The 111,154-nt window shown below is 33.8% G+C and overlaps 14 protein-coding genes, 2 long non-coding RNA genes and 1 pseudogene across 25 annotated transcripts; 15 read left to right on the top strand and 2 right to left on the bottom strand.

The window, feature by feature from the left end:
• The first annotated feature begins 15,695 nt into the window (after positions 1-15,695).
• LOC110667493 (probable E3 ubiquitin-protein ligase LUL4) lies at positions 15,696-20,071 on the top strand. The gene is made up of 4 exons (XM_021828361.2): positions 15,696-16,363; positions 18,592-19,072; positions 19,570-19,672; positions 19,817-20,071. The coding sequence occupies exons 1-3, from the start codon at positions 15,786-15,788 to the stop codon at positions 19,669-19,671; spliced, it is 1,161 nt and encodes a 386-aa protein (XP_021684053.2). The 5' UTR covers positions 15,696-15,785; the 3' UTR covers position 19,672; positions 19,817-20,071.
• Positions 20,072-21,270: 1,199 nt separating this feature from the next.
• LOC110667464 (probable E3 ubiquitin-protein ligase LUL4) lies at positions 21,271-26,385 on the top strand. Of its 4 annotated transcripts, XR_009148807.1 has the most exons (5): positions 21,271-22,076; positions 24,238-24,574; positions 24,663-24,748; positions 25,816-25,907; positions 26,043-26,385. XR_009148807.1 is itself a non-coding variant. In XM_021828319.2 (4 exons), exons 1-3 carry the CDS (start codon positions 21,421-21,423, stop codon positions 24,705-24,707), a joined length of 1,038 nt encoding a protein of 345 aa, XP_021684011.2. In that variant the 5' UTR covers positions 21,273-21,420; the 3' UTR covers positions 24,708-24,748; positions 25,805-25,907. The 4 variants fall into 4 exon arrangements, 2 of the variants coding, with proteins under 2 accessions (XP_021684011.2, XP_021684009.2); XR_009148806.1 differs by having other exon boundaries at positions 21,273-22,076; positions 24,238-24,748; XM_021828319.2 differs by lacking the exon at positions 26,043-26,385 and having other exon boundaries at positions 21,273-22,076; positions 25,805-25,907.
• A 132-nt stretch (positions 26,386-26,517) lies between these two features.
• Positions 26,518-28,047, bottom strand: LOC110667465 (uncharacterized). Its single transcript, XR_002497304.2, has 2 exons — positions 27,598-28,047; positions 26,518-27,260 (listed from the first exon to the last, which is right to left on the bottom strand). It is a non-coding gene; the product is annotated as an uncharacterized LOC110667465 (long non-coding RNA).
• A 2,467-nt stretch (positions 28,048-30,514) lies between these two features.
• LOC110667484 (heavy metal-associated isoprenylated plant protein 34) lies at positions 30,515-33,287 on the top strand. Of its 2 annotated transcripts, none has more exons than XM_021828340.2 (3): positions 30,515-31,046; positions 31,211-31,295; positions 31,776-33,287. In XM_021828340.2, the coding sequence occupies exons 1-3, from the start codon at positions 31,017-31,019 to the stop codon at positions 33,065-33,067; spliced, it is 1,407 nt and encodes a 468-aa protein (XP_021684032.2). In that variant the 5' UTR covers positions 30,515-31,016; the 3' UTR covers positions 33,068-33,287. The 2 variants fall into 2 exon arrangements, with proteins under 2 accessions (XP_021684032.2, XP_021684034.2); XM_021828342.2 differs by having other exon boundaries at positions 31,214-31,295.
• A 3,544-nt stretch (positions 33,288-36,831) lies between these two features.
• On the top strand, positions 36,832-39,878 carry LOC110667458 (signal peptidase complex subunit 3B). The gene is made up of 6 exons (XM_021828311.2): positions 36,832-37,182; positions 37,300-37,347; positions 38,644-38,706; positions 39,229-39,282; positions 39,402-39,488; positions 39,594-39,878. Exons 1-6 carry the CDS (start codon positions 37,057-37,059, stop codon positions 39,717-39,719), a joined length of 504 nt encoding a protein of 167 aa, XP_021684003.2. The 5' UTR covers positions 36,832-37,056; the 3' UTR covers positions 39,720-39,878.
• Positions 39,879-41,449: 1,571 nt separating this feature from the next.
• LOC110667485 (uncharacterized) lies at positions 41,450-48,964 on the top strand. The gene is made up of 13 exons (XM_058146814.1): positions 41,450-41,674; positions 42,360-42,701; positions 42,788-42,938; positions 43,889-44,217; positions 44,283-44,430; positions 44,784-45,124; positions 45,199-45,349; positions 46,124-46,458; positions 46,530-46,644; positions 46,905-47,227; positions 47,306-47,456; positions 47,746-48,086; positions 48,362-48,964. The coding sequence occupies exons 1-13, from the start codon at positions 41,633-41,635 to the stop codon at positions 48,863-48,865; spliced, it is 3,273 nt and encodes a 1,090-aa protein (XP_058002797.1). The 5' UTR covers positions 41,450-41,632; the 3' UTR covers positions 48,866-48,964.
• A 150-nt stretch (positions 48,965-49,114) lies between these two features.
• Positions 49,115-54,374, top strand: LOC110667486 (cation/calcium exchanger 5). The gene is given in 3 exon segments (XM_021828348.2): positions 49,115-50,038; positions 50,040-50,232; positions 53,396-54,374. Coding segments are annotated over 3 exon segments (1,602 nt in total). The 5' UTR covers positions 49,115-49,394; the 3' UTR covers positions 54,161-54,374.
• Positions 54,375-55,223: 849 nt separating this feature from the next.
• On the top strand, positions 55,224-57,911 carry LOC110667487 (nuclear transcription factor Y subunit C-9). Of its 3 annotated transcripts, none has more exons than XM_021828352.2 (3): positions 55,224-55,382; positions 56,205-57,010; positions 57,694-57,911. In XM_021828352.2, the coding sequence occupies exon 2, from the start codon at positions 56,220-56,222 to the stop codon at positions 56,982-56,984; it is 765 nt and encodes a 254-aa protein (XP_021684044.1). In that variant the 5' UTR covers positions 55,224-55,382; positions 56,205-56,219; the 3' UTR covers positions 56,985-57,010; positions 57,694-57,911. The 3 variants fall into 3 exon arrangements, with proteins under 3 accessions (XP_021684044.1, XP_021684045.1, XP_021684043.1); XM_021828353.2 differs by having other exon boundaries at positions 56,205-57,005; XM_021828351.2 differs by lacking the exon at positions 57,694-57,911 and having other exon boundaries at positions 55,226-55,382; positions 56,219-57,249.
• Positions 57,912-59,458: 1,547 nt separating this feature from the next.
• Positions 59,459-62,376, top strand: LOC131179887 (uncharacterized). The gene is made up of 2 exons (XR_009148808.1): positions 59,459-59,889; positions 61,693-62,376. It is a non-coding gene; the product is annotated as an uncharacterized LOC131179887 (long non-coding RNA).
• Positions 62,377-62,548: 172 nt separating this feature from the next.
• Positions 62,549-63,464, bottom strand: LOC110667488 (uncharacterized). Its single transcript, XM_021828354.2, has one exon. It carries the CDS (start codon positions 63,319-63,321, stop codon positions 62,629-62,631), a length of 693 nt encoding a protein of 230 aa, XP_021684046.2. The 5' UTR covers positions 63,322-63,464; the 3' UTR covers positions 62,549-62,628.
• Positions 63,465-64,289: 825 nt separating this feature from the next.
• On the top strand, positions 64,290-67,139 carry LOC110667489 (root phototropism protein 3). The gene is made up of 4 exons (XM_021828355.2): positions 64,290-64,519; positions 64,641-64,710; positions 65,198-66,313; positions 66,593-67,139. The coding sequence occupies exons 1-4, from the start codon at positions 64,359-64,361 to the stop codon at positions 66,959-66,961; spliced, it is 1,716 nt and encodes a 571-aa protein (XP_021684047.2). The 5' UTR covers positions 64,290-64,358; the 3' UTR covers positions 66,962-67,139.
• Positions 67,140-69,279: 2,140 nt separating this feature from the next.
• On the top strand, positions 69,280-73,383 carry LOC110667490 (mevalonate kinase). The gene is made up of 5 exons (XM_021828356.2): positions 69,280-69,647; positions 71,432-71,675; positions 71,756-72,009; positions 72,246-72,659; positions 73,091-73,383. Exons 1-5 carry the CDS (start codon positions 69,518-69,520, stop codon positions 73,207-73,209), a joined length of 1,161 nt encoding a protein of 386 aa, XP_021684048.2. The 5' UTR covers positions 69,280-69,517; the 3' UTR covers positions 73,210-73,383.
• A 2,714-nt stretch (positions 73,384-76,097) lies between these two features.
• On the top strand, positions 76,098-77,215 carry LOC110667473 (uncharacterized GPI-anchored protein At5g19250). The gene is made up of 2 exons (XM_021828325.2): positions 76,098-76,425; positions 76,548-77,215. The coding sequence occupies exons 1-2, from the start codon at positions 76,356-76,358 to the stop codon at positions 77,048-77,050; spliced, it is 573 nt and encodes a 190-aa protein (XP_021684017.2). The 5' UTR covers positions 76,098-76,355; the 3' UTR covers positions 77,051-77,215.
• Positions 77,216-80,158: 2,943 nt separating this feature from the next.
• LOC110644520 (uncharacterized) lies at positions 80,159-81,864 on the top strand. Its single transcript, XM_021797335.2, has 3 exons — positions 80,159-80,326; positions 80,400-80,822; positions 80,948-81,864. Exons 1-3 carry the CDS (start codon positions 80,224-80,226, stop codon positions 81,559-81,561), a joined length of 1,140 nt encoding a protein of 379 aa, XP_021653027.2. The 5' UTR covers positions 80,159-80,223; the 3' UTR covers positions 81,562-81,864.
• A 255-nt stretch (positions 81,865-82,119) lies between these two features.
• Positions 82,120-87,866, top strand: LOC110644504 (uncharacterized GPI-anchored protein At3g06035-like; annotated as a pseudogene).
• Positions 87,867-88,324: 458 nt separating this feature from the next.
• Positions 88,325-89,201, top strand: LOC110644519 (uncharacterized GPI-anchored protein At3g06035-like). Its single transcript, XM_021797334.2, has 2 exons — positions 88,325-88,589; positions 88,706-89,201. The coding sequence occupies exons 1-2, from the start codon at positions 88,505-88,507 to the stop codon at positions 89,197-89,199; spliced, it is 579 nt and encodes a 192-aa protein (XP_021653026.2). The 5' UTR covers positions 88,325-88,504; the 3' UTR covers positions 89,200-89,201.
• A 1,423-nt stretch (positions 89,202-90,624) lies between these two features.
• On the top strand, positions 90,625-99,306 carry LOC110644506 (uncharacterized). 4 transcript variants are annotated; one of them, XM_021797317.2, is made up of 13 exons: positions 90,630-91,752; positions 92,069-92,311; positions 92,585-92,830; positions 93,570-93,785; positions 94,102-94,326; positions 94,877-95,107; positions 95,188-95,253; positions 95,586-96,083; positions 96,586-96,654; positions 97,062-97,226; positions 97,692-97,908; positions 98,002-98,346; positions 98,640-99,306. In XM_021797317.2, exons 1-13 carry the CDS (start codon positions 90,799-90,801, stop codon positions 98,750-98,752), a joined length of 3,588 nt encoding a protein of 1,195 aa, XP_021653009.2. In that variant the 5' UTR covers positions 90,630-90,798; the 3' UTR covers positions 98,753-99,306. The 4 variants fall into 4 exon arrangements, with proteins under 4 accessions (XP_021653011.2, XP_021653009.2, XP_021653010.2 ...); XM_021797316.2 differs by having other exon boundaries at positions 90,632-91,752; positions 93,561-93,785; XM_021797318.2 differs by lacking the exon at positions 92,585-92,830 and having other exon boundaries at positions 93,561-93,785.
• The last annotated feature ends 11,848 nt before the right edge of the window (positions 99,307-111,154 follow it).

Raw genomic sequence — 111,154 nt, forward strand, 5'->3', positions numbered from 1 at the left:
GTCCTATAACTGTTTTATTTGTTCTTGTAATTGCCGATTTTTGGTATCCGCCTTATGTAGAGAGTCGGCCAAATGAACTTCTTCTGAAAGGATGTTTCGACGAGGGTCGCTACCTTCGAATTTGGCTGGATTTGCAATTAAGTGTCCTTGATCTCTGCCAGCCCTCCATTTAAGATAATCGCCCGTGACACTCGGACCTTTAGGCGATCTTTCCATCATAGTGATGTTTTCCCAGGATTTACGAGCTACTTTCAACTCTTCTTCACTATCGAGCTCATGATAGAAATGACCTTGGTGGTATTCTTCAATACTGATTGCGGACTGGGTTGAGCCGAACTGCTTCATTACTAATGCTGGCATGTAACTTGTGTGTTCGGTCACTCCAATTAGGGACACTAAACAATTACTCCCTGTGCTGAACAAAATGGGTTGACCCGACGTCCACAATTTCTTCCAACAGTAGTCATGGCTGTTGAAACTCAGAATCTGTTCTCGCCACTACAGCTCATCCTTTGGGCTGATTACTAATCTGGTCATCTTTTCGATAAGAGGTTGGTCAAGATACCAAGTTAAACCCTTTGTCTCTACAGGGCACATGTGACTGATGATCCAGAGGTGCAACAATTGAGAACAACACTTGATGGACCCCTTGCCTTGTTGTTGACAGTAAGTAAGGGTTAATAAAGTCTCTGCAAGAATTGCCGGTATTGGGTTGACCTTCTGCTTTTCTACTGCCCAGAATATCTCCACAACGCTACAGGTTATAATTCTCGGAGGCCCAGGGAATAATATCAAGCCATAGATCCCTAAAGCAAGTGCCAATGAAGCTTGCTCCCATTGTTCATTATGGATGTATTGATCTAACCACTTCTTGAGGTAAGTCTAATACCATCCATGCGTGTTTCCTTTGACAGTTTCCCTCGCCTTTGCTTCTTCCGGGGGAATTCCCAACATATGTGCGAACCGTTTCCAGGTCTGCCTATGCTCAAGGTGTAGGTAAATCCGATTCTGCACCGCATAAGGAAATTCTAGCAATGCCTGATATTCTTTCATGGTGGGGGTAGTGTCGATATCATTGAAGGAGAATACCCCATACTTGGGATTCCAAACCGACAGCATGGCCTTTAATACCGGGACTTGAACTTTGACTCGTATCAAGGTCACAATCCTTCCATATTTTTTTTCAAATTGTGCCTTGACCTGATCGGGAAGCGACCTCCAACTACTGGATAAACCTTCGAGGCAGGTGCTTTTGACTTCGACTTTGCTCAGATCCAACTGGGGTAACAAGTTGGCATCTGCCCTAATGACATCACTTCGTGGAGGTACTGAACCCTGAGGCGATTCGGACCACGATTTAGCATGCTGTTTCGGTTTAGGAATTTCTTCTGCCGACTGACTCGAGGATGCCATGTTAAAAATGATGCTTATTCTTTTACAGACCTTAATTCGGTGATGCCTGCAGGGAAAATTTCTTAGCAGGACAAATTTAGGTAATTTTTGAATTATATTGTTGGCAGGGTAACACCTACACATTTATCAAAGTAGGAAAGTGTGTAGGTCCTCCTAACAGTATGATCCAAGATTACTCTTAAAAATAAGAACATAAGAAAACACAAACAAAATAGGGTGAGAGCAAGCATGTCCCTTTTGTCCTAAAATAAGGAGAGTCCTGATATCGGGTAGGTGCTACCTAACTGGATAGTTCTATCTTATGAGGTAGTTTGCTACGGCTTCCAGCTATTGTGATAGTTTAGCTCAAGGTCTAAATTTCTAAAAGCCACAAGTTCCCAAATTGTCCCCACTGTAAACAGTAGAGCCCTATTCTATCACCATGATACTAACGAGAGAGTTCCACGGGTATCATAGTAAATAGAACAAGTTTCAATCTGAGCAGAAGTTTTCAAGGATACTAACGGGGTAAAACCCACGGGTACTGCTACATGACTCCCTCTTATTTCCTAAAAGGCAAAGAAAGCCCGGGTATAGGTGTGACACCCCTTACCCGACTACAGTGTAGCCGAGCAAGTTATGCCACTCAGTGTGCCGGAGCACTCTATTTTATCTAATTTCATTACAGTCCTTGATTTATTTATTCAAAAACTTTATTGAAGATTTAGGCTATTTTTACTTTTATCAAAATCTAACTAAGTTGGAAATTTCAAAAATTTTAACGATAATCCGACAAAGTGTCGGCTGTAATTTGGACTAACAATTCTTCTGAACCTGTCAAAGACAATTTCAATATATACTCAATTTCTCAAACTTAATAGTCTCAAAAATTTTCAAACATAATGTATCTCAATCTTTGTATCCAGTTTCTCGTAAATCTCATTAGATTTTCAATATCTCAATATTCACAAGTATAATCTCATTATAACTCAAATTCAATTCACATACTAAAATACTTACTTTGAATAGCTTCCATAATTCATAGGTTAATTACATGAGTTTATTTTGTACAAGATATACAAATAATTTACAATGTGCTAGGAATGAACAATATACATAACATGTATAAAATGAGCCCTATCTACATTCATTGCTGAAGAGGTGACAATCTTGAACTCTTCTGACACTTCTGCAGATCTGGACTCCAAAAATCTCGATGATACTATTGGTTTTACCTTCGATTACTGCGAGGAAGCAATTCCATCGCGCTAAGCATTTCTGCTTAGTGGTGTAATAATATAACCAGAAATAATATATACAAGTAAATAAAGAAATAAATGATAATTCAGATACTCAAGAATCAATTTAATTTGGTATGGTATTTCTAGTATCAACGATCTTATATACTAGTTTGTTCCTCTTTGGAAGTGCTTAGTTTATAACTTTTCGAGAATACTAGCGGTATATAATTTATTCTATCTGTATTGTATTTCAAGTCCGCATTTGCTCGCAATTTATATTTTTGTTATGTTTCTTTTGCTAATCTCTTTTGCTTATTCATTCAATATTTAATTTAATTGTACTGGATTTTCATTATACTTAACTTAACTTAGCTGCCTGAATTGAATAATACTTTAATTGACTGCCCAAGTAACCTATACTAGACGACTCGACTGGATAATGGGTCGTTGGCACTGGACACCGCGGTGCCTCAGGCCGTCATACCATGGGACGCAGAACGTCAACCATGTATGCAGTCAGTATGGCTAAAAAGCCATGATATCACATAATCGGGCATAAAAGCCATGCATACGAGCATAAAAGCCATGAATACGGGCATAAAGCCATGAATACAGGCATAAAGCCTTTCGCAGTACTGCTAAAACAATACCCTATTGGCATGCCAAACTATCCAAACCAATCTTGTTAGGTATACTAGGGCATTTGATACTTTAAAATATTAATATATTGTGCTTTATGACTTCATTATTTCATGATAAATTTCAATCATAATTCATACATTCATTTGATCATTTATATGATCACAATTTACATCAATTATCCTTTTATACCATTGTACTCAAAATACTTCTCCTCTTTACAATAATGAGAACTAATGTCTCATTCATACATTAATATGGTTTATTTATCCATTCATTATGTTATTCATATTGATCCCAATTCTAAACAATGGTTCACATGTACCATTGTATTCAAAACATTTTTCCTTTCTCATTTATATATTCAAGAGTCTACTTATGTAATTACAAATTTTATATTTCAAGTTGAGTTACTAATATTTTATGAATTCCATTTGTGATGGGCATATATGCCCTAACTATCTATTCACATCAATTAGGTGACTTATTTTTCATGTTTCAAGTAATCCATGAATATTTCATGGATTTCAAATTTATGGCCTAAATTTCTTTTTAACAATTTTGACTAGGATGCATAGTCCATATTTGTCATACAATTCTAAGCATTTAAGCTTAGAATTGGTTCTAGGTCTTCATCTTAATTCACTAATCATTTTGATTACTATTCACCATACTAGTCAACCAAAATGTTGACCTTTTTATACTTAATGGATATATTAATTCTAATTATACCAAGATCTCACATTTTGTGTTTTACATTTACTAGTATTAATTGCCAATTGCAATTTAAAGTCCCCTAGATGCATTTCTAATTTCAAATTTTGAATTTCAGGTTTTGGTGTCACTATTCACCTCATTGGTCAACAAAAATGTTGACTTTTGCATAGACAATAGGTACATTGGTTTTAACACTCCCGATGTACCACATTTTGCATTTAAAACTTGTTGGAATCAATTACCAAATCCATTTCCAAGCTTATTTCAAGTTTTCATGTCACTATTCACTTCATTAGTCAACTAAAATGTTGACTTTTGCATAGAAAATATGTACATTGACTTTGGCACTTCAAACATACTACATTTTTCATTTAAAACTTGTTGGTTTTGGTCACTTTCTCAAAGCTTAGGTCATTTTGGCAAAATTGCCAATTTTCGATGAAGTTGCACTGTTTCATTGGTCGATTTACTGTTGGAATTTGACAAAACTTCCTTAATAGAAAATGTTCCTTATTTTGTCTAGTTGAATTTCTTTTTTTGAATCACTCCATTTGGAGTTTTTTAGCTCAAGTTATGGCCAAAATAAGTTTACTGTTCACGTGCACTATTCATGCTGCTATCATGGGTTCTGGCAGATTTTGATCCAATTTTGGTCAGTAATTTGATCAAGTTAAGTTCCTAATTTGGTCTAACTTTCTTCATATGAAATGTTCTACTATGCCTTAGGTTTCCATCGATTCAAGAATCGCCTAAATCCGAGTTTTCTAGAGAGAGTTATAGTCCTCCAAACATTGCTGCTCAAATGAAAATTCTGGAAATCTCAGTACAGTAAACTTCACTTTGCTCAATGATTTGATTAGGTTCTGGTCATAATTTGGGGTAGGTTTCTTCATGAAAGTTGTTTTTCTATGTCTTAACTTGTTGCTGTAAAAATTTCAGGTCAATTGACCAAATCTAAAGTGAGTTATGGCCAAATGAACAGTTACTGTTCATTTGGTCATTTCTGCAGGTGCTGTTGCAGGGTGTCCGGATTGGGACCAACTTTTGGTCCTCTTGCTTTGGTCTTTTGGGCATAGTTTCTTCAGCAAAAATGTGCCATTATAAGCCTAGTTTCATGTCCAATTGTCCAAACACCAATTGGACCAACACAGCCAAAGATATGGCAGTCCAAGTGGACTGAAATTTCAGTCACCCTGCTGCACTCATTGGGCAGCCTTCCATTTCAGTTTTGCCATGCATTAACTCACTTCAAATTATGATTAACTTGCCTTAAATGGTCACTAATTGACCACTAGAATTTCCATTAATCATTTCATAAGCCAAGTCAAATTTTCACTCCCTAAACCCTAGCTTCCAATCCATGAATCATGCAACACATCCCAATTAAGGTCATCAATCATTCATATGTCATTATCTAAGCTTGTATTTAGGTTTTAGCCCAATAAAACTCATCAATTCCTCATCCTATAAGTGCTGGCCAAAATTTGCTTCTCAATTTCACACATGATTTTCTTCAATTTCTTAATTATTTATTCATATTCAAACTAAATTTCAATAAGTAAACAAGATTAGGAAGTTAATATGCACTAACCTTATTTGATAAAATTCCCAACTTGTTAAACCTTCACTTTCTTTCCTCTTCTTGGCTGCCAAAAGCTTCCTTAGGGTGTGTGGATTAATTTTAGTGAAGATAACTTAGGGTTTTGAGGTGAGAAAGGGTGTGGATTCAAGCTTTGTAAGCATGAAAATGGAGAAGGGAAAAGAGAAGCATGAAACGTTTTATTGGGGAAGAAGAGTAGCTGCAGAAAATTCTCTAAAATGGTCTTCTTTTTCTACCCATTTAGGTATTATAAATGTCTTCCTTTAATTTGATTGGCTAAGGGGTTCTAATTACATCAAGCTTATGTCATTAATGCCTTTTTATTTGATTTTTCTTTCTTCTTTCTTTAACTCATTTCTAATTAAATTTTTACTAATATTTATTCATATTTTAGATCATAATAATTATTTACTCAACTGGACAAGTCGGCCAAAAATCGTCTCTGAAGGCGAAATGACCAAAATGCCCTCCGTTTGACTTAACGGGTCAAAATTGTCTGTACCGATTGAAAAAATTTTTTAAATATTTTCTTGGCATTCTAATGCCATAAGAACCTCAATGACCCTTCTCTGGAGTCCCAAAAATTATTTTATGAATTTTTCCCCAGGTCTAGGGCTCCTCGTTGTGAGAACTGCAACTTCCCTCTGGTTACCTATCGCTTGGGCACCGGCTCATTTGACTTAATTGTATTTTATTTCTAAAATTTTTACTAAATTTTTCTTGTTAATATTTGAGTTAATTATGGTTCCTGACTTTAGTTTAAATATTTTTCCGGACGTTCTAGCTGTCCGGACCGACACCGGTCACCGAAACAGTAGAATGTACGGAGTTGCTACCGGGAGGATGTTACAATAGGGCTGAAGTGTGTGAGGACATTGTGTGAGTGTTTAGTGTGTGAAGGGATACCTTTACCTCTTCCCAATATGGGGGAGTTTTTCCCTTTTTTTTTGGATGAAGAGTGATGTGATAAGATAATCAAGACAAGCAAAACGGTTAGCAAAAATAACAATAATTAACATATGGGATTTTGTAAATTAAGCCTACCTAACTATGGTTTGAGCATAAAATTAAATCTACTTTTGGACCTCTGAACCGAGGTTAAGGTGAAGGTTTTTAAGTCCCCAGTGGAGTCGCCAAGCTGTCGCAAGGTGTTTTGCGGTCGCCTGGACGAACACTCACCGAAGTGGAAAAGAGTGAGGAGTCGCCACTTTAATTTTGAGGGAAATTAAAGAAAACCATTTGTGAAAATAAATTAAAATGAAACCACTTCAAAGGTGTTAGGCACCCCACCTCGTCCCTCAATGAGGGTGAGCAGATTTAACCTTACGCTCTTTATTAAAATCAATAGTTGGGAGGGGGGGGGGGGTTAGAATGAAGATGTTAATCCCTTTGATAAAAGGGAATATTTGATTTTTCACTAATTCGGGTTACTCAGATACATAAATAAATGAGACGACCCTTAGTGAGTTGGCGTTGCGTATCAGTTTTATTTAGGGGGTTACTTTGCGTATTGTGCTGTCTTAGTTTGAGTTTGAGGAGATCCGGGTAAAAGCTTTTCCGATCTCTAGGGGTACTCTATTTTAAGTTTGAATGATGGATCTCGGATAAGAACTCTCCTTCGATCTCCACATATTTATTAAAATTTCGATTGAGAATCGGATAAGAACTCTCCTCCGATCTCTTTAAATGATTATTAAAAGTTTTGATTAAAGATCAGATAAAAACTCTCATCCGATCTTTTTTAATATTTATTAAAATTTTTAATTGAGATTCGGATAAGAACTCTCCTCCGATCTCTCTAAATGATTATTAAAAATTTTGATTAAAGATCGGATAAGAACTCTCCTCCGGTCTTATTTTAAATATTTATTAAAACTTTTAATTGAGAATCGGATAAGAACTCTCCTCCGATCTCTCTAATATTTATTAAAACTTTTAATTAAGAATCGGATAAGAACTCTCCTCCGATCTCTTTTAATATGCAATTTTAGAGTTTTGATAAAGGATTTCGGATAAGAACTCTCCTTCGATCTCCTATTTGGTTTGGATGAGGATCAGGTAAGAACTCTCCCCCGACCTATTGAACTTTAATTATGTTCGTATTGCGCAAGGACCTTAGGCTAAGGGTTCTGGCATCCGAAGACACTGGGAACCCAGATTAAGCTTCTTTTAACTCATCAGTACCTTGTGACTAGATAGGTGATACCAGATTTAATTTTTACCGATCTCCTATGTGGTCGCCTTACTAGTACCTTTCGGCAAGCAATATTTGCTCTATTTCATTTGCTAGTCTGAAATTCGATTTCACTCCGACTCCCCACCTTACCTAGTCACCTTCTTGAGCTAGTCTAGTGGCTCATCTTTATAATTTCCTCTGATTTATTATCCGAACTTTTATTTAAAGAAACTCTTGTGTTAAGATACAATTACCAACATTTTATCAAACTACCTATACGCTACCCGTAACCAGAACACCTACATTAAGAGATAATAAAAAGACCAAGAATAAATAAATAACATGAACTGATGTATCAAAAGATAAACTCAAGAGAATAACCACCTACGTGGGACCTTCTAACATAAGACAAACTTTAACGAAAATTATGAGTATAAAAAAAAAAAAGAAAATAAAGACAAACACTGAATAGGGCAACGGTTCAGACACTCACCTATAGGAAGTTGAACCTATTGAACTAACTATGGAGTCACGAATATTGCAGAGTTGCGTGCTAATAATCTGGGGACTAATGTTCGCCTTGGAATGAAGAGTACCAAGTTAGAATGTAATCAAACCGGAATTACAATGAATGAGATTGGGCTCGGAAAATAAAAGTGGATATAAAGGTGATGAAAACAGAACTGAAACTAAGAAAGGGTATCACAAAGTAATGAACGAACTGAAAATGGAGAGTTCCAGTATTCAATACTTCTTCAAAGAAAATACTTTAGAAAACTGGTTTCTGAAGTTTTTCCTATTTTTGAAAGCTTAAAAATAGCAGAGTAGCAAAACTGAATTAAGTTTCAGAGCCTCTCCACTATAGTCACCATCTTTTTCTTCGTTTTTCCTTCTTTCCAATAGTTTTCATGCAGGTATTTATAGGGACCGGGTGCTCCCAATGAAGGGTCAGGATTTTCTTTGAGGGAGATGGAAGGTTTGGATTTTAAAGGACATGATCTGATGCTTGGGAATTAAAGAGAATTAGAATGAACGGTTGAGATCCTTTTCAGAATATTTGTTCTTTCCCTTTTCTAATCTGATAGCTCAAAATTTTCTTGTCAAGGGAGATCCGAGGGTTGGGAATAAAAAGAGCCAGTTTTATCGCCTTCTTCTTTGATCCAAGGGCTTCGAGCTTGTCCTTACAAGTAAGATCAACGGTGGAGATTGAGATGTACAGGACTATCATGACATACTCTGGCACCTGTCAGTAATGTGGGCGATTCTGCAAATGAGACATGCGGTGGAGATTTGATCTCGTCTGCAACGCTTTAACTACCTCGGCTCTGATTATGATGATAGTTATTGAAAGTTGTCTTATTCTCTTTGCTTTCCGATCTCCCCTCCCTTCCGATCTTTCTAATATGATCCTTTTCCGATCTCTCATGCCGGGCCCCTCTCTGATCTTTCTCGCTCCAGAGTCTTCTCCTTTGTCCGAGCTTATTCAGTCAAGGCATTTATTCCTTAAGTTTCCAAAGCGTCCGCTTCGTTTTCTGCTAGCAATAAATGCTCAGACCTTCTCTATATATACCTTCAAAGGAAATCCTTCTGCATTTCATTTTCTCCTCTTTCTTTCTCACTTTTCCTGTTCTAGCTGCTCCGGCAACAATCCCGGCCATGATAGCTGCTTTTGATCTTTTTTCGGTTGTTCACCTTGTTCACAGACTGAAAATTTTCGACCCTGGTGATCAAAGAATCAATATGGCCATATTTGATGACAGTGAGAGAACCGGACTAATTTACCGATCCAGATCGAGAATATCGATCGTGTCAATCTCGAGTCGATCGACCGATATAATCGGCGAACTGATTTCGGGCAAGAAGACTGCTAATTTCCCTCCTATTATTGGTGACTGCCCTTCAAAGTTCATTTGGCTTCTCACCACATTGGGTGTCTCGACAGCGGCTCGATTCGGAGCGATAACATTGACGATGACCTCTCTTATCCTCATGAGAGTCATAGTCCCCCCCATCTGAGCTGTACATCTATCCGATGTGGATGGCCGATCTCCTAATCAAACACATCTTTTGATTCAGCCACGAGACTAGGCTTTGACATAGGCCTTTACTAGATAGGATGTACTGCCGATCTCTATAGATCGCCCAAATGATGTAATCTGACCTCTGATGTAATTTGATCTATAGAGATTGCCCAAATGATGTAATCTGACCTCTAATGTAATCCGATCTATAGAGATCGCCCAAATGATGTAATCTGACCCTTTTGGAAATGAAATTTTATTTTGACAATTATCATTTTATTATTATTGCATTGGTTATTTTCCGATCTCTAATATGTTTATCCGATCCGATTCTCAACTGAATAGCTCTTAACCGATCTGTAAAACATCTACCTTAATCTGTCGGTCTTTAATTAGCCGATCCCCCCCCCCCTCATTTAATTATGGAGTTTTCGAAATATTCGTGAGACGTGTCAGAAAAAGCTGGCGAATCCCGCTAACCGATGCGCTGCTTGGGACACTGTGAGCATTAAATGCCCAAACGGGTATAAATAAGGGATGGGTCAGCCAGTTGCCCCCTTATGTCATTTTCAGTATCTCACGAGTGATTCCAAAATTCTCTCGATTTTTTAAATTCTTCTGACACCAATCACACTCCGATAAGGGTTTTGATCTTTCTTTTAGTTTAAATTTTCTCTTTTCTTTGAAAATGAGCGGTGCCGAGGGTCAGAGAGCGGCGAGCCCCCCTTCCGTTCACGTCTCATGGTCGTTAGATGAAGTTGAGGTAGTCGGACCAAGTGAGCGATCTGAACCTCCAACATCCTCCGTTCCATCCCGTGGTCTAGTGGGACCCTCGAGGCAAACGCATTCTTCAGGGAGAGAAAGCGTTCCTGTGGACGAGCTGCCGTCAATCCTTCAAGAAACCGATCTGCAGTCGTTTAGCCAAGAATATAACCTTCGGCCCGATTCATACGAACTTATCAACTGTCATGGCGATCTCCGAGCCGATCACTTCTTCGAGGAAAATGATATGATCATGGTATACGAAGAGCAATTAAAAGCTGGGCTATGGTTTCCTCTTGATGACTTCTCCAAGGAAGTTCTGAAATTCCACCAAGTCTGCATAGCTCAAGTTCACCCGAACTCATGGCGGATCCTGGTAGCCTTCAGAGGTCTCTGCCGAGCTAAGGGACTCAGTCCTACAGCGAAGGTGTTCGCCTAGCTACATAGGCTGACTCGTCAAAAGGATGATGAATACTGGTTCTTTCAGGCGAAATCACATTGTGGGCTTTTTACCGACCTGCCCTCCTTCCTGAAGAATTGGAAGAATCGCTTTTTTATTCTGAGGAGCAAGGTTCCGAGTGGTTTTGAGGGTTTCCCACGTAGCTGGCTGCATCAGGGCCCATTACTTCCGAAGCGCATCACCTTGAATAGGGAAGAGGGCAAAATGGTGATGGAGTTGAAAGATCAGGCGGCCACTCAGAAATTCTCCTGTTTAGATGCGGTGACGGCCAAACTGCATCATTGGACAATGCAGCTGATTACAGGTGAAGAACGCGGGCTTCAGCTCTCTGACCTCGGCCTCGGTACTTTCTATATCTCTGACCTTTGGGCCTTAGCGAACTCACTGACTTATTTTTTGTGTAGGCTTGGCGGGCAGCGAGGCTTCCAAAGAGAGCCGAAAGCGGAAGAGAGAGGTCTCCAGAAAGGTGCGGGAGATGAAACGCGCCGAGGCTTCTCAGACGCCCAGGCATGACTCAGTAGAGATGCAGGGAGGCTCATCCCGACCCTCGGGACCATCGATCCTTGAAGTAGAAGTGATCCAATCTCCTCCTCTTCAAGAAGAGCCGCCACCACCCCCTCCAGTTGCTTCGAGTGCGGAAGGGGGTCCTTCCCAACCTACCTCGAGGACCCTCTCCCGTGGCGCTCAAGTACTGATCCATTCCCTGGAGAAGAACCAAGCTGTTCGGGAGAATCCAGGTTTGGCTAAGGTTTTGGGGGCCTCCATCTGCCTTCGGGAGGATCGGGATAGGCTAACCACGAACAGTCTCGATGATATCCTGGCCCAGACTACGAGCCTGAGTGTGGAGAGTTTGGTGAACCAACACATTGTCCGGGAGAAGGCTCACCGCTTAAGGCAGGAGATCGAGAAGGTGGGTCAGGAAGCCGCTTCCCTCCGATCCCAATTTTCATCTGCCCAAAACTACATAGCTGAAATTGAGGGGCAGATGAAATTCTATGAGGATAAACTGACCGAGCAAGCTCATGTTCTTGAAGAGGTTCGGGTGCTCCGAGCCGTTGATATCGCTCGCCTCACTGAGGAACTCAAAGCAAAAGAAGAAGAGGCAGTGACAAGGGAGGCCGGCACTTATGTGAATGCCCATGGGGATCTCTTGGCAGAGCTCAGGAAGCGTTATCCCGAGGAGGACTTTTCCTGGATGGTGGACCTGGCTCCCCAAGACGAAGAGGATAGCGAGGAGGAGGCTGAAGGTGATAGAGGGGGTGAACAAAATGTAGAACAGGCTGGGGGTGATCCTCCAGCCGAATGACTTGTATATATTTTAATTTGAAATGAAATGAAGTTCCTTTTTGTTCCATGACTGGATGAGATCGGAAAGTATCTAAATTGCATAAGCGCCTGATTGTCTGAACATATTAGAATAACTTGAATGCAATTATTAATCTATGTATGAGAGATCGGTAAAACATTGTAAACATGAGATCGGCCTAAACCGAGAATAAACACTGAACGAAACTTTAGATTATTAAAATTGGAAACCTAATCTGAACACTTAATATCGAAAGCACCATTAAGCCGGATTAAAACCTTAACTTTATTGAACAACTATCTACAATATTTATGAAAGGAGGATCGGATGGCATGAAGACCTAATGTTGGTTCAATTTCGTTTGAAAAGAGATCAAATGTGTAATTGACTGGCCAGGAAACTTGGTAATTGATTTGAGAGATCGGTAAGGTTGGAGACCTGGTACTGGTTTGATTTCTTATAAAGAGAGATCGGAAATGTGATTAGTTAGCAAAGAGACTTGACTTTGGTTTGATCCCAAGGAGGAGAGATCAGAAATGAATTGAATGACAAGGAGGCTCGGTGCTGGGGGTCGATTTCAAGGTCTATTGATTTCGGGATCGGCCAAAATATGGTGTCGACAATATGTATGAAGGAGCAACTACTATTGTGTGCACAGTGCGAAGGGACGCAAGAGATTTTCCTATCTCAGTTAGATTACACCAAGGTTCAGCTGTAAGCCCTTACCTTTTTACATTAGTTTTAGATGAATTGACGAAACATATACAAGAGAGTATCCCTTGGTGCATGATGTTTGCAGATAATATAGTTCTGATAGATGAGACGCGAGAAGAAGTCAATAGAAAGCTAGAGCTTTGGATAAGTACTCTAGAGTCAAATAGCTTTAAGTTAAGTAGAACAAAGATAGAATACATGCATTGCAAGTTCAGTGAAGGATGAACTAGTGATAGGGAAGAAGTTAGTTTGGATGGAGTGATACTACCCCAAAGAAATCACTTTAAATATCTCGGCTCAATCCTTCAAGTAGATGAGGGATGTGAGGAGGATGTTAGTAATAGGATTAAAGCCGGATGGTTGAAGTGGAGACGTGCCACAGGAGTTTTATGTAATCGCAAGATTCCCAATAAGTTGAAAGGAAAATTTTACCGTACAGCCATACGACCGGTCATATTATATGGTAGTGAGTGTTGGGCACTGAACGAGTCATATGTGTCTAAGATAAGAGTTGCGGAGATGACAATGTTAAGGTAGATGAGTAGACATACTAGACTAGATAAAGTCCGTAATGAGAGTATTAAAGAAAATGCAAGAGTGGTATCAATTGAGGATAAGTTGAGAGAAGCGAGATTGAGGTGGTTTAGTCATGTAAAGAGTAAACATACGGAGGCTTTAGTTAGACAAGTGGAGTACATTAGGTTAGAGGATAGAAAAAAAAGGAGTAAACCTAAACTGACTTGGAGGAGAGTAGTATAACATGGCCTATAGCCGACCCCAAATTACACTTTTCCGAGGATTTAACCCAAAATCGTTTAGAGTGGAGAAACATAATTCATATAGCCGACCCTAAATTTTTAGGATAAAGATTTAGTTTAGTTGAGTTGAGTTTGAAAATGCAAGAATTGACTTATTAATAATAGTACTAAGAGACTAAATTGTAAATAATCATTTTTTAATGGGCTATTCATTATTGTTTACTTCAACTGGTTTTTTGCAAAGTATTTGCTTTACCCATGTATCCAATAATTTATAAATTATAAATATTTTTATTTATACAAATGAATAAAATCTAATCTTAAAAAAAAAAAAAATCTTGCACAAATAAATTAAACTTTATTTTAATTTTTGGAAAAATAAAATCATAGCAAAAATACTTCATTAAAGATTTTATGTACATTTCATCATATACTAATAACAATATAAATTGAATAATAATAAGAAAAAGAATACTAAATAAACATTTTGCATAACATGTAGGAATTTTTTTTTCCAAACCATTTAATAGATGGACATAAATATGAATTTTAACATTAATATATAAATCTCTTTATATATAATGAATATTTATTATTTTTAATTTATAATTATTTTTACAAAATTTATCATTTTTGTCTAAAATATAAATTTATTTAATTTTATGATGTAATTATAAAATAATAAAGAATTTTATTAATGGGTATTTAGTAGGAATAATTTGATACTCTTATTCCTCAGCGATGTCGACCGTTTGATATTCATGAATGAAAATAATTCTTGTTGGGAGTGCTTAACCTTTGAAAAGCTTAATCGGAATACTCATGTAATATAAAAATTAATTATAATAATACTTGAATTTTATTATAAAAAATATATTATTTTAATTTTAAAATTTTTTGTCCATAAAACTTAAAGTTGATATTTTTTTTTTGCGGATAATCATTATTTTTAGTAATCATTCAATCATTGTATATAATAATTTTATGTTACACTTTAAATAACATAAAAATATTAAAAATAGGTCGTGAAAAATTAAAATCCCTTTTAGGAGTGGAAGACTTGTTAAAATTATAAGTAGATAAACATAGTCTCTTTTTATATTATTGCATGTTTAAATAATGAGGTAAATTTATTTAGTTCATGTATCTTAAAGAAAATAATTATTTGATTTTAAAAAATATATTATTTTATTTTTTATTTTATTTTTATTAATTTATTTATTAATTTTTTTATTAATTAATAAATTTTAATATTAATTAAATTATTATTTAGTTATTTTATTATAGTGAAATTAATTAATTTTATATTTTAAAAAATATAATTATTTAATCTCTTTATTTTAATGAAACTTAATTAATTTATATATTTTAAAAAGTATAATATTTCTATATAAAAATAAATTTTTTATTATGTAAAGACTAAATCTCAATTTTTATACTTGAATAATTAAAAAAAAATTGAGACTAAATTTTCACACAATAAAATTTATATTTTTATCTTGAAATATATTTTTCCAAATATGTTTTTATCTTGGAATGTATTTTTCAAAATAAATTTTTATTTTTATTTTGAAATATGTTATTTAAAATATAAAAATCAATTAATTAATTTTATTAAAATAAAAAAATTATATAATAATATTTTTTAAATTATAAAAACTAATTAATTTATTTTATTAAAAAAATTAAATAATAATTTTATTAAATTAAAATTTATTAATTAATAAAAAAATTAATGAAATAATCAAATAATTCAATAGATAAAAATAAAAAATCAAATAATATATTGTTAAAATAAATGTGCTAAATAATTAATTTTATAAAAATATGGGTACTAAATAATAATTCTCCAAAAAGACAAAGAAAAAAAAAAAGAAAGTAAAAAACGCGCTGCTCACTTCTCGCTCCTTTGGTGCTCCTTCCTCGTGATCATAAATATCCGCAGAACCAACGACCTTCGAGTCCAAATTCAACTTCTTCCCTTCCTTTCAACGCTGAAATGGGCACCCACCACTACCTTCATGACCACCCCGATCAAAACCAGCGCCCATCTGTCCCTTCCATTTCAATCACAGCTCCAAATCACCAACTCCATTCTTCTACGACAACAAGTGCTCTCATCGCCAATACTAATTCTGATCATATTACACAGAACAACCCAACACCCTTCTCTTCTAATTCTTTAACCAACACCGTACCACCATCGCCGGCTCCGCCGCCCAGTTATGATCTTGAAGCCCATGTACGTTACCTTCTTTCATCATCGCCTCGTCCCACCACATTTCCTTCTTCTTCCTACAATTCCCAAAATTACTTTATTCCTCGTCCTCATTCTTTTAGTACCCGGACTAGTGGGTGGGTCCCACTTCGTTATGCTTCTGCTGTTGCACCGGTGCTAGTGCCTCCTCCTTCACAGGGGCCGCCGCCGCCGCTGCCGCCTTATGTTGATCATAACCATGCCAAGAAGATCAAGAATGATGTGAATGTGCATAAGGATAGTGTAAGGCTCGTGGTTGATGAGAAGAATTTGGATTCTCATTTGGTTTCCTTCGCTTTTGATGCTCTCGTTGATGGCAGGTAGTTAGTTGTGTCTTCTTGATTTCATTTTTCATGCATTTAACTTCCATTTATTTAGAGGAAATGAATTGATTCTAATTTTTTTCTTCAGTGATATAAGTAGCTTACTAAGATTGAATTAATGGATTAAACAATGCATTTTTTTCAGCTAATCCAAATGCAATTTTTTAGTGGTTATTTGTTCTTTCCGATTGATAGTGTGAAAATTTTTAGGTCAGAATTGTTGCTGTAACTAATAAATATATATTTTTCTGTAAGGATTGCTCACGGTGGCATTTGAAAATTCTTCCATCTTGAATTTGTAATTGTGGGTTTGGAGCAAACTGAATTGAAAGAATTCTCCAAATGCATTGGTCTATAAAACGTTTAAATCAACATTCCTACTTTAATGTCCCATGCTTCTTTGACTATTTCGATGTTACCCCTCGCAAGTTATATGCCTTTCTGAATAGTTAATTTAATTCCTCCTCCTCGTAGTCTCTTATCCATTTAAAAAATTTTTCTTTGTTGAAAAAAATTAGATGATAGAATCTTACATGTATGAGTTAATTTTACTTATCATGATCAAAACTTGCTCCAAATTATAAAATAAATAAATAAATAAGTGTTGGAAGGGATTCATAATTCAGAAGTAGTAAGAGTTTGAAAAGTTTAGAAAGCAACATAAGTAAGAGCAAATAATTTTTTCCAATTTTATTTAACATTCCTCCATCTCATAACTTTTGAACGTGTGTTGCATGTCAGAGGAACTCTGGATTCCAAAGACTTATAAACAAGTAGTTTGGCAATTAAAGATTGCTTTTCCTGGTTATAATGAAAATGGTGCCTTCTTGAATTTTTAAGTGTACAATATGATAACTTTTTAATATTGGTTCTTGATAGTGATGTTAACGATTTAGAATAACCCTTTAGTTTATTCTCAATGATAACATACTCGTCTATATGAAGTTTTCATTCTTCAATGTAGGACCATTGCTATTGTTGGTTAATAGTGACGTTTTAATTTCTCTATTTCTCAATTTTGGTTTAAATTTCACTATTTAAATCTTTGGTGACAAACTTGCATGAATCAATGTTATTTTCATCCTTTCTGTCTACTTGTGGCATTGGATGACTTGTTACTTTTTTTCTCATAATTTGTTTTGGCATAGAGAAAAACCATTTAATGCTCAGGTGGTCTTTCATTTTTGGATTTGCAGATACAAAATAGTAGGCATTTTAGACATGTTAAAAAATGGTATTCTGAAAGGACAAACCTACAAACATGCGTTTTTTCTTTTTATGATTTGAATGCAGTGTCCTATTAGTGATAGTATTATTGTCTTAGCACCAGCAGTAATATGATGGTGGTGGTGGTGGTGGTGGTGATGGCGGCGGCGTTTCCTCTTCTGTTATTGTTGACTGTGCTGTGGTAAAGTTGAGATTTTGAGTGATGGTCATTGGTGGTAGCAATAGTGCTTCAATTGATATATGTTATGGTGGGGGTACTTTCAAGTGATTGAGGTAGACCTGTAGCAGTAGTTGGATAGATGAAGATATAAGCCTACTATCTTGATTTGATGGAGGTAGATATTATTGATTAGGTTGTTAGTTGTTACGAAGGGGAGGTGTTGGCTTGGCTGAGTGGATTCTGGTGGTTTCTGATGCTTGCAGGAGACCCAGTGTTGCCTTGGTAGGATATATTTTTTTATCAGGTTAGATTATTAACAGTTTTGAGTAGCTTTTTCTCTTTTTGGCCCCTTCCTTTTCAGGGTAGTAAAATTTTGCTAATTGAGTTGTAGGATCTCATGGAGGCCAAGCCTTGGTACAGCAGTAAAGTTGCTTCTTTCATGGTTTCAGTTCATGGAAACAGCCTCTCTACAAAAAAGAAAGGAGAAGGCTGTGTATGATAAATGGCTCTAACCTCATGCATTGGGGTTACCCTTTTTTAGTTGTAGGATCATTCAGTGGTTCATAATCAAGTAACTTTGACTTGAAAAAGTGGGTTTGGATTTTGAGACTTCTATTGTATAGGTATGGTTTCTTCGTGTTTACAAACCTTATTTCATATGGATATTGCTAGAGAGCAAAAGGGAGATAATTCAGTTGTTGAATATGGCCTCGCAATTGAGTGAACTATGACTTGCATTTGTGCATTTGTCTTTTTTTTGGGTTAACAGGAACCCATTGTGGGGTTGGTTATCTCTCTGCATATATGTAACAAGCTTTCCCTTTTTGTTTAAATGCAGCATCACCATATCTTACTTTGCCAAGGAAGAAGTGAACTGTAGATTTGTGCCTTTGTACCCTGAAATCTATGTGCCATGGAGAACTCCCTTCAAGAGAGGACTGGGCCAAAAATTCTGTCAGCCATCAGGAACTGGAATTGACTTGGGCTTCCTTGAGTTGGATCAGCTATCAAAGCCCACACCAGAGGAAGATATGTTCCCCCTTGTTATCTGTGCAGAAGCGTGCCTGCCTTCTCTCTTTGCAGCTGCAGAGCCTCCTGATCAGCCTATGCCAACCTTGTCTCCTCGTGCACATATTACTCAAGCTGTCTTAGACAAGAATAAGGAGGGCCATTTTCAAGTGAAAGTAGTGAAGCAAATATTGTGGATTGATGGGGCTCGCTATGAGCTGCGTGAGATTTATGATAGGGAAACAGGGAAAGAATGTGTCATTTGCTTGACTAAGCCAAAGGATACAGTTATTTTGCCTTGTCGACATATGGTGAGAATGCTGATCTTAAGCATATCTTATAATTATTCTCTTTCATGGACATTAAATTTTATTAATTATGCAATTAGTCCCCAAAAAAGCCAAACTTGATCTTTGATCAGTAGATATGTGCTTGTATAGTTTGTCTGATATCATAGACTGGCTTGCTTACTTTTCTGATGAGTGCTTGAATATCAACAGACCATGAATGTGGTGGACTCATTAGGATGTCCTAGCTCCACGGATGAATCTCAAGTGGCTACATTTAGGATTTGAAGCCATAAAGAGCTAAAGATTGCTTGCTAGACTGGTCAATTCGGTGGATCCATTCTAAGTAGATATTAGCTTAAGCCATAAATTTTTCTCATGCCACTACTTTTCCCCTTCTTCCCTATCTAAGAGGAGCTTAATAACCATTATTTGGATTTTCATTTCACTTATCTTTACATGAATAAATTTTGTGTGTTTATGTTCCTTCCCCAATTAAATGCTAAATATCACATTTGCAGTGTTTGTGCAGTGTGTGTGCAAAAGTGTTGAGACTTCATTCTAATAAATGCCCAATTTGCCGCCAACCCTTCCAGGAACTCATGGAGATCAAGATTAATTGAGGTAAGAATTTAGGACCATTTTAAGTCGTAAAGGATTTCCCGAATAATGACTGTGCCTTTTGATTTTATTTTTTTCCCCTCAGTGGATCTTTAATTTTTCATATGTTCATAAATAGCTCGTATGCTTCCTTACTTCTATTTATAGATCATCCTCCTACACCAGAGGGGCAGATTCCTTTCCTCACCAAGAATTCACAGCACTACTGGATGCAGATTGTTCAAAAAATTATTTGAAGCCCAGATTCTTATTTGTTTGGTTGACATAAACAGAAGGTTGATATAGTTTTTTCTTGGTATGTTTACAAATCTGATTAGAAAAATTTTCATTATAGAAAAGAGCCTTTTCTATGGAGATTGTACAAAATTTTACAAGAAAAGAAATGAAATTTTAAAGAAAACACATTATTGTGAAGGTCATCACACAAAAAGCCACTTGTATGGGTTAACATATTCTCTCTCTCTCTCTCTCTCTCTCTCTCTCTCTCTCTCTCCTTATCGAAGAAACTAGGATTTTGCCGACACAATCATTATATTGTATCACTATATAGTATTTCTAATATATATTTAATTTATTTGACATTTTAATTAAAAGAATTATAAAAATATAAAAAAAATAAATATGAAGAATAAATATAAATAATGAAAAAAAAAGATGCCAATAAAATATCTATAAATATAACTTTAAACTATTCGTGTATAATTTATTGTCAAAATTAATTATATTACACTATATAAAAATAAAATTTTTATAATTATTTTCATAAATCATGTAAAAAGAATTTTTTTAATTATTTATTTGTTAAAAATATTACTTAAACAAAACAAATTGTTACAAAATTATAGACCATAATATAAAAAATTTAAACAAAAGTAAACATAATTTGAAAAAGCATATTATTATCTAATGAAGTATTTTTAATATTTTTATTTAAATAATTTAATTATAAAATATCTAATATTTTGTAAAATATATTATTATTTAAATATAATATAGAAAATAACTTAAATATAAAATAAAATTTAAATAAAGATTAATTTAAACAATAGTAAACATAGTTTGAAAAAGCATATTATTATCTAATGAAGTATTTTTAATATTTTTATTTAAATAATTTAATTATAAAATAGTAAACATAAATTGAAAAAGCATATTATTATCTAATGAAGTATTTTTAATATTTTTATTTAAATAATTTAATTATAAAATATCTAATATTTTGTAAAATATATTATTATTTAAATACAATATAGAAAATAACTTAAATATAAAATAAAATTTAAATAAAGATTAATTTAAACAATAGTAAACAAAATTTGAAAAAGCATATTATTATCTAATGAAGTATTTTTAATATTTTATTTAAATAATTTAATTATAAAATATCTAATATTTTGTAAAATATATTATTATTTAAATATAATATAGAAAATAACTTAAATAAAAAATAAAATTTAAATAAAAGATTATTTTATTTATAATGATTATATTTGAATGGTAAAGACTAATATATAAACAAAATCAAATTTAATAAAAATCAACGTCTAGAATTTTGTAACATTCTAGATTTTTTTTTTAAAAAAAATTATTATTATAAAACGAAGTACTAATATTAAATTTTTATTTTTTTAATTGATCCAATAATAAAAAAAGTTGTCTCTTTCATGCCTGGTCAAGAAAATTTAATATTATGTAGCAGTTGAAGAAATCGCCCTGCTTCGCTTCTTCTCTGCTCCTTCCTCGTATAATTAATGCCCATAGAATCAACGACCTTCAACTCCAAACTCACCTTCTTCCCTTCCATTTGCAACGCTGAAATGGGCATCTCATTCGGCAAGCATAGAAGCCACCACCACCTTCATCACCACCCCGATCGAAACCACCACCCATCTTTCCCTTCCACTTCAACCACTGCTCCAAATCACCAACTTCTTTCTCCTACTACAACAAGTGCTGTCGTCGCCAATACCAATTCTGATCATATTACCCAGAACAACCCAGTACCCTTCTCTTCTAATTCTTTAACCAACACCGTACTACCATCTCCAGTTCCGCCACCCAGTTACGCTTTTGCAGCCCATGCACCTTACCTTCCTTCACCATCGCCTCCTCCAACCACATTTCCCTCCTCTTCCTTCAATTCGCAAAATTACTTTATGCCTCGTCCTGATTCTTTTAGTACTTTGACTAGTGGAAGGGTCCTGCATCGTTATGCTTCTTCTGGTCCACCAGTGGCACTGCCTCCTCGTTCACAGGCGCCGCCGCCACCTTATGTTGATCATAACCACGCGAAGAAGATCAAGAATGATGTGAATGTGCATAAGGATAATATAACGCTCGTGGTTGATGAGAAGAATTTGGATTCTCATTTGGTTTCCTTCACTTTTGATGCAATTGTTGATGGCAGGTACGTAGTTACTTGTGTCTATTCTTGGTTTGATTTTTCATGCCTTTAACTTCCATTTATTTAGAGGGAACGAATTGATTCTAATTGTTTGTTTTATGAAACAACATTCTAAGATTGAATTAATGGATTTAATATTGCTTTCAATTGGTAGCATTTGAAAATTCTTCCTTGTTGAATTTGTAGTTGTGGATTTGGAGCATACTGAATTGAAAGAATTTTCCAAATGCCTTGGTCTATAAAACATTTAAATCAACGCGTTCCTACTTTAATGTCCCATGGTTCTTTGACCATTTCCATATTACCCCTCGCAAGTATTTGCCTTTCTGAATAGTTAATTTAATTCCTCCTCCTTTTAGTCCCTCTATTTTTTTAAATTTCTTTGTTAAAAAAAAAATGGATGAGAGAATCTTACAAGTACAAATTAATTTTACTTATCACGATCAAAACTTGCTCCAAATTAGAAAAAAATAGTGTTGGAAGGGATTTATAATTCAGAAGTAGAAAGAGTTTGAAAAGCTTAGAAATCAACGTATAAGTAGGAGCGAATAACTTTTGAACGTGTGTTGCATGTCAGAAGAACTCTGAATGGACTTATAATCAAGTGGCTTGGTAATTAATGATCGCTTTTCCTGGTCAGAATGAAAAATTGAGCATTCTTGAATTGTCAAGTATGGAACGTTATCATTTTTTAGTAGAGTTTCTTGATAGTGATATTAACGAATATGAATAATCCTTTAGTTTTATTCTCGATGATAATATAATCTTCTATATGAAGTTTTCAGTCTTCAATGTAGGATCATTGCTAGTGTTGGCTAGTAGTGATGTTTAAAATTCTCTTATTCACTTTTGATTTAAATTTCACCATGTAAATCTTTGGTTACAAACTTGCATGAATCAATGTTATTTTCACCCTTTCTGTCTACTTGTGGCATTAGAGGACTTGCTAAATGGTTCTTCATAATTTGTTTTGGCATAATTTGCATAATTTCTTTGTTGAAAAAAAAAAATAATGAGAGAATCTTACAAGTACAAATTAATTTTACTTATCATGATCAAAACTTGCTTCAAATTAGAAAAAAAATAGTGTTGGAAGGGATTTAATGTTCAGAAGTAGAAAGAGTTTGAAAGGCTCAGAAATCGTATAAGAGCAAATAATTTTTTCCAATCTTATTTAACATCCATCCATCGATAGCTTTTGAACGTGTGTTGCATGTCGGAAGAACTCTGAATTCCGGAGTTATAATCAAGTAGTTTGGCAATTAAAGATTGCTTTTCCTGGTTAGACTGAAAAATTTTGCATTCTTGAATCGTTAAGTATAGAACGTTATATTTTTTTAGTAGAGGTTCTTTATAGTGATATTAACTCAACTCAACTTAACTAAACTTTTATCCCAAAAATTTATTAGGATCGGTTGTATGGATTCTCTTTCTCCGCTCTAAACGATTTTGGGTTAAATCCTTGAAAATGTGTAATACTTCTACGTCGGTGATATTAACGATTTTGAATAATCCTTTAGTTTATTCTTGATGATAATATAATATTCTATATGAAGTTTTCAGTCTAACCATGATTAACTTGTAGAAAAAATATAATATTATAATTTAACATCCATTATAATTTAACATGGATTTTATTTAACATCCATCCAATTTTTTCAGTCTAACCAATTTTGTAATATTATAATTTTTTCCAAATTCTACATGTAGGATCATTGCTAGTGTTGGCTAGTAGTGACGTTTTAATTTCTGTATTATTCACTTTTGCTTTAAATTTCACCATGTAAATCTTTGGTGACAAACTTCCGTGAATCAATGTTATTTTCACCCTTTCTGTCTACTTGTGGCATTAGAGGACTTGCTAAATGATTTCTCATAATTTGTTTTGGCATAAAGAAAACCCATTTAATGCTCGGATGGTCTCTCATTTTTTGGATTTTGTTACGATCCCACATTGTTAAGGCATAAGTTTGGTGAGAGCTTAATAAGTTCTTAGACACCCTCTCCTTGCAATCTGAATTTCAAGGGCGAGTTCTAGCTAAATGGCCTATTCTTCACTTAGTATCATATCAATTGGTGGCCTGGTTAACAGGAACCCAGTGTGGGGCTGGTTATCTCTCTGCATATATATATGTAACAAGCTTTCCCTTTTTGTTTGATGCAGCATCACTATATCTTACTTTGCCAAGGAAGAAGTGAACTGTAGATTTGTGCCATTGTACCCCGAAATCTATATGCCAAGGAGAATTCCCTTCAAGAAAGGACTGGGCCAAAAATTCTGTCAGCCATCAGGCACTGGAATTGACTTGGGCTTCTTTGAGTTGGATCAGCTATCAAAGCCCACACTAGAGGAAGATATGTTCCCCCTTGTGATCTGTGCAGAAGCAAGCCTGCCTTCTCTCTTTGCAGCTGCAGAGGCTGATCAGCCTCTGCCAACCATGTCTCCTCATGCGCAGATTAGTCAAGCTGTCTTGGACAAGAATAATGAGGGCCATTTTCAGGTGAAAATAGTGAAGCAAGTATTGTGGATTGAGGGGGTTCGCTATGAACTGCGTGAGATTTATGGCTTTGGCAATTCTTTTGTGTCAGACTTTGATGATAGGGAAACAGGGAAAGAATGTGTCATTTGCATGACTGAGCCAAAGGATACAGCTGTTTTGCCTTGTCGACATATGGTGAGAATTCTGATCTTAGCCATATTATTATTATGATTCTCCTTTATGGACAATTAATCCCCAAAAAAGCCAAGTTTGATCTGGTTTTGATCAGTAAATGTATGCTTGTATTGTTTGTTTGACATGGGGGACTAGCTTGCCTATTTTTCTGATAAGTAAGTGTAGATCAACACCTCAGTTGTGGGTAGCGTGTGTAGGTGGTTTATATGAGTCAGCATGTTTTGGTAAAATTGCCATGGTTTTACAAGGGGTGTGTCCTGTCACTAAATCATCTGGTAGCGTGTGTATACTTTTGAAAATAAAAAGACCAAAGTGTCCAAGAGGGTAAGTCAGTGTGCGCGTGGGCTTAACCCCCTACACATGATTCGTGTACATGTGGTCCACTGCATGAAGGGCTGGTCCTTCGGGATCCCACATCGGATGTAGATAGCATGTGTAGGTGATTTATATGGGTTAGCATGCCTTGGTAAAATTATCATGGTTTTATCAATGTATGTGTCCTGTCACTGAATCACCCTATGTGCGTGTGTATATCTTTGAAAAAAAAAAAAAGAAAGTGCAGATCAACAAACCATGAATGTGGTGGACTCGTTAGGTTGTCCTAGTTCCATAGGTGAATCTCATATGGCTAGCTACATTTAGGATTTGAAGCCACAAAGAGCTAAAGATTGTTTGCTAGACTGGTCAATTTGGATGGATGCATGGTTCCATTCTAAGTAGATATTAGTTTAAGCCTTAACTTTAGTGTTTTTGGATAGAACATTTAATTCTACAACTGTCAACTTCTTTGTCAGAGTACGTAGTAGACTAATGAGCTCCATTACAATTCAACTATGTGTTTAAATGTTTTACTAATGACAATTCATTCTGTCTCCTGCACTGGGCCAAATCTTCCACTAAATTTTTCTCATGCCACTAATTTTGCCCTCTTCCCTGTCTAAGAGGAGTTTGATCACCGTTATTTGCATTGCCATTTCACTTATCTTTACATGCATAAACTCTGTGTATTTGTATTTATGTTCTTTCCCAAACTAAATGTTAAAATCACCTGCGCAGTGTTTGTGCAGTGAGTGTGCAAAAGAGTTGAGACTTCAAGCTAATAACTGCCCAATATGCCGCCAACCCATCCAGGAACTTATGGAGATCAAGATTAATTGAGGTAAGAATTTAGGACCATTTTAAGTCATATGGGATTTCCTGAATGACTGTGCCCTTTGATTTGTTCCCCCCTCAGGGAATCTTTAATTTTTTGTGTTCATAAATGCCTCATGTTCTTCCTAATTTCTGTTTATAGATCATCCTCCCACATCAGAGAGGCAAACTTCTTTCCTTACCAAGAACTCCACAGGAGTACTGGAAACAGATTGTTCAAAAACTTTTGAAGCCCAGATTCTTATTTGGTAGGTTGATTATACACAGAAGGTTCATTTTTTGTTTATAAACATAAGGTTGATATAGTTCTTTCTTGATATATTTATAAATCTGATATAGAAAATTTTCCGTTACAGAAAAGAGCATAGTTTTTCTTTTCCTTTTCTATAGAGATTGTATAAAATATTATAAGAAACATTGAAACTTTATTGACAATTCGCTATTGCGAATGTCATTGTACAAAAAGCCACTTGTATGGTTCCATAGTCTCTCTCTCTCTCTCTCTCTCTCTCTCTCGAAGGAATGAGTCAAAGTAGTTTTTAGAATGAAGGTAAAGATGTTGTGGCATAAAGAGGGGGACAAAAGTGAGGTCTCTGGTGTCAAATGCTGCCTGAAAGTGAAAGAAATCAGTGACTATGACTTTCTTTCATAAATTTTGAATCTTTGTTGGTCTTGTTCTTTACAGTTGTAAGTATTGGCTTCGATCTTCATGCCAGCAGTATGTTGATTCTTGAAAAGCCTTGGGATTGATTCCCTCACTCTCTCTTATAAATGTTTCCATATCTCAATTGCAGGGCTGCTTTATCCAGCAAAAGCAAAAGTTTTGCTCAGAAATAATGATTCTATCCACTCACCTTTTTTTTTTTTTAAAATACAAATCCCATAACTTAAAAGCTCAGAGGACAAAGAACAGTAGATAAAGGCCTAAGGCCTGAAGACAAGACAAAGAAAGCCAATCTATAAGAGGCCCACTGTCATAACTTAGAACCCAACCATTTAGAACCCTAACTCTAAAACCTGCGGGACCCGAACAAGGAGCCCTAAAGCTTGTGTAGCGCCGCTACCGTCGAGAATAGTTAGAGAGATTGTCTTCCAATTTCAAAGACTCGCTAGCTTGGGACGAGACCTGTCAAAGACAAGAAAGAAATTGACGAACCAAAGAACGTACCATTGCTGCCAACAGATACACCAACCTCAAGATCTAATCATCAACAGAGGAGAGAGAGGCAAAGACCATGACATTTCAATCTCAATTAGTCATAAAAATCAGCAAAAGACTTGCAAATGCCGGCTCTAAGTCCATGGAGATGCATTCCTTAGATACTACTTCCAAGTCCATCCCTTGCTCATCCCAATGAATCTGAACTCAAAAAAAAAAAAAAGAGCCATGTTAAATATGGTTCCTTCAACCATCCTGCAACCCAAAAATAAAGCACAAAACCATTTACAGCCTCAACAAGTGTTGAGGAGGAAAGCCTATACTTTTGGGAGGAGAAGAAACCTTTCCTATGCCCTCCTAGGCAGAGGATGCCCAAAGCAGCTGAGTACGTAAGAAATCGAAAACCTTGAGGGAAAAATCTATCTAATCAAGTTCAGATTCTATTTGAAACAACCTTGGCAATAGTATAATAAGGAAAATGATTCAAAATTCAAAATGACATGTAAGAATTAAAAAGAGTCACCTAACAATCTATTACCTAACAGGCTGGTTTTGCGTTTGTAGAAGTACGAGTGGTGACTACCGGTGAGTCTAATCAAACTGATAACTCAACAATGGCAGTGGCAGCCACCAACCACCATCCTACCAGAGATAGGGGAATCTCCTTGACTATCCAAAATTGAAAGGTCCAGGTCCTATCTTCAAGCACGGCCCCAGACCTGTGCTTGTCATGTCCTTGCAGAAACCTGCATCTCTGGGGTTGTTGTCCTTCTGTTTCGCTGTGGTCTGTTGGTGAGAATGCCAATATCTTCACGCGCAACCCAACTGCTCCCATAGATCAACATCCTACCCACACCACTTTTTCATAAAACGACAATGTATAATAATCACATATTATATTATATATTGCAAAAGTAGATTGAGAAACACAACAGTTGAGTATTTAATCATTGTATTACCATATCAATGATATTTTTCAACTGTGAACAGTAGTGGCATTTTATATATATATATATATAGATTGAATTGATTTCTTCCAAGTTGGGTATACTTCAGTAGTATGAGATTTTCTAGTAATTGCACTTCTCTAAGCCCAAGGGATAAAAGCTTGTTCTGGCAGTCAGAGATTGGGCTAACCAAACCCCCATCACTTCTGATAAAGCAAGCTTCTAAGGTTTAGATATTTTGGGATTGTGCCTTCTTGTGGGTGTCATTTTTTGTCTCCATTCAAACATCTTTTACAAGACAAAGGGGAACAGAAAAGAGTATCTGAGCACAGCATTTCTTGCAAGGGTTTGACAAACAAGGGAAATAAGCTGAATTTGCTGAATATATTTTTTAATAATGTTTAATTTAATATATTTTTAATTTTCATTTAATTTAATTTTTTTTATTTTTAGTTTAAATTTAGATTGATTTAATGTACAACTCATTCGTTAAATAATGTGTAAATTATTTTTTTTTAAATAAACTCAATTTATTTTTATACTTTTTAAAAGTATTTAATGTAGATTATTTTTAATTTTTAATATAATTTAATTTTTTTTATTTTTTATTTAAGTTTAAATTAGCTAAATGTATAACTTCTCACCATGTCAATTACATTTTTTTAAAATATTTTTAGTGTTAATTACTTAGTTAATCATTCTGAATGCTAATTAAATAATTATAATTAGTTAATTTTTATATTTAACTTTTTAATATTAATTAATAATATGGAAAAAATAATATTTATAATTTTAATTTTATTTGATTGTAATTTTCTAATTTTAATTAATAAAATGAAATTATAAAATAATATTTTTTTATTATAAATAATTAAAATTAATTATAATCATAATTTTTAATTTTAATTAATTATATGAAAATAAAAATATTTTTTATTATTTTTCAATTTAATTAATTTATTTTCAGTTAATTAATGAAAATATAAAAATAATATTTTTTATACTTTCATTTTAATTACTAATATAAATAATATTATTTTATTATTTAATTTAATTAATTATAAAAAATAAAAATAAAATTCTAACATTAAAAAATAAAAAATATTAAAAAGGGCAAAATGCTCAATTTAGCCCTTATACTTATTTGAAAAAGTTTAATTTAGTCTATTTTTAATTTTTTGTCTAATTTAGCCTAAAAATTTCAATTTAAGATTAATTTAGTCTATAACTTAAAATTTATGAGCTAAATTTTTTTATTTTTTAATTTAAATAAAAAATTAAAAAGTTCATTTTTTTAATTTTGGAATTGAATTTTTTTATTAAGTTCAAAAATTAAGAAACTCAATTGCTTTATTTTCTTTATTTTTTAATTAAATTAAGTTTAAATTGAAACTTTTAAGTTAAATTAGATAAAAAGTTAAAAATATGCTAACTTAAACTCTCAAATAAATATAGGAGTTGAATTGAGATATAATTCATTAAAAATTAAAAAAATAGTACGTGTATATCAATTAGGTTAATTTGAACTTAAATTAAAAGTAAAAGGGTTAAATTATATTAAAAATTAAAAATTAATTAAATTATACATTCTTAAAAGGTAAACGAGACAAATTGACAAATTGAGCTTAGTGCGACAAACAGTACAAGGGCAATTTCTGCTATGAAGCTCAATATTATCTTTTTTGATCAGATAATTTTAAAGAAAAAAGAGAGTATCAAGATTTAATCCTTTTAACATCCTAAACTACATTTCATCAGTTGCCCGTTAATCCGGTGGGAGACCAACTATTACTTAAAAATTTGTCAATTTGCAAGCTTCACTGTAGTTTGCTTTTTGGCTCTAACACATGAAGGGTGATCTTATCTTCGTGATAATGTCATTGACCACTAGTTAGGAGAGGTGCTAAGATAATGCTCTCCACTATCTTTTCATCTAGAAACTAACTACAGTGTTAGGAGTTTAATATTCAAGACCTGAATCAGCTCCTAACAAGGTCTACTCTTGCTGTTTTGAACATTACCCATTAGAAATTAGATCTCTTGGCTCTACAATTATGATCCCAACATATTAGCCTTCAAATTGAAGTGGATTCCCATGCCACAGTTCCCAATTATCTCGCATGATTGATAGCCAAACTATCAACAGCTAGACCACTAAAAAAAGGGCCTCACAGTCCTATAATTGGCAATTTTCTTCCCAGAGTTTCAACTTTAATCTTTCTTGTCTAAGCCTAAACCGTGTAACCCTGCCCCTTATGCAGAAAAAGAATGAAAATGCAACACTAGCTTTTCCTTTTACTCAAAAAATAAATAATAATAAGGCTATATCTTCATCAATAGCAAATACAAATTAAATTTAAAAAAAAAATTGTCTTGTAATTAATTTATATTTTATTAAAAAAGCAAAATCCCAAAGAAGACAACAAAACCAGTTTTGTCTGGTATTGTGGAAAATAGGATACAACTTAGCTTTAGCTGTGTCCACTAACATGTGCCCATTGGTTTTAGGCCAGTTCACCAGCCGTCTCAGAACAACAGCTCACTTAAAGCTCCACCTTCAGCATATGGTTCATTCTTTTTCAATAATATTTATGATTATTGGTATTTGTTTCTGAGTTTCGGCTGTAAAACACTTCACCTTTGTTAATGGCTTAATATAAAGCTTCCTCCAGCTGGTCCAAGCTAAAACTTAAACCCTTTTCATCATCATTCCTTGCCCCTAGTGCGACCGACCCTTCTCTCTCTCTCTCTCAAGAAAAAAGATTTAAAATTGTAACAATACTGATCCTGAAGAGGAAGAAAAAAAGGGTAAGTGTTAGATGTCCACCAGTCACCACTAAGTCCCTTTAGCTCTCTCTCTTTCTAGAAGCCTTGTAGCGCATTCTTCCTTACTCCAAGCTTGGATGCAACCATCTCATTCTTTCTTCTCTCTTTCTCTCAACTCAAGTTCTGTTTTCCGGTTCATTTTGGCTTTGAGAATTTGTTGGGTTTTAGTTCGCTGTTGTGAAACATGAGCAAACAAGAGTTAATGAAGATGCAGGTAACCCCCTCTATCCATCTTGTTTCCTTTTTCATGCTTCAAATTCTAGTTAAGTAGAACCCTTTTCCTTTCTTGCTTTGCAGTTTTAAGAACATGTATGTAATTTTGTTCCTTGATTTCTTTTTCTAATTTTTTTGGGTTGTTTTTTGGTTTGGTTTTCACAGCAGACTTGTGTTCTGAAAGTGAATATACAGTGTCACTGTGATGGGTGTAAGAAGAAAATAAGGAAACTTCTGCAAAAAGTTGATGGTATGCTCCTCATCTGCTAATAATTCCTTCCATAAGGTTTTCTTTTTCACGCGTGTAAATTTGTTATATGTTTTGAGGATTAATTAGATTTAACTGGTGTCTGGTAAAAATCTCTAGACCTCATGTTTGGGGGTAAAGAAGATTTGGCTTGTGGCCTGCATATATGATAGAAAGAACATTATTCTAGTTTCTTTGGTTTGCTGTTCCAAATTTTTGGGTAACCATTTATTTTTTTCAAAAGGACAATTGATGAGCTTAGAACACTAGAGGCAACAGTCACGGATTTGATATTGTGCTCCATAAATATCTTTTATTCTCTTGTTGATTTCATATATAAATTTTTTTAAATTTTCCTCATGGGTACTAGAGGCAACAGTCACGGATTTGATGTTGTGCTCCATAAATATCTTTTATTTTCTTGTTGATTTCATATATAAATTTTTTAAAATTTTCCTCATGGGTACTGGTTGTTTTGGCCAGGGGTGTATAATGCCACAATAAATGCAGAGCAAGGGAAGGTAACTGTGACAGGAAATGTTGACCCAGCCAAGCTCATAAAGAAGCTTGAAAAGTCAGGGAAGCATGCTGAGCTATGGGGAGCTCCTAGGGGCTTCAACAACTATCAAAACCTTGTCAACAATCAATTCAAGAACATGCAAACTGGAAATGTCAAAGAAAACAAATCTCAAAAGGGTGGAAAGGGAGGCCAACAAGGGCAACACCAAATGCAACAATTCAAAGGATCTAGTGATTTGAAGATGCCCCATAAAGATCAGAAATCTGTCAAGTTCAACTTGCAGGATGTTAATATTGATGCAAGTGATGATGATTTTGATGATGAATTTGATGACGAATATGATGAGTTGGATGATGATTCTGATGATGAGGACATTGGTCATGGTTATGGACCTGGTCAGGGTCATCAGTTGCCTAACAAAATGATGCCCATGATGGGCAATGGCTATGGACTGCAGGGCCCTCATGGCATGATTAACGGGCCTATGCTTAATGCTAAAAAGGGGGGTGGTGGTGGAGGAGGAGAAGGAAATGCCAAGAAAGGTGGTGGTGATTTTGAGATGCCAGTGGTCATGAAGGGCAAAGGCAACAATAATTATAGCAAGAATGGTAATGGAGGAAAGAAAGGTGGAGGTGGTGATGGGAAGAATAGTCACAGCAAGGGAGGGAGTGAAAAACAAGATGGTAAAGGTAAAAATGGTGGCAAAAGTGGTATTGGTGGGTTCTTGAGTTTTGGTAGGAAGAGTAAAAATGGGAGAGAAGGCAGTACTGATAAGAGCTTCAATAATGGCAGCTCAGCTGGAAACTATAATTCCAATGGGGCCAAGAAAGGCGGAGGCAAAAATGATGGGGTCCACGATTCTAACAAAATCAAACAAGGGTACCGTGAAATTGATGTTAACAATGGTGGTGGTGGTGGTGTCAAAAACATGGGCCAGATGGGGCAGATGATGGGCCAAATGCGCCCAATGGGTAATTTTCCTGCAGTGCATGGACTTCCTGCACCAGCAGCCATGAATGGTGGTGGTTATTACCAAGGGATGGGGGGAGTCAACCCTTACAATCAACAATACATGGCAATGATGATGAATCAGCAGAGGCCAAATGGGAATGATATGTTTCAACCAATGATGTATGCCCGGCCGCATCCTGCTGTGAATTACATTCCGCCGCCACCAATGCCACCGCATCCTATGGCAGATCCCTACACTCACGTCTTCAGTGATGAAAACGCCAATAGTTGTAGTATAATGTGAAGTAGGTAGAGTAGTTTAATAATGTTGTCTTAGCTTTATCTGGTATATGAAGCTTTGTAATGGGTGATTATACAAGGTTGCATGTGATGGAACTTGAAAATAGGTCGTAATTTTCGTTTCAAACCCTTTGTTTGATAGTAATATTTTATTGCTTTGTCAACTTGAGCGTGAAGGCTCAAGGGTTCCTATTTATACAACAATTGGAGCTATCTTGGATTTATCGAGTAATTTGCAACCCATGAATGTGAAATTTCAAATGTCCTTTGAACGTCTAACTTGTAATGTCCCAGCTCTTGAAAGTGATTGATGTTATTGTTCACACCTGAGTGTATGTTTATTTAACTAATAAAAAATTGGTAAACTATTATTTTAAATAAGTCTTATCATGAATTTAAAAAAGATTATCATAATTTTGTACAATGTTTTATATTTAGGTTGGTTAGTTATATATATATATATCAGAGTGTAGGTAAAATTTGCTTTTTAACATCCAGCAGTAAAAATCCTATATATATATATATATATATATATATATATATTCCACCATTATTGGAAAGATAATTGAGATGGAATTTGAGGGGTGGAAGGAAGACATAGTTTAAAAGCAAAGGAAGAAGAAAATGGAAAATATAAATGGGTCCAAATATGTTAATTAACGATAATGCGTACAAGGGATTGCTTTGTACCCTTTGTTATTTCACTTTACACGCTTTATATTTCATTATTATATATGGGTCCATTTTCCATAATTAATTTGAACATCATAACCTAAGATTCTCTTATTTATTTTATTAGTCCTTATTAATTTCCTTTAACATTGAAATATATAGCTTGGTAAAACTATATAAAAAAAATTGAATTATTTAGAGTACTTATATGGTGTATCTGTTATTTTATGTTAGCAATTTACATCAAAACCAATCAGATATAGATTAATATTTAAAATAATCGAGTAATTATTTTTTTAAGACTCACTGTAGAAAAATTATTATTTAATTAGATTTATTTATATATATTTATTTATATTTTATTGACTTATCATTTTATATAGAGCATCTTTTATAAAATCACCGTTTTTTGCCTTTAGTTGAATTAGCATGTCGTCGATATTTTGATCTCTCGTCATGGTAATACCAGTCCAATTGTACTGCTGACCTTAGCCCACAAAAAGGACTTGAGGGTGATGGACTTGTCCAAGTTTCCTACCCAAAGCCCATTTAGGTCCCCCTGCTCCACTTGCATCGCATTTCGAATTCAGACCAAAATTTGCCTTTAGCACCCAGAGATGGTCCTCTTGTGTGTTTTCCGGGATCAATGTTTCCCGGCGGATGCGCTGTACGCCATTGATCATTAGCAGACAAGGAGAGTCCTTCATAGATTGAGATCAGCCAGGATGAATTAGAAAAAAAAAAAACTTTCATAAAATTGCTTTTGTTTCAATGTAAAATTTTTGTAAGATTAATCTCACTATCTGCTGTTATTGTTCATAATTTTAACAATAGAACGTTTATGTTCAATTAAGTGACTTTTTAAACATTTAAGTTTTTATAGGACCTTTTTTATTTCAATTAAAAAATTCTACAAAATTATTCTCAATATGAACCATTATTATTTATAATTTTAACAGTTGAACCATTAATTTTAATTGTTTTAATTCTTTAACTTTGCTTGTTTTTTAATAAAAATTTATCTACATTAAATTTTCTTATTTACTTAGATTAAATATTAACCGACACGATCCATACTCCGAAAAAAAGAAACTAATAATACTATATATTATATATAAATATTATAATATTTATTAACAATATTTTCAAACTCATATTTTCATTTGTTTTATTATGTAAAAGAAACAATGTATTAATTATAGGTAATAAATTAGCCACATGTACACAATAACAATTAAAAAGACATAAATTGTCTATAAAAAAAATTTAATTAATTAAAGATATTGAAATTTAAGCTTTTTTTTTTCATTATAAAACTTTGATTTTATTTATCTTGTCTTGCACCTCATTATAATATTTTGATTAATTTGAAAAGGGTGATTAAAAAATATTGACATTTTCTTCTTTAAATTATTATTTTCTTCTTTAACTGAATTATATTTCAATAAAAATAAATAAATAAATAAATAAATTTAACAATGCAAATCCAAAAATTGTGAGCCATCATTTGAAAATTATTTAACTCAACATGTATAATATTTGATTGCTTTCTTAGTTATATGTTGAATGAATTAATTAATGTATTAATACCAATACATAGAAAGAATTAAGAGGACTTGATTAATTTTTTTATTATAAATTTTGATGACATTTTGTAAAAATAAATACTAATATATATAAATTAACAGGTTATCTTAAAGACAAATCCTCATAACACATATCTAAAATGGGGAATCAATATAGAAAATTTGTGAAGTGTGTTAGTAATAATACATATACTGACTAACAGGAATCATCAATAGATGAATTCATATTTATTATTATTGAATAATGTTATATTATTTTAATTAATTTAGCTTATTATTAAATTAATATTTTTTTAGAAAATTTATAACAATGGGAATTCTATGTAAAATATTGTTTTTATCACAAATTTTAATTTATTTTGAAATTTTCTTTATCTAATTACAAGTTTTTTGGTATTAAAATTTTAAGTATTTTAATATTAGAATCTGCGAATAAAAATTTTAAAATTTATCAAGATTTCATTATAACTTTAAAAGTTATAAGGTTAATATAACAAATCAAATAGGAATATCAAAAATTAAATTTTAACAATATTTTTATAATTAAGATGTATATATGTAATAAAAAATAATATTAAGATGTACATAAGTTAAAGAAACTTGTTTTGAATTAAAATAAAATTCTACATTATAACTATTTTTATAATTAATTTATATAATTTATTGACATTTGTTTGACTTAGAATTTTATTATAGAGAAAATTTAATTTTAAAATAAATATTAAATTTATATTAATTATATTTTGTAAATTATATAAATTTATAAAGATATTTTTATCCATTCAAAAATTTATTTTCTTATTCGTATATTTATATATATTATATATATATAATTATTCTAATAGTTGTGGATATTTCATTAATTTTTAATTGTTTTATCTGATTATTAGATATTAATCATTGTTGATTAGTTATTTATATAATAATTTAAAATAAAAATGTATAGTAAAAATAATTATTAAATTAATTTTAAAATATAAAAATAATAGTATAATTTTATTAACCTTAATTAAAATGGGTATTCAATTTCATAAATAATTAAATTAATTTATAAATATTAATATAAATATTATATTATTAAATATAAATAAAAAATAATATTTTAAATATCATCAAAACATTAAACATTACGTGTATCGTCAAAAGGACCCAAATATTTGAATAAATGTCTTCATCAATAAGCACAACAACTCCATACACAGTTCTTGAGCACTCAATTTACATCCATTATATGCACTTCTTATATTATATTAACAAATTAATTGAAATTTATATATCTTAATATTTTATATTTTACATTTTATGTATGTCATTTGAATTATGTTCATCATCAACATATTTTCCAATTTTCTCAAATAAAATGACTTTATTTTTAAAAAACAAAGTTATTTAATTCAAGAGAAATATAAAAGCAACAGCTGACTAAGATTGCCACATCAGCAAAATGGGCCCACAAAATAGATTTACGGTCCAATGACAGAACAGCAATGAGAACCTAGTCGCACACGCCCACGCTCATTTCTCCTCTAAATCAAAACCCTCAAAACGACTCAAATCAAAGCGACTCGTTCTCTCTTCTCAGACCGGAAACCTCAACACTGACGACAACAGCGACTACACCATAAGAAAAGCTAGTACTTTCCCAGAATCACCACTGACTCCGGCGAGTTTGCTATTGGTTTCGTCCAAACGAAACGACAGAAAGTCTCTCCAATACGATATCGGAGTAGCAAACATGCATTCCTTTGGCTACAGAGCTAACGCTTTACTTACTTTCGCCGTTACCATCCTCGCGCTAATTTGCGCAATGGCCTCCCTCTCCGATAACTTCAATTCTCCCTCTCCCTCTTCCCAAATCCAGGTCTTTGATTGCTCTTTTATATTTTTGTATTTGCGTATGCGTAGGATTCTTTGGATCTGTTTGAATTTGAAACCCTCAATGACTTCTTTTTTGAACTTTGGGTTTTTGCAATTGTAGATATTGAATATCAATTGGTTTCAAAAGCAGCCGCATGGAAATGATGAGGTAAGTTTAGACTCTTGGTTTGTCTAAAAGGGGCTGTATTTTTTAGTAGATTGACGGGATTTTCTTTCTTCTAAGATAAATTTTTTTAGGGTTAACTTTTAGCTAATTGTAAGTTGTAGCATTCTAAATGTCTATGTATATAGATCAGTTTCCAAATTCTGGGTCAACTGTTGTGATGTTATGAATTGAATTTCCAGTATTTGTGTTAAAATGTAGCTGTATCTTATCGAACTAACACAATGTAACATTTGATCATAGAATATAGACATACCATCATCTTCCGGTGTCCAATTGTCCGCCTTTATTTGCTTATTGTGTTGAAATCCAAAAATTCTTTGGATGTATTTATAGTATGTGATCCATTTGCATCTCAGAGATTTGTTTGCTAACTTTGCTTAAGATTTCATACTATTGCGTGTCATTTAATGTTAATGAAAGTCAATCCCCCCACCCTGGTGTCTTTTGCCATGCAACATTCATATTGCTGTTGAGATATTGGAAGTTTCTCACCACATGTTATGCTTGTTTAGTGAATCACTCTCTTGATTAAAATGGATTTTTATGTATCTATTGTTACTTATGATTTTCTTTAGGTATTAAATGGGTTGGCCCTCTATTCATTTCTTTGATGTGCTTGATTGCTATGATATCTTTGTTGATGCTCAGAGCTATATTTTCTTGGTTTAACTCTCTGAAAACCTAAATTAGAATGCTCACGATAGCTAGTGAATCCTGGTAAAACAAATTTTGAATAGTTACACAAGTTGATGCATGGATGTCTTGAGAAAAGAACATACAGAACTAAATCTGCATCAATAATATTCAATATATAATTTGGCTCATTAAAGTTTGAATCTTCTTCTGTTTCCATAATATTGAACCAAAAGTCAATTACATCTTTCATTTTGTTACTTGTCTTTGTTGATACTTATCTATTTATAAAATGTCAAAAACCTTGCACCTATTGCAATGATTTTTGGATAAATTTTCCTTTTCAACTGACAGAAGCTAAGAAGACAAGAATTTGGGAAAGAATGTTGAGTGTGCAAAATTTCTCACTTGCAGTAGTTTAAATGCAATTTGAATGTATACAATCAAATTTTCTTCTTCCAAAAGGACCCCTCATAATTGTTTCTTGTAGTTGAGTTTACAAGATACTGTTGTGGTGTCAACCACCTTACTTTCTACGTTCAGATAGTTTATTTAGTAACTCTATAATTGGACAACTTCTACAAGACTACTTCACATGCTAGTTATTGATATGATGATAATTAAATTGCCTTTCATTTAATGTAGATTAGCCTCACAATGAATATAACAGCTGATTTACAGTCATTGTTTACATGGAACACAAAGCAGGTACGTTGTCTGGAAAATCTTTGCAGTTATTTAGTTGTTATGTGATTTTATAGTCATTTTAAATTAGATTAGAGGTATCATGTGGCTTGTGTGTAGAGTTGGGTTGTTTGAGTATCCAATTGAGCAAATCATTTTGCTGTTGAACATACCCTTTTCCTATTAAAGTTTCTCTGTTTTTATTCTGGCAAATTGGTGTTTAGATGCATTGTGAAAATTTTGAATCTTTTGTTAAATTTCTTGCGTGTTTCATGGTTGAGACATTATTGTGGGGCCATAGACATGAATGTGACCAACTTTGCCCCATTTTTACATCACAATTTTGTTGCCCACGACATGGGTGTAAGGATTTAATATATTTTATTATTATTCTTATTATATATTTTTTTTTAACTCAATGAGATGCATTGACTTCTTTCTGGAATTTCTTGAAATTATTCTAGAAAGCTAATTAAAAAAATGCAATGCTCTCACATTAAGGGCTTTCTCAAACATGCATAGTAATAATCTTACCATGTATTGCAGGTTTTTGTATTTGTAGCTGCAGAGTATGAAACCCTAAAGAATTCCTTGAACCAGGTACCTTGTCCAGAAATAGAAATTTAGTATTTTTCTGTTTCAGTTTTGTATTTGTTAAGGAATAATGGGGCTAGAATCAGTTTTTCTGTCCGTGTTTCCTATTAAACATTGTGTGTTAGGTCTCACTTTGGGATGCAATTATACCAACCAAAGAGCATGCAAAATTTTGGGTTCAAACTGCAAACAAATATCGTTTTGTTGACCAGGTGTGCTCGCTCGTAAAGTTCATTATTGTATGCTCATCATTTGATCCAGCATAGGTGTTTCTCTTGCTATGCTTACATATGTAAACTTTATTTTTCAATGTGCAGGGAAGCAATCTTCGCGGTAAAGAATTCAACTTGACTTTGCACTGGCATGTCATGCCCAAGACAGGCAAAATGTTTGTCGATAAACTAGTCATGTCTGGATTCCGCTTGCCTGAAGAGTATAGATAAGGATAGGTCTTTGCTGTACTCGTTTTTTAGCTGTAACTTGTGACATTTAATCTGAGATGATAAAGTTCGGCGGAATTAAAACAATGAAAAAACTAGAAACAAAAAAAAAAAAACGTATGTCGTTGACAAAGGAAATTAATACTTTTGGGATTTCTAGTACCTCGCATCATTTTGTTTAAAGAATGTGGAAAATCATTAATACTTATCGATGTTATGATTCATCGGCCAAAGCTTCGAAGACGCTTATATCTGAGGCCATAATATTGAGAGTATGGCGACTTTTTAGCCTGTGATGGGTCCTAGTGAGGTTCAGAATGCATGTACCAGTGGTCTTAAGATCAGAACTCCCATGATAAAGAACCAGTCTATAACAGTTGTTCAAGTCCCAACGCCGTCGCTGGTTAATGGGTTTGGTCACAGCACCCTCGTGGCACTGAGGAACGATGGAATGGGTGTAAGGCTCGTTGGGAAGATGGCTTAGGGCTCAAGGGCACAGAAGCAAGAGATACCAATAGCATGTGCCTCCACAACAACCCGTGCAGAAAGAAGCCATTGACCAGCTAAGAGGGGCAAAAACTCATTGCCAAAAAGGGAAAAGAAGGCGACGAAGAAAAAAAGGCAAACAAAAAAGAAAGAGAATAGCTCACATTTGTGTTATGGATCCATGATGCTACTGACTGCCTACAACCTTGTGTAGTGATGGAGAAGATGTTAAAGAAGCTCTAGTAGCCAAAATAAAAGTTGCGTACACGGAGTTCACATGCCACGAGATGCTTCTTCTTGTTCTCCGTCTTCGCGAAATAATCTTTCAAAGCAAGAAAACAAGCACTAGCAAAGAAAAGACTGAGAAAACCTTACGTTGATGGTGATCAAGAACAAGAAGGGCGAAAGAACGTAGCTTCAGGTTTGAGCGAGGCGCCTTTACCTGATAACTTGGAAAGCATAAAGCATAAATCGTAAAGCAATTTTTTTTTTTATCAGAGCAAATATTTTATTTTCCGAGAATCTCTTAATAATGGAAATAATGTTTGCTTTGATCGTAATTAAAATTATAAATATAAATTTAAAATACTACTATAATGTGTAAAAATTAGATTATGATATTAAATATTTCTATATAATTAAATTAAACCCCATTATTTTTATTTGGTAAGAAAACCCATTATTTTTTTTATATAGTCACATTTCTTTTTCATAATTTCTTGAATTATTTTTAAAAATTTTAAACGAGTAAAACCTTGATATAACCTCCATTATTATTATTATTATTATTATTATTATTATTTTGCATTTTGATGCTATGAAGTAATATTAAAAAGATAAATTATTATTAAGTCCTTATAATTTATCAAAATTAATTATTTAGTCTTTTTTTTTTAAATTCAATTAAAATATCTTTATCTTTATATGTTATAAAATCAAACTCTCTAATTTTTTTGTTAAAGAAAAAGCTAATTAATTTTTTTTGGCTTTGAATATTTATATTGTTTAGTTTCTAAAATTTTAATTATTTATATTAATTAATTCTTGTAATTTTAATTATTCATTCTATTTAGTTCTTCTGATTCTGATGAATATTGAAATAATTTAATTAACGTTTTATTTTTTTACAAAAATATAGTGAAAGGAGAACTTAATTTTTTAAAATATGGAGACATTTTAATTAGATTTTAAAAGGATATAGGCTAAGTAGTTAATTTTAATAAACTACAAGGACCCAATAGTAATTTACCGTATTAGGACATTCTTATCCCAGTCCCAGAACTGGAGTATGTTGCGCGAAGCAACTAATCGTACCCATTCAGCCTAGACTGGCCTGCAGGCTGCAGCTGCAAAAGATCCGCATAGCTGCCGCGCCCGGCCCCGCCCCGCCTACAGTTTTCCCGTTTTCGATCTCTTATCACATCTGCTTTATGAAATCAGGTACTAAGAATTATCCTCTCTACCGAAAGCAGGTACTAAGAATTATCCTCTCTACCTCTGATAGCATATACTTTTAACCGTGTATGGTATGATTCGATTTTGGTTACTTAGAAAATGTTGGGAAAAAAAAAAAAGATGTTGTATTATCTTTTGATTTTTAAGTCAAATTTCTATTTTTTTTTCTTTCCCATTTCCATATATCAGATTTTTTGGTAACAAGCAAAGTGTTTCTTCTGATTAAATTTTGTCAAAATTAGAGATTGAATTGTGTCATTTCTGGGCTTCATTTGTGTTTGAATTGTATGCTTGCATCTTTGAACTCGCAAATTGTGTATCATGTGTGTGATGGGCGAACGTTTGTTCACATCCTTTGTACATCCCAACATGTGCATATATGTTGTATGGTTTTGTAATGTATAGAAGCCATTGGCTAGTGCAATGTCTGAGTCTTGGGCTTGTTATGAGTTTGAGGTGCAAGAGATCTGCTTTGTGTGCAAATGCAGGGAATATGACTGTCTTTAGACTTCCCTCCCCATTACCAGAACTGTGTAAAGCAGTTTTTCTAATGTAATGGGTTGGGTGTTCTGCGGTTTAGGATGCTTGCCAATGATAGAAGAATATATTCATGAACCAACAACTAAATTGGTTTTCTTTTAGTATTGCTGGCTAGCATTGAATAACCAAAACTTTGTTGCAACCAAAGTTTGGATATTGTAGGGGAAGGAAATGGGCAGCCAAGTCCCTCAGGGTGGTGATCGGACAAGGACAAATTGGACACCCATAATGGAACGGTATTTTATTGATCTTATGCTAGATCAGATGCACAGGGGCAATAGAATGGGTCATACCTTCAACAAGCAAGCTTGGACAGATATGCTGACCATGTTCAATGCAAAGTTTGGGACTAAATATGACAGAGATATCTTGAAAAGTCATTATACAAATTTATGGAAGCAATACAATGATGTGAAGAATCTTCTTGAACAGAATGGATTTTCTTGGGATGATGGTCGGAAAATGGTGATGGCTGATGATGATGTCTGGGATGCCTTCATCAAGGTCCACTAAGTCATTTTTCATTCTGTTGCTTCCCCCTGTCTCTGACCATATTTATAAAATTTTATTGATAAAGTATAAATGACCAGGTCCACCCTGATGCACAATTCTACAAGAGGAAGTCTTTGATGAACTTTAACGATCTGTGCTTGATATATGCATATACAACTGCAGATGGAAGATACAGCCTTTCAAGTCATGATGTAGACATAGATGATGACATTCAGGGGCTCAATATTGGTATGCTATAGTTAAGGACCTAGAATAAGGTTGCATTCTGCATTTGCATTCAACTTGTCTTCTTTTGGTCTACATTATGCGAAGTTTGATTGGTGCATATAATTTTTCATGCCAGGCTCTTAATTTAACTATGAATTTAAACATGCAGTACAGTAAAGTCATATGAAAGCCCACCATAGGTATTCATATTATTGCAGGAAAATGTCAATGCATCATCTCTAAAATATTAAAATGGTTATTTCAATTGAAGTCAACCATAGGCTTCTTAGTATGAGATATTCAGAATTTATCAAAACTTGGCCTGACACAATAAGTGCCCCAGATTTTATGGGCCTTGTTCTTTCACTGCATTGACTTGCCCATACTAAGAGAAGAATATTTAAGTGATGGTAATGTAGAACAGTTAAGAACAAAGAGCAAAACAAGGATCAATCATTGAAAAAGAGAACTAATTCTCAATAATTTTATTTAATCTCAATAATAATCATAATTCAAAGCTACTGAAAAATAGAAAATTAGCTCTATTTATAGAGCTTACAACCCTAATCAAATTAGAAATAGAAATCCTAATTTAACACTAATTAGGAATACTAAATAAGATAAATTAGAAAATAATTAACCTAATAATAATAAAATTTCTAAACAATAAAAAGTCTTTAAATATCTTAATTCTATAATAATTAAAATTCCTAAATAAAATTCTAAGCTTCCTATTCTGCATTAAATGGGTTTATATTTCCTGAAGTGATTTTATATTTTTGTCCTTGGGTCAGCAGATTTCTTTGTCAATGTGAAATTTAACTAGGAGATGTATAATGTAAGATTGAGTTTAATTATTATCCTCTAGCAGTTTATAATGCTTATCTATACAATAAGGTTTCATGTTCTTATGAAGAAATGGCAATTTATTTTTTTATTTATTTCTTTATCTATAAGTGGTGTTGGTATAGGTTGCATTGCTCCAGCAAGTAGTGAGCGTGTGAAAACAGATTGGACACTGGCCATGGACCGATATTTTGTTGAGCTTATGTTGGAACAACTTAAAAGGGGAAATAAAAGGGATAGGACATTTAGCAAACAAGCGTGGAAAGATATGCTCACTTTGTTCAACGCAAAATTTTGTTCTCAATATGGAAAAAGTTTTTTGAAGCGACGTTATAAGAAATTGTTCAAGTACTATAGTGATATCAGAAGCCTACTTGAAAGAAAAGGATTTTCTTGGGATGGAAGACAACAAATGATAGTGGCTGATGATGCTCTTTGGGAAAAGATTATCAAGGTATAATGTTACTTCTATTTGGTATGGTAATTTATACCTGTTATATCTTATACTTGCTGTTGTAGGCACACCCAGGTGCACATTTATGCCGAAAGAAGACATTACTGAACTATCGGGAATTGAATTTGATTTATGGAAATGAAGTTGTCAACGGACACTTAGATCTACGCCAAGATAAAAGCTTTGAAGATGGCACCATGCAAGTTAGGTCTGGTGAGTTTATTATTTATTTTGTCAAGTTGTCTTTGATTTCTTGTAGTTCAAGATGTACAAAGATTTATCAGATGTTTGATGTCTTCTGATCTAAAACTGATCTTTGTGTCTGATTGTCTCTTTACATCAACCTGATACAATTGCAATCAAATCATTTTGAGGTATAGCTCCTGGGATATAAGAACTTACGGCTTCTGTTGGTCAAATTTTATTTGGGATAATAACTATTGACTTGCATGATTTTATTGAATTGATATATGCCAATGGTGATAATTTGCATACCTTACATTTGAAGCTGTTATACATTTTGTGAATGGGTTCTGGCACATATAATTAGGTGATCTCTCATGCAGGTGAAGAAAAGGACATTCATTTTTCTGTTCAAAGTAATGGTTTCGGGCTGTGCTGGACACTTGCTATGGATCGTTATCTCATTGATTTGCTGCAAGACCAGGCACTTAGAGGGAATAAAATTGGTCATGAATTGACAACTGAGGCTTGGATTGAAATGATCAAGTTGTTCAATGAGAGATTTGGGACACATCATGAGAAAGAAATTCTGAAGAATCGGTACATACATTTGAGGAGGCAATACAATGATGTAAACCTTCTTCTTGAGCAGAATGGGTTTTCTTGGGATGAGAGTCGAGAGATGTTAACTGCAGAAGATTATGTTTGGGACTCTTTTATTAAGGTGATTTTCCTTGAGTTTTCTTGTATCAAAGACACACTCGGTATTATTCTGTCACTTACATGTAACATAAACAGGTACATCCTGATGTTCGATCATATAGAAATAAACCTGTGCTGAGCTATCACAAGTTATGTGTTATATTCGGTGAAGAAATTTCCAATGGAAGATACAGTCATAGAGCTCATATTGTGGATCTTGACAGCAAAGGGCCAGCTTTTACAATTGGTATGTTTCTTGTTTCATTCATGAAGCTTAGAATAAAATACTCTGAGGAGCATTCAAAGATTATTATATTGTATCTGTGATTGATGGGTAAAAATTAGCAATATTATAGCTATTAATTAAAACAATGATATTTTAATTGATTCAGCAATATATATATTTTTTTCCCAATTTGAGTTTGATTGTTAAAATTGAAACAAATGTGAAATGTTAAGGTGCGTATTTGTAAAGCTAAAACTGGTAATGTGTGCCAAAGTTTGGATTATTTTAGTCAATTGGCCTGTCTTTTTATGATCTTTCATATTTTCTCTGTTCCATAGGGTTATGTGTTACAGAATATTCACTTTATTTCAGAGAGTTGTCTGAATATTTGTGGTGTCCTGAATTTATGTCACTTATTTCGTTTGAATATGTAATCTCTCTCTCTCTCTCTCTCTCTCTCTCCTCCTAATGCTTTAATGTGACTATTATTTTCTGATCCGGAATTTCCAAGTTTTTTGTTAATTGTTATGCCTATTTAGTTCTGAGAATACAAGATTAATCTACATTCCCTCTCCCTCTCCGTTAGAGTGATACCATGTTTTTTCATTTGCTTCAAATTTTATAACTTCAAGCCCGATCACAATCTCATTAAAAATTTTGCTTCAATGTGCATAATTTCAATTTATTTAACATCAGGTAGCATGAGTCTTGGATTCCAGAAGAGGGATATGAGTCGTGATGTTGGTATGATCATTAATTAAGTTGAGAGTAATTGTGAGATTTTTGTATTTGCAGGAGAGGATGTTCAATGCTATACAAATGGTGATTGTTCAAGAATTGATTGGACACCTTCGATGTATCGCTATTTTATCGACCTTTTGTTAGATCAAGTGATTAGAGGGAATAAGATTGATTACACTCTGGATAATCAAGCTTGGATAGATATGGCTGTGTTGTTCAGGGAAAAATTTGAACTAAAACTTGACAAAGATGTTCTGAAGGGTTGTCATAAAACTTTAGGGCAATTGTTCAATGATATGAAGAATCTACTTACCCAGAGAGGATTTTCTTGGGATGAATCACAGCAGTTGGTTACGGCATATGATGATGTTTGGGATACTTATTTAAAGGTGCTTTTCCTGTTCTTGACTTTATGCATGTTATTTGAAATAACAAGTGGCTAACTTCTGGTCTAATGTAGGGAAACCCAGATGCCATTTCATATAGAACTGATCGAAAGCCAAATTACAATGACTTGTTCTTGATTTATGGAAATTCAGCTTCAGACAGAGGAGGGGGTGACCAATCAGGTCCAGGTATTGGCTGTGATGGTCATTGTGGGTTTAATTTTTTTTGAGCTCAGCACTTCACATTGTGTGAGCCTTTTATGCTTTATCTTTTTGTTGTTTGTTTCACTACCTGTTTATGAGTTTTTGTATGAGGTTATTATCAAGACTGAGATGAGTGTTATATATGCAATATGCATGATGAAATAGATGTTTATCATTTATCAACTGCGGCGATTGGTTATTTCATGGTTAACACTTTTCCATTGTTCTGAAATTGATTCATGGAGCCAAACTTAACAATAGCTATTGCTGGAGAACTGATTGGACTCCACCAATGGACCGACGTTTCATTGATCTAATGCTGGAGCATGTTCGTCAAGGAAGTATGGTTAATCTAAGATTTAATAGGCAAGCATGGAGTGATATGGCTGCAAAGTTTAGTGCTGAATTTGGGTCTCAGCATGACAAAGATTTCTTAAAGAGTCGTTTTATGAATTTGAGGAAGCAATTCAATGGTATGAAAAATTTACTTGATCTGAAAGGATTTGCTTGGGATGAACTGAGACAGATGATAATTGCTGATGATGATCTCTGGAATTCTTATTTGAAGGTGATTTTTTTTCTTAATTGAATAATCTGGTGAATAAAATTCTTCATGGTCCTTTTAGCTTACACCTGTTTAGCGCAGGAAAACCCGGATGCCTGGTCATACTGCAATAGAACTCTCCCAAATTATAATGACTTGTTCTTGATATTTGGAGGTACAAACAACAATGCAAGACTTGACCATTCATGTCACTCAATGGCTGCTGATGACTATGTTCTGGGACTAAATTTTTGTATGTTTTCTCCCCCTCTCTCTCTTTGCACGCTTTTATGTATGGACAAGATTGCATCCCAAAATAGCATTCTGTAATAGATTTATGGCTACAAAGTATTATGGCCTGATGCTATTTAAAAACTGAAGTAATGTATGTTAATTACAAGTTTAGCTATTAAACTGTTGACAGGACTGCTAATCTGATTTTTTTTTTTTTTTGGGAACTAACTGGTGCAAGATCAATTTCTTTTCAAATGCACCATAAATAACATTTCTTCTACTTGATTTTTTTTTCTTTGGATTTGCAGGCGAGGATGATGGCCTATCCCCTGTTGATTTTGACCACCCTTCACAAGTAAATTGGACAAAGACAATGGAAGTCTTTTTCATTGAACTTCTGTTAGAGTGGGTGCTTAAGGGAAATAAGATTGGTCAGACATTCAACGAGCATGCATGGTCCTGGATAATTGCCTTATTTAATGAAAAGTTTGGCCTCCTCTGTGAAAAAGATGCTGCAGAAAGCTGGTACCTTAGCTTGATGGAAGAGTATGAAAACATCACAGATCTTCTCAATGAGAATGGTTTTTCTTGGGATGAAACTGAGCAAAAAATAATTGCTGCTGATGATGATTGGCAATCTTATATCGAGGTGTGTTTCTTTCTGAAAAATCAAAATCAAAATCTAGAACAATTATTCCAGTTACCAACTCCAATCCCTCCCCCTGCCTCTGCGGGTATGGTATGGCTGGCTTTCTATGTCATTTGACCATTAAGAAACACAATCAAGTTATGTTTTTTTTACCCTTTTCTGAAGTGATCGGTACTATTTTTTTAAACAGACTAAAACAGATCTGTAACAATTCTTTATTCAAATATAACGCTCCCTTTTTTTTAGCTTTTTCTTATGATGAAACTTTTCTGCAGGAACATCCATATGCAATCAAGTACAGAGATCAAATCTTAAGTAGTTATGATGTTCTTTGCGTTATTTATGGTAATGAAGTGCCCGTTGGAAGATCAAGTAATTTGGGTGTAAAAATGGAGATTGACATAGACATGGGGCTCGAAGGAATTAATGCAGATGTAAATCTGACTGAAGAATTTGAGACATATGATCACAGAAAAAAACGGAAACTTGTGACGCCGTCAACCTCAGTGGCTTCTAGGAAAGTTCAAAGACAGAAGATGGAGGATCCAAAAGAACTTGGTCGGAAGCTGGACGTGGTCAAAACAATGGGAAGTAGGGAGGCAAAAGAACATATGTCAATTGAAGTCATTGTTGATGCACTTCAAGCTATACCAGATATGGACGACGAACTCTTCTTGGAAGCCTGTCAACTTCTAGAAAATGAGAAAAAGGCTAAGGTTTTTGTGGGAATGGATGTAAATCAGCGGAGGAAATGGTTATTTAGAAAGCTCCATAGATAACATCTACCTGACTTCGTTATTGTGATATATTATCATTGTACAGTTCAAAATTTTGTGTGTAAAATAGGCCAAAAGTCAATGCAATGTAGTTTATTTCAATCACTTTCTTTTCTTCTTCTTATTATGTGACTCATTTATTGCTGGACATGCCAGCAAAAATCTCCGAAGGACTTGAATAAGGATCTCTTTCTTGGAATTCCAGAGGACCTGAGCTATCCGTGCATATAGGGAATGCGGCCCAGTGAGTAACTTGCTTAATGAAATGTCTCAATGAAATGGGCAGCTTCCAGCGTCCACCCTCCATCCTAATCAACCCATAAAAGGTTGCTTTTTCACTCGTGGGTCGTGGTTTTGGGAAATTAAAATGGTCCAGTCGGGACGAACAAAAATAGCGCGTATACTTGTGAAAGGTCTAACAGTGTAACAGTTTTCAGGTGCCAAGTGCAAGCTCATCACTTTTAGTCAAAACAGATACCAACTCACACTCACTCGCATAACAGAAAGGGAGCCAAATCTTCTGTGAAATGGCATGGCCTTCTCTTTCTCTATCCCTGTTCCTGCTTCCCTCCTCAACTCCATTGCAGCACTCTCCTTGACCCTCCTCTCCACTTCATTTTTCTCCAAATCACAACTTCACTCCTCCACATTTTCTGAAATCCCTCATAGATCTCTCCTTACACAAACCCAGAACCAGACCCTCCCTCTCTCTTGTTCCTCTCGTCCCCCTACAAATGGCCTCATCGACTACCTTTCTCTCCACTTTTGCCTCTTCAAGGGGAACCTTTTCCTCTCGATTCCTTCCCTTTCTTTGTTCATTCTTCTCTATTTTTATATCCTCATCAAAACAGCCCAATCCCATTTCTCTGTTGTCACCGCCAAGCTCACCAATCACTTAAACCTCTCACCAAGCATGGGCGGAGTAACCCTTTTGGCGCTAGGCAATGGGGCACCTGACGTTTTTGCATCTCTGGCAGCAGTTCGGTCTGGGCAGTACAGAACTGGATTTGGGGCTATACTATCTGCTGGTACTTTTGTTTCTGCGTTTGTGGTTGGATTCGTAGCGATATATGCAGCACCATTTAATGTGGATCCTGGGTCTTTTGTGAGGGATGTTGGGTTTTATTTGTTGGGGGCTTTGTTTCTATTTTATGTGTATTTGAGTGGGGAGAACTTTTTGGCAGGCTGTTGGATTTGTTGGATTTTATATGTTCTTTGTTGGGGTTGTATTTTGGATGGATTTGGGAATTGGCCTTGTTCATAAAAGGGATGGAGGAGAAATGGATTGTGGCAAAGGCGGGGCAGTGGTGGTGAGCAATTTGGAGGATGAGAAGCAGGGTTCTGGGCTCTTTGAAAGGGCTTATGGAAAGGTAATGATTATTTTCTTGGAAAGTAATGCAATTTTTAGGTTATTTTGACGACATTACTTAAATGGAAATATATAGATGATTGTGATGTCTGTGTTCTTTTGAATGTTAAGTTGTGTTTAGCTATGAGATGTCAATTTATTTTCTGTTTGTGAAGCGCTTTTTTTTTTTCCTCCTGTGAACTAGGCTATTATGAATTTTCTCTTCTCAAAAATGGGATCATACAACACTCAATGCCGGCAGAACTTGTGATAGGTTAAGATAGGGCATTCTTATGTTTTAGTATTCAACTAAGAAACTACAAAATTTGCATAAAGAATTCTCGATATTTCTATATTTCTTCCCAGATTGAAAGGCAAAGTAGGAATTACATTTCAAAGATGTTTAACTTTGCAGTCACTTTACGTAGAGGATCAAGTTGTAATCTTCTTCACCTATGAGCAACCTCTGTTTGTTTCTTCAGATTTTAGAATGCAGCACCACTGATTGGCGCCACTTGGCTTTTGCAATTTTAGTTAAAATAAGTCATTGTGAATTAAACAGCTTATATTAAGAAATCTCTATGTTTTTTAAGGGTACATTCAAATGTGTCCTGTTGCTTCACTTGAATTGGTATTTGGTACTGCCAAAAGTGTTGGTATTCCTCTATTTCATCTTAAGATAATTCAGTGAAGGTGATATAGAAGTTACCATAGTTATTGAAGGCGCAAGGTGGAGGCACCCATTTGGAGAGGTCAGAGTCAAAATAGAGCTGACTTGACTTTTGTTTATGGGCCCATATTTAAAATTATGCCTTTCACATTGGGTTGTAAATATGTTGTATGCACTTGCATCCTGGGTTTCCCCCTCCCTCTTTTTTTCTTTTTACAGAGAATCTGTTATGTTCTTTGAAGTCTATTATAGGGTGTTGGCAGCGAATATTTTTGTAATCAGCACTGCTGTATATATATATTATAGGAAAACCAAAAAAAGTAAGTGGAAAGGACAGAGAGAGGAACCAGAATAAGGTGGAAAAAGAGAAAATTGAGGCAATAGAATTTCTGGCAACTTTTCAGAGTGTTGACATTTGCTTCTGGTAGATCAGAGAGTTGCCCAATTGAAGTGTGGAAGTATTTGGGAGATATGGGAGTGGAATGGTTAACTAAATTATTTAATAAGATTCTAAACTCAAAGAAAATGCCTGATGAATGGAGGAAGAGTATTTTAGTACCTATTTTTAAAAATAAGGGAGACATACAGAGTTGCTCAAACTATAGGGGAATTAAACTCATAAGCCATACTGTGAAGACATACAGAGTTGCTCAAACTATAGGGGAATTAAACTCATGAGCCATACTATGAAGTTGTGGGAGAGAGTTGTGGAGTATCGACTACGTCATGATACTTCTATCTCTCTCAATCAATTTGGTTTCATGGCCGGTCGTTCTACTATGGAAGCGATCTTTCTCATTAGAAGCTTGATGGAGAAATATGGATATGTGAAGAAAGATCTACACATGGTTTTTATTGATTTGGAGAAGACTTACGATAGTGTTCCAAGAGAGGTCTTATGGAATGTGTTAGAACAAAAGAGAATATCTATTAGGTACATACAAGTATTGAAAGATATGTATGAAGGAGCAACTACTATTGTGCGCACAGTGGGAGGGGACACGAGATTTTCCGATCTCAATTGGATTACACTAAGGATCAGCCATAAGCCCTTACCTTTTTACATTAGTTTTAGATGAACTGACGAAACATATACAAGAGAGTATTCCTTGGTGCATGATGTTTGCGGATGATATTGTTCTGATAGATGAGACATGAGAATGAGTCAATAGAAAGCTAGAACTTTGGAGAAGTACTTTAGAGTCAAAGGGTTTTAAGTTAAGTAGAACGAAGATAGAATACATGCATTGCAGGTTCAGTGAAGGCCAAACTGGTGATAGGGAAGGAGTTAGTTTGAATGGAGTGATACTGCCCCAGATTAATCACTTTAAATATTTAGGCTCAGTCCTTCAAGTAGATGGGGGATGTGAGGAGGATGTTAGTCATAGGATTAAAGCCGGATTGTTGAAGTGGAGACGTGCCACGGGAGTTTTATGTGATCGTAAGATTCTCAATAAATTGAAAGGAAAATTTTACCGTACAGCCATACGACCGGCTATATTATATGGTAGTGAGTGTTGGGCACTGAAAGAGTCGTATGCATCTAAGATAAGAGTTGCAGATATGAGAATGTTAAGGTGGATGAGTGGCCATACTAGACTAGATAAAGTCCGTAATGAGAGTATTAGAGAAAAGGTAGGAGTTGTGCCAATTGAAGATAAGTTGAGAGAAGGGAGATTGAGGTGGTTTGGTCATGTGAAGTTTAGACATACGGAGGCTCCAGTTAGACAAGTAGAGCACATTAGGTTAGAGGATAGAAAGAAAAAAAGGGGTAGGCCTAAATTGACTTGGAGGAGAGTAGTACAACATGACCTAGAAGCATTACACATTTCTGAGGATTTAACCCAAAATCGTTCAAAGTGGAGAAAGCGAATCCATATAGCCGACCCCAAATTTTTGGGATAAAGGCTTAGTTGAGTTGAGTTGAGTTAGATCAGAGAGTTGCCATTGTAATACCGGTGGCCTTTATTGGTGAGCAATCTAGATGGTGTTTGAGGCTAGGGAGGCACTAGGCCTAGCACCTTGCAACAGGCACACACCTCTTTGGCATCTCCTGTCTCATCCCTGTAGAGGCATTAGCCTTAGGGCCTAGTGCACCTTTAACAAGTTTGGGATTGACTATAGATGGGTCATTCAAACAACTGGAAAAATTATTACTTTGTTGCATTGAAGGCTGAATTAGGGCTTTGGACCCAATAACTCAAAGGAAAGAGTGTAGGTGTTCATTTTGCTTGCAAAGGGGGAAATGTTTTATATTGCTCCTCTAGTTTTTCCAGAGGCTCTGTGTATTAGTAAACTGTTTATATTTCGTTGTTGTGTGGATTTCAGATGTATATATTTCTTGCTTTGTTTTCACCCTCTAGTACAAAGCCAAATGACAGATGATCTCTGAATCTGAATTTCTTGAATTGGGAACTTACATTTTTTATGTTTAGCTCCTTTGATTTCTGTGGGAAAATATAGTATGAGCAACTTCCTTCCTAATTTTTTTTTTATTGTCATGTATTTTTTACAGATCTCAAACTTATGGGAGCGCCCAATCTCATTTCTTCTTAAGCTCACAATTCCACAAACTGCTCCTTCAGAATGGAGCAGGTTTTACATATCTGCCAATATAATTCTTTGCCCTCTAGTACTTCTATATAGTTGCAATTCGTTCATGCCCTTAGATCATCCCATAGTGTTCCTCCTTTCAAATGCCCATTTCCCACTCTGGTTCATAGTACTCCTGGCAAGCTCCTCGCTTGCACTTCTTCACTTCATACTGGAAAAGGAACCCCCAAAGACTGAGCTAATGCCCATAGTGCTTGTGGCATTTATAATGAGTGTTTTTTGGATATCTACTGTTGCTGGAGAACTGTTAAACTGCTTGGCAGCACTTGGAATGCTTCTTGAAGTGCATCCTTCACTCCTTGGCCTCACAGTACTTGCTTGGGGAAACTCAGTGGGTGATCTTGTGGCTGATGTTGCAGTTGCCAGAGCAGGCCAGCCAGCAATGGCCATGGCTGGGTGCTTTGCTGGGCCAATGTTTAATATGCTAGTTGGACTTGGATCAGCATTGGTGATGCAAACAGCTGATACTTATCCAAAAGCTTATGAACTTCATCTCCACACTGGTATTGTGATTGCATTTGTGTTCTTGATCTTGAGCCTGATGGGATCTCTGCTAGTTATAACTTGGTCCAGATTTCGGGTGCCTAGATTCTGGGGCTTTTGCCTCATTGGCCTTTATGTATTTTTCATGGTGGTTAGCTTAGTGATTGCCAAGTTTTCAGGATGATTTATTCAATCCTCAAAGTCAAAATTTTGCTCGGTTATTGCTAAATTCTTTATGCCACTATATAGGAAACCTTCACAGCTGTATGTGTTAGGGGTGATGCATTATATACGCGTTGATATCAAGAGCATATTGCCAGGATTATGGAATTTTTATTCTGTAATCTGAAAATGTAGTTTGTATCATGAGTTTCTATAATTAAATGAAATTTCTCAAATTCAATTTTTCTTTCATATTAAAAATGAAAATTACATATTTTCCTTAATGATAATGCATGTGATGTATGAGATAAATTAATTAAAGATCATTCTTAAAACTATGAGAATTAAATTAATTAAATATCATTCCTAAAACTATGAGAAAACCAAACTGAATTAAAGTATAAAGAAAATTAAATTAAACTAAACCACAAAATTTCAATTTTTCGATTTTGCAGTTCTCTTCCTCATGTTAGGCCTTTGAGCAATTGGGTTACACCTTCACCCTCATTTGATTTTTAACAATAGCAATCAACGATAACAATACTCTTTTCATCAAACAAAATAATCAACAAATTAGTAATACTAACCGTTAAAGTAGTATTTAGTGTCGTGATAGTTAAGACACTAGCTCTTTTAAGGTAGTGTTTAAATAATGTCACTATTTTTAAATTTAACAATTATTTTTATCGATTTTTATTTTAAATCACTATATCAACAACTAATCATTATCATTCAGTAATATTAACTAATTTATTATTAATTTAATAATTATTTTTATTTTATAAATAATTTTTACATAACTAAATTTATTTTATAATGTTTTCATAATAAAAATTAAATAATTATTTAAAAATTTTATTTATAATGATAAAAATTAAATTTTATAATACACAATAAAAATTGTCAATAAATTTTTAAATATATTTTATAATGATTTATTTTCTAAATATGAAAGATGTAAACATTTTTAAATTAAAACAAAAATCAATAAATGAATGTATTTTTTATTTCACATAAAAATAAAAATTAATTTTATAATAAACAGCGCTAAAAATTTTGATAAAAATCGGATATTTCATTGTACGGAATAAGTTTCGCGTATAAAAGCCTCAAACGCATTCGATCTCGTAAAAACCCTCGTTTCACTCTCAAATCTCTGCTTTCCCTCTTCACCTTTTCTCTTTTTCTTCTGGGTCCTCGATCTTGCAAGCAAAAGCACAAGCCAAGCTCTGTTACCAGAAAAGGTAACACCATCACCATAGTTTCTGTACATACACATGTCCCTTTCAATATCTTCTTAATTTTATCGTTCATTCGTGTGATCCTAGGTATATTTTTATCTATAGATTTTCTATGTTTTTATTCTTGTGGTAAAGTCTTTTTCTTTACTCTTTTTGTTTTCTTTTTTTAATTGAAAAGAGATAAGAAGGCAAATATAGAATAGATGTCGTAGATGGAACTACTAATGCTCTGTTTTGTTAATTTGAACTAGTTGGTATGATCCCTGAGTTAATTCTTCTTCTTCTTTTTATTATTATTATTTTTTTTATGTGCGACCAATATACCTTGGTTATTTAGCTTCTAAGGTCATTATGGTGTACTTTCAAAGTTTCTCCTATCGAACTCTTTGAAGCAAATGGGTAAAAGCAAGTTGCTTGATATTTTTAGCTTTTCCTGGCACTATGTATATTGCTTTCTGTAAAGAAAATCCAGTTTATTGGTGTTACGTTATTTTCTTACTAGGGAAAGAGAAAATAGCCATCTATGCCTTATCCATGATTCTAAAAGCATCCACTTTTATCATTTATTGGTTTTGAACGTAGAAAACTGATAAATTATTTTCCTTTTGTGGATTAGACAATCTTGAATCACACCTGTTGATTGTTTTCTGTTATAGCTTGTTGCATGGAATGGAGGGTGTAAAATTGGAGTTCCATCAGTCTCTTAGCTGCATCAACTTAGCACATCAGACAATTTTTGTTCATGAATTTCTTTAGCATCCAGTCGCAGTATATATATATATGCCAAAATTCAGTTTTTGATATTTCTTATTTTGCATAATCGAGTTTACCTGCATCAGAATGGATCAGCAAGGGCGTGGAGAGCCCCCAGCTATAGGGATAGTGAGTACTTCAGGCCAGGTGCCATATGGCACAAACCCTTATCAGCCGAACCAAATGTCTTCTGCCCAAAATCCAGGATCAGTTGGGACCATCCAATCTACTGGGAAGCCAGCAGAAGCACAGCTTGCACAGAATCAACTTGCCTATCAGCAAATCCACCATCAACAGCAGCAGCTTCAGTCTTTTTGGGCAAATCAGTATCAAGAAGTTGACAAAGTTGCTGATTTCAAGAATCACAGCCTTCCCCTAGCAAGGATCAAGAAGATCATGAAGGCTGATGAGGATGTGAGGATGATATCAGCTGAGGCCCCAGTTGTATTTGCCAGAGCATGTGAAATGTTTATTTTAGAACTGACCTTGCGGTCTTGGAATCATACAGAGGAGAACAAAAGGAGGACATTACAAAAGAATGACATTGCAGCAGCCATCACTAGGACTGATATTTTTGATTTCTTAGTTGACATCGTGCCAAGGGAGGATCTGAAAGATGAAGTACTGGCATCAATATCTAGGGGATCAATGCCTGTTGGGGGGCCTGCTGATGCACTCTCTTATGGTTATATGCCACATCAGCATGCAGCTCAAGTTGGAACTCCTGGGATGATAATGGGTAAACCTGTGATGGACCCAGCTATCTATACCCAGCAGTCTCATGCCTTTATGACGCAACAGATGTGGCCACAGCAGGGATCAGAACAACAGCAAGCTCCCTCAGATCATTAATGACCAGATATGAAAGTTGAGGTTGTGTAAGTTCTGTATTTAACTTACCTATCACTACAGCATGAAATTTGTGTCCGACAGCCCAAAACTGTTTAAGATCATATGAGCATGTTGTAGAGAACTACTGTGATGTAATTGATAGCAGCAATACTTGTCTCTTCTCAGATTTACGTATCCTTCAGGTAGATTCTTTTGTAGCTGAAGGCTCATAACAGTGATAATATTTTTCTAATGAAAATTTCCAATAGAGGAGTGAACGTTAGAACTTGGTTGTTTTTCCTTTAATATTGTTAGTATATTGTTTAAGCATTATAATGCTCCTGTTTCTGTTTTGTTATATGAAACTACTTGTACTGGTCTTTATTCCAGTATCAAATCTACCCGTTAATTCTGCATGTGGTTGTTCAGATCAGCCAATTTGTTTAAAATTTTTAATCTTGTTCATCACTATGCAGAGAGAATGTTCACGTGGGTTTACATTAAATTAATCATATGAATGTTAGCGGTTCTTTATTTTTATTTCTTGTTCCTGAAAATGAATGTTGTTCTGTTCATTTAAAGGATTTTATTTCGACATTTTGGCATAGACTTTTACTCTTCTCATGCATTCTGTTCTTTCAGATATTTGTTTCTTTATATACCAGTATCCTTGTTCCTCTAATTTTGGTAACGCATTTATTGATTGAAACACCTTCTGAATGTCAAACAGAAAAGAAAGAGGGCCCCTCAGTAAGCAAAAGGAGTGTTCGTGATTGGAACTGAAAACAAGCAAGACTCCCTCTGTATATAACATCCTAAAAAGAGTGGTTGATCTTAGCTGTTTTTCTCTTTTTAGCCCTGAATCTTTACTTTCATCTTTCTTCTTGTGTAAATGGAGATTTCAATGCTTGGATTTTAGTTTAGCATAAAGAAGATTTATTAACTTTATATTATCGTCTCTCTATTTCATGTTTGTTATATTTGTAGCTTATAAGAATCCTGGGGATTGTTGACTGCTTGCTATGTAGCTACTGTTGGGTGGGGAAAGAGGAGAAAGCTTCTAGAGATTACAAAATCTTTATACTGTGCCAATGATTTTATATATATGGTTGGTGAGTACTGTTTTGTAAAACCATGGATTAATGTAATCATGCAAGCAAAATCCAACTTGCACTTTTACACTAACGTGCAGGGGAAATGCATGCTTGAGAAGCAAGGTTATCAAGAAGTAAAGAAGCTACTTATCTGTTACCATGTTTCTGTTTCATTACAATCCCCCCAAGAATCCCATCTATACTTAAAAGTTACCAGAGAACTGCTAAGCTGAGGATCTACAGGACCAGGCGGTCGAAATGCAATGGAAAACTCCCTTGGTGGACAAAGGTTCTTTGATTTCATTTTAAAAACTCTCTCGCAGTTGTCGACACACCTTTGATCAGAACCTTAAGATCTTTTTCAACTTCACAACTGAATTCCCCTTGCAGGGCACCAAGTCTTTAATCCCTTTAAAAATCAAAATTCCAAAATCACTAAACCGATCTCTCATGCTCTGGCTTGTAAAAATTGATTGTCTCTCACCTATGACGACCTAGTAGAATAATCTACTTATCACAAGACTTTGTCTCCTTAATTTCAGTGTACATGCTCTCCCATGTTAGAATTAAAATCATGATTCCTCTGAAAGATCTAGCTGACAAAAACGGGGTCTTAGGGAGACAAATGATATGGTCTAAAATAAATCATCCTCACATTGAAGATCCCTCTTAGTCTTACAAGAATTTCAATATCTTTATGCTTCTAAAAAAGATATTATTTTGAAACATTTTTCAAGTGTCTTAAACAGTCTCCACATGAAAAGATCTAATGATTTTTGAAAATTGAGACGTATCAATCCTACTAATTATTTTAAAACTTAAAGTATTTAATATTTGGGAAAATCACAAAAAAAATCTCAACTTTTGGCAATTTTTACAATTCTACCTCATCCCTTTTTTTTTTTTAACAATTTTATCCTAACTTTTAACACTCAATTTAATTCTATACTACCATCAAAATTAATTATTTAACTTAATAGTAACACCACGTCATCATATCTAATAAATATTATAATATCTAATTAATTATTAACTCTGTCCCTAAGTTATTTTAATAATTCTTAAATTGAAAAGAAAACTCATGATCTCTAATCCAAAATTGATTCTGTTTCTTTGGTTTATTCTGCTTGTTCTTGCTCATAAAAGGATAAGTCAGAGGAGCAGAATCAATTTTGAATTAGAAATCCTGAATTTTCTTTTCAATTTAAGAATTAGTAAAATAATTTAAGGACAGAATTAATAATTAATTTAAAAATTATTAGAATAATTTAAGAATATAGTTAGCAGTTAATCGGATATTATAATGCTTATTAGACATGATAACATGATATTACTGTTTAGTTTAACAACCGATTTTAACAGTAGATATAATTAGATCAAATGTTAAAAGTTGGGGTGAAATTGTTAAAAAAAATATGGAGTAAAATTATAAAAATAAGCAAAAGTTAGACTTTTTTTACGATGTGCCCTCAATATTTTTATATTTTTACTTCATTTTATAAGCATGTGCAAGCACGTGCATACTTTTTAACTTGTTTTTGCAGACGAGTCATCGCTATTGGTTATCCATACCAGGAGTACGCTATTCGCCAAACACCAAATCATATGCACCCAAGACGATGTTTGCACTCTGCAATTCCTCCATAGAGAGACGCAGTCAGCTGTTTCTTTCGAGAGCCCAAGTCCAAAGGGAATCGAAACAGAAAAGGAATACGCTCGCACAGCACCGAGTTCAAGGTCGCTGCTACTTCAACTCAGCAGCCGCCGTTCGCCGGAAACTCGACGATGACTCCTCCGATGAGGTGTCATAAAACAATGCATATCCATATATGGTAAATGATGCGTTTGGAAGTTATTTATTTTTATAGCTTGTTCAGATGATTTCAGGATTTAATTTTCTGTTTGAAGGTATTGATGATAATGCTTGAGCTTTAAAGCATAATCAGCTCTCACTTTTAATCAGAATCTAAGAAGAAGAAGCAAATAGCTCTCTCCTTATCTATATATAAAGCAAAACTGAAATTACAAGAGAGAAAGGGAGGGGCAGAAGATGAAAAAAAAGGGAAAAAAAGTTCAGCAGATGCTAAATTTTTCTTGGTGGGTAATGTTGGTAAATGCTTTAAAGTGAATCTGTTTGTAGGCCATTACCACGAAATTGTGTGGTTTGTTTGCTGGTATAGATGAGATATTATCTTCTCTATGGATGCAGTTTCTATTTTCATTTTTGGAGAATATTGTTGAAAATGCTGAATTTTTCCATGAACATGGATGCCAAGTTGGAAAAACTTCTGAAAACTGTTTTTCAAGATTTTCTGCAAAATTCGTTTCCATCTTTTCCAGAGAAATGAGTCCATGACTATGTATTGGTTATCAAAGATTTCTTACCGCATTCACAATAACTGAAATATAAAAACTATTCAATATGTTTTGCTTTTATAAACGTTGCTACTAGTCTTTTATCTGAAATGAGTCTTCTGAAGATGGCAAAGGTGGAGCTGTTAAGTGAATTTTCACTCATCACGTCACAGTTTATGTGCTCAACAAAAATATAAGATGCTAGGGATGACTATAAGAAAACTGTGGTGTGTTTGGAAAGAGCTAGTTTGCTGATGATGCTGTTCTAAATTAGTTGCCTACAGAATGATAGCTCAAAATTTTCTGTCACTAATCACAGAATCATATCTTCAACTCCAGTTCATGGTGAGAACTCTGTTGGATTAAATCTACTTATGCCTATGTTTTAGCATTTGATTTTCGCAGTTGTGAATGGTTTGGACCTTTTGTGGGCTGTGCATCTATTTGCACTAGGAATACACATACAACTTTATGCTGTTGAATTCTGCAACCGATTTATGCAAAGTCGAAAGTTTGTGTTTAATCACTACTGCATTTTCATGCTAATTTAAAATGTTACGTCTGCAAACTCTTGAGGGACTTCAGTTCTTTTGGCATGCATGAAGGAAATAATGAATTACAGAATCCCCAATAACAACCACTTGTGGTGCAACCTGTCAATAGTGTGCCATACATTAGTTCACCTGCACCAGTCGGTGATTATGACTATTGCAAACTGAAGCTGATGCCCAACCTGTTGAAAAAGTTGGACCATCTATGGTCTTTCTCTCACCTAACACAACTCAAAAGTAATGGGATAATATAATGACCTCTGCGAAAAGTACCGTTGTGCTGACTGGGAATGCAGCTATAAGACGGGTGGGATCAATTGTAGGATTAATGGACACTGGGGAGAGTGCTGATGCTGAAAGTAAGTTTCATTGACATTCGTGTCTCCCTCCCTGGGGTAGCAAAGGATTTCATTGACATTTTAAAATGTAATACTTGGAAGTTTCATTGACATTTTAAGATTAAATCCTTTGCATTTTCCACAATTGCCTTGCATGCTGAGAAATGGTATTAGGACAGATTAGTAGTAATTTCTCATAATTGGTGACGTTATCTCGGTTTTGGCTTGTTAAACCATTCTGTGCATTTGCTTCCCTCTAGCTGTTGCTATTGAACATTTCAAGCTATGAAAGATATAGTCAAGTTATTCAGTATGAACATTGAGTTTCATCTGCCCTTCTCTGTTATCAATCTTACTCTGGCTAATCTGATCTTTGATTTTGTGAAAGCAGAGGAATTCAATTGAGACAAACCTGATGGAACAATAAAAATTATGGGAGTGACAACCACTGGTGAAAAACGAATGTGCAAGAACTCCCAAATCTTTATGATGCAAACACAAAATCTGCCCCCACCAGGGCGTTTCTCCATCACATTCAGCTACCTGGTCCAGTTATTCACTGACAGTTCCGAGGTCATTTTGGGAATGATGGAATTGGAATGCTTGAGGGAATTGTGAAGAGGTGATGGGAGATTATGCAATAAGGACGATGGTTCTATTACTCTGTATCCTATAAGTTAATAGCTAGGGCCAATCCAATGCGCAAAAAGAAAACATCATCCAAGCGTGGCATGAAGACAATAGGGAAAACTCAGAATAAGGAAAGCTAGCTTGAAGAAAAAGAGAGACAATGGGATTACGGCCAGAGATTCATGGTAGAGATGACCTTGTATTCACTTAGACAAATGCATTGCGCAGCTTTGCCCATGCACTTGCCGTACAAGGTTCTGTTACAAAAGTAATGTTCAATGACTTTCATTTTGTGGCGTTTGCCATTTTTCCCCTTCAATGCCCTTCAAGATGTGTGAAATTCTGCCTTCCATCTGTAAAAGTTTGTTCTTTTCTATGTTCATATTTTGAGATTATTATTAATTTTATTTGGTTGCATTAAAAATAAAACTAGAATATGTTCATATTCCTATGATCTAGGCATATGCTTTCATTTCCATTCTATTTTCAAGGTGCACCACACATGTCCTGAAGCTTTAGTGATGTTATTATCACTTCAGTTTTATCTATTATTCTTCTTAAATTTATTATCAAATGAATTAAACAAACTCAAATCAAATCTATAATATAGAACATCATAATAAATAATGAATACTCCGATAAAAATAAATAATGAATACAAAACTGTAAAAAAAAATCTTTGCTTTTCACCTTTTTCTTACATGACTCGTCCGCGATTTCTTCTCTTTCCCTTCAGAAGTCCTCCTGAGACCGTTGGGCAAACCCTAAGCCTCTGAACCCAGCGTTGGGTATCCTCTCTCCTCAACCTCAAACCTAACAAAACGCCAACAAAGCAGAGCCCCAAAACCCAATCTTTAATTCGTCTCCTGTATCCTCTAATCAAAAGAGTCACAAGAAAACCCAATGCAAAAACCCCACACAATAAATCACTCTTTAGCTCTCTTCCAAACAATAACCCCAATCCACAAACTGTCAAAACTCCAAAAAGTCCTAAACTTGTCTTCCCTTTTCTCCTCCACCCATCAGAACTTCCATCCCCGAAAACCTTCCAAAACCCTAAACCTCCTCCACCTCCACCGCCAAGTTCCGCAACAACCAATTCTAAAGGTCCTGGTAAGATCTTGGGATTTGATGCCACAAAGGACACTAATTTGGGCACAATTTTCATTAATTTTTGAGACCCTGATCTCCTTCTTTTCTTTCTTGCACAAACAATTGGTTTTCGGATTTGGGTTTGATGCAAAAGTAAGGGTGAAAATTGAAAAAAAGGACATTGTGATGAGAAAACGGTGCATTGAGTGTAAGCGATAATAGTTCCCCCAATCGGGTTTAAGAGAAGAGATTGTTTAGAGACAAGGGTTAGGGATTTGAAATGAAAAGTCTTTAGCATGGTAAAGAATGTGCTATCCAAGATGTAAAAGAGCAGAAGAAGAAGAAGAAGAAGAACTGGTGACCGTTACCATACAAATAGGAGCTCGTTTTTTGAAAATTTACAAATTGCAGTGTAAAAATTGGTTTTTTTAGGGTTCTGAATAATATTATATAAATTAAAAAGAAAAATATTTAAATAAGTTAAGCCGAACCTATTTTCCAACCCTTGAATAATTAAACTTTTTCAAGTTTCATTTATTGTATCATTATTTTTAATTTTCAATTGTATGCAATTGAGTTTATGAAAGATTTTGTTAAAGAAATTAATAATTTATTTTAACCATACAAAAATTAGAAATTTAAAAATCTGCATTACTAGTTCCTTATGAATGTTTGAGGATAAAAAGTATCCTTAATAATAATTTTTCTTTTTAAATAAGAGAAAATTTGTGATGCACCTGATACATTGTGGTAGTCCTCTTACCGCATGCGGCCCTGTACAAATGTTATATTTTAAAATTTTTCATATGGTAACTACTCGAAATTCTCAGTCTCTTAAGTTGAAAAGTTCATGGACTTATTGGCACACAATCGAAGAACAAATTTATCTCAAAAAGTTGATAACTTGAAAATGGGTTTTTCCAAAAGTAAGCTTTTGAAATCTCATTGGCTGAGTACTTCAAAGTTCTAAACTATATAGTGTTGTCTAGGATGAGTGGTAGATGACTATGGTGGAAGTGTTCAATAATCTGCTTAGGTGGAATAGATGGGAGATCATTTATGGTGTAATTTTAGATAGCAACACTGATAGAGAAATTAGGCATAGAGTCCCAAACTTAGTGGACGAGAATGCATAACAATTATGGTCATAGTGTTGGCTCCAATCTGCCCCCCACACATCTAAGCTTACAGTGACCAGAGACAGCAAAAGGCAACAAACCCTCTTAATGGCATAACTACTTTCTATCAAGTATTTCTTCTGCTGCCTTAACTTGTATTTCTCTATCCAAAACCAACTCTTTTTGTGCACTGTGGTGGAGAAAGTAAATAAAAAGAATGAAGTATGGGTTTCTTTCCCCTATACATGACAAGGCTCCTATGGGAAAGGGAAGTCTTCATAAAGGAAATGCCAATGGTGTTAAGCATAGTAAGTGTATTATTTTTCCTCCCAAAGTGAGTATGGTTGCTGAATCTCTAGAAAGAAGAAACCAGAATTGGTAACCTCTCTGTCTCTGTTCATGCATGCATATACTTGTATGTATTTGTGTGAAATTGTAAATTATCCCATGATCTTTACAGTGTTTCTTTCTGCAATTGTGATTGATTTTGCTTCCGCAGGATTGTTCGAGCAAAAGTTGCAAATGATTTGATCATACAAGTTGGGGATTCCATTTTTCAGTTACATAAGGTGCACTGAATATGTTTTCTCTTAATCTACATAACCCTATTGGAATTTGGAAATTGATATCTATTTGCAGCATTACTATTACATAGGTAACTTCAAATTTAAGTCTTTTCTAGAGTTGCTTGAAGTTTTGTGTTGACATTAGACCATATCACACTCTCTCATAGCCTTTCAACAAGATTATGGACATATCATTAGAGTTGATGACTACTGAAGATTAGAGAGAATTCTATAGGTTTTAGTGATTATAAGACTGTAGCAGAGATCGAGGTAAAAACAACTTGGAATCAGAAAATAATTCAGGTCATTTTTCCCACTTCTCTCTTTTGAGCCTTGAAAATATGCATGGAGTTATATTGGTTCTTTCCTGAACTATTTTTTTCCAACTTATTCAAATAAAAATGTTCAAATATCTTTCTTTTTTTCATTCTCTTTTGAGGATAAATCCATGATCAGATTCTAACTTCATATATCATTTATGGGTAGTCAGCTTCCTATGGTATCAAGAAGTGGATATTTGAATAGATTAGTATTCCAAAGAATTTGCATTAGAGACAAAAATACAGTGTCTACGATCCAAATAGACAATTTTCCCGGTGGAGCTGAAATCTTTGAGTTGGTGGTGAAATTCTGCTATGGATGGAAAGTTGATCTGACAGCAGCCAACATCGCTCCAGCATACTGTGCTGCATATTTCTTAGAAATGAGTGATGATCTTGAACAAGGAAATCTTATTTCTAAGGCAGAAACTTTCCTAAGTTTTATACTCCTGACATCCTGGAAAGAAATATTTCAGATTTTCAAAAGTTGCGAGACAATTGCTTCATGGGCCAAGAAGTTACAAGTCTTGAAACGATGCTCTGAAGCTATTGCTTGGAAGGCTTCCATGGACCCAAAAACATTTACTGCTGGTGATGATGATTCATTGGGTTATAACGCTCAATCAAATAACGCAAAAAACTCACAACATAGTTGCATAGCTGAGAATTGGTGGTTTGAAGATGTTTCATTTCTTCGAATAGATCATTTTCTTGAAGTCATTGAATCTACTAAAAGAAAAGGGGTAAGATCAGAGCTTGTTGGATCATGCATAGCTCACTGGACAGAAAAATGGATTTCTCAAATTCCTTTTGGACAACACAATCAGCCAACACACCAGTTATTGAAAGTTACCGCAGAAAGTTTGATTAAAGTACTTCCAGCGGAAAAAAACTCAGTTTCCTGCAATTTTTTGCTTCACCTTCTCAAGTTGGGAATTATGATGAGAATTGAGTTTGAACTGTTAAACAAGCTAGAACAAAGGATAGCTCTTATGTTGGAGCAGTGTTCTGCTTCAGATCTCTTAGTGAGGAATTATGGCAATACTGATACTGTTTATGACGTGAGAATCATTACAAGGGTGGTTGAATCATATGTTTCTTCTGTGTTAAATAATCCAGCACCAAGAATATATGTTGTTGGAAGGTTGGTGGATGAGTATCTTACGATGATTGCTAAGGATGAGAAGCTTCCAATTAAACATTTTCAATTGCTTGCAGAAGCATTACCAAAAGATGCCCGATATTGTGACGACAACCTCTATAGAGCCATAGACATGTATCTCAAGGTATGTAGAAAGTTGCCATCTCTTAACATTTTATTATGTTAAAGCTGATACTAAGGTACGTAGAACATTGAGTTCTGGACTAATGCATGAGAAGAATTATTTTGCTTTGATACTTCATAGCTCAAATGTGCTGATATACTGATGACGGCTAAAAGTTTTCTGTTCTGCTATATTAAAACTTCAGAAAATGTAAATCCAGTCCATATATTTTGTTTCCAATTGCATCTCACTAACTAGAGCTACCTGGAACTCTGTATTGGTACTTGACCAATTATGCAGGCACATCCTAAACTAACAGAAGAAGAAAGAACTAGTGTGTGCAAAGCCATGGACTATCATAAACTATCAGAAGAAGCTCGCCAGCATGCGATGAAGAATGAAAGATTGCCCTTGTATATCTCAATGCGACTTGCCCTTCTTGAACAAGTAAATATGACAAAATCATCGACAAATAATAGATCCAACTACAGAAGAACAAAGACTCAAACTATTATCAGAATAAGCAAGGGTTTAGATAAGGGATGTATGACACCTCAGAAAGAATTAACTATGATGAAGAAAGAGGTCGAGAACATGAAGGTGCAACTAAATGCATTGCAGAAGTGTAAAATTCAGCTTCAGAGACAAATAAAAGGATGCACTATCTAGAAATAGGGATCCAGGTTCTGTCAAAGCATTGTATTAGCATCTTTTATGTTGCTTTGTTTGAAAGTCCATTACAATACCTGCAGAATGTTGTAGATTGTGGAAGAAAACGTGACATTTTTATTTTATGCTTCACGAGAAGATGGTATGTTCTTATCTGAAATGCAATTATATTAGATAATGACAACTAGCAAATTTTATTCATAACAATGCACCAAGAAGCTACTAATTTCTGTTACTTTATTTGATGATATTGGGGCAGTTTGTCAATTTTTTGTTCTACCAATCAAATAGATATAATAATTGTATGAGAGTGTAACAATTTTTAGAGCGCTTTAACTTGGTGATTCGTTCTTTTGACATCAACTCATCATCCAGGATGTTGAAACTTTTTTTTACATCTTCCAAAAACAGATTACAATTTCTGAAGGATAGCTTGCTGAATCCGGTGGTCCACATCTTGCCTCAAGAAAGCATTAGAGATTCAATTTCAGTTAAATCTTCCATGCCACTTAACAGTTCTGTTAAAATTTAAAAATTTGATATGTAATTCCACATGCCACACTGTCTCTTATTGCATTAATGACTAAACAATGCAGAACCACTCTCTCTCTTTCTATTCATCTTGTGACAGTAGGAATAGCTGGATTATCCAATGCATTCATGAATAGGTCGCTCTTCTTATTAAATACATAAGTCACGTAAATAGTTGATATAGGCTCAAGGCAATAAGAGGTTCACTGGTGGAATGTAGAGAGTGGGCACCAAAACTTGCTTTTGTCAACGATTTTGGTTGGTAATTAAAGATAATTAGGGTGGCTAATTCAGTGCAACAAAATAAAGTATAAAGAAATGTGTTTAAAGGTTCCAGGTAGATATGGTAACGGGTCGAATTTTTATGAGTACCTAATTTGATCGAATCCTAATAGAACGGGTTTAGTTATTATATAATCGAGTTTGGGACCGGGTTCGAGTTTGAAAAATAATACATGTGACGGGTTAGGATCTCAAATTTTACATGTTAGGTATCTGTTATCTAAACTCGTTTATATAAATACTTAATTAAATATAAAATAATATTTTTTATAATAATATTTATAAATTTTATATATTTTATTTTATATAAAATTAAATTTAAATATTTTATAAAATTATTATAATATTAAAATATAAATTATTAATCAAAATAATTTTTAATGCAGAATACTAATTAAAATATATAAAATAAAATAAATTCAAATTATTTTTAGGTAATAATAATCGAATTTGTGATGAATTCGAATAATTAAAAATAAATTTTAATCAAATTTAAAAATAATTCAAATTATAATAATATTAATCAAATTTAAATTTAAATAAAATAATTTTTATAAATATTTTATCCGTTGCCTTTCTCTAGTTCTATACTCTAGTTTTATTTATGGGTAGATTTGAGCTCATCAAAATTTAAGCTAATGCTGATGCGATTCCATTAGACCCACTGCCCTCCAACACCTGCGAAGCACCTCCGATCACAACCAACATTGATCTCTCCCGTGAAATTTATTTCACATTTTAAAAATTATAAATATGAAAAAAATACATTTTTATTAAATATTTTTATATTTTTATTTATTAAATTTAATTTTTTTTATTTAAAATCACTTATTGTATAAAAAATAAAAAATATTTATTATTTTTTTAATTTTTTTCTTTATTTATATTAAATACAATAAATAAGATAAATGGTACTTTAATAAATTATTAATATATTTTTATAAAAATGAGATTATTTAATTAATTTATTAATCATTACATAAATTCAAATTTAAAAAATAAAAATGCATGAAAAGAATATATTTAATAATCTTTTCAAATTATTAATTAGATTTAGTTTATAATCTTGAGTTTAAGTCACAGTGAAAATTAATTATAAAAAGAATTTAAAATTCATTAAACATTGATGCTTTAATTTTTTTTAATATTAATGAAAATGTTTAAAATTATACCTACATGGGAGTTTTGTTTAATAATAAATTTATTTCAATTTGTATAAAATATGTAAGTTTGAGTTCTCATTTTCCTTATTTAAAAAAATAAATAAATTCACTCAACAATAAAATGCATTTGGTTGAAAGAATTTATAATGAGAAAAAGAATATATGGTCCATAATTTAAATTTAAGTCATGAAATTGAGTAAAAAAATCATTTTTATATCTAAAAAAATATTTAACTCATGAAAAAGATAAATCATGAAAAAAAAAATACCTACAGTAAGGAAAGTGTTCCCTACAGCACGCGATCCCTACACAAGGCCATAAACCAAATCACACCCTTTGACCAGCTACGCGCCACCAAGGAGAGTGTGCGCGTGGTTATCTCCACTCGCTCGAACTGTGAAAGACACAATGGAAAAGAGAATATATGTTGTTTTGGTTCGGTTTTCTCCGCCAAAAGTGCCCAATCATGAGTTTCTCTATTAATGGATCCATAACTCTCAGAGCGCGCTGAGCTACCTGACTTCAACGATTGAAGATTTCTCTAAACAGGTAATTGGGATTTGAGAGGTACGGAAAACAATGGAAGTGAAAGCAAGGGCTCCTGGGAAAATCATTCTCTCCGGTGAACACGCAGTGGTGCACGGATCCACTGCAGTCGCTGCGTCTATTGATCTCTACACCTATGCCACTATTTCTTTTCCCATCGCTGGTAAATTTATGCTTTTACGCTCTTTAATGGCTTTTCATTTTTCTTTTCTTGGTTTATTGTTGTTGACTTTTTGGTTCTGGCGAGCTGAATATGTATTGGGGTTACTTGGAAAGTTGATCGAAAGATACCCTTTTGAGATTATGTGAATATGTGTATTGTACTTTGCTTCTTTTGCTTTCAACGTGTTTTAGACATGCAAAGGCCACGTCCTTTTTTTTTTTTTTCTCTTTTCTTTTTCCTTTTAGAGATTGTTTTAGTAATTTGAAATGCTGATTCAATGATACCCTTTTGAGTTATTCGCTGCATAGAAACCTTTGAAATCAAGTGAAGTTGTTTTCCATTTTCTGCAGGATTATTGAATTGGACTTCTTATTTAATTTTTGGAGCTAAATTTGTAGTCGTGGGTATTTTCAGATTGAGTTCTTGAGTTTTGGTTTAAATATGATCAACGGAAAACCTTTTGAGATTTTCTGATAATTCCTGTTCTCTTCCCTTGTTTGCAACATTAATTGCTTGTTGTACTGGTATCTGTTCGGTTCATTTGTCAGTGGACTATAACTATGCAAAAGGAAGATTTTCATGTTGGTGGGTGTTGGGTTATCCGAAATTAATGATCTAAAGAGACCATTGACAATTTTTAATTGGTGAGAGTTGGTTGGAGGGGATAGTTCTCTAACACCACAGTAGCCTGATTTTATCTATGAATTGGTCAAGTTGCAGGTTTTTCATGAATTCTAGGAAAGGCTTCTTTTTTCCTCGTGCTCCCACTGTCTCTTATTATTCCAGAACTATTGTGATGACATGCATTTTCACTTGAGAAAAAAAAAAAAAAACCCTTCTTTTGACTGGATTTTGTTTCTTAGATGCAAGGGTGCTTTATACATGGAGCATTAACTGTGAATGACAATTGCAAGATCTCGTAAAAGATAATGATTCAGTGTGTTCATTTGCAAATTCAATTAAAGTGTTGAGCTGATGGGTTTGGCATTCTGCCAAAGTAATCAAATCTAGCAGTTCGATATCACACTTGCACATGCAAATCAGTGCATTAGCTTTCACATCCTGCTTGTTCATCAACATAGCTAGCCAGTTAGAATTGCCAAAATAAAGCAGACATCATAAATCTCTTTTAAATACATGAATTCCAACAGGTAATAATGTTTTGTTTCGTATATTTATATAATTTATTTTAAATAGATGTTAATAAAATGAACAGAAATCAGAGGTGATTTTTCAATGTGAGAGACATGCTTGAATGGCATTATCATAATAATCCAAATGACTCTAGTCATCTCTTCTCATCACCGAACACTCGTCCAATCTGCAAGACCTCTAGGTCAATTTAAAAACTGCTCGTCACTTATGCAACTTAAGCTCTTGCCAGTATTGCAGTGACTGCTTAGCTTACAATAACAAATAACAACAACAACAACTAAGCCTTAATCCCAAACTAGTTGTGGAGTGACTGCTAAGTGTAGTAAAACATTTTCCAAACTATCTTTACTGTTTAAAGAAATTAGTGGCTCATGATCAAAAAATGATATGGTACATTCTGATTTCTCATGTTTATGAAAAATTTTTATTAATATGCGCAATTCCATATCTTTTCTTGTCTACCTATAAAAGTAAATTGAATATTGGGATTCATCATATCTAACATTGTTGGTTTTCACTTGTTTTCATCATAATTCTACAGTAGTCTCTCCCTTTTTTGTCTTAAATTTTTTGATGAACGGATCATTGCGCATGATTGGATTTTTTGATGGATCATTCTTTTCCCATAGAGAATGATGATTCACTGAAACTTCAGCTCAAGGATGTGGCACTAGAATTTTCATGGCCAATTGGGAGAATCAAAGAAGCCTTATCTAATTTGGGTGCTCCTTCCTCTTCAACACCCACCTCTTGCTCAATAGAATCAGTTAAGTCAATTTCAGCTTTGGTTGACGAACAAAATATCCCAGAGGCAAAAATTGCACTTGCTTCGGGAGTATCAGCCTTTTTATGGTTATATACATCTATTCGAGGGTATGCATGTTGTATTGCATTATATTGTTGGCTATTTTTCTTTCCTACTTGATTTTCCTAATTCAGTTCCTTTGTGTCAGATTTAAGTCTGCCACTGTAGTTGTCACTTCTGACCTTCCACTGGGTTCAGGCCTAGGATCATCTGCTTCATTTTGTGTTGCCCTCTCAGCTGCTCTACTTGCTCTCTCAGACTCTGTAAATGTGGACGCACAGCACCAAGGGTGGTCAATGTTTGGGGAGCCTGACCTTGAATTATTAAACAACTGGGCTTTTGAAGGTGAAAAGATAATTCATGGAAAGCCATCTGGAATAGACAACACTGTCAGCACATATGGTACGTATAAATTGGTGAGGTATACCGACAGATTTTTCATGTGTACATACTCTACCTTCTTTATCTCTGCATCATAATTCATAACAGCTAGGTTTTGCAGTCAAGCATTGATTGAAACAAACTATAATGTGCATCGTGCTGAAATACTATGAACAGGATCAGAAAAATTCAAGTTCCTTTAATTGGAATATTTTGCTTCCTGATTTGTGTAGTATTTCTTTTGGTCTTCCTAACAGGCAACATGATCAAGTTCAGGTCTGGTAATCTGACACGCATCACGTCCAAAATGCCGCTCAAAATGCTTGTTACTAACACAAAAGTTGGGAGGAACACAAAAGCACTGGTTGCTGGCGTTTCAGAGAGAACTTTACGGCACCCGAATGCCATGAGTTTTGTTTTTAATGCTGTTGATTCTATCAGTAACGATCTGGCTAACATCATCCTTTCACCTGCTCCAGATGATGTGTCCATAACTGAGAAGGAAGAGAAGCTAGAAGAGTTAATGGAAATGAATCAAGGCTTGCTTCAATGCATGGGGGTCAGCCATGCTTCTATAGAAACTGTTCTTCGGACAACATTGAAATACAAGTTAGCTTCCAAGTTGACTGGAGCAGGGGGTGGGGGTTGCGTACTGACTCTGCTACCAACCTGTATCCTTTATGGCTATTTTTTTTTTCTTTCTAATCTTTTTTCATCATGCATCCTTAGGTTTTCTCTTATAGATAATTTCCTAGTACTTTTCTTTCTTTGTTCTATGATTATTGCCTTGGCCATGTCATTTGGATGCATTAAATCATTTTCTTAATGGGTATTTCATTTGCCCTGCTCTTCTTGTTGATATGTGTCTTTTACATAGAAGTCACATGCTGCCTCATTAGATGGTTTCATGAATGTCATCTATTCTGGTCATGTGGTGGAATTGATCTATTGGTTGAATATGCTAGGATTGATGTAAATATAGGTTTTCCATCTCAGCTGAGTGGGTTCCTAGGACAGTAAATAGAATTTATCAAGAAGATCTTTTTGGTGCCAATGCTTTTAGTTATCCTTCTTCTTTTATATTTTCCTTAGCATAAATCAGTGTTATCAGGAACAGTTGTTGACAAAGTAATTGCTGAACTGGAGTCATGTGGATTCCAATGTTTGATTGCCAGAATAGGTGGGAATGGTGTTGAGATTTGCATTGGTGGTTCATCCTGATTATAACAGGGCAGCAATAAATTAGAGTAAGATCTTATCTTTAATGTCAATTTTCAAATAAGATCACAAAGTGTAGGCTTTGCTGGTAAAGCTGATTTATTTCTTACGACATCATCTGTATGATATTTCGTTGTTGTTTATCTTCCTCTTTTTAGCTGGAGTCAGTTTCAAACATCTTTGAAGTTCCTGGGATACTTATCTTCATTCTTTTTGGCATTCATGGGAACTACAGAAATCAAAGAGAGAAATTAATGGATGGTTAATATATATATACACAAACGACAAAACTAGCAATTTGATATAATCGAATACAGTGATCAGATCACTAGACAATTTGATACAATCTACTCTGCTGCGAATGAGGAACCATCGGCAGATTGGGACTACAGAGTTCACGTTCCAAGGTCTCAAAAAGTTTTTTTTTTTTTTAAATGAAAATTCAAATCAAAATATATTGATAAATATTTTAATAAGAAAATGATTATATTTTATATTTTAATAAATATACATTGCTAAAATTAAATGTACTTGCTGAAGGGGAAAATATAATTAATTATATGTTAAAAAAATGATTAAATTTAAAAAATAATGGTAAAAATATAAGAATCGACGTTCTTGGGTCACAAAACTCTACAAAGGCTACAATGAAGAACCTTGTAGATATCAAGCTCAACTTCATGATGAAGCTTCTGAAAAATCCAACCATGCGCCACTTAGAATTTTCTTTTTGTCTAAAAATGTAAAAGAAAATTCTAGATAGAAGGTGAAAGTAGGACAATTGGATTATTTCTTCTATATATACTAATTTATAAAGGGTGTATTAGTCTTAGTGGAATTGTATTTATGATGCCAAAAAAAAAAAATTAAAGAGATAGGTTCATAATCAAAATATATGTAATGAATGGAATACATTCTTAGTATCAAAGAGTTTATATTCATAATAAAAGTTTTGATTGATTAAAAATTTTTAAAATTTATTAAAAACTCAAAATTCTCTTAAAAAATAAAAATAAAAAACTATTTAAATGGAGACTTTTGCGCATATATAAGAGTTTTTTTTTTGTTTATTTATATGGATAGATTTATAGATATTAATATTAATTAATTAATGATATTAAAATTACAAAATAAAAAAATAGACATATACAATGAATATATAGTAATTAAAATAGTTATATTTCAAATGTCATAATTTAGGCTAATTTTTACCTGCCGTTCCTCAACTTTTAAAATTGTTACATTTTCATCTTCTATATTTAATTTATTATTGTAAAATCCCTTAATTTGAGAATTTATTGCACTTTTATCCCTCAACTTTTGAAGTTGTTACACTTTTATCCTCCATCTTCAGTTTGTTATTATAAAATTTCTCAACTTTAGAATTTGTTACACTAAAATCCCTCAAGTTTAGGATTTATTACACTTTAGTCCCTTAACTTTTTGAATTGGTACTGTCCACAACAAATTCAAAAAGCAGCAGGAAAACATGTTGTAGGACTAACAAACAAATAAATAATCAATTAGAAAGGAAATCCTAAAAAATTGTTTTCAAGATTTTTCTTTTCAGTTTTAAAAGAGAGAGTAGATAGTGATTTATTTTTTATTTTCATCAAAATAGAGGATAGAGAGGGAGAATGATAAGAGAGAGTACGAAGAGGATGAGATAGGGAGTAGAGAGATGAGAGAAATAGAGTCAGGAGAGAGGGTGACGTGAATGTCATATGTGACCTTTTTTAATTTCTTTTTATTTTACACTATGACATGGTCATGCACATATAAGGTTGATTGAAGATATGAGGGGTTCATAATATGAGGGATTAAAGTATAACAAATTTTAAAATTGAGGGATTTTATGGTAGCAAACTAAATACACATGATGAATGTGTAAAAATTCAAAAATTAAGGGACTAAAATGTAACAAATTTCAAAATTGAGGGATTTTATAGTAACAAATTAAAGTAGAAGTACGGAAGTGTAAAAACTTCAAAAGTTGAGGGATGACTCATAAAAATTAGTCCATAATTCATCATATATAAATATTAATATTTAAATTAAAAAAATCTCAATTGGTCCAATTAAAATAAGAAAAATAAAAAAATAAGGAAAAATGAAAAATTTGTAAAAATATTTATTTATTTTATATAAATGTAAATATATAGATAGATATATAGATATTAATTAACATTAATTAATTAATAATATTAATAATTACAAAATGAAAAAATAGACATATACAATGAATGAATATTTATTACATTTTTTATAATTAATTGTGTATGTATAATATTAATTTTGAAATTTAAAAAATCTGAATTGATTCAATCAAAATGAAGAAAAATTTAAAAAAAAAAAATTCAAAATGCGTAAAACTTAGAAAAATAAAATACTAAATAAGATAGTCTCACTTTCTCTTTACTTAGCTTTAATATAGAAGACATATAGATATATTTTTTTATCCTTTAAATACAATATAAAATTATTTAATTATAAAAAACTTTCATAATAATTATCAAAAAAGTATATATCATAAAAAATATTTTTATAATATTTATAATAATTTAAATAGTTATACTTATTATGAGATTTATAAATAAATATATTTTATTTTGATGAATAATAATTAATTTAATATTTCATATTTTTTTTACTTTATAATTATATTATGTTTATGTAAACATAATAAATTTAAGTATAGAGTTATTATGAATGACTTCTTATTTATATGTAATCTTCATATTTATTAAGTTTATTTTAAAAATAAAAGTTACACTGAAATTAATTTAGACTTAAAATCATTATTCTTCATCAAAAATAAACCTCACTTATTTAATATGTGAATTTCACCTTATCTAATATTTGTTAGATCTATAATTCAACGATTCTTCTGGCTAGCAAGGAAAGATGATATTTTGAAAGAAATGAAAGCGCAGGGCATCTGGAAGAAGCCTTCAAATCCAAGGCAAATAAACGAATTAGGGAAAGTAGAAAGAAAGAGAAGAATCCAATTCAACTCCAAAGAAAGAAGCTTGTGTTATACAAAGTTTAAAATTCATCATCTTTTCTTTATTCCTACAGTGGATATATATTCTCATCTCCATCAATTGCGAGGATGTAAGATGTTCTTTAATCTAGCTCGATAGCTATCCATGGCCTTTCTCAAATTTGGCCTCCTTCTTCTTGCCATTTTCTTGCTTTCTTCTCCAGTGCACTGTGACGGTATTCTCTCTCTCTCTCTCTCTCTCTCTCTCTCTTCTACCCACTTATGTTATGATTGATCTGAATGCATTCTTAATTTTCTTTTTTCTATGTTTATTTTATTAAAATGAATTATTTTGCAGATGGCGAAGGTGATCTTCTGAAATGCCTCAACTGTCACAGGGCATTCTTAGACCTCCCAGCTTTCGTCAAGAACAAGGAAGCAGAATGTCTGGCAAGTGAAGTTGCTAAAGATCTAGAGGAGAAAAAATGTGAAGAGGCCAGTGGCAGCAACCCGTATCAGTTAGCCAACCATACTGACTTATTATCCAAGTGTGGCATTAACGTTAGCCACTCCAGAGATGGTGTGGTGTTGCCTGTTTGCGTGCCCAACTTGGATTCAATTGAAGTGTTTACTAATTACACTCGCACCCAGTTCGCTAAGTACATAAACGATTCCAAGTTTGCTGAAGCTGGACTCGGTTGCAAAGGTAATTGGATGGTGGCCGTTTTGAGCACAGCCACCTCAGAAGGTGACTTTGCAGGAGCCAATAGTTTGGTTTCCATGATTGGTTTTGGTCATTGCTTGATATCTTTCTTGTTGGGGATGCTTGTCTTTGCTGAAGTGCCTTTGGGATGGTGGTAATTAATTCCCACGAGGGGCATGAAGATTTCAACTCATTGCCTTGTCATGAATAAGGAAATACACTCTTACTTGCTTAATTATATTAGGCTACATTGGTTGAATGTATTAATTGTGATTTATATGTTGTATTGATAATTTATGATTTTAATGTGTATGATATAATAAATTAAATTTATTGTTTTAAATAACAATTGCTATAAAATTTTTGCTTTCATCATTAATTATATTATCTTTTCAAATTTAGCTATAAGTGATGGAAAATTATTGTTTAACCTCAGTTTAATTTAATTAATTTTTTATTAATTATATTACATATAGAATGAAAAAAATTTGATTCTTTTAAATTAAAAATATAATTTATTAAAAAAAAAAATTCATACACTAAGATTTTATAAACTCAATAAATACTAACAAATTATTTTAAATGATAAAAAAACTATTATAATTATATCAATGAACAAAGTCCATTTATATCTAATAATTTGATTAATTATTTAATAACCATTTAATTTAATACAAATGTGATTAGAAAATTAAATCTTAATATAATTTTCATATTCTATCTAGGCTAGTATTATTTTATTCGAAATTGATATGAAATTGAATATTCCTATTTATTAGGGGGTTATGAATCTGAATTAACCTCTAAGGTTCTCTTATGGTTTCGATTTCAATTTTAATTTTAATTTTAATTAATTAAATTAAATATAAATTCAATTAAATTTAATATTTTTAATTTTTTATTTATTTAAAGAAAATTCTTTTTTCAATTTTGACTTTAATAATTAAATTAATTAATTTTTATCCAATTCAACCACGATTCAAATCAACCACAATTTTAATATAAATTCCATTGGGATTTAAACCAATTCTTGCGGGATCTACTTCTATCTTGACATAGCGAGAATTCTGAATTTTACAAGAAAAATTATAAAAATTAAGGAAAATAAAGAAAAGAGAAATTATATAATAAAATAGTTATTTCATGTAGGGGTGAACATATTTCGGTTTAAACTGAAAAATCAAACTGAACCGAGTTAATTCGGTTTTAAAATTTAATTGCTTTAGTTTGATTTTATATTATAAAAATTTCAATTATTTTGGTTCAGTTTGATTTTGAAGAGAAAAAAATCGATTAAATCGAACTGAACCGAATAATAATTTTATATATTCAAATCGAACTAAATCGATCCGAATCGATTTTTGAATTGATTTATTTTTATGGAGAATTTATGAATTATATATATATATAAATTATTTAATTTCATTGATTAATGTTTATTAGGTTCAAATCAAAGTCAAAATTAGATGAAATAACTTAAAAATAAGTCTAAATTAAAAAATAATAAAAAATCAAAACTGATCGGATTTCACCAAACCGAAATAGAGTGATTCAGTTCAATTCGGTTTTTCATCCATTTTCGTTCTATTCAATTTCTAAAATATGTAATTCAATTTTTATAATTTAATTCGGTTCAATTTAATTTGGTTCGATTTGAATCGAATACTCACCCTTAATTTTATGTCAATATTTAATATAATTAGACAATTATATAAATATCGTTATTATTTAAAAAAAAATTATAAGTTGTTATAAATTTTTGAGATGCATCTATATATTCGTGCAAATCCACTCATCCATATATCCATTCACTATTGAATTGTCATTTTATGTAGGATGTCCTACATGAAATAACATCACTGTATAATTACCCGAGAAAAGGGATCACCTCATTCAGAAATTTTAAAATATATCCATTATTCTACGTAAGCATGTGATGTGAAAATGACAAACCAATTATAGATTGACGTATACACAAATGTATTGTTGTTGATATTTTAAAAAGAAAATAATTTTTTAGCGGTTATAAATTTTTGGGACTTACCGTTACATATATACTCATTTATTTACTATTGATTTGCATTTTATATAAGATTGCATATATAGAATCACTACCACATTTTATAACTAGTTAAATGCTTGTGCTATGTATATTAATAGAAATTAACTTTTTATATCTAATTTAAATTTTAATATTTCACTTTTTTATTAAAATTATTTCTAACATTTTTTTATATAATTTAATTATTAAAATTTATAGTATGTAATTATAATACTCTTGCTTTATAATCGAGATTAATAGAACTTGAATATAAACAAAATAAAAAATAAAGTAAATCAAAGAATATTTTGAAAATATTAGATGGTAAAAGAAAATTTAGTAATTCTCAGATGATACAAAATGTTTATCATTATTGAGATAAATAAAAATTCAAAATAAATTTAATTTAATAATTAAACAATTTTAATTAAAAAAATTACATTATTAAGTTTTGCATTCAAAATTTGGTCATTTAATTACCATAGATTATAAAACAATAGTCCTACGTTTTAAAGTAATAGTCACAAAATGTAATTTATTATTTTGTTCTTTAAATTATAAATATAATATAATTGATTAAAAAAATATTAATATAATAATATAAAAAAGTAATAATTTAATTATTACTTATATATATGATTTACATGTAAGTTTATTAAATAGGTGATTCTTATAATCTATAATCGCACATTAAAAAATTTTATAATATGACAGATGTATGTATAAATGAATTATACATCTGAGTGCCTTTAACCTATCAGAAATTATTATCTAAATCGATTCATTATGAATTAAAATTTATATATTTAATAAATAAATTTCATTACGTATCTTATACTTTAAATTTACAATAAACTTGCTTTATATATTTAAATAAATTATTCCATCTGATCTCGTTATATGGTCATTTCAACTCTCATGCTATTTAAAGATGGATGATTGGATGATAATAAACCTTCTAAATAATGAAGATACACATAAGTAGAGGTTTTCCTTTTGGGTTATGCCCCTAACTGGAAGGCATTTCACACATAATTTGGGATGAACGCGTTACAGCATTAGGCAATCTAGATGAAGGAGAACAAGAACTTTCATGTGCATGGCTGCCACTTGCAAGGCCAACCAGTTTAAAGCTGTTGACTTGTCAGACAAAGTTTGTATATGTAATAAACACATAACAGGCACCTGGAACCTGTAAGCCAATAACCACTATAAATTCAAGGCAATTACTTAAAGAAGCTGCAGCCATTCAAACTTCACACCCATCTGTTCTTGGTGCGAAAGTTGGTGATGAGATCAGCTATGCCTATGGCCTCTCTCAAACTCATCAGGCTCTTCCTCTTTCAGCTGCTTCTTGCCATTTTCTTGCTTTCTTCACCTGTGCTCTCTGATGGTACTCTCTTATTTTCGATTATTATTTTTCTTATTTTTTACTAATTAAGTTGTGATGGTACTCTACTTTGCAGGTGCGAAAGATATTATTCTTCAAGGCCTGAACAGTTTCAGGAAATCTATGGGCCTGCCAGCCTTGACCATTAACGAAAATGCAGCATGCCTTGCTGACGTATTTGCCGACCAGGTATTAGAGGACATACCATGCTCTTCAAGCTCCCCTCAATTGCAGAACTACCCTGACCTCCTAGCATCCTGTGACATTGAAGTTAATCAAACTAGAGAAGGTGCATTTATGCCCGTTTGCGTGCCCAATTTAGTTCCACATCTTCTGCTTTCCAATTATACGCATGCCTCGCATTACGTCAAACGCTTGACTGACGCCAAGTTCACTGGTGCTGGACTTGCCACCGAGGACGACTGGATGGTGCTCATTTTGAGCACCAACACCCCCGGGGGTAACTTCGGCTCTGAGGTTGACGCCTTGATTTCACATGGTACCCTTAAACTCTGTGAAAGTTGTATATATATATATATATATATATATACACATACTAGCTAGATCACGATCTGCTAGTTTGTTTGCAAATGAAATTAACTTTTTATATTCATTGGGTTTCAGATCCGATGTCACGAGGATCTGCAGGTGATCAGCAACAAGAAGTAAATGCAAGTGACGCAGTCGATCTTTTCAAATCACTCAACTATCACAGGGCATTTTTAGACCTTCCAACTTTCGTCGAGAACAAAGAAACAGGTTGCCTTGCAGGTGAACTGGCTCTGAAACTTGGCGACCAACCATGTAATGAGGCCAGCAGATCCAACCCTCTTCAACTACATCAGTTTCCTGAACTGTTATCCAAGTGTAACATTAACATGAAAAACAATAGAGACGGTGTTGCCTTGCCTGTTTGCGTGCCCCATTTGGATCCAACAACAGTTTTTACTAATTACACACTCACCGACTACGCCAAGTGCATAAATGATTCGAATTTTGCTGAAGCTGGACTTGGCTCTAAAGGTGATTGGATGGTGGTTATTTTGAGCACAAACACTGCTCAAAACGCCACAGAAGCTGGGGACTTTGCATTAGCCAATGTTTTGGTTTCGACCATGAAAGAGCAGTTTGCAGGAGCCAACAGTTTGGTTTCCACGATTGGTTTTGGTCATAATTGCTTGATGTCTTTCATGCTGAGGGTGCTTGTTTATGGTGGAGCGGCTTTAGCCTGGGGGTAATGCTTTGCAGGAGGCATGAGGAGAAGACTCTGGATCACCAATTTGGTGAATTTACACTAAATTGGTAGTTGTGTTGTGTAATCTCAATTATAGTATGAATTAAAGTGCTGCGTGACAGACTATGTTTGATATATGAAGCAGTTCATATGTATATTTGTGCGCACTTTTATATGTACTTCAACTACATATTTTGCATTATGTATGTAGTTTGTTTGCATTATATGTAGTTGTTTTTGTGTTGTGATATATGTAGTTTCTACGTACATCAATAATGAATGGAAGTTCTCCGAAAATTCAAATGTATAGCACCAGTATTAAATTTTTATTCACGAGTATACCTCCACCTCAACTCAATTTCTTAAACTGTCTTCACTATATAGTTAGTGATTTATAAATTTTATTTGTATTTATAAGTAATTATTTTTATTTATACATATAAATTTTAAGTGTTCTATATATATATATATATATATATATATATTAATTTGGTGAGTAGGTATGATAATATATATGTACATATGATTTAATTACTAATACTTTTTGGTTGGTAATTTGGGGCCTATGCATGTGCAATTTGGGATGCGTGCATAGGCAACACATGAGGTGCACTGAAACTTGCATGCATGGCTGCCAGTTGCTGGGCCAGTACCTGCAGTTTGTAGCTGTAACACATAATAAAGCACCCTTCAAATTCAAGGAAAAAGATCGTGTTACAAAATTCACAGACAATCTTATTTTTCTGATCCTCACTTAATGCGAAAAATATAGTGAGGTTTGCTCGGCTAGCTAGTATATATGGCCTCTCTCAAACTCGGCCTCTTCCTCTTCGTGCTGTTTCATGACATTTCATGCTTTCTCCACCTGTGCTTTCTGATGGTACTCTCTCTTATATATCTTTCACTTTTGTTGGGTTCTCTTATATATCTCGGCTGGTACACAGGAAGCTAGCTATATGTGTCTTTTGCAGGTGAGGAAGGCATAGTTCTTCAAGGCCTAAACAGCTACAGGACGTCTTCTGGCCTGCCACCCTTCTCCAATAATGAAAAGGCGTCCTGCCTAGCTGATAAAATTGCCGAAAGAGAACTAGAGAGCCAACCATGTTGTTGCATAATTACAGCAATCAGCATGATTATAGGAGATTTGTGTAACATAATTACAGCAATCAGCATGATTATAGGAGATTTGTGTAGCATAATTATAGCAATTATTATTCTTGTCCAAATTAGTTCATATTCTCATGTATAAATAGATGTAATATCTCTGTAAATGGGACACAGACAAATACACAATCCTTTTCTTCATTACTTGTATTCTTTCTTCTAACATGGTATCAGAGCCATAAAACTTTTATTTCTAGTTTTTTGGGGTCTCTCTGCTCTCTCTACAACCTGTTCTGGTTCATTCTTTCATACCTATTATTATACCATTTTTTTTTCCTCATCTTGTTATCAATGGAGAAATCTGATATTTCAAAACCTATTGCAACAGTTCTGACTGGTTCCAACTATAATCTTTGGGTTCAAGGAATGAAAAGTTTTTTGATAGGTCGCAAGCTTTGGCGTATTGTTACCGGAGATATCACTGTGCCGACAAGAGAGAACGATGAAACCGATGCAAAATTTCTTTGTCGCCTTGAGGATTGGGATAGTAAAATCATCGATCATCACCGTTTCGCAATACCTCTGTCTCGTCCATCCACATCCGGTTGCTAATTATGACTCGCAAAAGAAATCGGGATTTTTGGCTAATCGATATCGCACCACTGGACTTGCCCACTATTATCGATTGTGGACTACTCTTCATAATCTGAAACAAGAAGCGAGTCAATCATGAATGATTTTCTTGCCCAGGTCCAACCTATTTGGAATCAAATATCTCAGGCCAAAATCAGTGAAGATCATCTTCATCTCATTCAAGTTCTAATGGCTCTTCGATCAGAATATGAGGCCGTTCGAGCGTCCCTGCTACATCGAAATCCACTCCCATCATTGGAAACTGCTATTCAAGAGATTATTTTTGAAGAGACTCGTCTCGGTTTGGATAAAACTCCTCAATTTGAAGCTGCTCTTGCAACTACTCGATCCTCACATCAGAAATCTGGCAATCAACTCTGTAAGAATTGTAATCAAATTGGTCATGCTTTTGCATATTGTCCTACCATAAAATGCAGATATTGTCATGGTTACGGTCATATTCTTGAACATTGTCCCACACGCCTCCAAGATCAAAAGGAGGGCATTCTAAATTCAAGAATGTCTCAAAGCTCGGATCTTCCTCTCATCACTGCTGTCGCATCGAGGGCTCTACCGCCATCACCATGAGTGATCTTGAGGCACTATTCAAACAGTTATCTCTTCTAATTCTCCTGCTGCCATGTCCGCCACTCGGTAATTCTTATTGGCTTTTGACACTGAATGTTGTAATCATATGACCACTAATATAAAATTCTTTTCTTATGCAATTCCTGTATCTTAATTACCACAAATCCATAATGCATATTGTACTAATATGACCATGACACATACCGGTCATGTGTCTACCTCAAATCTTCATCTCCGACACCTATTATATCCCTAATTTGGCACTCAATCTTATTTCTTTGGTCGGTTGTGTGAAAAAGGACTAAATGTTATTTTTCTCACCATGGTGTCCAGTGCAGGATCCACAAAGCGGACAGATTCTTGGGGAGGGTCGCAGAGTGGGTCGATTATTTGAGCTTACATCTTTACATCTTCCTCAGAGATTTGTGTCTGAGCCTACAATCCCTAATTCCTCCATTCACCAATGGCATCTTCGTCTTGGTCATGCTTCTACCAAGAAAATTCAACCTTTAATTTCTCGTGGATTATTAGGATCTACTAAGTTTGAGTCATTTAATTGTTTAAATTGTCACTTGCAAAACAACGCATTATCTTTTTCCCATAATAATACTACTTGACACTCCTTTTGGTTTAATTCATTCGACATTTGGGGTCCTTCTCCTATTTCTTCAATAAATGGTTTTCGTTATTTTGTAATATTTATTGATGATTATTCTCGTTTACTTGGATATATTTTTGAAACATCGATCCGAGTTATCACAAATTTACATCACATTTGCAAAAATGATTAAAACTCGATTCTCTTGTGACATTAAAATTCTCCGAGCAGACAATGCCATGGAATATCGGGATTCTTCTTTGCTTGATTTCTTAGTCAACAAGGCACCGTTGTTCAACGTTCTTGTCCTCACACCTCTCAACAGAATGGCGAGCGAGCATAAGCATCGCCATATTCTTGATTCTCAGACGTCTTCTTCTTCTTTCTCGCCTCATGTCCGTAAAAATTTTGGGGAGAAGCGACTTTTCATGCCGTTTATGTTATTAATCGCCTTCCTACCTTGGTTCTTCATAATTTATCTCCTTTTGAAAAGTTGTTTGGACAACCTCCGACTATTCCATCCTTAAACCTTTTGGATGTGTTTCTTTTGTTCTTTTACAACCTCATGAACATACCAAATTAGAACCCCGTGCTCGCCTATGTTGTTTTCTTGGTTATGGCATTGAACACAAAGGGTATCGTTGTTGGGATCCTGCTTTCTAATAAGTTACGATCTCTCGTCATGTTACCTTTGGGAAAATACTATGTTCTCTTCTCTTTCCAAATTTCATCACTCTGTCAATCCGACTCTCTATTTTTCACCGACTCTCCAAAGAGTCGTTTCCAAGTCCCGATCCAGTGATTGTGATGTGCTCAATATTAGCCCAACTACACCGCCTCGTTGAATCAAGACCAGCTTGTTGATCCAGACTGCTACCGCATCTCCTCCTAGCACTACTCTTCGTCGTTCTACCCGTGTAAGAGAAACTCCTCATTATCTTTCTCGATTTTCATTGTTACTCTACTATTGCAACCCTTCATGAGCCTCATTCTTATCGTGAGGCAAGCATCGACCCTCTTTGGCGACAAGCTATGACTGATGAACTTGTGCTTTAGAGAAAACTCATACTTGGGATTTAGTTGATCTTCCACCAAACAAGACTCCTATTGGTTGCAAATGGATTTACAAAATCAAGACCCGTTCTGATGGAACTATTGAACGCTACAAAGCTCGCTTAGTAGCCAAAGGGTACACTCAAGAGTATGGTATCGACTATGAGGAAACTTTTGCTCCAAAGGGCCCGATTAACATCTATTCGCAGATCTCTTAGCTATTGCTGCAGTCAGAATGGAAACTTTTCGGATGGATGTTAAAAATGCTTTTCTTCATGGTGATTTAATGTAAGAGGTTTATATGCATCCTCCTCCTGGTTATCATTCTCCTCATAAGGTTTGCAAACTTCGGCGAGCCTTATATGGATTAAAACAAGCTCCCAGGGCCTGGTTTGCCAAATTTAGTTCCACTCTTGCTCAACTTGGTTTTCTCTCTAGTCCACATGATTCTGCATTATTCACTCGCCGAATCGACAAAGGGTATTGTTCTTCTCACGCTTTATGTTGATGATATGATAATAACAGGAGATGATTCATCTGGTATTTTAGAGTTACAACATTATCTCAATCAACATTTTGAAATGAAAGACCTGGGTTCTCTCAGCTATTTTTTGGGCCTTGAAGTTTCTCAAAATTCTGATGGCTATTATCTATCTCAAGCCAAGTATGCATCCGACTTACTTTCTCGAGCAGCATCATCGATAGCAAAACAAAGATCAACCCCATTGGAGCTCAATTGCAAACTTACACCTCTTTAAGGCACTCCTCTTGATTATCCAACTTTATATCGAAAGCTTGTCGGGAGTCTTGTTTATCTCACAGTTACTCGACCTGATATTTCATATCTTTGTTCATCCGTCACCCGGTTTATGTCTGCTCCTCGCTCAACTCATTTCTCTGCAGTACTTCGAATCCTTCGTTATATCAAAGGCACTCTTTTTCATGGTTTGCACTTTTCCGCTACCTCCTCCCTAGTATTATCCGCTACTCGATCTTGATTGGTGGTGATCGGCGGATCGTCGCTCTACAATCGTTATTGTTTCTTGTTGGGTAATTCTCTTATCGCTTGGCGTAGCAATAAGCAAAATGTGGTTGCACGTTCTAGCACAGAATCTGAATATCGTGCTCTTGCTGATGCTACATCTGAATTACTTTGGTTACGGTGGTTATTAACTGATTTGGGTGTCACTCATTCTTCTGCCACAATACTCCATTGCGATAATAGAAGTGCCATACAGATTTCTCATAATGATGTATTTCATGAGCGTACCAACACATTGAAATTGATTGTCATTTTGTACGTCATCATGTTGCTCATGGCACCATATGTTTGATTCCTGTCTCCTCCGACAGCCAAACCGCTGATATATTCACCAAAACGCATCCTCCCGCTCGCTTTCAGGATCTCTTAAGCAAACTCAAGTTGGCTTTGTGCTACCACCTTGAGTTTGAGGGGGTGTTAGCATAATTACAAAGAATCAAGATGATTATAGGAGATTTGTGTAACATAATTACAAAGAATCAAGATGATTATAGGAGATTTGTGTAGCATAATTACTGCAATTATTATTCTTGTCCAAATTAGTTCATATTCTCATGTATAAATAGATGTAATATCTCTGTAAATGGGACACAGACAAATACACAATCCTTTTCTTCATTACTTGTATTCTTTCTTCTAACACATGTTCTGCAAGTGCCAACTCTATGCAATTAGCAAACTACCCAGACCTACTACTATACTGTGGAGTTAACGTCACCCACATTAGAGATGGTGCAGTTTTGCCCGTTTGTGTGCCCAAATTGGTTCCAACTCTTGTACTTGCCGATTATACACAAACCCAGAATGCAAACTACATAAATGACTTGAAGTTCACTGGAGTAGGAATTGCCTCTGAGGATGACTGGATGGTTGTGATCCTGAGCACAAACACCCCAGAGGGCAGCTTCACAGCTGCTGGAGTAAACAGCTTCACTTCAAGCACAACAACAGGAGGGGACTTTGCAGGAGGCCATAGTTTGATTCCCACCACAGAAGCTGGGCACTCTGCAGGAGCAAATAGTTTGGTTTCCAAGGTTGATTTTGGTTATTGCTTGGTGTCTTTCCTGTTGGGTTGCTTCTTTTTGCTGAAGTGCATTTGGCCTGGTGGTAATTATGCCTATTAGAAAATGATGTTTTGATCGAGGAGAAAGACTCTAAATCATCATCCATCAATAATTATGAGTTAAAAGAGCACTAAATTTCTGTGAAATTGATGTGAACAATTTCAAATATTTTTTTATATTAGTTGTATTATGGTGCATATTTATTTAATTGACTATAATTTTTTTTATTTTTAATATATATATATATATATATATATATATATATATATATATGTATACAGTATGCTGAACTTATGGGAGATAAGAATAACCAATGACGTGTTTATTTTTTTGATCGAGTCTAATATGAAATCTGTAAGTTTTGCCTGCGAAACTTACAGCGTCCCTAAAACGAATTACCAACGAAGATTACTGAGTTGCTTTGCGTCGCTGATTGTATAAGCGATCTGTAATTCTATCTCAACAAGTTCAATATCGGCTAAATTAACCAGAAATTGATTCCCACAAATTGCGTGAATTATTCAGTAATGTTAAATTGGGGTGCATGTATTAGGATTTGGAAATTTAGGCAAATGTACAAAGGTCCACCAAAACTTGCATGGCTGCCACGTGCAGGTGTAACCAGTTTATAGCTGTCGGTTTAGCAGCCACAGTTGGAATGTGTAATAAACACATAAAAGGCACCTGGGCCTGGAGCCATGAACCCTTCTAGTTCCAGGCAAATTTACACAAGGAGAAAGAACAAGTATATTCAAACTAAACCTTGCACCTATATACAAACTTCAAAGAAACCCATCTCCTTCATCAATTTTAAAAGAGATGTTCTCTTGGCATCGAAAAATTGTAAGATCAGCTATATAGAGATATGGCCTCTCTGAAACTCATCAAGCTCTTCCTCTTTGTTCTGCTTCATGCTATTTTCTTGCTTTCTTCATCTGTGCTCTGTGATGGTACGTGCCTACTCTCGCTATCACATAATTAATTACTTACGAAAAATTTCCTTCGTAGATTAAAAAAAAAAAAAAAAAGAGGTTCAAACTCAAATCTCTCTTGCAACCTTCCGCAGACAAGGATGAACACAATGTTCTTCAAGGTCTAAACAGTTATAGGACATCGTTGCGCCTTCCACCTCTGTCCAGGAATGAAAACGCAGGTTGTCTGGCGCACAAAATTGCTGACAAATTAGAGAACCAACCATGCAATGGAAGTGCCGGTGCCACCTCTGTTCAATTAGATAATTACTCTGGCCTACTATCGAAGTGTGGCATTGACATTAACAGCACCAAAGATGGTGCGGTTTTGCCTGTTTGCGTGCCCAAATTGGTTCCAACTCTGGTGCTTACCAATTATACACGCACCCAATTAGCCAAGTACTTAAATGACTCAAGGTTTACAGGGGCAGGACTCGGGTCTGAGGATGATTGGATGGTTGTTGTTTTGAGTACGGACACCCCATCGGGTAGCTTCGCCGGGGCAACCAGTTTGATGTCCACGGTTGGTTTTGGTCATTGCTTGGTGTGTCTGTTAGTGGGGATGCTGGTTTATGTGCTAGTTTATTAAGTGCTTCAATATTTTGCATTAGGCTTGTCAGGTTCAATATCTTCTGGACATTGTCTTGTCTCTCTCCACTGTAATGCAATGGATTTCCCATCAAATGTCCATTTCTTGGTTGGTAATTCGGGTATATACTATAAGATATTTGTAATGGGTGTCCGTAATGTCTGAGTCATTCCAGAGACGTGGCTAATGTAAGGTTGAGTTGAAGCAGAGTCATTGCACACTTCTGTTTGTCGGAACTAGTTGGAGGTAATTTATGCAGCAGAAGATGGAAATGAGATTCTATTCACTGCACTAATTAATAGGATAATATTTTTTTTAAATAAAAAAGATTAATTCTAAGGCAATTAAATAATCAAGTGGGAATGTCGGTGCCGCCAGATTCAGTGGGTGGCAAAGCTGTCTTACTAAACCATGGGGTCAGATTCTCTCTGACTCGTTGTAGGTCAGCATCTCCAATTCCAAAGAATTGAATTAAATCTCACATAATTATATAATTTTTAACTTTATTTTTATTCTTTTTAAAATAAATAATTATTTTCAAGTTAAAATGTTAAATTATTTGTTTTTTTAGAATAATGTTAAATTATTTGTTATATTAAAAGAATTAAATTTTTTATTTATTATTTTTTAAAATTAAAATTGAAAAAAAATTCAATTAAATTAAATTCTTTAAAATTTTTAATTTCTAATTAGACTGCAAAAGCCAAACCAAAAGCGGATTATAATCTCTTCGTTCAACAAAGATATGCTATATATATAAGTATCGATCCCTTAGTAAAGTTCAATTTTGAAAAATAAATAAATTAAATAAATTAAAAATTTTAAAAATTAAATAAATTAAAAATTTTTAATACATCGAATATTGTATTAGATAAAAAAATCGAATTAAATAATAAATAAATTAAAATTGTTTGCGGATTATACTGATTAATATATATATATATATATATATTAAATTTATTAATATATCAAAAAGAAAGAAAAAAAACTTTTAAGTTTTTTGATATAATTTTAAATTATTTTTATTATTTTAAGATATAAAATTTTTAAATTTTTTCATGATAAAATGAAATATTAAAATAATAGATAAGAAATTTATAAAAATATAATAATAAATAAAATTTTTAATTATTTAATTATAAAAATTAAGATAATAATAATAAATAATTAAAAAATTAAATGCTTCATAATTATTATTATTATTATTTTAATTATAAATAATAATTTTTATATATTAAGTGTTACGTAATAATTATAAAAATAAATATATTTAAGAGAAATTTTGCACGTTTTTTAGAGAGAGAGAGAGGGGAACGAAGCGCAATCCCATAAAAGGGGCCATAAAAAGCCAAGAAATGATTAGAAAGAGCGAAGAAGGACAAGAAACGGGTCAAGTAAAATGCGGTGGAGCTTGGACCCAGGACCCAGGACCCAGGTCCCAGGCCAATGCAAATTCAACCCATGTACTTTCCGAACCTGTTCATGAAAAAACTAAACTAAACAGAACACAGGCGCCCATAAACTTGACGCGCGCGCACTTCGCACCGAAAACAGAAACCAAAGGAGCAAAACCTCAAACACAGCATTTTCCAGCTTTCAATGATGTTGGACGCCGATGATGATGGCTTCGGCGATTTCAAGTTCGCGCCATTCGATCATACCGTCCGTTCCAATCCCATTCTTATGAACGGTCGAGATTCAGCTGCTGCGACCAACGATGACGAAGACTGGGGAGATTTCGTCAACTCCGGTGGACTATCCCACGCCCTATCGCTCCCCAAAATCTCGAAGCCCCTTGACCCGTTCGGATTTTCTACAGATCAAAAAGTGAAAAACAATGATTCGGAACCCAACCAGCCTGGATCAGCACCTGGTCGGGTTAACTCGGGCATGGCTCAATGGGAGAAGCCAAAAGGAGCTTTGCCTCTTTCGATCTTCGGGGAATTAGAGGAAGATGAAGAATCAGGTGCGGGCGATCCATCTTTTGGCGATGGTGGCGCTAGCTTTTTCTCTAGGAAAAATGTTGATTCTGTAAAGAAGGGATCGGGTTTAAATGTGAATGATTTGGTTGCTAATTTATATAAACAGAGTGATCATAAAATTGAGTATTTACTAGATTTGAAAGGATCGAATTCTGTAGACAAAACGAATAAGAACGCAAAAAATTCAGATTTGAATATAAGTTTTCTGAATTTAGGTGCAGTCGAACCTAATTCGAATGCACGCTCATCAGATTCTAGTGCGAATTGGATATATTCGAATGCCAATGATTTGAACGAGAATGGTAACGATGAGCTGAAATTGAATTCACAGTTGTTGAATTTGGATTGGGATACATTGAATTTGAATACAAACGTAAGGAATTCAAACAAAGATGAGGCGAATTCGGTTACAAAAGAGGCAAAATCGAGCGCAAATGGAGCTAATTCTGTTCCGGTTGCTGACAATGGGAAGTTTGATGATGGTGATGGTGATGGTGATGGTGATGGTGATGATGATGATGATGGGTGGGAGTTCAAGGATTCACAACCCAAAACTCATGAGATTTCTAAGGTAAAAATTGTGATTCTTGTAATTTTGATTGAATGTTACTTCTACTATTGTTTGGTTGCTGAGAGAATGAGGAAAAACTGTTTTGGTTCCTACGTCCTTTGACATTGATGTCAATTAGATTAAATATGTGATTCTTGTAATTTTGATCCAGTGTTCGAGTCTCTCGGTTGTTACTTCTACTCTAATTTGACGCTGCTCCTTATTTTCACAGTATTTAGAATTAAAACAACTATTTGTGCTTCTGTCCTGCTTTTCATGGGAGTTTTGAACATGGGCATTGGTTAATGATTCATTCTTTGCAAATTTCTTGATCCAGGCAAACCAAATCAAGACTAAGAATGAGCCAGCACCTAATATTAATGGATTCAATCTAAATTTGAATGAATTGAGCTTGGATCTTAATGGGTGGGACATGAATGTTAATGGTGTTAATTCAAGTGCAACTTCAATAAATATGGGTCTGGTTGATGAAAATAGAGAAGTTGATGATGGTGATGAAGATGGTTGGGAGTTCAAGGATGCACAGCCCAAAACTTCAATGGGTGATGAGATTTCTGAGGTAAAAAATATTCTTGTATTTTTTGTTTGAGTCTTTATATTATTGTTTCCCCCCTTGTTTGGTTGTTGAGAGTATGAGAAAAAACTGCTCTGGTTCCTATGTCTTTACCATTGATGTTAAGTAAGCTACTAGTGAAGTTTATTGACGCTGCTCCTTTTTTTTTAAACAGTATTTTAGATTTTAAAAATCATTTATGCTTTTCTCTTCTTCTTTAGGGAATTTGAAAATGGACATTGGTCTAATTATTTGTTCTTTGCAAATTTATTGAGTCAGGCGAACCAAATCAAGACTGAGAATGGGCCAGTATCTAATCTCAATGGATTCAACTCAAGTTGGAATAAATTGAGCTGGGATTTTAATGGGTTGAACTCAAATTTCAGTAGTGTTAATTCAAGTATAAATTCTATGAATCCGGGTTTGGTTGGTGAAATTAGTGAAGTTTTTGATGATGGTGATGGGGATAATGATGGATGGGAATTCAAGGGTGCGGATTCCAAGCCCCAGGCTGGAGATGAGAAGGTAAAAAAGAAAAAACTATGCTGTTCAATTGATCTTTAGATCAAAAAACTTTAGGGTCTGTCTAATTGTGAAAAACAGTTTTTTGTTTTTCATTTTCTCATTTTCTATATAAAATAAGGGAAAATATAGGAAATGTGGTCACCTGTAAATAATAGAAAATGATTTTGTAATTTAAAAAAAATAAAAAAAATCTTCATATTTTTTATAATTAAAAAAAATCAATTTAAAAACATATTTAAAACTTATTTTATTTTTAAAATTTTTTAATATGTATTATTCATTTATTTTATAATAATATGATTAATTTTTTATCATTGTAAATAAATATTTTTCTAAATAATTATTCAATTTTAGAAATTAAAAAGTTGTAGCATAATTTTGATTATAAAAAAGTCATAATTTTGCATTTGGAAAACAGTTAGAAAATAGAATATTTGTTATAAAGGAAAACAGTTGCAAATCTTAGTTAAATTTTGGAAAACTGGAAAACTGTTTTCCAGTTCTCCATTTGGAAAACTGGTACATGTGAACACGAAACTCTATTTTCCAATTTTCTTAGAAAATTTTTCTAGAAAACTATCTCAGTTCTCTACAAGTAAACAGGCCCTTGCATTCTTAGAAAACAATGAACAGATTTCCTAACTTTCATTTATGTCTCTGTAAACAAATGGAGCAATAGGATTATTATGCTTCTTGGTTCTGATTGCTGATTTGGTGACATTATTGGTAGGATGGCCAGATCAAGACTGAACCTATGCCAACCTTGAATTTTAATAGGACTAGTTTAAGCTGGGATGTGTTAAGTTCAGATTCCAGTGGGTTGAATCCAAGTGACGTGAAATTAGATGGGAAACAGTTTATTGCAAACTTAATTGATGGAAAGAAGGATTCTAGTGATGCTGATGGATGGGCCTTCAAGGGTGCAGAACCAGAATTGCAGTTCAGAGATTTTAAGGTAAATGTGTGATTCTTGTGATTTTGTTGACCTTTGAATTTGTTGTTTGTACCTTCTTTTTGATTGCTGAGAAAACTGAGGAGATATAAATTCTGATAATAAAACTAACAGTGTTTTAGTGTCAGTTTAGTGGAAGCCTTTGTTTATTCTGCTGGCAAAGAATGTACCTAAATTTATAATTTTTATTTTGCTTTCATTTTTCATTCCTGCTTCATATGTAATTTATAATTTTATAAGCAATCTGAAAGATGCAGTAAGGGAGCTATAGGTCTCTAATCTGCAGTCTATTTGTAACAATATTATTCAATTTCTTCAGATGAGGACTGAAAATGGGCCAGCAGTGAATTCTAATGTGACTAATTCCAGCTGGAACACATTGAGTTTGGATGAAGGTTCAAATTCAAAATTAAATGGGGTGAATTTGGACAAAAAGCAAGTGAATTTGGATTTATTTGATGAAAATTATGATCTTGGGTGCAATGATGGATGGGAATTCAAGACTGTAGAATCAGGATCCAGGCTTGGAGATGAGAATACTAAGGTACAAGCCCAGTTCTAATGATTTGTTAGATATTCAGTTTATTTTGCTCTCTGTTGGTTTCCTAAAAGTATAAAGTTAAGATTATCAATTGAGTTTTATATTTTACTATCTTTGAGTAAACTTTCTGCTTAAGATGATATAGTTAGTCTCATTTGGTTTTCTCGGACCTAATTAACAATGAAATGTCTAAGATTGACTTTTCGTAATATGATTTCTCCATTTTCTGAGCGGCTACTCTAGCGTGAGCTTAGACTGTTTATTGTTCTTTCACTGTTTTGCAAATTATACAATAGACTAAAGTCTTCTTTATTATGAAGATTGAGATTTGAGAGTCAAAAACTGATGATAGACGAGGACATTCAGGTGATATTTTCCTCTGTATGGGTGGGTGGGTGGGTGTGTACATGCGCTAAGAAATAGTTCACTTCCTTTTTTTTTATTGTTCTGTTTGCTATGTAATCGCTTGATGAGGACCATTTGAACATGTATATGTAAAAATGTTAAGCATCTTCATTTGGTTATGAGTTTTTTGACATTTTGTAATTTTTAGGGTGATGGGAGAATGCAAGAAAATTTCAATGGAGCACTTTACACATTTGGTTTTGGCAATGGTGTACATGGTCAATCGAACTTTGGATTTGATTTCTATTCAAGCTATAAAAAAATGGAGAATGATATGAAAGACAAGTTGCATTATCCCCAAGTTGATGCAAAAGTTGGTTCTGATGAAAACTCCTGGGCATTTAAGGATGCATTTTCAGAAGCTGGATCAAAGGATAAGGTGATGAGTTAATATAACTTGTTTTCTTTATCAACATTGACTTTCTAGAATTTTCAACTAAAAGTTTATTTTTCTTGCAGGAAGAGCCCAAGGTTGCTGAAGTTTCTCTTGCTGTGGAAGCCTTGGTATTTGATGATGATGTCCAGGTGGGTAACTCATTACGTATGCTTACTGTTTTGATAGATTTCTAGCCAGTGAAATTCATTAAATTGTCCCTTGCATTTACGAGCAAATCACATGCATATTGTTCTGTTCTAAAATGCATATATTAACCATCTAAAACATGAGAAGTTACCAATTATTTTCCCACTGTTTTTTGTTATTCATCGAATTTAGTAGGTCTCCATTTTGAGATTATCTATTCGTATTTACCAACTAATTGTGGTTGATTCGATGCATGACACTGACAAAGTGAAGTTCATTGGTGGAACGTGAAAATTTTGTTCTTTCCATGATGAATTTCCTTCTTTATGCCCAGGGAAACAAGGTAAGGGCAGACAACCTCAAAGGAGCCCTGCCCCTGTCCCTTTTTGGTGATGAAGAAACAGAAGCGGATGATCCTGTGATCCATCAAGATATTTCAACTCAGAAGTCCACCTCTGATCAAAGAGTTGGCATTAAGAGTCCCCATTTTAATATTTCTATCAATGATCTTATATCGAATTTATACAGTCAAGCTGAGCAGAGTCATTTAGTTAATCATGAACAAAGTCTGAGTGAAAATGAATTGGATTTCACCAAAACTGTGATGTCCTCTAATTTGACAAATGCTAATCATGATTTTGATGATGATTCCTGGGAATTTCAAGATGCCTCTACAGGAGCCAGAGCTGAAGACCAGACCTCTGTTCATGGTCTTCACGAGTGTCATGCAAAATATTCTACCAAAATAGAGCTAAATGATTATGTGGAATTCTTTTCCAAATTGAAGGATGAACTGCACTACGTTGCACTCTGCCATCTGGAAAATCTAAAGGTTAGTTGACTGCCCAACCTCTTCCTCCCTGCTCCACAATTGAAAGTTGAATCACTAATTGATGCAGCATAAGAAGGATAATCAAATTAGGATATATTTAGGAATTATTTTTATTGTAGAATTAGGAAGTTTAATTTAGAGTTTTAATATTTAGGAATTTTATTATTATTAGTTGAGTTGAGTTGAGTTGAGACTTATTAGTATGTCCTAGTTTATTTAATTTAGTATTCCTAATTAGAATTAAAATTGGGTTTCTGTATCCTAATGTGATTCTGATTTAAACTTTATAAATATTCCTAGTTTTTTTTATATTACTATTAGCTTTTGAATATTATGATTATTATTGAGAATAAATAAATTTTTTGTTGAGAATTTGTTTCTCTTCAATTGTGAGAATTTGTTTCTCTACCCTCTTTATTCTTGAGAATTAGTTTCTCTTGATCTATATTTCCTCGTTCTACATCACTAATGACATTAAATTTTGAGATCTGCTTTCTGATAGAAAACTCAAAGTGATGCTGCTCTTAATGGTGAAGATGCAAAAGTGCAAGCTTTTGATAAAGAAATACAGGTTTGTTCTTATACTTGGTCTCCTGTGTCTTTTGCCATTCTCATTATTGTGACGACAAGCTCTTGTTTGCTATTCTATTTCCTAAGGCACTCTGGCAAAAAATTCAAGGAATTAATTGTTAGAAAAATATTGTAATCTGATTACTTATCTTCATGAGAAAATATTTGCATGAGCCTCCAGCACTCAATAACTAGCAATGAATTCTCACTTCGCATCTGTTCATTTGGATTTGTGCCACCTAAATAGATTTACAGTGCTGAATGAGAGCTGATTCCATGTCCCATTTCCATCTGATTTCAATATTCTGATGCTTGTGTTACCATGTTTCGTAGAAATCTAGTGATTTCTTGGGCAGTTACTGAATGAGAATATTTGGGCTTATAACATTTTCATCTTTTCTTTTACAGGATCTTGATAATGAACTGCACCAAGATAGTATTTTCTCTTGTGAAGTCCACTCAGAGAGTCGCTCACCAGGAAATATATGCCTCAATATGTTCGTTGAAGTTTTGCAGGAGCCTGAGTTCCAAGGTTTTGAGTCAGACTGTCATTTAACAAAGAAATTGTCACTAGTACGTATTGTGCTTTAATTTATTATGAAAGGAACATTTATCATACAATTCATGAATTTTTGAGTCATCATTTTCTTTTGTCACTAATGCAATAAGTTGGCTATTCAATTTTGAAATATTATAATCTATAATTATCTGTGATTGTGTTTGCAGCATCTAGCATTTTTTAGCTTTCTAGTACAATTTTACTGCACCAGTATTTTACATTAAGTAAAAACCTTGTAGCAGATCAACCTGTTATATATTTCTTAAAAGATCTACTGCAGTAGGGAATGTATACTGCACATGGTGAATTCTTATGCCTATGGCTCATCTAGGCTCCAGAAAAAGAGTAGGTATTTGCTGATCATTGAAAAGAAACTTGTTTATAGACACGGCTAACAACCAGTGTCTTATGGAACTATTTTGCTTGTTTAGTGGTTTGATTTTATTCTACAAAGAATTCTGACATTTATGTATTTATAGGCAGAGAGTGATTTGAGATCAGCACTTGCACTCCTCAAATATGTGGCCTTGACACTAAAAATTTTAACATCAGTACCAAGGGAGGAGCAATCTAGACATATTTCTGCATGGTCTAAAATGCTGTCTGTTTGTGCACAAGAACTGAGGCATGGCGCCTTCATCTGGAAACAGTCATTGAAAGAGAACGTCCATGACCAAATATTATCTAAACCTCAAGGTACGTGTTAGCATCATGCATATACAGTTAATTTCATGATGATGGCATGCATTTTTTGGCGTGTAACCTTTCTGATGTTTTGGCTGACTGCAGGCAAGAAGTATGTCCTTGCCCTTGGTGAAATTTACAGAGTTGTTGAAGTTCTTCAATCCTCAGCGACACTTTATAAGCCATGGATATTAGCAAGTTCAACAGATCCCATGGGCATATTTACTCTTCTAAGCGAGTGTTCTTCCCTATGGTCAAGTTCAGGACTTGAAGAAGCTCTGCATGGCATTTTGAATTCACCTGATTTTGAATATCATGAAAGTCTGAAGACATTGCTAGAATCTATCAAGTATATCCATGATCTTGATTCCTACACACTTTATAATCATGTTGTCTCTGGACAAGGCCGTATCTGTCAACTGTCAGGTTTAACTACCGGAATAGTGCCAGGTAAGCATGATATGTATTCTTTAGGCATAGGATTAGGCTAGGCCACAGAAAGGACTAAGAAGTCTTTTCCTCCAAGTTGGTTATGGATTATGCGTGGCTGAAATTTTTATCTGCATAATCCAAATTAGCCAATATATTAAGTTATTTATTGTAACATTTAGTAATTGCTGATTGTTGGCCCCTTTTGGAGCCATTTTACACGCTACAAGATGTTGACATGAACACATAGAGCTTATAATCTAGGTTGGTCAATTAATTTCTTTTTTTTATTTGTCTTGATTTCCTTGAACCAGGAATGAAAACAGTAATCTGGAATGGAGAGCATTGCTTTCTCACACTCGCTAATTTATGGGCAAATTTAGTTAGCAGTGAACCTCCAAATTTGCCGTGCATAAATGTTGGCTGATGAGAATGCTGGGACAAGTTGGATGTCATTTTAGCAGCTAGTTACCTGTCAGAGGCACCATCTAATCAAATTAAACCATTTGTGACAAGCCTTGTGGAGCATAAACCATCTGTGATGAGGCTTCTGGGTATAAACCACTGGCTGCAGCACTTCAAGGATCGCACTCGGGGATGTCAGTATTACAGTACGAAAACTGAAGATGTAAATGGCCGAATTGGAGCTTGGAGTGACCGGGTGAGGAATCCAGGTCAACACTCTTCTTTTTTTTTTCTTTCCAAATTTACTGGTTGCCATTCATTACAAGAGATATGCGACATAGCAATTGGGTGTAGAGTCAGTGAATATCACCCATATACCTAGAAATTGATAGGATTGTGACATGTATACAGTTGCTTCTCTTTTTTTTTTTTTTTTAATGTTGCGTAAGTGAAGTTGTAAGCAATTCTACTATTAACTTACCGCATTATTTGGAGAAGCAAAATTGTTTGTGTCAATTTTATTGTAGAGGAATGGATTTTTGTTTGCAATAATTAAAGTTGCAGAGGAATTAATTAGATGGCTTCCAAGTATGTGGTAACTAATACTTCTCTCAAATTGTTGGCGAAGAGAATCCAACAATTTATTTTTTCGTTATAATATGTAGAAATAATTTTTCCTTTCATAGTATTGTGGAACACTTTTTATATTGGGGCTTAAACTATTTTTTTTTTTTTAATTATAATTATAATTTTTTACCAAATGAAAATGAGTGGTGTTCACCGAATATTGATCTTGAAAGTTCATCTTTCATAAAATATTTTTAAAATATAATTATTTATTATTATTATTATTGTAAAAAAGTAAAAAAATAATTTCTTAAATTCAAAAAAATTATATGATAGTAATTTTAATAAAGTTTTTATTCTTATATAATTCATACACATACATACCCTTATATGAGATTCTAAATGATCAAAATATCACTAATCTATTTAAATCTTCTTGGCACAACACATATAAAATTTAAATTGCAACGGTTGTTTTAATAATAATATTTTTAAGAAATATAAAATTGTATCATACGAAGAAATAATTAAGAAATGAATAATTAAGTTTGATTGGACTCCCAACTCAACAATTTAAACAAGTAGTAGTAAATATATAACAACTGAGCGTGAGTCTTTTCTTACATATTACAAAATAAAAAGATGCTTAAAAATTAATAATAGATTAAATAGCAAACCTACAATGATTAAATTCAATCTAAGAGACATATCACTATATTTATAGTTGTAAGGTTTTTGGAAGCACATACCATAAATATAGCATTCAGATGCAACACAAGATCTAATTATATATTAATTAATTAATTAATTAATTAATTGGAAAGCTGTATCTTGAATTATTGTGTTGAAGAGTCAAATAATAAATGACAATTGATTTTTTCATATCTTGTTTTAAGCAATTAAGGGTCCACAATCATGTCAATATCATAACAATTCCTATGTATAATTGCAATTTTGTATTTATGCTTTTGTTTTTTTTAATTTGTTCTTTGTTTATATGGGTTTTATTCTCTCCTTTATTATCTTCAATCTTTTCAAAGCCAACTCAATTTTGAGTATTATATGTGTTGTGTCCTAAGATGATGAAAAGAGCATTAATTTTTGACATTTTCATTCTTCTTTTAAGTTTTTTCAAGATTTGTTCCCATTCTCATTTTTTTTTATAAATGAAATTAGATTTTTAACCATTGGCTTTTGTTTCTTTTTCCAAAAAGGCAAAAATCTATAATAATTTTTCCAAATTCTTTTTCCTCTTTTGTGCATTTTAATTTGATTCAGTGGACAAATTTAATTGTATTTAGATAAATATATAAATATTTCAACCATAATTATTGCATATATCATGCTTTATATGTCATGCTTTATAAACTAATTATTTTAATATATAAAGAATTTTTATTTAATATAAATATGTGAAATTTATATATTTAATAAATAAATTTTATTATATATTTTATATTTTAAATTTATAATAAGAAGAACCATGAACTTTATTATATTATGAATAATAATTATTTTATCCTCCTCTCTTAATTATTATATCGCCAACCAAATTAATTGAAAAGTGCTTGTAAGCGGAAGAGAAACCCATTTCATGGCACTGATAGCAAGAAAAGAGAATAATAATAATAATAATAATAATAATAATAATAATAATAATAATAATAATCGCGCCGGACAATTTTACATCGTGAAACTAGATAAGATTTTTTATTAATTAATTGCAAATATTTTTTTTACTAAAAGGGTGTATATGTGAATTGAAGTGTTAACCGGCAATGTACGTTTGAAAATTAGCTTATTCGAATTTAAATTTAATTAATATTTTTAAAATTAAATTTTATCTTAAATTTAATTAAAATTTATTTTTAATTATTTGAATTCATTTCAAATTAAATTATTATTATCTAAAAAATATCTAAATTTAATTAATTTTATATAAAAATTTATTTTTATTAATAATTTATATTTTAAAAATTTAATAATTTCATTCAATATTTTAATTTTATTTATATAAACGAGTTCGGGTAACGAATATGTAAAACTTGAACTCGATTTGAAACTGTCACGATATTAAATTTCAAACTTGAATCGATCCCAATTTCGATTATATACTACCTAAATTTATCTTATTAAGATTCAATTAGATCAAATATCCATAAAAATTTGATCTATTGTCATCCTTATGCGTGTGAGATGCTAAATTGCAAGTGTATCACATAAAAAAATCAACATAATATATATTAATTGCCATAAAGCAATAATTTCTTTGGAAGTTATATAATAATATCAAGATTTTTTTAATTTCCTTTCAATAAGCCATTAAGTATTAGATTATCATAACATATTTTTTTGTAATAGGGTATGAGCTTTTAATTTCAATTTACAAAATATAATATAGCATTTATGAAAAACATATATATATATATATATATATATAAAATTAATTAATTGGGATAAAAATTTTGATATTCTCATAATATATAATCTTCCTTAATGTATAATTAAGTTGTATTTTTTTCTTATAATGAAATTTTAACTCTTTATAAAATGTTTTTTCTATTATTTTTTGTCTACTTTGATTAATAAAAAACAAAACCTATAAGTGTGAAAATACAAAAAAAATTAAAAAATATAAAATTTTTCCCATAAATTTAACTAATAAATCAATATATTTTAATAATTTTCTTCAATTATCTTTGAATCCCTAAGTTTTATTTAAATTTTAAGCTGAAAAACTTATATTATTATTCAAATTTGCAAGTTAAAATTTGCCATTTGAATTTGAAAAAGTTCAACAAACAACAAAATAAAATTCATTATATGGTGAAAATTTACTTAAAAACCAACCCATAATGATGAAGAAAATTCATTACATATTTTAAGCTAAGCTTTCTTGTTCTTCTTTCTTCTAGGAGAAAGGGAGAGTGGAATGAGCAAAATGGAAAAAGTAAAACAATTTTATATGCTGCAAAAACAAGAGGGCTTAATACAACTCATATATAAAACAACGATTTGCATCAATCCTTGCATGTGTTCTTAGATATATGAATATAAATTAAGCTGTAAAATTTTACAAGAAAGAAAAACTTGAGATGTTTGAGCTCACTACATTCAACAGATATATATAATTAATCTAAAGAGCAGCACCAGCAGATGCAGTTTATGTATATCATATAGATATCTACATCTCTTTCATCAAAAGATTGATCTGTATGCATTTGCTTGGAAGCCTACTTGTTGTGTAGCGGGTCTGGGCAAGAGGGTACTGCTCTATTCACTGTTGCAACAAAGCCATTACCTTCGTTACTAGTATTAACACCTTGTTCCTGATTCTGGGCTACCTTCTCTTTCAGAGACCTGCTAGCTTCCACCACAGCTCCAATTTGAAAAGCTGATATACTCACCAATATCAGCAAGAAACACAAGACTTTGCCCTTTGACAGAAACATAGTTTCTTCTTCTTCTTCTTGTGAATTAATTAAAGGCGCAGAGGAGCTTGTGTGTGTGTGTGTGAGAGAGAGAGAGAGAGAGGTTGGAGCATTTGTTGTTATGCAGGTTAATTAATGGAATTTAATGGGCCTTAATGCAAGAATAGTCAAATGGGGTTTTGTGTATAGAAAGGTGAAAGCCTAATTAGTCAAAATTCTATATATTGTGCCATTTTACACATGAATGGCTACCAACTATTGTTTTCTGTTCCCATATACTTGTATCTATTCATCCTTCTTGTGACTTTAAATACTATCTATTATTATAAATATACTTTCACAAGACTAAATGAATATCTTTCTACTGTTAAATTTTAAGTAGTTGACCAATCATTTCTAATTTATATATATATGTATATATATATATATATGAGAGCCTTATGTGTGTATTAGCTGGCATTCATTTTTGCAAATAGTTGCATAGCTTATCAGCTTTAGTTTTATGTGATCCAAATTAAATCTTGAGAAAAGAAAATGCATATTAGTCTTCACCACCGACCAGCTTTGGTCTACAAAATGCAGAGTATTGATGCCAAATTAAATATGATAATCAAACTCAAGTCACCAATCAATCAATAGATTAAAAATTTTCCAAACCTAACACAACTGAAATATTGTCTCCAAAAGGACCTCAATTTCAGGATCTTAGCTTTGACTCTTTCTTGGGTTGTTTTTGCTTTCTCCATTTTCCTCTTGTAAAGTCTAAAAATGCTAGTGTCCTTGCTTACGCAGATGCAGTTTTCTAGGGCAACTTGTGCTTCTTTCTATATATATATTAAAATGGAGGGTGCGTTTGCCTTTAGAGAACAAAACAGGCATCTTTGATCTTTTATATATGTTTTGTTAGATTTAGGCAGCAAGCCCCATTCTTTAGTAATTTACTATGTTTTTGTTTCTTGTTTTGGACTAAGTTATGGCAGCTCTCTCTCTCTCTCTCTCTCTCTCTCTCTCTCTCTCTCTCTCTCTACTTTTCTAAATTCTATATTCTGTTTTTGTGATTTGAAGCCTTGCTCAATTTTGAACTTCTTCAGATCTTTTATTTTATCAGAATTCTCAATTTTCTTAACCTTTATTTGGAAATGAGCATTTGATTAATTCAATCGAACTAAATTAAATTTTTAATTGATTCTAAAATTACTAATAAAACTGAATTAAAATTATGAAAAAATTGAATCCAATTGAAAAAAAAATTCCGTCAATTATTGATTATAAATAAATTAACTGAAAAATATATTATATTTATTAATTAATTAATAATAATTAAGTCATCTAAATCACATGCATCACAAGCTTCCTTTGAAAAAGATTGTTAAATGAATTTTCGAATAGTTATATTATTTTTTATATATTTTTATTTATTTTTAAAATTAAAAGAATTAATTTTTTTTTCAAATATTAAAATTTTAAATATAAAAATTAATAAAAAAATAAATTAAATTAAATTCTTTAAAAATCTAGTTTCCAAACAGACCGATTACGATGTGTACACAGCTAGATTAACATACAAATTAGTGGCTAATGAACTTAGCATAGGTTGTCGGCTTATCATACTTTAATAATTTTGTCTCTTCATCAAATCATATGTGGTTCTCCTTTTTATTTATTATTATTATTATTATTATTATTATTATTATTATTATTATTATTACATCTTTCTATATTTTAGAATCATAAAAATATAAATTATTTTATAAATAAATCCTTCATCATAATACCAAAATATATAATTTTTTATTCATATTTATTTATTTATTTATTTATAAAGAAATAATATTATTTTTTAAATAGTCTCATTTTTATTATCAAATGTTTTTTTTTTTTTTAAATAAACTTAATACTTTTTTTTGATGTTTCAAAGAAGTGTTTGTTTCTTGGAAAATTTTCAAGATAAGAACAATGGCTACGAAACCCTATGAGTAAATTGCTAATGGGAAAGGGCTAGATTCTATTCAACAATAGTTTTAAAAAAAGCATTGGTGATTTGATCTTACTTATAATTTTATATTGAATTATAAAAAGTTATTTTCATAATTTTTAAAAAATAAATAAACATTTTAATCAGAGTTAATAAAATGATATAACTATTTTTACATTTAATAGCTATTTTTATTGAATACTGCTATTTTAAATCACTACATAAACTATTAACTACTAACAGATAATATCTAACGACTAATATTGTCAATAAACCATAATTAATTCTGCAAGTTAAAAAAGAAAAACACTTGGTATAGATAATGATGTGGAAAGATCAAAGTCTATACTTCAACTGTGGACTTTTAAGTTAATGTCACCCTCAAACTTTAGTGATTTGCACCACTTATTATTATTTTTATTATTCATTTTGGTTCAAAATCTCACATAATAATTGAATGAAATCAGTGGGAAAATATCTATAACCCCATATTAGTTCTTTTGAGAAAAAAAAAAAAAAAGGCCTTGAGATTTTAAGTAAAATCAATTAACCTAAAATTTTGTTTCAGAAAAATAATGAGAAAATCAGAAAAGAGTAATTAAGTAAATTTGCTCTTTGGAGAATTTAATGGTGGAGGGGCTTTGAGTAATTCACCAGAAGAATGAAATAAGAAAGCTTACGAATGAAAGACTTAATTAATACTATTAAGCAAATGAAGACTTTGAAAAACACGAAATCCTTAATAATGAAGGGTAAGAAAGAACTTTGAAAAAAAAAAAAAACCTTGAAAATTCAAGGATCTAGTGATAGGGTTATTAAATTCTATTATTAATTGCTTTAATTCTCTATTAGAGTCTGTTGAGAATTATTCTAAACGCTTATTATGTTTAACTTAGTTTATAAGTGGCTAACAAGTAATTAACATATTCAATAAAAATTTATATATAAATATATTTATTATCAAAATTACTAAAAATGATATTAAATAAAATATTTATTAAAATTTTAAATGAAATATTTATTAAAATTTTAAAAATTAAATAAGATTAACACGGTAAATTACTTAGTTACTATAATCACCAAAATAAAAAATTGATCTTTAACTTATTTTTTTTTAAAAAAATTATAAATAAATAAATTTATTTGTAAAGTTTATAAGCTAGTTTAAGAAAAAGTTATCAAAGACTAAAACTGACAATCCACGCTCGTCGACATAGTGGATAACATTACTCAAGTCAAAAGAAACATCTATTTCCATGGATGAGATTCCTATCCTCCCCAATTTTTACTTAGCACTGCCACTTTTATTCTATGCAATATTTTTTAGAAAAAAAAAAAAAAAGTGTAGTATGCGAGCATATCGCACATAATCCATCTTTTTAGGTCACACTTTATAATGTAAAAGGCGGGTTGCTATTTATTTTAAAAAATAAATTAGTTAATTCATGTGTTTATCATGTACAATCCATGTTCTTCTCTAATATGCATTATCGATGATGACAATAATGGAGATGATGAAGGCATTTGGTAGAGAGAGCTTTGGAGGAGTGAGTGGGCAACTAGGTGTAAGGGGGACAGCCCATTATCCCTCGAGGATTGGCCAAACCCAGCCAAGCCGTAGGCCTATGAAATGGTGCAAGGGCACAATTGATGAGAATGAGAAGTTTGGCGGACACTTTTATAAATATGGGAAAGTGCAAGGGGGTGTGACCACTGAGACATATTGATGTCTCCTCTTGCTAGAGGTCACTATGTTCCTAATGCTCTTTAGGGGGGTGTGACTAGTTGGCCACTGGTGAGCACGGTCGGGCCCAGCTAGTTTCCGAATTTGGTGTCAAGCTCTCCACTATCCCCGAGGTCACTGGCGCAAGAGCGTGACTCTAAGTGAGCTCCTTACGTACTCATTGTACTAGGCGGCAGGCATCGTGCTCTCGAGAGATAGGAGCTCGGTGACTCCATGAAGAAGGAGCTTCATGGACACTACAAGGCTGAGGGGCTTGTAGTGCGCGTCTCTCCTAGGCCCGAGGTTTCTATACAAGGCCGACGATGCTGCTCAGTATACGGGCCAATGATGCTACTCGGTATAGGGGAACAAATATTATAGATTGGCTTTGGGTTCAGCCATACGATCGGACGATGCTTATTGCCTTGCTTTCGGATGATGCTTGTGGATGTACACGATGAAGGGCGACATCGTGCTACAAGGTATATCAATGCTTAATGATCGGGCTAGATACGTGGGAGACCCTCGATAAGGATATTGGAAATCCTCTTTAAGGGGAAAAGGCCCTTGAATACGAGTAGGCTGGCCTAGATTGGGTGGAAGTCTAGGCGCTACACGGGACTACTGTCCGAGTTAGGAAGTGGCCCTGTGACAGTTGGTATCAGAGCAAGGTCAGTGCTCGCGATGGATAATAATCCATACCTCCCTTGAGAAACCTTTGATTGTGTGATGCACACGAGATACAAGAATAATGAGAAGTGATGGAAGCTAACCGTGTGTTCACCTTGAGAAAGGGTGAGCGGAGTATACAACCCCGAAATGGGGGAAGGGCATGATGTCCTTATCAGAAACATATTGTGGCATGCACAACGTATAAGTGATATGTTGGGCAAATGAGTATTCTTGATGTTGGTGAGTCCTAAAGAGGTGGTATGCGAGTGCAGTACACCAATTGGGGATCATCAATACAAAGGATGCTAACGTGGGCAAAACGGGGTGCGAAATTGGCAAATGACATTTGCCAAGCAAGTAACATCATTTGAGACTTTGGTCAGACAAAATGAGACGATCGTTATTGAGAAAACATTAGAAAATATGGGGCAAATGGTAGCCCTAAAGCCATTGAGATGGTGAATGACCCTTGTCGGGTGATGAGATACAATACTCGAGATTGCTTAAAAGACTCTGAAAGTCTTCGAGATGTGTGGGGATGAGTAAGCCCCAAGGATTGATAAGACGACTGCGAATTGTTAATAGACTATGGAAGTCTTTTGAGATATGGGGTGTGCTATCCCCAAGAGATTATGAAACCGATGGCTTATCTCACTGAGATGGTGTCTTACCTTAGTTGGGTTAAAGAGTTGGAATTCGAGAGCTACTTATCGGCTACGAAAGCCTTCAAAATACCTTAACATATATTGTGCGGGTAAAGAGATGGGAAATTCGAGATAGCTTAATGGTTATGTGAACATTCGGAATGATGGGTGGAAATACCCTTAATTGATATTGAGATGGTTGTTTTCTCCCCTAGAGAGTAACCATTGCAGTTGGCTATTATAACCTTCAAATGAAGGATGAGAAATATATTGAGTCCCTTGAAATATGAATGTTGCTATCCTATGGATAACATAGAAAGTAAAACTATTGCTAGAGTGCAACTTGAGGCGAGACGGTCCTTGAATGCCATTAATGGCAAGTTTGGATTATGCATGGATTCTATTGAATCCCATTGAATTACGAGGCGATAGATGCTAAGAACGGCTGAAGTAAAATCAGCTACGAGATAAATTCGGAAAAGGGACAGGTGGATCCCAAATCATGCTGCATAGAAATTGAGTTAGCTTACGATAAGCCTAGAAAGGATATAAAACCCAAGATCTAATTTCGAGGGTAACGAGTTGGCTTGTGGTAACACAAGAAAGGGCAGAGGCCTAATTGTGTATGCAAGCACTATGAAGTTATTTTGGCAAATGGTAGCCCGAACATTCATACAAAACTCAAAGTTTCGGATGCCTAGTACTGGTAACTAGGTCATAACGCTAATGGTGGTAGCTTACATGAGAAAAGCTTGCCAAAACAATGTTAAAATGCAATATGGTGCTGTTGAGAGCCACATTGTGATAAAAGTGGCGATACCACGTGTGGGAGGGCTGCACGCCTCATTAGATATAGTCTTTTGAGGAGAGGGTAATGACTCCCCGATGAATTGGGTGTGCCAATAGAGCTTGAGGCCACCTTGAATACCTATGAAGTGAGAATACATAGAGATGATGAAGCACTTGTCAAGTGACATTGAGTTATGGGCAAACTAATGATCTTGGGATCACAATTGTGATGATAGTAGTGTCAAACAGAGTTCCAGACATTTGTGGGAAATCTAAGCAATTGTGATGGCCAAGCATTTAGATTGCGATAACGAGATGAGCTTGATGACTGTGGCAGTCGTGTATATGTGTTTTTCACCGAGGAAACTAAAATGAGAAGCAGGTGGGATAAGAGAAGTCCCTTGAGGCTATTTTGTGGAAATTTTACAGGTGGAGAGTGCAATCATAAACAACAACTACTACATTTCAAGTGGGAGAGGAGAAGTAGCAAAAGGGGGAGACCTCAAGAGAACATGAATGCCAAACTCACTTGGTGGTGCCCAAGATGAATTAAAACCAAACAGGAAGAGAACGAAGCGAGCAGAAGCCATTAGTAGCCGAGAATTGTTTATCTTCGATAAGCGGTAGCATCAAGAGATGGGTGTGCAGTAAGAAATGAGGGCAAGCCTAACTTGAGTAATGAGTCCCCGTAGCATAATGCAAGTTCCAAAAGAGAACATGGTGATACACAAATGGGTAATGTGTAAGTTCTTTATTCATTTACATGATGACTATGTTGTTCATTATTGGCAACTACAATACTATAGCATAGATCCGAAATGGAATACTATTGCCTCCTTATGCTTGAATTCATGTATAACACTACTGTTTTGTATTGTGATTATTTTGCGAGGTACTTACGATGGCGCAACTATAAAATAAAGCCACGAGAATACCTTAGTGAAGGCCGAGGATATTAATGCGGAGGCGTGTTAATCACAATATAGAGAAATGAAGCATCGGAGGAAACATCACAACATGAGATATGAAGAATTAAGTGGGGGAGTATGCAGATGATTGAACAGATCCATCAAAGTGAGAACTCGCTGGAATGCAATGCCACGACAACAACAACAGTAGTCGACAGGGTTGTTGAGTGTCTAAGTGGGGGAAGATTGTCACAAGGAAGAAAATAGTAATGTCATTATTAATTAAGCGGGGCAGCCGTTCCATCATTGATCGAGTGGGGCAACCATGTCACAATCCTAACATAAGGATGATATGAAAAGGTGTAGGAAGATGCATAAGGGAATCATGAGATTAATATGTCAGAACCAGTCACGATGAAAGATTTGAAGAGGCACAAGACTTATGGGGAGAGCTTTGTCCAACATGGTGACTGACATGGAGAGGCACATGATGATCAGGAGAGCTTGTTCAATAAGAGGTGTTCAGGGCAAATTGATGAGGACATCGATTGTCTAAGTGGGGGAGAATGTAAGGGGGACAGCCCGTTATCCCTTGAGGATTGGCCAAACCCAGCCAAGCCGTAGGCCTATGAAATGGTGTAAGGGCACAATTGATGAGAATGAGAAGTTTGGAGGACACTTTTATAAATATGGGAAAGTGTAGGGGGGGTGTGACCACTGAGACATACTGATGTGTCCTCTTGCCAGAGGTCACTATGTTCCTAATGCTCTTTAGGGGGGTGTGACTAGTTGGCCACTAGTGAGCACGGTCGGGCCCAGCTAGTTGCCGAATTCGGTGTCAAGCTCTCCACCATCCTCGGGGTCACTGGCGCAAGGGCGTGACTCTAAGTGAGCTCCCTACGTACTCATTGTACTAGGCGGTGGGCATCGTGCTCTCGAGAGATAGGAGCTCGATGTCTCCATGAAGAAGGAGCTTCATGGACACTACAAGGCCGAGGGGCTTGTAGTGCGCGTCTCTCCTAGGCCCGAGGTTTCTATATAAGGCCGACGATGCTGCTCGGTATACGGGCCAATGATGATGCTCGGTATACGGGCCAATGATGCTACTCGGTATAGGGGAATAAATATTATAGATTGGCTTTGGGTTCAGCCATACGGTCGGACGATGCTTATTGCCTTACTTTCGGATGATGCTTGTGGATGTACACGATGAAGGGCGACATCGTGCTACAAGGTATATCAATGCTCAATGATCAAGCTAGATACGTGGGAGACCCTCGATAAGGATATTGGAAATCCTCTTTAAGGGGAAAAGATCATTGAATACGAGTAGGCTGGCCTAGATTGGGTGGAAGTCTAGGCGCCGCATAGGACTACTGTCCAAGCTAAGAAGTGGCCCCGTGACACTAGGGAGGATCCAAGGGGGGAGGTAAAGTTACTTTAGCGAAGAGGTTGGAGGAAGTTGAAGTAATTTTGTCTGTGTATTTACTAGTGGCAGCACAGTCGAGGTGGCTTAACAAAGACATTAGAGAATCGACTTTGAATGGTTAGGAGAAAGAGGAAAAGACCAGTCGAGGGACGGATGGCACAACAGCAAACCAGCCAAGGGAGGAATAGAGAAAGGCTAGGGACTAGGGAGAGTTGTGTGAGGTTGAAGAAACCAACGAAAAAGGGGAGAGTAGGGGAGGAAGAGGCGGATGAGGACAATGTTGATG

This window comes from Hevea brasiliensis, chromosome 5, assembly GCF_030052815.1.
Source record: "Hevea brasiliensis isolate MT/VB/25A 57/8 chromosome 5, ASM3005281v1, whole genome shotgun sequence".
Lineage (NCBI taxonomy): Eukaryota > Viridiplantae > Streptophyta > Magnoliopsida > Malpighiales > Euphorbiaceae > Hevea > Hevea brasiliensis.

What these genes read in the sequence shown, in the direction of transcription:
- LOC110644519 (XM_021797334.2), top strand. Translation starts at nt 88,505, where the DNA reads ATGGCCTCTCTGAAACTCATCAAGCTCTTCCTCTTTGTTCTGCTTCAT. An exon ending in TTCATCTGTGCTCTGTGATG is followed by an intron (nt 88,590 to 88,705) that starts GTACGTGCCTAC and finishes AACCTTCCGCAG; the next exon opens with ACAAGGATGAACACAATGTT.
- LOC110667487 (XM_021828352.2), top strand. Translation starts at nt 56,220, where the DNA reads ATGGATCAGCAAGGGCGTGGAGAGCCCCCAGCTATAGGGATAGTGAGT.
- LOC110667488 (XM_021828354.2), bottom strand. Translation starts at nt 63,321, where the DNA reads ATGCTAAAGACTTTTCATTTCAAATCCCTAACCCTTGTCTCTAAACAA.
- LOC110667458 (XM_021828311.2), top strand. Translation starts at nt 37,057, where the DNA reads ATGCATTCCTTTGGCTACAGAGCTAACGCTTTACTTACTTTCGCCGTT. An exon ending in CTCCCTCTTCCCAAATCCAG is followed by an intron (nt 37,183 to 37,299) that starts GTCTTTGATTGC and finishes TTGCAATTGTAG; the next exon opens with ATATTGAATATCAATTGGTT. An exon ending in AATATCGTTTTGTTGACCAG is followed by an intron (nt 39,489 to 39,593) that starts GTGTGCTCGCTC and finishes TTCAATGTGCAG; the next exon opens with GGAAGCAATCTTCGCGGTAA.
- LOC110667484 (XM_021828340.2), top strand. Translation starts at nt 31,017, where the DNA reads ATGAGCAAACAAGAGTTAATGAAGATGCAG. An exon ending in AAGAGTTAATGAAGATGCAG is followed by an intron (nt 31,047 to 31,210) that starts GTAACCCCCTCT and finishes TGGTTTTCACAG; the next exon opens with CAGACTTGTGTTCTGAAAGT. An exon ending in ACTTCTGCAAAAAGTTGATG is followed by an intron (nt 31,296 to 31,775) that starts GTATGCTCCTCA and finishes TGTTTTGGCCAG; the next exon opens with GGGTGTATAATGCCACAATA.
- LOC110644520 (XM_021797335.2), top strand. Translation starts at nt 80,224, where the DNA reads ATGAGATCAGCTATGCCTATGGCCTCTCTCAAACTCATCAGGCTCTTC. An exon ending in TTCACCTGTGCTCTCTGATG is followed by an intron (nt 80,327 to 80,399) that starts GTACTCTCTTAT and finishes TCTACTTTGCAG; the next exon opens with GTGCGAAAGATATTATTCTT. An exon ending in TGACGCCTTGATTTCACATG is followed by an intron (nt 80,823 to 80,947) that starts GTACCCTTAAAC and finishes ATTGGGTTTCAG; the next exon opens with ATCCGATGTCACGAGGATCT.
- LOC110667485 (XM_058146814.1), top strand. Translation starts at nt 41,633, where the DNA reads ATGAAATCAGGTACTAAGAATTATCCTCTCTACCGAAAGCAG. An exon ending in GGGTGACCAATCAGGTCCAG is followed by an intron (nt 46,645 to 46,904) that starts GTATTGGCTGTG and finishes TGATTCATGGAG; the next exon opens with CCAAACTTAACAATAGCTAT. An exon ending in TCTGGAATTCTTATTTGAAG is followed by an intron (nt 47,228 to 47,305) that starts GTGATTTTTTTT and finishes TGTTTAGCGCAG; the next exon opens with GAAAACCCGGATGCCTGGTC.
- LOC110667473 (XM_021828325.2), top strand. Translation starts at nt 76,356, where the DNA reads ATGGCCTTTCTCAAATTTGGCCTCCTTCTTCTTGCCATTTTCTTGCTT. An exon ending in TTCTCCAGTGCACTGTGACG is followed by an intron (nt 76,426 to 76,547) that starts GTATTCTCTCTC and finishes ATTATTTTGCAG; the next exon opens with ATGGCGAAGGTGATCTTCTG.
- LOC110667489 (XM_021828355.2), top strand. Translation starts at nt 64,359, where the DNA reads ATGAAGTATGGGTTTCTTTCCCCTATACATGACAAGGCTCCTATGGGA. An exon ending in GAAAGAAGAAACCAGAATTG is followed by an intron (nt 64,520 to 64,640) that starts GTAACCTCTCTG and finishes TTGCTTCCGCAG; the next exon opens with GATTGTTCGAGCAAAAGTTG. An exon ending in CCATTTTTCAGTTACATAAG is followed by an intron (nt 64,711 to 65,197) that starts GTGCACTGAATA and finishes ATGGGTAGTCAG; the next exon opens with CTTCCTATGGTATCAAGAAG.
- LOC110667464 (XM_021828317.2), top strand. Translation starts at nt 21,421, where the DNA reads ATGCCCATAGAATCAACGACCTTCAACTCCAAACTCACCTTCTTCCCT. An exon ending in GATGCAATTGTTGATGGCAG is followed by an intron (nt 22,077 to 24,237) that starts GTACGTAGTTAC and finishes TGTTTGATGCAG; the next exon opens with CATCACTATATCTTACTTTG. An exon ending in TTTTGCCTTGTCGACATATG is followed by an intron (nt 24,749 to 25,804) that starts GTGAGAATTCTG and finishes TCACCTGCGCAG; the next exon opens with TGTTTGTGCAGTGAGTGTGC.
- LOC110644506 (XM_021797316.2), top strand. Translation starts at nt 90,799, where the DNA reads ATGATGTTGGACGCCGATGATGATGGCTTCGGCGATTTCAAGTTCGCG. An exon ending in TGGGTGATGAGATTTCTGAG is followed by an intron (nt 92,312 to 92,584) that starts GTAAAAAATATT and finishes TTATTGAGTCAG; the next exon opens with GCGAACCAAATCAAGACTGA. An exon ending in TTGGAGATGAGAATACTAAG is followed by an intron (nt 94,327 to 94,876) that starts GTACAAGCCCAG and finishes TGTAATTTTTAG; the next exon opens with GGTGATGGGAGAATGCAAGA.
- LOC110667490 (XM_021828356.2), top strand. Translation starts at nt 69,518, where the DNA reads ATGGAAGTGAAAGCAAGGGCTCCTGGGAAAATCATTCTCTCCGGTGAA. An exon ending in TTATATACATCTATTCGAGG is followed by an intron (nt 71,676 to 71,755) that starts GTATGCATGTTG and finishes CCTTTGTGTCAG; the next exon opens with ATTTAAGTCTGCCACTGTAG. An exon ending in ACTGACTCTGCTACCAACCT is followed by an intron (nt 72,660 to 73,090) that starts GTATCCTTTATG and finishes AGCATAAATCAG; the next exon opens with TGTTATCAGGAACAGTTGTT.
- LOC110667493 (XM_021828361.2), top strand. Translation starts at nt 15,786, where the DNA reads ATGGGCACCCACCACTACCTTCATGACCACCCCGATCAAAACCAGCGC. An exon ending in GATGCTCTCGTTGATGGCAG is followed by an intron (nt 16,364 to 18,591) that starts GTAGTTAGTTGT and finishes GTTTAAATGCAG; the next exon opens with CATCACCATATCTTACTTTG. An exon ending in TTTTGCCTTGTCGACATATG is followed by an intron (nt 19,073 to 19,569) that starts GTGAGAATGCTG and finishes TCACATTTGCAG; the next exon opens with TGTTTGTGCAGTGTGTGTGC.